Consider the following 143,702-nt stretch of genomic DNA (forward strand, 5'->3'; position numbering starts at 1 on the left):
CTGGGTTGGGCTGCAATCGGTAATCATCGTCACATATATATGCTCCTCGGCCATTCCTCAGAGCCTGAATACAAAGGTCTTCAACCAGTGCACCCTGCCAGTGATGACGTATGGTGCAGAGACGTAGACACTACTGAGAGTGGGACTGGTCCACCGATTTAAAGTCACGCAGCGTGCTACGAAGAGAGCTTCGCTTGGGGTTTCTCTAATGGATCGTATCAGAAAAGAGGTTATCCGTCACAGGACTAAGGTTACCGACATAGCTGTCAAAATGTGCAAGCTTAGGCAGGTAGCCGGTAGTAGCTGGATTAGGAAGGCAGAGGTTCGAGTGTTGTGGCGCTCCTTGGGAGAGACCTATGTCCAGCAGTGGATGATTATAGGCTGATGATGATAAAATACATTCCATATTATTATATCAATTAAAATATACTTTCATTTAGCATAGAGCTCATAAAATACTCCATCATATCACGTAATCTGTGTCAAATTACACAACACCATCAAAACCCCTAGCACCAAAACCTTAAGATAGGTGTGATGACGAGGAAAGCGAGGAGGGGCGGTTAAGTGCACATGCTGCGCCCCACTTCGCTGTTGACGAACATGTGCACCTAACTGCACCTATCTTTAGGTTTTGGTGCTTTTGGTGGTTTGTTCGGTGATTTGTAATTCAGCACAGATCATGTCATATCATAATATATTTTATGAACTTTACATAAAATTAACAGTTCGTATACTGTATAATATTATTATCATCATCATCATCATCTCAGCCATAGGACGTCCACTGCTGAACATAGGCCTACCCCAATGATTTCCACCTTGTCCGATCGGAGGCGGCCCGCATCCAGTGCTTCCCCGCGGACTTGACTATATCGTCCGTCCATCTCGCGGGGCTTGCCGCTACCACCGACCATCAGTCCTTCGAGCAATGCGTCCGGCCCACTGCCATTTCAGCTTACTGACTCGATAGGCCATGTCTTTGGTTCTTCTACGGATCCCTTCATTTCTGATTTGATCACGTAGAGATACGCCGAGCATAGCCCTTCCCATAGCTTGCTGGGTGACTCCGAGCCTATTTTAGAGACCTAAAGACCACATCTCGGCACCGTAGGTCATCACTGGCATCATGTATGTAGGAATTAAATATGATATTAGTATTTAATCCAATTAAAAGAAAAAAGGAAAAAAAGATGAAAAGGAAAAAGACAAGAAAGTAGAAAAGAAAGGAAGTGATATTGGGGGAAAGAAAGATGAAAGTGATGATGAACGAATGATGACGAATGTGTGTGTTTTAAGTTGTTATGCCGTATTTGTTTATTATTATTAGTTAAGGTTTTAATATCGTTTAAGTTGTTTGTAAATGCACATGCTGAGGGCAGCATGTTAGCAGGATGGCCGAGTTGTAGGAATGGAATATTATCATTTATTATTATTTGGATGAACAGAGTGTGTGAAGAAAGAAAGAAAGCATCGATTGTCTATGAAAGGAAGTTTGACTGGATGAATGGAGGATGAGCAAAATGTAGTTGTGCTCAAATATAAATAATTATTGTAATAGATGTTTAACTAAAATAAACGAGATTCAGTGATTAAATCAGTTTGGTTCTCATTTCCACCGCCTGGTCCCACATGTATAATATTATACTTTATGAAAATATAGATGTTATAATAGATAAGGTTAATTATATGTTGTGAACGATATTCATGTGAAATTAAACATTTCGTTTTTATAAGTCGCAATACGAACCCCATAATACTACTTAAAGAATTCCATACTGTCTAAGTTTGCGTTTCCCTCACAGTTTTTTTTATTGCAATGGATTGATTCTTTCATATCCATAGCACAGTTCTTTCATTGCCGTAGGCGTTAGTTTCATTGCCGTGGATGTTTTTTTCATTGCCGTGGACATTTATTTCATTGCCGTGAACGCATGTGTCATCGCCGTGGCACGAAATTTTTGATCATCTGTATCTCGTTAAGTTTTTAACTTATCTGCTAGCCATTAAGTAAGAACACTAACATTAACAAAAACTTTAATAAAAGCGCTTTTTCTATATAAAAAACCAAAAGATAAAAAAGTCCACGGAAATGAAGATTTTTTAGGACTTGTTGAAATCCACCCACATATATTATGTTGACTCTGGATGTGTACCTAATAATATTTTTTTTATTATTGGAATTCCCGAATCGAAATTAATAGAGCACTTTGACACTTTACAATAGGTTATAGTGTAAAATTGACGTTGTGTTATACGAATTTCAACTTTTTCAGTGGCATAAAGAGCCGAAACTCGTGTGTTTCAAAGTCATTTTTAACATTTTTGTAAATTTACAATACGGTCTATGAATTTGAGGGCTAGATTTGAAATTCGCAGTTTTTATGCGTAGACGACACTAATTGAAGAATATCCAGAAGATCCAGCTTTGTATATTATAATATAGATTACCAAAGTATCAAAACTGTGTATAGTGCGACCACAACAAAGACAAAGATCCGGTTTTAAACCACCCCCACTGTTTCTTCGTAGAAAGTTGCCTATGTCCAATTCGAGTTTATCCATGCGAAAATCATAGCTAATTTTACGTAATTGGGTACATTTTAGCTCGACAGTGAATTTAGCACTTAAATTGTGTGCCAATGTACGATCATAAACAATTACATCAGAGTAAGGCAATATTGTTCATGAGCAATTAAATTGACTAATAGTCATACATGTAGGTTAAACTAAAGGATAACTAATTTGAAGGCTAAAATATATGCCTCCGGAAAATACTAAACTCTACAAAGGACAATACTCTTTATGTCCATATTTTAGTTTGTCTCAGCTGACAGGAGGGTGTCCCACTTATAAATCATACTTGTAAATCAGAAGAAGTAGATCAGTACCTCATATAGGATAGGTCATTGACCTCTCTCAAAGGAAAGTAAGAAAAAAAACTTTTCAAACCTAACAACTTTACTTTGTTCCATATTTTGTCCTCATAAGTGGAACAAAACTCATTTTGAAAGTTCAAAAGTCTATTTCTTTTTCTTAAAAAGGATTGCGGTGAGTATCGATTGCCAGCCAGCTGTTTTCGTCGGTCCGGATTTAAAAAGGAGGCCACGTTCTGTGTCATCGACCTACTCTGATACGAATCATGAGAAAAATAAATAATCTGAAATTTAAGCATACAGGGAAAAGCTGCCATGGAAAGGGAAAATTGTCGAAGATAAGCACTTATTTTTTACATCAGGTAAGTATTTGGTTCATTTGTGATTCTTAAAGTTCTTACTTTAAAGATTGCTTAAGACTGAAATCAGTCACTCTATATTCAAGAATGTACACTTATTGCATTTAATACGTTTATACATTTTCAGCATCAGTAACCTGGCCTTCTAAAGACTTCCCGTCTTAACTCAGAAGTCTCTTATTGCCGCGACCTACTTATTCACACCTACAGTTATAGTCTGACATACTTACCCAGGCCCTGGTTCCCACGGGAATACCCGGCAGTCCTTTGTTTTTTGGCAAAAGGAAAAATCCGATTAGGTGCCTAAAGTTCTACGAAATGAATGAATGAAAGACATTTCGAAACGTCAAATCGCAAGGTCTATCCAAGGGAATACCTGATGATCTCCATGAACCAAATTATGAAAGTGCGACCAGGATTCGGCGTGGCGCTAGGTTAGTGTGGAATACGCTTCTTTGTTTTTTATTCGTTGAAGCGAAGCGGACTGTATACGCTTGATTAATACGCTGATTAAATGTTTAACTGCACTTTTAGTAATTATTAGATGATGTGCACACACCGGTAGATGGGTAGAGAGAGAGACGGGGAGAGTTGCCAGACGACAAAATACATATGAAAAACTATAAACCTTGTGTTGGTGTTGCCAACATTCGTTATTCGAGCCTTTTAGGCGATTCACACACTTGACCGCGCACCGCCTTGTAAAATGAGAAAACCGAAGGTAGATAATTACTTGCAAAAGCAGGCAGCGTTCCATAGGTCTAGTAGTCCACTTGTCAGATGGTATCTCTAATTAAAAACACTGTAGGTTAGTAGGTACTGAGTCTGAAATTATGAAAGTTTATATTAGTGCATATTCAAAGATGCTGTAATTTTAACTTCAAAACTTAAATTGTAGGTTTTTTACGCTGCGGTAAAAAGGCGATCATTAACAAATATTTATCCTAATCAATATAATCAACAAGATAAGATAATATATTCTTTATTTGCACACAAAAAGATGGACAACAATATAAAACTTAATCTAACACATATGTACAAATGGTGATCTTATCGCTTAAAGCGATTTCTTCCAGACAACCTTTGGGTGGAAGGATATTTAGATGTAAAGGGTAAAGTGTACCAGGAATAAAGAATATACCATAAATATTTAATATACCAATACATACTACCTACAATATATATTTACATACATAATTTATATACCTATACATCATAATATATAATATATTAAAATATATATTTATATATAATAAAATACACACCACGTTACTTATATATAATAATAAGCATATTAAAGAGGATATAGTGATCTTCATTCAAGAGCCGAGGAAATGGTCTTTTAACATCCTCTTGAATGAGGCCAATGACGACGGTGCTTTCCGTATACTAAGTGGGAGATCGTTCCATAAAGTGATTGCTTGTATGGTGAAGGAGTCACTGAAGAATTTTGTAGTATGGGGTGGAATTATTATTTCATGAAGATGATTTCATTAGTTTCTTGAATTTTTCATGAATATTCGCATGTTTTTCACGGGAAAATAAAACTCAATATATTTTTAAATAAGATTTTGGTACTTATGTCAAAATTTTATGATAGAGAATGAAAAACCTAGCTTCTTTAATACTACAGATTTAACAATTATGTAACCAAAACCTGCTGATATGTACCTACATTGTGTGAACGAAATAAAAAGCCGGTGCCACATTTACCAACCTAAGCGTTCACTTGGGGATACCCCAGAATTGCGCTAACTTCATTCAAACTCTAGGCCTCCAAAACACCAACTACACCTTAACTTCTGTGCTTTAACATTCAATCTCCCTTGACAGACAAAGTTTTGAATCACCGCAGTCGAAACCGCACTTTATATTACGTCTTATAAATACGTAGATAAGGTTGGGTTTGGTTTGATGGCAGTTTTAGGGTTGCGTCTGTACAATACGGACTTGGTAAGTTTATGCAATTCTTATATTGTTATTATATAAGCTTGTTTTGGGTTCGAGTGATCATTCTTCTTGGCATCGCTCGGTGCATTGACGTGAACTACTTTTCTGTGCTATTTTCCGAAAATTACAATTAAACGTAAGTTGGCAAATAATTACATAAGTAATATATGTACTTTGGTGTTAAAAGTGAAAAGTAGGAAAAGTGGATCATTTCTTTCTAACAACGGATTATTAGCCTCAAAGCGCCGATATTGTGATACAAATTGTAGTGCTTTCAGCAAAGGGAAAACAATACGATTGCAAAGTAACAATACGAGAAGTGAAAGTGCTATGTTTAGCATATTTACTCGTGAGCTTGCGACTAAAAGCGTTTGTTTAGGACGTGCTGACTTCCTCGGTACAGTCCACAAAAGAGATACATGTGCAGCCCCACTGTTTACGGTGTCATGCTAAAAGAAACGGGTCATAGATAAATGACTTGTAGAATATTTATTCGATTCATGAATACCTACATATACATGATCTGCAGGGTGTTGCAAAAAAAGGTATGTATACTAAGCCGAAACCTGACTTAATTTTCGGGCATAGATATAACACGTAGGTTTAGTATACCCTTTTTGCAACACCCTGTAAGTTTAATAGTCGTCGATTCGAATCACGAATCTTTAGGGATGGATACATAATATCTTTTATGCTGACTGTACAGGACAAGTGGAAAGTGCTTGAACGACTCTCAGTAATGTTGTTTATAGATTTCTAGATTTTCTAGACTTTAGTAGTACTCGACAAAAAAGGCCGAGGGTCTATCAAATCTAACGGTTTACATTAAATATAAAAGACGTTTTTTAAATAAAATATAACTACATATACTAAACAATTATACACATACTAATTTTGATATCGATTGGTAGTTACAGGCTTTCTGTTAAAGTGATAAGTAAGCCGAAATTCAGAGGATCGTCCTGAACAACTTTTGTTTTACGACTTTTGAAGTTCAGGGGAAAAAATAGTAAAGTAAAAACTCATCCCCATAGTAAAAGAAGAAGCGTAGAATTTTCCAAAGCTGTAAAAGGGGTTTTAAACCCCCTTTCGGCTATCTATACCTTTTATAAATAAACAGCCTGTATAAAACTTTTAGCCGGTACTTTGCTAGTAGCACGGGACGCATTTAAGAAGTGACATAAGTTTTGCATCGCGCTCACTCACATCGCGCAGCCTCAAGAGCGAGCGCGACGGAGAACTTTTGTCACGTCTTAAATACGCCCCGTACTAGCCCTTCTTCAACAATAAACACTTCAAAGTGCGTCTGATTTAACACAGGAACAAGATTACAGGACTAATAAAGCAAAGGTCTAAAACAAAATTAGTGAAAGTAATAAATGTCCGAAGTAGAACAAACTGGGACTTATTTAAAAATTTAGGTCACACAAAGCCTTCGGACAAAACAAAGCTTACGCAATGGATGTGGTACTCGTTCACTGAATACCGATGTACTTTACTAAAAGTATGTCACATATACCTCATACCTACTACCATATTTATTCAATTAATAAAATAAATTAACAGTAAATTAGATGCTAAAATACTCAATGATGTTCTAAAATAAAAAGAGCAAGATATGGGATTGCTTCTACCTAAAACGTTTACCTATCTACAAAAGTAATATTCTGGTTAATAATAACTAATTTATATTAAATAATTTAGTTTTTAAACCAGGCATAGGTTCCACTGTCACAATATTATTTTATGTAGCAGTTCAAAAAATATGCGTAAAAATGACATTCGCTATAAGTACCTTCCTACATTGCTTCCTACCTACTACAGAAAAGGTCGTGATATGACCTTAAGTACCCTCTTCGTTGTTTAGTAAGTTCTTGTAAAAAAAAAAACAACAATTTTAAGTCAAGCACGTGACTAACACCCACCATCTGGACGAAACGAACTTGGCGAAGAAAAACAAAACACTTTTAATGAAAATAGCACTTTATGAGGAAAGTTTCCGCTCTTACAAGAAAACGCATTTTTTATTTAGATGTACATTGTACAGAGCCGCGAGCACGGGATTCGAAACCTCAGTTTACGTTGCGTATCGTCAAATGTCACTGTCAAAATGTAAGGCAAATTTGTTAGTTCCAAAAGTGGCATTTATTTTTTCCACATGTTTGTGTAGATTCGAAAGTAGTGACAGTTGACGATACTGTTATTTTTCCATACTATGTTTGCGTAAATTCGAAAATAGTATCGAATCCTGCGCTCGCGGTACAGGTCCACTTCAAGTGTTTTGAAGTTGAGATGAATCCGGACTTAGGTAATATTAGATTCTACGTGCTTCAATTCGGAATTTATGTCAATGAAAATGAGTTTACGGAGGTACATTAATTTCCAAAAGGTCTTATGTTTTTTTACGGGTTTTTATGGCACACGTAATAAATTAGGTCTTCTGAAAAAATTGTTTAACTATGTCAACTTGCATGAAAGGAGCCACTTTGAGTGACGTCTAGTACAGGTTTTGCAATTTTTAAAAACTATAAAAGTTTACGTTTTCTTCTGTCATCTGCAAACATTATCTGCCAAAAGTTGCATTATAGTTTCCGCTAGAGGCGCCCACTTTGTATGCTAGAAAACGTAAACTTTTACAGTTTCCGTAAATTTAAACTGTACTAGACCCTCTGTATACGTCGTCGGTATACGAGTGATGTTTAAATTTTTAACGAAAAGGTACCGAGGCAGTCAGCTACTGACGCTAATCTTCTTTCACCACGTTCTCCTTTCATGTGTTTTTCACCAACTCGCTATGGAGGAAACGTCACAATATTTTATTTATTTATTTCCCCTTGCACTATTTATTTCGCTAACCAACCGATACCTTTACACCTGACCGTTATGTTACCGCTAGGTTTAAGCAAAAATATATGCGATTGGTAACCAACAGGTAAAAACAAACTTAAATGCTTCGCATGAAAGTATAGAATTGCACGTCGAAATATAAATTTTCTAGCACTCGTACTTTCACTGATGTATTCTGATCAAAATTTCGTTCTTCAGCGAAGTGCCAAACTTTAGTTAAGTATATATTATATTCTATTCTATTTACTATACTCTGTCCATTATATTATTGGTTTTTAGACAGTTCAAACAAATCCCATACATTTTTGACGACTGCAAAGGAAAACTAACTTTACTTACCAGACATAAGGAAACATCATAAATACAATAACATAGTGGAAGCTATATGAGTAAATATTTAAAAATATCATAATCGTGAACGTTTACAGTAAGTATTTAGTGAATTTAAATAATCATTTGTGTTACAAATTTCCATCGAAAAAAACTTAAGTTCATGCTTAGGTAGACTGAAATGAAAAACTGGGCACAAAGCTGTAAATTTCTGTCACTTTAAATTACAGTCAAAACTAATTAGATCGCTACGGTACGGACTAACAAAGAAAATAACCCATGAATATTTTTTTTCGACACTTTCGATAAAACGCACTCCTCGTGTCATCCTCTAGTAAACTCGAGTCTCTAAAGCAATTTGACAGGTGTCAGGCACATAGCTTGTGACAGGTGCCAGAGACAACATAGTTTGGTCAGAGTACAGCAGCGCGTGCGCTACACCCGCCGTGGCCAGTCCAACACTCGGAGTCGCGCCTCTCGCTCGCACACTCCTCGTTCCAATTCCAAAAAGTGAAACAGACTGTTCACCCATTTCGATCGTAGTAAAAGTAGGAAGCCGTGGCTATTTGTCGCTTCCGATATTTTCGATTTAATAAATGATAGTAAGTGATTATGTTGTAAGTGATCGTGATAATTTTTGATGGTTTTTGGGGCAAATTTTGAGGGGAAATATAATATGTATTGCTAAGTGAAAATTCACACTTTGAAAAGTTCATGATGAACTACAAAGCTAAATAATTTATGATTGTCAACTTATTTTCGGATAATTCTAAATCACGCTAAACGTGGAGATTATGGCAAATATCCTCCAGAGTTGCATGAGGCCCTTGTGTTCTATATTTTTGTGGTTATCGGAGTTCCCGCCAAATTTTATGGATACCTTACGATTCGGGTGCATTCATGACCCGAGGGCAAACATCTATTTATACATTAACCCTACAACATCCGAACCGAATCCCTTTCCATAAAAAAACTATCATAATTCTCTTGCCGGTACCAGGTTATCATAAACGTGAAGGATGTCTGTGCGGACTCGATGGCTATCGTGCCTCCTATTGGCTGGGCTGATGACGCGGTCCTCAGGTGACGGAGGGTTCCGTCTGCCCGACCAACCACCGAAGGAAGAGCGAACGCAGACCGAAGGCCGGTCCGTGAACTTCGGCCAATCAGAAGCCGAGAACCAGGGTGGAAGATCGGTGAGTGTTTATGCTACTGATTACTGCGTTTGTTCTGCTATCATCATCATCAGCCCGTAATTGTCTACTACTGGACATAAGGGTATTCCAAGCAGCGCCACAACACTCTGTCCTTGGCCTTCCTCATCCAGCCACTACCAACCACCTGTCTAAGGTCGTCAGTCCAGCAGGCTGGAGGGCGTCACGCATACGTATTTGAAGGCTATTTAAGCCTTCGGATTTGTAAACGTATCAAGGTAAGCATAAACTATAACTGAGCAAGCTCAACACTGCTGACACGGACTTTTGGCGTCCCAAGAGTCTTTGAGTACCAAGGGGCGCTACAAAACTCCGTCCTCGGCCTAAGTATCAGGGAAAGAAAGTTGTAGATGGCGCCACTTGACTCAGCTTTTTCTAGCGCTATTATCTGACACAGCGTAGGATAATAGCATAGTAATTTGGCGGTCATTAGCTCAGTACTTACATGGTTTTTGTGATAAAAGAAACGGAGAATAAAATCTTACGTTTATATACCTACTTACATAGGTACTTACTAATGTATATAATGACTGGCATGACATTCCGATCCAAGTGCCGTTTTCTCTTCGAACCGGTGAACTGGCCATCTGCCTGTGCATATTAATAACTTACGAATGACTCTCAAGAGGTTAAAAAACGCCATTTCACTGTAGCATTCATCAAGTTTTTTTACAGGGGAAAATTTCAAAGAGAATCATTTCTATAATGGTGCAAGTAACTGCCCATTTGTCTGGCTGTTGCTCATTCACACCAAAAACCGATTCTAAAAATTGGTATAGAGCTCATAGATTAACTTACAATCGTAAATTGTTTATACGAACGTATATTGTTAATGTAAGGCAGAGCTAGACTAGAGTTAAAGAATAAATCGGTGGACAATGGACATACATAAAAAACATACGAACAGACGAATTGAAAACCTGTCTCCCAAGCAGGGCCACCACACCCTGTTTTTGAGTTTTCGGCCTATGCAAATGTCATTGGACCATTTGCCAACAGCTCTCCGACAGCCATTTCTAATCCTGATTGCTATGCCGAAGGTCCCGGATTTGTGTGTGTATTCCTGCCCAAATATTATTATTATTTATCTGAAAATCTAAAACTCCTAAACCCTCTACCATCTCCTTTCCAGCCTCAAGCGCAAGGCCGCGGCCTGTTCTCCGACTTCCTCGGGCTCGGTGAGGACCAGGACCCCTACATCGTGCAGTCCACTCAGCAGTGCCTGAATGGAGACCTGGCTGACTGCTTCAAGGCGCAGGCGCTGCGGTCCTTCGACGACTTCTTCGATAAGCAGGCTTACCAGTATGTTGTTTTTTTTTTACTCTGGGCGAAAAAGAGCTGTTGAATGTTGAACGTGTCTGTGTTTATGTGTGTATCTGTCAATGGTAGCGAGGGTCAGTAACGGCTGAACCGATATAAGATTTGTTTATTTGATCATAGCTAATGTTACCTCTCGAGTGTTCGTAGCCATGGTTTATGGAAATCGGCTTAGCCGTTCAAAAGTGGTTAACTTCTGAACGGCTAAGCTGCATATTGGGGGTTTTTAACGTTGCTTAGGTTAGTTTACGTTATTTTGGAATTTTATATACTTTTTTCTCGTTACAACGGACACTTTCGTTGCGTATTTATATAACTGTCGCAAATCAAGAATCAATATCATTTTGAAAATTATGGGCTCTACTTATATCGTCCTAATCGTTATAAATACAATTATTTTCATTACAAAAGTACAGTTTCCAAGTGTTGATTAGCTATGTAAAAGATATATAACAATATGAAGCTGTAACACAAACGATTGAACGGTAAAAGTTTAAATTGCTTTACTTGACTAGACATTCGATCTAGATGAATTCTAGCGAATGTTAGGATACCTACGTAATTGAATCATTCCATCAGTTTCTATAATTGTGTAACATCAAATTATATTACTTACAAGAAACTTTTCGAACTAAACTTATGTTATAAATAGGATTTCTCAGTATTCTAGCAAACAAGCCAATCTATCTTTACCTTGATAAGTAGTTGTTAGGGGAAAATCTTGTCTAAGGGGAATATATATTACTAGCTGTTCCCGCGCGCTTTGCTTCGCCTTAAAAAGTTTTCCCGTGGGAATTCCGGGATAAAAAGTAGCCTATGTTCTTTCCCAGGGTCTAGACCGTATGTATACCAAATTTCATTCAAATCCGTTCAGTAGTTTTGGCGTGAAAGAGTAACAGACAGACAGACAGACAGACACAGTTACTTTCGCATTTATAATATTAGTTAGGATATACTTTGAAAAACACAATTAAATTGAATCAATCAACAAGTCTAAATGATGCTAGTGGTGACTAATGGCAAAGGTTCGATTCTCAGTCGCGAAGAATATTTGTTAACGTAAAATATTTATTTATTAATAGTAGTTACCTTACAAACGGTAGCAGCGATGAAATATATGCCATTGGAGAGACGTTAAACCATTTTTATTCAATATTAGCTAGCCGATAAAATTAAACATTCCAAACTACGGTGTTGCAAAAGTGATATAAAGATATATATATAAATACAAATTGAGATAAACCCCTTTGCCGGCACTTTATTCTCTCAGCACTATAATGTATGTAGGTATGAACATCTCACACACGGCCATCCTACCCCAAACTAGACAGAGTAATCCTAATCCTAATCCTAACTAATATTATAAATGCGAAAGTAACTGTGTCTGTCTGTCTTTCTGTCTGTCTGTCTGTCTGTCTGTCTGTCTGTCTGTCTGTCTGTCTGTTACTCTTTCACGCCAAAACTACTGAACAGATTTGAATGAAATTTGGTATACATACGGTCTAGACCCTGGGAAAGAACATAGGCTACTTTTTATCCCGGAATTCCCACGGGAAAACTTTTTAAGGCGAAGCGAAGCGCGCGGGAACAGCTAGTAATATATATAATAACTAATATTATAAATGCGAAAGTAACTGTGTCTGTCTGTCTGTTACTCTTTCACGCCAAAACTACTGAACGGATTTGAATGAAATTTGGTATTCATATGGTCTAGACCCTGAGAAAGAACATAGGCTACTTTTTATCCCTGAATTCCCACGGGAAAACTTTTTAAGGCGAAGCGAAGCTCGCGGGAACAGCTATTATTTATAAATGTTCACCCAAGACCCGAGTACAAATATCAGTTTAAATATATATATATATATATATATATATATATATATATATATATATATATATATATATTGTGGCAGATATATATATATATATCTGCCACAATATTAATCTGTGCCTCCTCCCCCCAGGTTGTCAGAACGCGCGGTGCTGGTGAAGGTGGAGTCCCAGGCGCGGGCGCTGGCGCGGGAGCCCCCCGAGTTCGGCTCGCAGCCGCGCAGCGAGGACTCCGACTGGGACGCCCTCGTCAAGTTCGGGATGAGGAAGATTGAGAGGTAATTGTGGATACGTATTTTTTTTTATAGTTGACTTGATTTGTAATGATTGGGCGGAAGTTGCACAGGATAGAAGGGTGTGGAAAGAGAAAGGGGAGACTTTTGCTCAGCAGTGAGATACGTTATTGAGTGAAGTTATTATTCTGTACTGTAAGCCAATGAACTGAGGACTGCCACCAGTAAAGTTGGCTAACAGAGTATAAAAGAAGACCTATAATCAACAGCGGGCGACTGAAATGTTGTAACCTACTGGCAATAAATTTGTTTTTGATGTATTTCTAATCTGCCAAGATTATGCCCCTATTCTATTCTATTCTGGTAGGGGTGAAGTTCCTGTACGTGGCTCTCTCGAATGGAACCTTTGTACATATCCCCTTGATTTCAGCTCAGCCAGCCTAGTAAACTGGAGTAGCAAGCCTGGGTGTTGCAATAGCTGAGATAGGCGCTCTGTTGGTCCAAGAATAGATAATTTTTTTTTGTTGTAGGTGGACAAGCCAACAGAATACGTTCAACCGTCTCATCTACTTCCTTACATGTCCTACATAGTTGAGGTATGCAACAATAAACCTTCAAAGATGTATCTGATTAGTATTTTTTTCATCCCAGGTTCTTGAGATCAACAGCACTGGAGATGGAATTAGATGACGAAGTCACAGCTGATGGCGTCATCGCACCGAAATTCATCGACGAGATCGCTGACGAAGTCGATATCATAGAAGACAAACACGCTCATCCTCTGCGTAAGTCACAACTTAACAAACCTTGTGGTCATACAATTCCCCAGAATATTTTGGAACTCCCACGCTATATCCATTAGTAGAAGATTACTTGCTGATGATGACAATAACTTGCTACAAAAAACACAAAACATGGAGAAAGGCAGACTACATATTATTTAGTCCATATAGTATTTTTTCATATAAAAACTATCGAAAAGAATTTCTATTCTATTCGATAGTTTTTATAGAAAGAATAGAATACTACTTTATTGACTAAACAGAAGACAAATCACATTTGTACAGTGGATATAACGCAATAGGCGGCCTTATTGGTTTAAAAAGTCTAAAAGCGATCTCTTCTAGGCAAACTATCAGCCTGCTGAGCGAAATTCTAAAACTTATGTTTTCTATCACCAGGCCGCCATAAGCTGAAGAAGCTCATCATCCCGATGCTGCTGATCCTGAAGCTGTTCAAGCTGAAGCTGCTGCTGTTCCTGCCGCTGGTGCTGGGGCTCGCCAGCTTCAAGAAGTTCCTCGGGTTTATGGCCCTCATCATTCCAGGTAACTTCACTATGAATACAAGGAGTTGCTAAATTCTGTGACGCTTCCGTGCTTCGGACGGCACGTTAAGCCGTGGATCCCGGTTGCTGCTTCGAAAGCAGTCGTTAAGCCTAGTCAGAGGCCTTCGGGCAGCTTGAAAACATCTGACAGTCGGGTTGCCCACTTACCCGACAACTCTCTCAGCATAAGCTTCCTTTTTTTGGGGTCCACCATCCCGCACTAGGTCAGCGTGTTGGATTAAAGCCCTTCCTTCATTAGAAGGAGACCCGTGCCCCAGCAGTGGGGACGTGATGGGACATGATGATGATGGGTCGCTCTTCCTATTAATTTAACACTAACACAACTGGCGAAGCATTGTAAAGGATATTAAGTAGCTCTGGATTATTAATTTACTTTACCCATGCAATAGTTAATTGACAATGACATTATGATAAATTATAACAGAAATCGTGAATAACGTCTTTTGAAACAGTGGACTGTTCTGTTATGCCAATTTAAAACTGCCGTTAGAAGTGGATCACGATTGCTATGAGATACTTTAATTGTGCTTTCTCAAACAGATCTAAACTATGAAGACAAACATTGCTCTTTCCATCTGAATAATTATTATTCATTGTCAGTTGTTTTTAGGACACACAGTTTTATATTCTTATCATACTTTGATTTGAATAATATCGTCCTCTATACCGTTGAGGTCCTTTGATTAAGCTGTGCATGGTAACTTTTAAACTATCGCATTCACCTAGATATTTGTATGGGGCTAACTGTGTATCACATGACATCTTTTGAAGAACGTTTAGGTTTTAAATCGCTTCATTAGCCTTAATATGGTTAATTTATACTGACATTATTTATATTGAGTGCCTTTAATTTAGAAAACATACTATCTTACACGGACTTCTTTTTACAGTACTCACGAGCAATTAAAAAGTTCCACCTTTAGTTAGTAACTTTATGAAGATAATAGATAAAATACTCTTTATTGCACACAAACAGAAACAGTATTACAAACATGAAAAGTAAATAAATAGCACAATCGGCGGCCTTATTACTAAAAGTAATCTCTTACTTTATGTTCCATATGCCACTGCAACTTTTTCTTTGCTCGTGAATATAATGATATAAAAGATCGCGTTTACGTTTCACAGCTCGAACGACGAACCAAACTTCCACTATCCCCCTAAAAATACTGTAAATTTCCTTAACAACCCACGTTTTTTCTCAGGTGTGATCGGCTACTTCAAGTTCTGCAAGCCGAACCAGTCGCCGTTCTCGCCGAGCCACTACTCCGGCCCGCAGTACAGCCCCGCCGGCGTCGGCCTGGGGCCCTACCGCGACAACTCGGGGCCTTACCACCACTACGAGAATTATGCTCCGGTAAGCATATAACATGATCAAATATTGGCGAAAAATAGAGAGGAGTATGCAGAGTTGACCGACAACCTCCAGTAGTAGAGAGGCACTAGAAGAAGAAGATGCATATAACAACTGTTAGGCTAGTCACAGGATGACGTCATGCGCAATAAGCGTCACTCGCTAATTTGGCTTGCGATGTTTTTCGCCCCGGTGGCAATCCATAGTGTAGCTTCAGTGGTTATCCCCGATACGCTAAGAAACTAAATGCCCGTTGCAGTAATTATACAAGTTACCTACCATAAGCAGGTAAATGCCCCAGAGGGGATAGATATTATAGACTATTGCCTGATACCGATGGTGCTGGAAAGCAAACGGGTAAGACGTATAAACGTCCATACAAGTAATGATATAAAGTCCAACTTAAAAACAAGGCAATTTTTTGTCATCATGGACTTAGTACCCCCTTCCCTATAGCCATTAACAAGTTTATAACGCGTAAATAATATCCTGTTCTCCATTTTTTCAGGGTCCTCAGAAATACGGCGCTTCTGGAGTAGCATTCAGAGACGACTCAGGTGCTCAGGACCTGGCTTATCAGGGTTGGGAGTACAGGAACAAGAAGGGAGCTGAAGACATCAAGGCTGGAGATGCGTGAATCAAAGACTGAACACCTTATTTAAGTTCTTATACACTATTTATTGATCTTAGTTATTCTGTTAATAAAATGATTTTTATACCTTAGAAGGGTTCGTTTTTATTTCGGTTTCCATGTAGTACTTAGTATGTGGAATTAGTGTAACAACTATTTCATTTTTATCAGCTCGGCTTGTGAAAACGTTGTTTTCATATTATTTATCATAATGTAAGTACTTTTATTTTTTAAACCTAACCACTACTCTAATCTGAATATTAAAACTAAACACTTTATTCTACATTCTACCAATAATGTTTAACAGGTACATTGAAAGCATCAGCATCAATGCCCTCCTTGTCCTGACTTAGAAATTCAATTTCATCAAAATCTTCCAGTATGTACGCATTATCCTTTTCCAGTTTTCTTTTGAATCTTCTTTGTCCTAAGTTGTGGAAAGGCAGTGGGTTACGAGACCATCTGTTGTATTTGTATTTGTTGTTTTTCCTTCTATGAGCTGCCGGAGTGGTTACTTCTTTGTTTTTCCGATTGAGGCTCTGTTCATTATTTGCGACTTTGGTTGATGTTGTAATAGTAGTAGTGCTACTTATCATTTTGGCATACAGTCTCTTTTTGTAGTTCTTATTTTTCTTTATGATCTTCTGTATCGTCCTTTTTGGTGATTTCTTCATGTGCCTAGCCAATTTGGCTTCGAGCTCGTTGTATTGAAACGGCATGTGCACTGAGTTGTCTGAGACGTCCACGAAAGTTGTGTTTTTCTTTACTTTGGTATTCCGCTACAAAAAATATTAAATTGTTATTGTTTTACAAATACATTATATTTGAGCAAACACCTACGTATTTATCTGCATTGGATATTTTTTTTATTTATTTAAATCAGATTTTACAAACCTACTAGAAGATAAAATCAAATCATGTTTAGTGCCTTGCAAACATACCTCATTATTTATATATGCTGCGTCTGTGGGGTAAGTAGTGTATTCAGGTTTTCTTTTAGAGAGCTTACTGCTAGGCAGATGTTTGGCCTGAAACTAAAATAAAATCCGTTAAAAAGATACTGCGCCATTCAGTCGTCCGTGCAAAACTAAATGCATAGAACAACGTGGACTCGGGTAAGGGTAAGGGTGAGGCCATAGGAGTGTAATTTTGCTCGTCCCCGCGCACATTTTTCTGCCGCGCACAACTCACAAAATTACGCTCGAGTGGCCTCACTCTAAAAGCCATGAGCTAAAACGGTAAAAAATAACACTTGATACCGACTATAACTTAATGTTTCATAAAAAAGCTGATATTTTTAATTAAAAATTATAGTGTCAAATGCAAAAAAACAGATAGGTAATTCTTCTTAAATTAAAACTATTTATATCATTTTATATGTATGTTTGTTTACTTTACCTTATACACTGCATTGGAATAATTTATAAAAAATATGCTAAATATTACATTGATCAGCAACCACCGAAAAATCATGTTTCTTTTCCTACACTATAGGTGGAAATCAATGGTAGGAAAACACTTCGTTAGCAAAAAATCATTGTTTTGTAAACTGACCCTGATATTAGTTACAAACACCATTGTATTAAGACGACGATAAAAATGTTTTGTAAAACGTATTGATTTTGTGATTTTATTAAACATTTCTTAAGGTAAGCGTCCACTTATCGGTATCGTACGTATCGGACGAAATGGATGTTAATAAATGTATGGAGAAACGGCGTCAGCCGATGAAGTGGACACATTTGTGTAAATTTCTATAAATAATGCTAAATGCAATGCGATCGTTGCGTACGAAGCCGAAAGGTAGACCTTAACAATAAATGTTATGGAAATGGATAATTTGACTCATCATCATCAGTCATCAACCAAAGAGACAGTGATGTAGATTCATCCTACATCCGTTCTTCCTAATTATATGTGATTCTTAGAGCAATATCAGAAACAGCTTAAAAATACAAACTTGACCAATTCAAAAATAACAAACCGAACAATGTTAGCAGCACTAGAGTTTTTATTTCCTTTCAACTCACCAAAAAACAAACTTTTTGTCCTCTGACTAAAGAACTATGAAGCATTTTCAATTTAGTTTCCCTCATCAAGCGTAGTTATAGCAATTAACTCGGAAACTATGAAAAGCACTTTAAATTATTTCAGTTAGAACTATGTATAAATATGAGAGGAGTTTTTTTTGCGCTTTATTCTTCTTAAAGGTAAGAATATTATTTTTAACTCATTCAGCAGCTTGAAAACATCTGACAAACGGGATGCCCACACCCGACAACTCTATCAGCGCAAGCTTGTTTGTGTTTTGGTCCACACAGCCCATATCTATATTATTTCATTTCAGATTCTAGTTTTAACGACCATTTTAATACACACATCAGAAAGTTTAGATGTTTTAGATAAAAATAATTTACTCAAAAATAAGAAGCATGAAGAAGTTGTTATAGCAGATTACTGTCCAAAGATGCCGCATTGTAAAGATGGTGAACATGTACTGTGTATGTCTAACCCTGTAAGTAAATATAACTACTGAAGTATATAAAATAAGAAACCGTTATATTTCCAAGAATTGCTTTAACTCAGTAAACTACTTTATCATCTACTTACGTTCTAGCTTTTACGCGCAAGGTTAAATTTAAGTAAAATAGAAAAAAAGGGAGTCAACTCAAACTTTCAATTTAATTTTTAGAACATCGTCGGTGACCATTCTCCATTCTGCCATCTTTTAACGAATATCTCGATGGACGTGAACATGGCTAGAACTATTGTTAGGACTATAAACAGGTACGTAAATAAATAAGTAATAATTAATTAATACATCATTCGCCTTTTCTAACATCTACTAAATATTCCACCTTCGAAGTGTCGAGATTTCACAAAAAAAATTATCTTGGGGGATGCCTATTATTTCCTGTAGTTCAATAATTATAGGCTGTTCTGTTGTCTGTGTACAAAATTACGTATTTTTTGACGGTCGAATGGCGTAGTGGTTAGTGGCCCTGACTGCTATGCCGAAGGTCCCGGGTTCGATTCCCGGCTGGAGCAGATATTTGTTTAAAGGCTCGGGTTTTGTACTCGGGTCTTTGGTGTTGATATTTATATATAGAATCTATCTATATTTATTTATTTAATTTCGTTACAGATCACAGATTATATAGACTCTATAAATGTACTATACGGGGTTCAGTCAGATACCTCAAGAGATCATTTACTTCTAACCATTAAACTTTCTATGTTAAGTAGTAGGTACATTTTTATGTACAGATAAGTTTTTATATTATAAAAACTTCTGGCCTGCGGGCCTAGTATCCAATCGGTACAGGGAGGCACACAGGTCCCCGATATTAAATAATGTGTATTCGTTTATAGTTAACTAGCTGTTCCCGCGAGCTTCGCTTCGCCTTAAAAAGTTTTCCCGTGGGAATTCCGGGATAAAAAGTAGCCTATCTTCTTTCTCAAGGTCTAGAACATATGTATACCAAATTTCATTCAAATCCGTTCAGTAGTTTTGGCGTGAAAGAGTAACAGACAGACAGCGCTTCGCTTCACCTTAAAAAGTTTTCCCGTGGGAATTCCGGGATAAAAAGTAGCCTATGTTCTTTCCCAGGGTCTAGACCGTATGTATACCAAATTTCATTCAAATCCGTTCAGTAGTTTTGGCGTGAAAGAGTAACAGACAGACAGACAGACAGACAGACAGACAGACAGACAGACAGACAGACAGACACAGTTACTTTCGCATTTATAATATTAGTAAGGATTATTATATTCATGTATTTATCTATGGGCCTCAGTGGCCTGAAATAAATTATTATTATTATAAGTACCACCATATTTCAGAGTGAGGCAGAGGGCAGCACTGGGAATAGAAACAGGAAAAGATGGAGTAAAGTTGCCGCGAGCTTACGGGCTACCGAAAATAGTAAGTATTTTGCGAACAGACCCCATAGCATGAATTTTCATCGTGAACGTGAAGTAGAATTCATCGAGTAATTTTGTATGAAAATATAGTCGGTAGCAGAACTAAAATTTCCCTACAAAATTCATCGAGTAATTTCACGTCACGTTCACGATGACAATTCATGCTAAGGGGTCAGTTACCTTTATTAGTAACTGTAACCTTTTGTACCTTGTCGAACTCAACATGGACATTGCCTTGTTTCAAAATTACCTAACGATTAGAGTGTCACAAAAGATTATACAGGTTGTTGCAAAATGGTATACTAAGCCGAAACTTACGTACGTATGCAGCATGTTATAGTTATCTAATAACATGCCGCACTTGGCCAGCGTGGTGGACTAGGCCTACACCCTTCCTTCATTGGAAGGAGACCCGTGCCCCAGCAGTGGGGACGTAATGGGTCGTGATGATACGTAGGTATACCCTTTTTGCAACAACCTCTAGATACTAATAAAGCTGATAGTACCTACCTACTATCGGGAAATTGGCCAGTGGCTTACCTACAAGCTTAGAGCCGTTGCCCAGCAGATTAAATGAGAGACCATATCAGTATTATTAGTTATTCAACCTTTAACATATTTCACAGCAATGGGATTCAGAACTGGCCACATTTGCCCAGGTGCACGCCAACCAGTGCCGGCCCAGGGTGGATTTATGCCGTGCTTCGTGTAAGATACTCCAGTGGGCGAATAACGAATATTGTCGACTTTGTACCCCTACTACTTGAAAGGCTATTGCGTTTGTCTTGCGTTCGCAAAATTAAAAAAATCATAACTTCTCTTCAGAGGCGTTTTCAAAAAGTAAAAATACTAAAATGATCAGCTAGGTAATGCCTATTTTGAGAACCTAGAAACAATAATATAATGCCTACCGTTTAGAAGTTACTTTGAAAAAAAGCCCAAAAAAGTTCTTTTCGCCCAAAATCTAAAATAATTTCTACATTCTGGGTTCTTAGTGCTAGGTTCTACGAAAAGGCTTTATCTTGATGAACATTTATGTATTTTTACTTTTTATAAAATCGATTTTGAAGAGAAGTCATATTTTTTTAATGTTGAGAACGCAAGATAGGCGCAAATTGCGTCACGCAATACATTGCCTTCCAAGAGCAGGGGGGCTGGTCGATAGTCATTCTATAGGTGGTTCACTAGAGTTTGGCTTATTACATCTTGCCCCCGTATTTTGTAACTTTTTGAGAGTTAGCAACCGGTGATAATTGGTATCAACTTAGAGACTTATTAACCGAAAACACCAAAAATCTTAGTGAAAGAAATATGCAAGAAGCCTACCAATATATCCTTACATTCAACATAAACGTTTGTGAAATCAGATAAGTCAGTAAAAAGTTATTAATTAATAATGCTCTAAGTTGTCAGCCATTTTATACCAACCAACCCGACTCGGAGTTACACAATACGGGGGCTGATCAGCGCGTCATCTATAGAATAGGGAATGTGCATGTTTTTTTTATATTCTTATTCGATAGTTTTACATCGCTTTATTATAGTAGAAAAAAATTCAACGGCAAAAAAAGAAATTTAATGTATTTTAAAGAAAGTAAAACTTAACTTTGTGTGAAGAGATGTGACGTCATTACTTTCGTTTCATGGCTCAGAATAATGAGTCTCGCCAGTCGCGCTGACGCTCAGTTCTATGGGCATAGCTTCTTCTGAGATTGACATAATATATCGTCACATCCGCTCTAAGAAAATCCGTCACGTTTCAAAGATTAAAGTTACCTTTTCAACAATTATTTACCCGCTTATAAAATGAATTATTATAAAAAAATATTCATCACGACCCATTACGTCCCCACTGCTAGGGCACGGGTCTCCTTCCAATGAAGGAAGGGTTTAGGCCTAGTCCACCACGCTGGCCAAGTGGAACTGCGGGTTGGTGGACAAAAAAAATAATATTGGTGGAGACATAATTCTGAAATTACAAAGTATGTTAAAAATAATATTTAACCTTCATTTGAATCACATGCATATTCCCTATTATCCTAGCGACTTGAGTCGAAAATATTCGTGATTCGCACTCAATTTTATTACATTCACATACCCTAGTAATTACCTTAGAAGCATACCTTATTTTACTGTAATAAAAAATTGTCGAATCGAAATAATAAAAGCAGAACCCCCTGTCTCACAATTTCTGCTTTAAACTTATAGAATAAAATATAAAACTATGTTTGATTAAACAAAACATAAAAAAGCAATTTAATAATTAACATGATAAAAAGTATGCTGCGACTGTCTAAAACATAATTAAGTAAATGTTTCTGTTACAGACAGATTCCCAAATGTATATCAGAGTATAACTTACAGCAAAGCGAGCTACCCATGGTTTGGTTTCGAAAATCATGAGAAACTTTATCCAAAAGTTGACTTTGAGTTTTTAAACAAGGCATTGAATAAGTGGTACCAAAAAAAAAATTTGGTTGATGAGGAGATGATATATACGTCGTCGTAAGTATCCCCCTAAACCCCCCCTATTTAGTAACCTCCTAAACTGCATACCAAAGGAAAAAAACGGCATCAAAATCGGTTGAGCTAAGAGTTAGTAAATTGCGGACAAACATACCATACTCGTCGAACTTAACTAATTAGATAAACATACCATACTCGTCGAACTTAACTAATTAGATAAACATACCATACTCGTCGAACTTAACTAATTAGATAAAGATTGTCGACAAATTCTACGCACAAGTTATGCAGGAAGCTGCATAGGCAATCATCTTTACTTACTGGAAATCGTTTTACTTCTTGAGCTTGCCACCTGCCTACCACCACGGAACTTTAGCAATCGCTTATCTGTCAAATCAGACGTTACTTGTTTGGATCTTCCTTTAGGATCTTATAGATGAGCAAAAAAATTGTTGATTACTAATGTATCGGTCGTGGTACGGTAGCTGGACCACTTAACAATGTTCAATTAAAACTTTCACAGGGACCCTCTGATAAGTTATCTGAATATAGTGAATGGGAGAGTGACACATGTAGGATGTGGGTTGAGTACATTCGTCGACGTAGTCTTCAGTACGAGCACATTGTGGCCATTCACCAACGTAAGTACTTCAAGCAATATCTCCTGTTGTACGAAATGTAGCTATTTTTGACGGTCATATCTGCAAAAGAACCAATAATTAGTGACGTATCATAAGTTGGCGATTGGCGTAGTGGTTAGTGACCCTGACTACTGAGCCGATGGTCCCGGGTTCGATTCCCGGCTGGGGCAGATATTTGTTTAAACACAAATATTTGTTCTCGGGTCTTGGATGTTCCGGTAAAATGGCAATAGGCTCGCCCCCTATTACATTAGGACTAACATAACACTGGCGAAAAGTGGGTGCAGCAATGCACCTCTGTTTACCCCGCAAGGGAGTACATTAGTACAAGGTGTGAGTTTGTTTGTATTTTGTTGTATGATACGTTTCTTCTATACAACCCGGGCAGTCAGCCACAATCTTTTCACCACGGTGACAAACCCTAGACTAGCCCTAGTATTAGTAATCGATAAAAAAAGAAAGAAAGAAAGAAAAGAAGAAGAAAGAAAGAAAACATTTATTTGACACAATGAACAACAAAAACAGAAAAAAGAAAGAAAAAGAATACAACAAAAAATAACAATACAGGAATAATACAACATAGTACAAACAAATAAACTAGGTTGCTGTCCAGAGCGTCAAATCGGCACCAGCTCAGCATATGCTGTGGCCAAAGAGGCCACAGCGCTGGTTTTCAGCTGGCCCTTAATATTTGTGACCTCAGTCACGAACGCCTGGTAGATATATGTGTGTATGTATAATAATAATGATGGGTTGTGTTGTGTGTAAGTGTGGTATGTGTGGTATGATGAGGCAGTTAGATAAATGCAAGTACGTTATGTAAAAATATATATTTAACTAAATAATAAGACACAATTTTACGTTTATGTTTATTAATAAATAATAAATAATACAACAACAATGCAAAACATCGAATGGCGTAGTGGTTAGTGACCCTGACTACTGAGCCGATGGTCCCGGGTTCGATTCCCGGCTGGGGCAGATATTTGTTTAAACACAGATATTTGTTCTCGGGTCTTGGATGTGCCCGTAAAATGGCAATAGGCCCGCCCCCTATTACATTGGGACTAACATAACACTCTGGCGAAAAGTGGGTGCAGCAATGCACCTCTGCCTACCCCGCAAGGGAGTACATTAGTACAAGGCGTGAGTGCGTGCAATGCAAAACATAGACTAGAAAAGAGGAGTTAAATAAAAGTACGTTTAATAGGTATAAGTAGAAACTAGCCGATACACCATGCCAGCCAAATAAGACCTTACGTCAAATCTATTTCGTGCCAAACTCTAATGTAAGCATGTATCTGACATTGTTTTCGATAGGAGACCACGAAACAATGCTACAATAATCTATACTCTTCAGAAGGTTCTACACCAGGCTTACTCGGATGAAACCCACACTGGTCCACTTAGGCTCCCTAAGGGCCGATATTCATCAAAAATCGCAACCATTGTTTAAGTTAAAAACTAACAAAATTAATATGTAGCTGTCAAGTGACTTGATTAATGATTAATTAAAGTTGACCATGGGTCAAAAAACCGGCCTAAATGATGGGGCTTTGTTGCTGCAGCTACATAGCACCTCATAAGTATTGTAACTTACTGCTTTTCATTTCAAACAGGCAAATCTACTCGTGTGTAACTTCTCCAATGTTCTGGTAAAGGGTATACCAACGTATTTGACGGACAATCACGCAGATAACAACCTGACCCAGACATGTGGATGCCCAGCCGGCTTCGAGGAAGAAGAAGACACGTGCCTGTGCAAGGAAAAACCGGAGATAATTGATGTTACTGATGCACCAAAAATCGATGGTAAGTTACAAAGTGATGATGGTGGATTAATACTCAAACCTGGAGTTCGTCAATTGGTACTGATGTAAGTCGTACACGCAGTTAGGAACACCGTGTGGCATATACATATACAGTTAGAGCCACTTGCACAAATATATTAAATCTAAATTTAGAGTTAAACCCGATTTAAGGCATAAATTTATATGTATAGATGAACGTTTCTTAAATTGAGATTTGACACTAAATCTAGATTTAATGTCTTTGTGCAAGTGGCCCTTAGAATAAGATCCTGGACATGTACGTACGTCAGATTTGGAGTTCGTCAGTTTCCGACGAGGTCAGTAGGCCGTGCACGGAACGCAAGACGCTCAAGTAAAGAATCAAAAGCTTTCCATCGCACTCGCTCTAGAAGCCATGTGAGTGTGGCGTGCGCGTCCTAATAATTGTATATCATCTGTCAATGGGAGATTTTAATTGACAGTTTGTTTGTTTTGTTTGTTTTAAAAGGTCTTTATTTTCATAAACTTACACAATTATTTAACAACCCAGTGTACATTACAACCTTGACAGTTTAAAAGTTCTAAAATCGTCCGATAGATGGCATCCGGCCTGTCGTTTTTTATGAGCTGCATTTTTCTGCGGGAGCGGAAGATGTCATAAATGGTACAAAGCTGTCTTAAACTAGTTAACACTTCATATTATGCACAATATAACAACTAGTTATCGCATATGGTTGAATTCAAATTCATTGGGTTTTTGTATTGGCTGAAAGGACTGTAATCCATGCCGACAAAAAAAAATATGCAGTCCTGTTGAGTATGAAGTTTTACTAGTGCCATCTATACCTAATCGTTTTTTGTCTATGTTTGAAAATGTCCCATTGTTAAAACTGTGTGTTCCTTGCAGATTGCCGCCAAAACCATGGGCCTCGTCTTGTACTTCTCCCTCTAATCAGAGCAAGAGACGCGACGCCAGAAGAAGTACAACGGTATGTATTGTACTCTGTACAAGAGTACAGTAGAACCTCTGTAATATAAATTTCAAGCGTGACGCCGAAAACTAAGGGCCCCTTGCACCAACAAATTAAATCTAGATTTAGTGTTAAATTTCTATATAGTGTCAAATTTTATATGGATTGGCGTTTCTTAAATCGAGATTTGACACTAAATCTAGATTTAAATGTTTGTGCAAGTGGCCCTAAGAGTAATGAAATTTTCGAAATAAAATCAATTTACTTAGTTAATGTAGGTGAAGAGGTTTTTTTAAAGGTTATCAACTTATTCGGCTATGTTCTGCCATCTTCTTAGGTGGCAGGTTAGTTAATGTAGGTGAAGAGGTGTTTTTAAAGGTTATCAACTTATTCGGCTATGTTCTGCCATCTTCTTAGGTGGCAAACACTAGAGCTAGTCTAGGGTCTGTCATCGTGGCGAAAATATAAGAGCTGGACTCAGGTATATGAGGTCCAGACAGTTTGTAAGTCACTCAAACTCAATCCTCTTCAGTGCCATTGCCTAAAATTAATTTTATGATAGAACAAGAGAGAAAGATACATTTATATTCGAAAAGCCATAGAAAGCATCTTTTTATTATACTCACCTAGGGTGACATGCACCAGTGTTAAATCTAGGTTTAGTGTCTAATCTCGATTTAAGAAATGTCAATCCATATAAATATCCTAACTAATATTATAAATGCGAAAGTAACTGTGTCTGTCTGTCTGTCTGTCTGTCTGTCTGTTACTCTTTCACGCCAAAACTACTGAACGGATTTGGATGAAATTTGGTATACATACGGTCTAGACCCTGGGAAAGAATATAGGCTACTTTTTATCCCGGAATTCCCACGGGAAAACTTTTTAAGGCGAAGCGAAGCGCGCGGGGAACAGCTAGTATGGAATAAATCGAAATTTCACCCTAAATCTAGATTTGATATGTTGGTGCAAGTGGCCCCTAGTAAATAAGCTATAACATTTTGTTTACAGAGCACTATTATCCGGGATTGGAAAACGGCAATTTATGAGAAAACAACTCAAACATTTGCGTCAAATCTTTTCCGATCCAAATTCTGTAATTCCTAATGTAAGCATGTATCTGATATTATTTACCTGCCTATATTCAATATATTTTTTCCACCAGTGGACGATTATAGGCTGATGAGGCATTGATCATCGTAGTTTTAAATGTGTCAAGATCTTTTAATTTAAAATATTATTTTTTTCAGAAAAATGACTATACTAACCACGAGCTTCAAGCGAGGAAACATTTAACTATGGCAAAAGATATACCACATAGGAAAGACTATAAAGAAGTTAATGATAATTACATGACAGATGAAAGGAGAATGTACTACACAAATCAAATAGCACACATTTTAAAAAGCTATAATGCATCTTCTAATAATCAAGAAAGCATTAACCAGGATGGTTTTTCAAAGGGTCATAGGAAATCTTTATTTGTAGACCATCCATCGATACGGAAAGAACACAGTGCTTCTCATGAATCAACCAATCCAAGTAAACTTTTAAACCTTATTAAAACATTGGAAACTGAAATTGAAGAGAATTATTTAGATAAAAGTCAAATACACGTGTTACATGAACGTTTAAAAAATATGTATAGTAAAGTGTCGGAAATGTTAAATAACCAATATAATTTGTCACCAAGACAACTGTCAAGCAATTCCAATTTAAATAAAAGTGATTTGGAGCAAGTTTTTGCAGATATCGAAGGAAATAACGTCGATAGTGCCTTCAGAGAAATGCCTAACAATGTCGACCATACACAAAATGATTATGATTACAAGCAGTTAAAAAATTTAGTAGATCATTACCAGGGTGATTTTTTACTAAGCAATAATAAAATAAAAGAAATTAATCATGAAAGCAATAAAGCCCACGACAAAAATATAAAATACTATAATGATAGAAAACTATCACCAAATACAATGGATAGAGATTCAGACTTTAGTTTAGATATGGAAGATAAACATGATGTGGCTTCAAACATAGAAATACCCTTTCACAGAAAATTGGAAGGTAATTATAATAACACTGTGGATGAATTTATGAAAACAGACAAACCAACTATAGAGAAACAAAATTATAACGGGTTGTACAGACTGACAGTGTTAATTACGCGCTTAAGTAAAGAAATAAGCAATCTTAATATATCGGAAGATGAAAAGTTAAAAATACTGACTCGATTGCAAAATATGTACGATATGATGAATATACAAGAAGCAATAGGCAGTCAATATGAATTAAATGGAGAAAAACTAAAACATTCCGATTCCATTTTGCAAAGTGAGACGCAACAAAGGTGGAATAGAAGAAATGAACAATATGACAGTGAAAATAACGACAAACGTGAACGACATTCTTCTGAGGAAAAACTCATTCTTTCATTGAATAACTTGCAGATCAATCAAGCAGATTTTCATCCAACCAAACATAAGAGAATCAGTAATCACATTCATGAAATATTTCCTAACTTAAACATAGAGCGGCCCCATACACGAAATAAAAATATACACAGCCAATATAATTTTGTGACTGCGCCCCCAGATAATAAATACGAAATTAAACGTAAACAATACAGAAAAATAAAGTCACTTGGCAAACTAGATAACTACCCAAAAGATTTTCCATTTGAGGTACTTTTATTGTTATATTTTTATTCTCTTTGTTATACCTACATGTATCCCATTATTTAACGTGTTATGGGATGCCTACCGGCCTTCTTGACGACGACAGGAAGGCAGGTAGTGGCTGGATGAGGAAAGCTAAGGCCCTCCTTTGAAGAGGCCTATGTCCAGTGATGGACGAATACGACCTGAAGATGATATAAGACATTATAATTGTACGATCGCTGTATAGCATTATTAATTGTAATTATTTAATTTAATTGTAGCATGAACGCAGCCGTTCTATAAGGCCGATCGATTCAGAGGAATTTCAGTGGGTACCAGAAACAATGGACGACTACAAGCAAGATGACAGCCCGGTCTATGTACCGGAGAGAGCTAGAGCTATGCTTAACTTTTAACTAGCTGTTAACCCTTCTTTTGTCATACACTGCCGGGCAATGAAAAAGTTCCATTCACAAAATGCCGACAACAAAGGACACCAATTTTTTCAAGGATTTAAGATTGGAACAAAATAATACCGATTTTAGTTGATAGTATCCTGATGCTCTGTTGAATGTACTGCAATGTTGCAGAAGACGGCATTAAGCTAGTGTTTTCCGTTTAGAAGTAATTTGGTGCTTTTCTCAATGGAACCTTTTCATTGCCCGTGAGTGTATAAAAAATAAAGTAGTCATGTAGGTAACCCTAGTTACTTTTGACTTTCTTATAATAAAACTATAATAGGTAAACAGTTGCCTTGTTTGTTTTCTTTATCGCTATTATTCTTATTACTAGATGCTGGTTAATGTTAGTTTTGAGTTTAGTACCGGGTTAGACATAGACACTGATTATGAAACAATACCACTATAACTATATAAAATATGTAATATAAATAAAATATGTCCGACAACATCTTTGCAAAAGATGAGAGATTCATTTGAATTTACCTACGGTTGCCTTAATATTATTTTTGAATGTGAAAAAGCGTAAGGGTTCTTTTCCACTAGAGATGTGATATACTACGTTACGCAGCCATAAACGTTTGATATATCCACCACACATATTCATCGGTCCACATAGTATAAGTTCACTACTTATAGGTACGGTTAGCTGCATAAGTAGCTTTTGTTTCTTGTCAAACTAGTTACATAACAAACTGTTAATGTTTTAATAGGCATTTTGTGACTTTTGTGAGTTTGACAAGGTACAAAAGTGTACAGCTACTTATGCAGCTGACTGTACTTTGTAAAATATTTATCATGAGCCCCATTAAAACTGCCAAATCCAAACAGTTTATTTTTTCAATTTACCCTGAGTCCGCATTGATCTATGCTTACATTGTTCATTTTAAAGAGAAAACCAACTTTAATTAGCATGCATAAGGATCTGTTTATAGAGAGAGAGATGGCGGGACGACTTGGACAATTTTAACACGGAATGGTGTGAGCAGGCCCAAGAAAGGGATAAGTGGTATGTTCAGGGAGAGACCTTTGCCCAGCAGTGGGACACTAGAGGTTAAGGAAAAAAAAAAAAGTATCTGGTTATTAAACGTCATACGCTTTGATATATTTTACAAATTATAATCATAATATGAGTATTTCCAATCACTTCAGCCAGGTTTATTTATTTATTTACACACACACATAACAGGAACACAAAACCCAAATCGTTACAATATTAATTTCACATATAGCACTCACTTTCATACTTCTCTCTAACATTCCCTTACATACATTCATCAGCGAACTCATTCTATCCACAAATATACATCACGTTTGAATACATACCTAAGTAAGTATACATAAATATTTAGGCAGGTACTTATACCTAATTATGAATACTTACAACATGTATTAAAATTGAGTATTTTATACATACCAAATAGAAATACAAGCACGGTGAGAACATTCAAAGTCTGATCTAAAAATGCCAATAGGAACCACAGGCCCTGGAGTTATCTAACGGTACAAAGTTAAGTAACGGTAACTACACAATATAATTTTCTTTTATTTTGGTCCTGCGAGCCTTGCGGTCATTGACTGTCGAATCACGCCCAACACGACACATCTATCCGTCCCATTCTATCGCGTACGTTCACCCCAAACGTTCTAAGAATAAAGAGAGATAGCAACAGTGAACGGTACTTCTTGATTTTCTTCTTGAGTTCACAGTCAAGGCCGAATGCACCTGGATTTCCATAGCCGAGGAAGACGGCTGTATAGAAAAGAAAGAGGCAGAACAGAATCTGCGGTTTTGTTTTAGACGAAAAGTGTGATTGGAGAGAGCTGACGTTGCGCTCAATTCGAAATTTAAAATTCAAAAAGTTTGCCGATTTATGAGTTTACATTCGGCCAGCAGCGAAATTGGGTGAAGTTTTTTTGATCTGTGGTAACACTTAAGTTTTTTTTTACTGGTGTTTGTGATGGTTGTCAGAACAGTTATTTAGCTACGTGGTTATATTATACCGGTATTCGAATTGAGTCATTGGACGTTTTTGCGGGCAGTTATTGTTGAAGTGAAGAAATGAGCTGACTCTAATACCTAGGTTTTATTTAAAAACAAAGACTGTGGGTGTTACGAATATTGAATTAGTTCCAAAGGAGTGGTTAATACCTACTTTGCTATACAGGTGAGTTTTACAATATTTTTATTGCTAACATTATGAAATATTAAAGTTTCACCGATCTTATAAAATTATTATTTTATTATAACTATTTCTCAAGGCAGGTAGGTTTTTTTATTAATTTAAATTGTATGTAGGTATATTGTATTCACCGTTTTTATTATAATAATACAAAACCTATATTTAAAGTTGTAAGTGGTTTTAAGGATGGTCCAAAGTAGACTAAACTATAGTAACTTATTATAGAAAGGGCATATCTTACCTCTTAAGTCTAATGTGTATGAAAGCGTAATTTAAACATATTATAGAATAGATATTCTTTATTTTTACACAAAAACATGGTCAAAATTACAAAAAACTTAATCTTACCCATATGTAAAATGGCGGCCTTATAGTTTAAAGGGATTTCTTTCAGGCAACCTTTGGGTGGAAGGATATTTCGATGCAAAGCGGTATTATTATTAATAATAAATGAACGATCATGTTAAATTTTGGACATAATTCTTGACGTTTTTACATCGCAGTAGTAACAATTAAGTAACTAAATAAAGTTAATAATTAGATCAACTATTAACCATATTTAAAATCACAGCACACAATAATAATCTTAAAAACTAGCAATTCAGTAAATAATTTGACCCAAATTCCTATGACAAGAAGTTGAGTCATAAGCGATATATTTTGCTTTACTGTTAGAATTCCTTTTAGCTGTCTCAGCGTTATCTGAATGATAATTATCTACTAATCACTTTTTATCTTTAGTCTACATCCAAAAACTTAGGTGTTATATCTGTCTGTAACTTCAGAACGGATGGACTGAGTTTAATATTTTACCGTGATTTGACCGAAGGTTTCTTTTAGCTATGTTCCATTTAAATCGGCGCAACCTATGCAAGATCATGCGTTTTTTGTTTATTTTAATGCTGTAAAATTAAGAGTACGTACTCTATCTATTCTATCGATCTATATTATGATACCTAATGATATAGGTATATCGCTTTATCATTTTGCGATTAGGGTCACACACAATCTCGTTTTTTTATAAACCAAATAAATAAAATTTACTGAGCAAAGCAACAGAGCGTAAACTGTAGGTATCGCTTTTGGTCGCACTAATCCGAATATTTCCCATCTTCTGTACTGGAACCATAGAATAACGAGTACTTGTACTTGTTATTCTATGCTGGAACTTACAAACCGATGCAACGCGTTGATCTCTTTTGTATGGCGCTTCTTCTGTTGGGGCATTGGGTGTAGTCGTAATGTCATTATTGTCCTTTAGGATTTTTGATGAAATAGTTTTATTCTTCCAATTATAGTTTTAATACAGTGTAATAAAAAAATATATTTTGATAGGTAAGCGAGTGTAAACATTTAAATAACTATAATAGTGTAAATTGTGTTACTACGTAAACAAGAAGATATCCGATTGTATTTCTTTATTGTTTTCCATGAAAAAACTGTGTTTTTTTCTGAAAGAGATTTCTATCAGCAATAAGGTTGGCATTTTATGTTTTCTTTTTTTTTGTTTTCGTTCAAATTCCGTGTATCTACATACAAGTTTACCTACTAAACAGAAGGCCTATAGCATAGTATAACAAGTACAGTAGCAATCGTTATTCTATGCATATAGGAAGGTTGTTTTACAATCCGAGTAATAAAAATAAAACTCAAATTTATGATGGTGCCTTGCAGCAGTAGCGTACGTGCCGCTAGGTGACATATCTCATTTGCCATAACAAATTTGCGCTTAGAACTATGCTAAATGCCAATTTCACCATAGTCGGTTAGAGCATAACCAGGAAATAGTGGTTAACTTTTGACACATCAGAATCTGTCATGAATTTTATATGGAGATGACGTATCCTAACTAATATTATAAATGCAAAAGTAACTGTGTCTGTCTGTCTGTCTGTTACTCTTTCACGCCAAAACTACTGAACGGATTTGAATGAAATTTGGTATACATATGGTCTAGACCCTGAGAAAGAACATAGGCTACTTTTTATCCCGGAATTCCCACGGGAAAACTTTTTAAGGCGAAGCGAAGCTCGCGGGAACAGCTAGTAATTTATAAATCAATCCCTGTTGGTTAGATAACCGACTATGGAGAAATTGGCACTAAAACTGCCTGCTTTAGACTTTTGATCGCACAGTTCGAACCATTAGGGATTCATCTTATATTTGGTATCGGTATACAGCTACTACAGTAAGATAATAATTATGATTTAAAAATCTTTCAACTTTGCTCTAAATTTAGCTGCCTCACTATACTAACTGACTCCTAAATAAAGGTAGGTAATTTAAAAATCCACTTTATTAGTACACTTTACTCTCAGAGTTCCAATATCCTTTATTTGACTACCTCCAATTAAAATCACGTCTTGAACAAAAGGCTACACCTGTTATGCAGACTAAAGCTAAGTAGCAGCAACATAATTACCTCATCTACATAAAGTTGCAGTGAGTTTGTTGTGCTCAAAGGCTTGAGCTGTGCGCGGGGTCAATGTACCAGGGGGTCACTCTATCAAACGATGATTCGAAGCGCTGCTGCGAGAGCCAGTACTCTATCTCGTTGTACACTCACGGGTAATGAAAAAGTTCCACTCACAAAAGGTCGACACCAAATGAATCTTTTTTTTTATATTTACGCTAATAGTGGGTAATATTCTGTTCTGATGCGCTGTTAAATGTACTTCATTATTGGAGGCGATGTCATTAAGCTAGTCTTTTCCGTTTAAAAGGAATACTTATGGTGCTATTTTCACTGGAACTTTTTCATTGCTCGTGATTGTATTGCACGTAATAATTTCACGATAGTATGTCTATCACGGGCTAACGTGGCAATACGCTTGTAAGATACTACACAAACATTATGGAAAAATAACAGTGCTATCGAATTACGCTAGCGATTTCAGTTGATAGCACTCGTGATCGAGGCCCAGCTCTCGTTCGTTTGTGTAGTATATGTAGAGTGACCCGCAGGTACAGGTTTGCTATGACGTCACGCGACCACTGACGTATTTTACCGGCACTTGACAGCCGGCCCGGCCGGGGTTATTAGAAAAAAAAACAGGTTGCAGGATGTTTCTGAGATCGTGATTGAGGTTTAATCTATGATTAATGATGGGATGAGATTTTTGATTGTGACTTGTGACACACAAGTAATTATGATCAAAGATACTGTTACCTACAGACAAGTAAAATGAGAAAATTACTAGGTATATTCAAATTCAAAATCAAAATTCAAAATCGTTTATTGTTCAATTATATCAATCGTACAAGTTGCAAGGGCCCCTGTACTAGGTGACAAACCTGTGTTACTGGGTACCCCGCCCATCCCTACATGACAACCATTTTATAATTGAACATTTTTACATAGGTACTTATTTCTAATTAAATGGTGTAAAGTACAGTACAGTATTACAAAGTTAGTAGGTATACTTAAACAAACAAAGGCTGCAAGCAAATAATGACACATTTACAGGTAGGTATTATTATGTTCTTAATAAGTAAGTTAGAAAATTAGTAGGGTCACAACTATATTTTTAAAATAGAGTTAACATGTATTTTATTTTATTATAAATAGGTAATTAATTTAAACATTACAAAAGTTTAAATGTAGAATGTGAATTCGTGTGTGTGTTTGTGTGTGTGTGTGTGTGTGTGTGTGTGTGTGTGTGGTGTGTGTGTGTAAGTTACTTAATAAAGAAATTAGATGTAAGCAGTAATCATTTACTAAAGTATTTAATTGACAAGTATAGACTCAGTATCATCATAATTCATCTTTAAGAGGATTCATGTAAGTTTACGCTTAACCTCAGGCATAGTTAAAGGATAAATCGGGCTTATTCGGTTAACCTTATTATAAAGGAAAGATGATAATGTAGGAAATTGTTTTTTTGCGAATTCGGTATTACATTTAGCTACTTGGCAAACAATGTCGTTCCTTCGTTTTAGCATATGACTGGGGTTAAATAGTAAAGTAGAGTGTTTTTTCAGCAAAGCTCTTAATATATACGTCTGTCGGGTTGTTAGGATATCAAGAGACGTGTGCAGTTCAAAAGTAGAAAATCTAATGGGCTTAAAAAACATAACCTTCAGTATACATCTTTGGGCTCTCTCTAATGTTATCAAATGAGTTTTTGCAGCACCGCCCCAGGCTGGAATACAATAGCTTAGTACAATATTTCTTCGGCGATAGAGGAGTTTTGGGTATTAGACATAGGTCCCAAAGCAGAAAATACTTCCCATAATCCCCTATCACCGAACATTTTTAGTCGGTTCATGTAGTGAACACCCTGTATAAGATACAGGTGATACGGCACTCGAGGCTTATTTCGAGCACACCAACGCATGATTATTTACCTATTTCGAATCTCTGATCATCTTTTTTCCCAACATTCCCCAGTGGGCTTCGATTCCTAGAAAAAATGTCATCGTGTTATTTGTGAAATGAGCGATTTCGCTTTTAATATTGATCAGTGAAACCTCCGAGCGGGACCGGTGGAGCGTGGGACGACATCTTTATTCATATATTTACTTTTAACTAGACGTCTCTTGCTACGCGTTTTTGTTAACTGAACTAAGTATATCAGATATCGTGAAGCGATAATAGATATTAATAGAATGTATTTATCCAACATAACTATAATTTACGTAAATCGCAAAACGAATATAGCATAATTATAATTATGTACAGTCGAACTATAAAGACCTGACATTAAGGACTGATTTTTCAATGGTTGGATAAACGTTATCTAAGGAATAAAATTGTTGCTGTCTCTGTTGTGATAGCATCAGAATTATTCCTCAGACAACGTTTATCTGACTATTGAAAAATCAGCCCTAAAGAGTGCGATTTTGCTAAGACTTTTTATCATTGTCAGTTATTTAACTACTTGGTAGGGATGGTGAACTTATTTGAAATTAAAAATTATAATTTACCACTTAAGAAAGTTCCTTGCATGAGTGACTCATTTAAAAGCTTTTATATAAATATTAATATTGTTGAAAAGGGTGAACAAAAGCAAATACATAATGTATAAGAAGTAAATAACTTGTGAATGTAAGTACGTATATGCTAACTCAAAGGTAAATGAACTGCAGAAAAACACAAATTATCACAGAGTTTGGTTCCGTTAGGTGTAAATCACAAGTAAACCATGAAGTGAACATGTTCAGTTTAACATTGAAAATAAATAGTTAGAACCGCATGGACACTTTTGTACCTTTTTAAAACCAAACTTCGCAGACAACTTCACATACAGGATGTTGCAAAAAGGGTATACTAATCCGAAACCAGCATATGCAGCATGTTATATCTAAGCCCGAAACTGAAATCAGAATTTTAAAATTCGCGATAAAAAATATTCACTCTCCATAGTAAAAAGTCACGTGACTAATTAAGTTTCTATGGAAAATGAAATCAGTTTTCAAGCCGCCCGCCCGAAGGCCTCTTACTAGGCTTAATGACTGGTGCCGAAGCAGCAACCGGGACCCACGGCTTAACGTGCCATCCGAAGCGTCCTGAAAAGAACCACTTGAAATCGGCACCCATCCAATGGCTGACCGTGCCAGTTGTTGCTTAACCTCAGTGATCAGTTACGATCACTGAAGCCAGCTCAACTACGGACGCTTCAAAAATGACATAAAGGTTATCTAATTAATTAAAAATATTTATTATTTATCATTTGAAGTACGGTAGGTATTACTAGGTATACTTCTTGTCTAGCCACTGCACCAAAATAACATAGGTAGGTCAGTATACACCTAGTTACACACCTAATATCTTGAATTTAATCTCGCTGTGTCGACAAACACTTAAAAACAACATCACATCAAATTTCCACTTTAGTTTCAGTCACGTCGTAAAAATGCATTATTTGCCAGAGTATTTTACAGCATATCCAAAGCGCATAAAGTTTAAATTGGTCTGCGAGGTTCCACGACGATCTGTATCCCCAAAGACCGATATTGGTAAATCAGTCTGAATTTCCATCTAACTTTTCCGATTTAAACTGTTTTGTGAATTCCACTTGGCGCGAAATTACCTGTAGTTTGTAAAGTACGATGTGTGGAATAGTTGTGTACTTTTATTTTAAAATGTAGGTAACTAACATATTTTTTGGGCGTAGATAGTATTTGTGTCAAGAAATATAGTTATTATTCATCGGGTCTTGTTACTGAATAAATAAATGTGCTTGAAGATTGTTTTCATTCCGAAAAATACAATGTTTTTTCTTAATTTTGTCCGGTAAATATCCCCATTGCTGGGGCACAGGTCTCCAATGTAGCAGTTTTAGGTCTTAGTCCATCACGCAGGCCCACTCCGTTAAATCTAAAATAATAAACAAAACCACTGACAAAAACTCTTCCCATCTATTCCAGACTGACCCAAAATGGCGAAGCTCAGTCTCATCCTAGTAGCAGTCTGCCAACTGCTCTCCCTACCTATCCTGGGCAGCAGAAGTGATGACGTCAGCCCTCTTCTGGACCTCGCGTCTTCGTTTCTACAGAACATGGGAGATGGAGGGAATAGTAATGGGCTAGGGGCGATAGGGGACATCGTCGGGACTCTCATGCAGGGCGATGGGGCCAAGAACTTAGGCGCGTTGCTGGGGCAGACGGGCAATGCTGGTAATGGAGCGGATTTGCTTTCTGGTGAGTCAGGGTTACTTACATATATTATCTATAAAGATTTTTGGATATTTTGGATATATTGATTTTAGTATCAATTTACAAGAGTTTCAGTTTACAAGAAATAAGCAGGTAAGTACATAGTTTAACTAAACGAAAGTTCTTACTTTCTTCATTTGGAGATAACTGTTTGTTTTTTCATCTTATTTATAAATAAACTATAATCTTATCCAGATCCATCTGTTTATTATGCACATGCGCATTACGTTTCTACGTACGACATAATTCATTCATACACAAATAAATGCAACCCAAAACAACCGAGACTCCAAGACACATACGTTTTAATTACCCACCCAGCCACCTACTTACCAACCATTTCTAATTAGCGTTCCACCGCAACTGAACCTACAATTACACCTTCCAGGCATTGGCAGTCTGCTCGGTAGCCAGAACGGCCAGCTCGACCCCTCATTAGTGGGCTCCATGATCTCAATGTTCGCGCAACAAATGACAAACAACGAGGAACAGAAACCGGCGAGACAGAAGAGAGAGCAACAAACCCCAGATATGAACCTTGATGGAATTCTCGGTCTTGCATCCAGCTTTTTGGGCAACAAGAACTCTGCAGACATGCTGCCTCTGATTATGAATACTATCAGCTCATTCTCAGCTCCTGAAGCGAAGAAGCGCGCCCATGACCACGCTGATCACGCGACTTTCCTTCCTCCGTTCCTAGAAAAGATCCACCTGTATTGGGACCTGTTTATTAACTCTGAACTCGGGAAGACAGTCTGGCAGAAGTCTGGACTGCAAAAGGCGTTGAAGGCGTTTACTGGGCCGGATGGGAAATTGAGTTTTGAGCTGATGATGAAGAACTTTGAGAACCACTCGTTCAGACGACACTGGATCAAGGCTGCAGCCAAGTATCTGACAGATACGGTAGTGCATATTGCCAAGCCAGAGGTTTATCAAAGGTTAGTTTAAAAACGCTGACCAGCAATTTTTTTATTAGCTTTGTGTCGCATTATATTATTAAATCGCAATTTATTCCGTATTTATTTTATGTAGTACTCGTATGTGTGTATTCTCTTATCCGGGTCACTTGATTGAAGGCTGATGGAAGCAATTAATTTTCCAGTCGTAAATTCTGCTAATTTTATGGTTATTCAGCCGCTTATAATTCCTTAACTATAACTTGTAAAACGCATGGAAGTACGTAAGTACTACAAGTACAGTATTACTTCCATGGTAAAACGTAAAACGATATCCAATCAAATAGCTTACCAGGCTAATGTTATGTAAAACGAAATACAACAAATATGTAGCTTACCAGGCATTCAGTCATATACTTTACTTAATGATCCAATATTTTCATTCCAGATATATAACATCAGCAGAATACCTGATCAACGGTTTCCTGGACTCCCAGGGGTTGCCTAAGAGTACACACTTCAACGTGAAGAGACCAGAGAAGTCTATCACAGTGCTGCTGAACCACACCCTCAAGCAATACCTGGATATGGACACCGATGTGTCGGGATATGTCTCGTCTGCTATGGCTTATTTGAAGGTAAGTCTAAACCTCGAAAAACGCTAATAATGCACCTGGCCGATCTATTTTTGAAAAGCTGGCTCGTCATATTAGGTGTATGAACCGATTGTCGGTACTTTTCAGTTTAAGATGCACGCAATTTTTATGTCACGTCAATATTACCTAATTTAATTCGATGAAGTTCCTGAACAATACTAATTTATTGGCTGAACTACCATGATTGCGCAGTATGTGGTCAGTAACTTACCACTTTATCATTAGGAAACAGTCATCCCCCGGTGGAAACAGACTTTTCCTAAGGAGCGTCATTTCACTCATTAGTTTACCCTCATCACCTCACTTACTACTAGCTACCTTTCCAAGGTCATCCCCGACCCGAGAGGCGTACTTTAATACGTTGTGAACGCATTAGCTGTTTAAATACACAGACTTTTCGGCCTGTTAGCTGCCTAGGCGCTAATTACCCTCAAAAACAATACAATTTCAATAACTACCGATTTCCCGTCAAACAATAATTAAATAACCCTCCAAACCCCCTTACAGCAAATCCTCAAAATGGCGCAATCCGTGACCCAGTCCATCAGCAGCCGCGGCGACTACAACGCCCTAGCCGACCGTCTCACAGACACCCTCAACCTGGAGGTCATTGAACCCGTGCTGCGCGTGCACCGCGCGTATCGCCACGCGGTAGAAGCGCCTCAGTGCAGGGAGCATCTGATGTGCCTGGTGAATCAACATCCTGACAGCGAGAAGCAGAGTGAGTTTACCGTCTTCCTTTTGGGTGATAAAAAGGTGATAGAATGAAATAATCCTAATCAAATTGAAAGAATATGGATAAAGTGTTCACCACGCTGTCATCTCATGTATGTCATGAACAAAGTCCTTGCATGAACTAGCATCCTGACAGCGAGAACAGCGTGAGTCTCTGGGTTTGGATACAGGTGGGCTGTTAACCAAAAAAAAGCTGAGAAAATCACAGAATCCTCATCAAATTAAAAGACTCCAGCTTTTCCTTACCGTATTCGTGACAAATACTCACAACGTAATACGAACAACGTAAGCACTTACCTATTACTTCCATGCAAATACTATAGCCGAGCTACCGTTTCTCACCAAGGCGAAAGGATTAGCCAATCTTATTTTATTATCAGCCTTTGTTAAAGGAGATCATCTTGAACTTTATGGCCCGTATATTATTACAGAACTTATTATAAAGTCGTAACTAGATATTACTTTAAACAAGACATTAACCACACCTGCCCGGGGCGAGAACTATAAAGTTTTCTAACAATTTCCTTGACAATACAAATACTTTGTGAAAATATAAATGTTATTGTAGCTAGGGGTTGGGCCTACTACGGGTTTTCGATAGGTGCGTTCCCGTAACGTAACCGGTCCCAATGTAATTCAAGTAGGCGTAAACTATCCTATTATAATCTTTAGGCTACACTCTAGTACTTAGAGCAGACACCTGTGTGTAATTGCCTGACTCAGTCGGGAATCAAACCCGAGGCATTCTGCGTACCTATCAATCCTACTTTTTAATACCTACATATAATAAACTTGAAAGATTCTAAGTGGACTACTTTGTCACGGGAAACCTTTTTAAGATTGAGGGACAAGTCAGTTAGTATATTAAAGGTACCTAAAGAACCGCTGGACCGGAAGGTACCTAATACGTTATGGATAACTAAGGTACGGGTAGTTAATTCGGAGTAGCCCCCTCAACCCGAGGCGTGGGCATTCATTCTTCTGGACTTTGTTTAATGGAACAATTTGAAATATCCGCCGTTGTATCTACGAACATAAATAATAAACAAAGATATAACGGGAATCCTAGTAATGGCTGTTGTTAATGTTTACAGCTTGTCGTTGTCTCAATTTTTATGTCCATTAAGATTCTAAGAAATTAATTATAGGAGTGGAGAAAATTGTGATGTTCTGAACTAATTAGCCACCTACAGGGGGGTCACTCTATATGACGAAAAACTTACCCACAAATTCATAGACAGTATTGTAAATTTACAATATGGTTAAAATTGACTTTGAAACACAGGAGTTTCGACTCTTTACGTCAATTTAAAAGTTGAAATTCGTTTATCACAACGTCAATTTGAAACCTATTGTGAACTGTCAAAAAGCTCTATGAATTTAGGGGTAAGTTTGGGAGCGTTGCTGCGCGGGCCACGACTCTGTCTGGTTGTTTTAAAAGAGCCGACACAACAGCTCTCTCTAATTTCGTTCTAATTTCCTCAGTATAGAGTAACCCTCCAGTGCTTTGTAAGCCTGTGTAGGTGGTATGTAGGCGGTTACTGGATGGCAACTAACCAGCTCTATCCTCGGGAACGGTGGGTGTTAACTCATTATTATGGTCTTGTCGTATGCACAAGAATTATAATTTAGGTACGAAAATTTCATACTTACGTGACTTGGTAATAGGTACTTTTAGGTAGTTAGAGCCACAGATATAATATCATGAACATGACTACTTTTGGTAGATAGGTACTAGCCTGACTGACTGGATGAAGAGAAGGAATTGTAATTAAATTTAAATTGTGTTGTGGACCTACAACATTACGATGAAAATATCACCGGGGTAAAAAAGACCTTTTTTAGATAGATAGAGTACTCTTTATTTGTACACCAAGAAATAATTATCAATTTTACATAGACACGATTAACTAGGGTATAAAAGGCGGTCTTATCGCTTATAGCGATCTCTTCAGAAAACATTTGGATGGATGGACTAGAGATACAAAAGTGGTACAGTGTACTGTTTTTACAACTCCTAACGACAAATAAATCTATGTTCTTGTAACGAAACTCAAGGCACTATCCTCAATGACGTCATTTCCTCTGCAGGCATGCCCGGCTTTAAGGCTGGTCTCACCAAGCTGAGCAGTATCGTGGCGTCAGCCGCTTTGAGCTTCCAAAATGGAGGAGGTTTCTGGGACCTCTACAATGCCATTCAGAATGATGTCAACTGTGAGGTAAGAATAGAAGATATATGACATATTTCATTTAAAAAAACTAAAATAAGTGAAATACATCACACATCATGATCCATCACGTTCCCACTGCTGGGGCACGGGTCTCCTACTTCCAATGAAGTAAGGGTTTAGGCTTAGTCCACAAGTGAAATACAGCTTCTACTGATTAGCATGCTTCTTCTTATAGTGTCGGTGAAATGGTTAGCTGGTCAGATTAGGAGCATTTGCTGAGTTTCCAGGGTACACTGGACGTATACATACCTACATAATTATAACAAAGAACTGTTGATAGCATGTATTGTAATTGTAAACGACACTACTAAACCACACCACTGTGGTGTCGTCATTGAACTAATAATATTACTAACTTATTTAGTCTTTCACATTTTTTTATGTAACCACACTGCTACCGACCAGGAGCTCAATTCCGGAGGTTCAGGGATAAATGTCAGAACCGAGATATATCTCAGTTTGAAATCTACCCTAACATGTCAGCTTCAAATCTCGGAACTAGGCTCAAACCGTATTCTCGCGGTACAAGGAGATACATTCACGACCTAGATAGAACTTCATACCCGAAAAGACGTTCGGTTTCCATCGATTCAATTTTATATAATCGATAAATATATTATTTATTCTTTTCGTTAAAATAACGGCAGTTTTCAATAAAAAAATATCCAAAACCAATAACGCTAATGAAAAGCAGTCAAAACAAACAAGGATTTTAATGTAATCGATAGTTTTATGCTTTTATAATTTACATTTACATCATGATAGTTTAGAAAAAAGAAACGCAATTGACACGACTTACTTAGTATTTTTTACTCTGTGGTCAAGACTGGTAGAGAGTATAGTATTCTGTGAACAAGTCTGTCAAAGCAAATAAACGTTGAAAGTTGAATTTCGTTTTCGTTTCGGTTCGGGAAATTTTATTCATTTCATCATTTTCATCCGAATAATTTAACTTATTCCTATAGCGCGTAGTTACGTAGTTGAAAGTAGTCAAATTAGTAAGTACTTATGTACATACCTTAGTTTTGATGTCGATGGAATGTGTGGCTACAAGCGGATCCAAAGCGTTTATGAGGTCAGTCGCTAATGCCTTCGAAAGTCGATATGACTTTTTAAGAGGAGAGTATAGCACTTGCTCGTCCGTACAAAAAGAGAAAACGTTTTACTACCTCTAAATATTATCCAATTTCCATGATTTTTTAGTATGTAATTAACACAAGAAATAACTAGGTTTATAGCTTTTTCTTTTTTCGATTTTTTTTATAGGATCAAAGTTATAGGCACCTCAAATAAGGTAATTTTAGTGTGCCAAGCCGTTGGTTGAACAATAAAAATGAATTTTTTAAAAAAAAGCGAAACCTATAAACCTAGAATATATTATGCTGAAGCGATTGACACCAAAATCTAAAAGATTGGTTGATATTTAGTTAGTGTAAAACGTTTTCTCCCGAAACTAGAATTTCATTATGAAAAGTACCTATTGTCAGTCGCGTGCTGCAGTGCATCTCTATCGCACCCGTTCCCGGGGCATGAGAGCGCAAGTGATAACAAATCTTTTCCTAAATACCTATTTCGCTAGAATCGCGAAGGTATACTCTCCTCTTAAAGTCCGCATCTCCCACGTCCATAGGATCTACTCGCCATGCAGCTCGCCGGCGAGGGGCCGCCACAGCAGCTTCAGCTGCCTCGACAAGCTCCGGGATAAAATTCGCCAAGAATTCATCCATCGTGTGAGAAATATCGAGTCCGTAGTCCGTTTATGCCAAAGATCGTCACAGTTGGAATCAAATCTTAAGTCCGTTATACGTAGCCAAGTCAAATTATTCAATAAAATCATAAAATATCACTGCAGACACCCCAAACAATTACAACAAAACAACCGCAAAGTGACGTAAAAAACATCAATAGGTTGTCAATTTGTCAGTCTCACAAGGGAGAATGACATCTCGGCTGCTCATGACCACCTGAGACATTTGTGGAAATTTCGGTGCTTTTGCGGGTGAGATTTTGATGTTTCGAGATCACTAGAATAGCATTTTTCAATTTTCTACCGAGATAAACGTCATCTAGGCATCCGAGATGAATCTCGGAACCTCCGGAATTGAGCTCCTGGAGCTCAATTCCGGAGGTTCCGAGATTATTGAAAAATGCTATTCTAGTGATCTCGAAACATCAAAATCTCACCCGCAAAAGCACCGAAATTTCCACAAATGTCTCAGGTGGTCATGAGCAGCCGAGATGTCATTCTCCCTTGTGAGACTGACAAATTGACAACCTATTGATGTTTTTTACGTCACTTTGCGGTTGTTTTGTTGTAATTGTTTGGGGTGTCTGCAGTGATATTTTATGATTTTATTGAATAATTTGACTTGGCTACGTATAACGGACTTAAGATTTGATTCCAACTGTGACGATCTTTGGCATAAACGGACTACGGACTCGATATTTCTCACACGATGGATGAATTCTTGGCGAATTTTATCCCGGAGCTTGTCGAGGCAGCTGAAGCTGCTGTGGCGGCCCCTCGCCGGCGAGCTGCATGGCGAGTAGATCCTATGGACGTGGGAGATGCGGACTTTAAGAGGAGAGTATACCTTCGCGATTCTAGCGAAATAGGTATTTAGGAAAAGATTTGTTATCACTTGCGCTCTCATGCCCCGGGAACGGGTGCGATAGAGATGCACTGCAGCACGCGACTGACAATAGGTACTTTTCATAATGAAATTCTAGTTTCGGGAGAAAACGTTTTACACTAACTAAATATCAACCAATCTTTTAGATTTTGGTGTCAATCGCTTCAGCATAATATATTCTAGGTTTATAGGTTTCGCTTTTTTTTAAAAAATTCATTTTTATTGTTCAACCAACGGCTTGGCACACTAAAATTACCTTATTTGAGGTGCCTATAACTTTGATCCTATAAAAAAAATCGAAAAAAGAAAAAGCTATAAACCTAGTTATTTCTTGTGTTAATTACATACTAAAAAATCATGGAAATTGGATAATATTTAGAGGTAGTAAAACGTTTTCTCTTTTTGTACGGACGAGCAAGTGCTATACTCTCCTCTTAAAAAGTCATATCGACTTTCGAAGGCATTAGCGACTGACCTCATAAACGCTTTGGATCCGCTTGTAGCCACACATTCCATCGACATCAAAACTAAGGTATGTACATAAGTACTTACTAATTTGACTACTTTCAACTACGTAACTACGCGCTATAGGAATAAGTTAAATTATTCGGATGAAAATGATGAAATGAATAAAATTTCCCGAACCGAAACGAAAACGAAATTCAACTTTCAACGTTTATTTGCTTTGACAGACTTGTTCACAGAATACTATACTCTCTACCAGTCTTGACCACAGAGTAAAAAATACTAAGTAAGTCGTGTCAATTGCGTTTCTTTTTTCTAAACTATCATGATGTAAATGTAAATTATAAAAGCATAAAACTATCGATTACATTAAAATCCTTGTTTGTTTTGACTGCTTTTCATTAGCGTTATTGGTTTTGGATATTTTTTTATTGAAAACTGCCGTTATTTTAACGAAAAGAATAAATAATATATTTATCGATTATATAAAATTGAATCGATGGAAACCGAACGTCTTTTCGGGTATGAAGTTCTATCTAGGTCGTGAATGTATCTCCTTGTACCGCGAGAATACGGTTTGAGCCTAGTTCCGAGATTTGAAGCTGACATGTTAGGGTAGATTTCAAACTGAGATATATCTCGGTTCTGACATTTATCCCTGAACCTCCGGAATTGAGCTCCAGAGATGCAATGTGTTACTTATATGAAAAAAACAATTCAATATGTGTCAATTTGAGATTTGTATTTAGAACAACATTACGGTGGTGAGGTTACCAAAAAAAATGTGAACGACATCACAGTGGTGTTGATACGTCACTCGGGGAGGCAGTTCTTTCGTAAGTTACGCTCACAGAGTACATTAATTATTCTGAGAATAGAGCTATCAGTCACACGATGATATCAGCGCCAGCTGTAGATGTGCCCAGGAACTAAATTTCATATATGTATATATAGCACTAATGGTAATACATAGGTATTTTGATTTATTTCTAGCTATTTGTATTTATTAAATACCTACGTGAATAAAATAACGGGGATAAATTAATACATCAGGATAAGGTTTTCGACATTTATTTCTTTTTTTATTATTCTCCACACATAACATTCCACCAATAGCATTGGTCCATTTTCTGAATCTTCCAGCATCCTTATCAGGATTGGGGAACCTATGTAAGGTACTGGTGGTTTCACCTGCAATAAAAACATTTATATTTAACCAGCATGACGGAGAGCCGTGGTGGCGTAATGGATACGGCCTCGTCCTCTCAATCGAGAGGCTGTGGGTTCAAATCCTGGCCTGTACCAATGATATGGAGTTCATAGTTTAATGCCGCGCGGGATACTGGTTTCTACTCTTGGTTTCGCTTGAGCGTCGATGAACTACGAACGCGATCCATTACGGTATCGCCGAGTTGCTATGAAACTTTAATTTTATAATTTTATTATTGATGTAATGTTCTGATATGGGCTTTATACACCCGAAATAAATGACTATTTATTTATTTATTTATTTAATACGGTATCAGGTCCATTCTTTTGGCAACCGAGTTGTACATAGCTTGATAAGCCGCCACTAAGCACCAATCCTTCAGCTAGATTACATCAAACTTAATTTTACGACGGTAGACACAACACTCGTCCAAAGTCGGAACATTAATTAGTGAATATAGGTACTTACGTTTTTCATTCTGGTCACAACGAATAAAACACTTATGTTTCGACGCCATTGTACAAAATCCAAATCAAAAGGCAAATCAAGGTCAATTATAGTACTCGCAAAGGTCAGAAGGTGAGGAGGCAAATCAGAGTCCACGAAAAAGCTAGAGTTGTCGATAAAATCACAAAAATCCGAAAAAGTTATTTGTATTATGGCGGCCGTAATAACAAATAACGTTCCGTATTATGCACACATAGCGTGAATGACATATACACACTGAAATATTTTGTAGTATGCAAATTCTATATTTTTTAAACATATTGATGTCAGTATTAGTAATATAAATATATATGTAATGTTTTATTTTATTAAATTTTCGTGAATGACTAGATACTAAAATATTTAATAACTATTATTGCAGTTGAATTTGACGTAATATTTTGACTGTAAAGAAACGTACCATTGCCGGAGTTTTAATAATTACCAGTATTAAAAATAAATAATAGTAAAATAATGTTGCCAGATATTATTTGAACTCAATTATCATTATTATAATTCTCATTACAGCGCCATCTATAGATGTGCCAACAAACAAAAAATTAGAGCTTGAAAAATAAGATTGACATTTTGTATTAGCTGAAAAGCCCATGGTTACGCTCCTAATAGGTATGTGCCGAGGACTGTCCATTTACTTTGGGTAGGTACTACCTATTGCAGAATTCCTAACCCCTGAAATATCTATATCCGTTCTGTTTTCAGGCGAAATACCCGGCCGACTGTGCAGCCTTCCACGAACACGAGCTAAAGGTCACCACCGAAGTATACCACAGTGAGCTGTAGACACATAATCTCTTGATTTAAAACTATAACATAATCTCTTCAAATAAAATTATAGATAAAAATGTAAAGGTCGACACTGACGATGCGTCAATGAAATGCATTTGGGATCCTTAGGGATTGTTTCACAATGTCTGGATAATGGGTACCTATGGGATAAAAGACATGTAATTTACACGTGTAATCTACACGTTTTAGACAGGGACAGGTATTTTAATCCCATAGGTAGCCATTAGCCAGACATTATGAAACAGTGCCCTTTAGTCCAGTCAATAAATGACGAAAAATGAGGTGTAGAGTGCGTGAGCAGGTAACTAAGCGATTCCTTCAGGAAATTGTTCAGGGGGTTTAGTTTGTTAACATACCAAAAGTCCTGACTCCTAGGTGATGAGCGGGGGGGAGGAGAGGGGGGTAAAGGTACGAATTTTTGGTTTTTCGCTTATATCTCGAAAATGGTGCATCGCAGAGAAATATTTTCAAGGCATAAAATGGAGTTCGTTAAATTACCTAAAACTTTTATACCATATGTATTTTTCTAATTCCTAACCGTTCTCGAGTTATTACCCTCGGAAAAAGTTAAAATTTACAAGAAAAATCTATTCAAGTCAAAACATTCATAAACATTGCATCATATTTTCTAAACCGATTCATAAACGAAAAAAATGAATAGGAAAGAAGTTGTAGATTTTCAAATTCCCTTTTAGAATATACATATATAGATATGCTAGTTAATGTCCAACCCGTCTAAAGTTACAGCTATTTTACTTACACTTAAGCTCACTAACTCGGTGAGTTATGTCAGTAACTTTAGCAAAATGCAAGTTTAAAATAGCTGTAACTTTAGGCGGGTTGGACATTAACCAGCATATCTATATATATTCTAAAAGGAAATTTAAAAATCTACAACTTCTTTTCTATTCATTTTTTTCATTTATGAATCGGTTTAGAAAATATGATGCAATGTTTATGAATGTTTTGACTTGAATAGATTTTTCTTGTAAATTTTAACTTTTTCCGAGGGAAATAACTCGAAAACGGTTAGGAATTAGAAAAATACATATGATATAAAAGATTTAGATAATTTAAAGAACTCCATTTTATGCTTTGAAAATATTTCTCTGCGTTGCACCTTTTTCGAGATATAAGCGAAAAACCAAAAATTTGTACCTTTACCCCCCTCTCCTCCCCCCCGCTCAACATCTAGGAGTCAGGACTTTTGGTATGTTAACAACCTAAGCCCCCTGAACAAGTTTCTGAAGGAATCGCTTAGTTACCTGCTCACGCACTCTACACCTCATTCCTTGACTGGACTACTTAGAAGGTTGACATCCTTTATAAGACAGATAGATCGTTAGAACCAAACTCTATTTTTTATGCTTTCTCAAATAAAGTTAAATCATATTTTTTTTTAAAGCAGCCTATGCAAGTATTGTTGATGTTTTGATTTAAAAAATATTAAGGTATTTTGGCATCATATCAGATGACTGACATAATGCAAATGTAATACGATCTACTTTTAAGTAGGTACTTATGCTTCATAATAATACTAGGTACATGCTAGCATTTAAAAGACGTGATTTTTATAGTATATTTTATTGACTATAGTTTTAGTAATACATAGATCTTAGTTAGCTCTTATACAGTCTTAACACAAAATTGATATGATTTCTTCACTTTTAGTTTCTTTTTGAGCTTCTCTAATAATAATTTCATTTCAAATTTTAACAAATTTTCTTTAATTTTGTGTTTGATTGTACTTAAAGTGGTCTTATAATTTATTATTAAGAATGTATCATTATTATGCTGGAATTTGGTGCTAAAATTCTTATAATTGCACAGAAATGCAATTCTTATGTTAGGTATTCGTGACTTAATGTAAATATCGACGAAATATTTCATTGAATGTGGTAATTTACTATCGAATTTAAGTAATATATTTTATAATAACATAAATCATTTAAATAAAATCTGTTTTTCTTTGTCTACCTTTGAATAGGAACAGTTAATAATCTAGATACAGTCATAATATTTATCTTGGTGGACTAGAACATTACTAGAATAGTGACTAAATTTCTAATAATAAGGTATTATCTACATATAAAGTTATGCAAGCCCCAAAGGGTACCAATACACAAGTTTCGGACGGATTTCACATATAATTATGCTACCTAGGTATAAGTTACCTCATCACGACCCACCAAGTCCCCACTGCTGGGGCACGGGTCTCCTTCCAATGAAGGAAGGGTTATATTATAAGTTACCTAAAACTAATTAATTTGACTAGATTTCGTACTTACTGTATATTTTTTAAATTCAAACCTTATAACAGAAATTGGGATAGCATTATTTGGTTTCAAAGTTATGGATGCAGTAGTTACGAATGCAGCGATGTAGAATACCTTGTTTTATCAACCAAAGGGCGGGAAAGACATTTTTACGTAAAATAATCAGACACTATTAATAAAATCATAAACTTCCTACCTACAAACGTTCATAATCTTCCATTTTATGTATCCCTTCACAGCTCTAGTCACAACTCTATCTCTTTTTAGTTTATAAACTATTTCTTAGCGGGAATATTCTTGCACACCCACTCCATGCCTTCCTGAAAAATTAAGAAAGCATGTAATTAAAACGCCGCCATTTTCATATTGTTATTTTATTCTCTACATTTCAAAAAATGCAATGTTAGCCTATTTTTTTCGTAAACTGTCCTTTCGGCACGGCTTCGTTAGCGACGCCGATAAACTCTTTGAATCAAGTCGCACTAATTATATCGCTGTATTTAATGCAAATTGCGATATAGCTACGGTTATCTACGTCGGTAACGATGCCATGCATGTTGGGGCAAAGAAACCTGAACTCTCTCATAGGCACAATGCTACCAATCATCATAATCATCATCATGCATCTATCTGCCACCCATGAGTCTTAGGATGAAACTGTTAGCGCTGGGGTGGCATACATATCTGTCTATGGTAGCGTAGCTCCCAAACGGCTGAACCGATTTTTATTTTGTTATCTAAGGGTGATATACCTATGTAATGTTACTCCTAGTTTTCTTAGCCATTATTTATCAAAATCGGTTCATCCATTCAAAAGTTATGCTACTTTTATGCCTAGATAGTCTTTAGATCACCCCTATAAGATTGTAATGCCATCAATTATACGTGTTCATATTAAATTCTTTACTAAATGTGTCAAAAGTCATTAACTAATCCTTTGTTATATAGGTAACAAAGTATGGTGAAACTGGGGCTTGGTGTTTGATTTCGGGGGTTCTCAACGTTGGCTAGGTTAATGTACCTTGAGTCCGGTGCCGTCGGTGGCGACGCACGCCTGGATCTGCCAGGTGCGGTCGCGGATCACGTGCAGCCCCATCTGCATCGCCACCTCGCTCGCCGGCAACGCTGGAACAAGATTAACATGTTTAAATTTCATCAATGATTTTGGGGAGACTTTTAGTGTGTAGAATACTCAAAAGTTTGGCATGATTAATGTACATATTCTAAATTAGTGAAATGGCATCATGTCGGAATTACATGGTGTTATACTTAATATACCCCTTTAAATTAATCGGGCTAGTATGTTTATGCAGCATCGGTTTCCATCCAGACCTCTGGACTTTAGACTGGTAGCCAAGGGCTGCATGACTAATGCAAAGAACAGCCTGTTCTGCCGCTCCTAGAGAAAGGCCTATTACCAGCTCATGATGATAAATCAAGCATCATCAGCACATTTTTTATCAAAACCAGCATAGTAGAGTAGATAAGTACCGGTAGCCAAGTCCTGTTTGTTAGCGTACACGAGCAGTGGCACAGCCTTTAGTTTCTCATCCTGAAGTAACTCCATCAGCTCCGCGCTCGTCTCCTGCAGACGCACCGTGTCTGAACAGTCCACCACATAGATCTGTAGGTTAACAAGGTTATAGGTTTACTGTGCTACCTTAGAAATGTGCCAATAGCACTGAGGAATGATGTGACTTTATTTATAATGGTAAATATATTTTTTTATTACCTAGTCCAATAGTTATGGAGCCTATTTATTACCAACATAGAATTAGGCACTGAGTTAGTAACCAGACTATTTTAAATCTGCCTATAAAAATTCACACACATAGTAACTACTGATTCTATACCTACTGTAAAGTGGTAATAATTTTTTTAGGCAGATTGAAAACCGCCTGATTTTCCAGGAGTGAAATAAGGTAAGTAGTTGGCTTTGCACCCTTATCCCAGGTGTCCCAGGGAAAACAATATCAGAGTTAAATACAATATCAGAGATATAAAAAACTTACCAAAATATCAGTATTCTCGAAATAATTTCTCCAATATGGCCTAATCTTCCTCTGGCCTCCAATATCCCATACGTTTAGCTTGAAACCATTGGAAAGCACTGACTTTATGTTGAATCCAGCCGTGGGGGTGACCTGAGTAACGTCTTCTGAAGCTAGTTGCTTCAGCAGAGTCGTTTTACCAGCATTGTCCAAACCGAGTAGTAAAAGTCGCAACTCCTTGTCAGGGTTAGACCTCAACTTCTTCAAAAGGCTAAGAAGACCCTTGGGAAAAATAAAAAGATGAAAAATCCAATTAAGGAATATTGTAATGCTCAAAAAATGATGTTTAGTTTTGTAAGTAAAGAGTTACCATTTTAACTCGTTTGCTATCTTATTGAGTCCTTCACAAAAGCAACCACATTACAGTTAGATCAATACGGTATTCTTATATTCGTTTTTAAATAGTTTTATTAGTTTTATTTTAATTAAATTAAAAACGTTTGTGTTTACGGGAAGCGTTACCATAGCAACGGAACGGATTGAATGTCAATGTCAAGTACACAGAATAATGTTATGAAGTCAAGTCACAGATCGTAACCCTAATCCTATGCAACAGGGCTGGGAGCCTCTCAGAATAATAACAGTCTTGCGGTTTCGGTTGATTTTTCCATATCCAACAAACGAATGCCACATGCCAACTATGCTAATATTAAAGTCATTGATTGCCGTCTCCGCAAGCGAGGAAATCACGACGATATCGTCGTGTCACGCATTTCTATAGAAACAACTTCTATGAGTATTGAGCATAGATGCTCATAGAAGTTGTCTCCACACGTAAAACGTCAACTATATAGTCGCGATTCTATCGCCGCCGCCGGCTCCTTTTGTAGTTTTTGGAAACCTCAAAAATACACCTCAGAATAAGTATTCATCACTGTAGCATTTATTCTGTGAATACCATTACCATATTATTTTGTCATAATTTGACATTGACAAATGACAGTTAACCTCATTCACTGACAGTTTTGACACTTTGCTTTGACCACACGCTTGCCGACGCATTCGACGCACGTGTTTTTATTTCTAAACTTTGTTTAAATAAGTCTAAAAGCTCAAAAATGGGAAAAGTGAAACTGGAACCTGTTGAACAAACCGATGGAGACGTTTCTCTGAAAACAGAACCTCAAAGTCACGAAGAAAAAGTGGACCACTGCAGTGTCATCGCAAAACCCATGGCATCCAAGAAACTCACCAAGAAAATCTACAAACTTATCAAGAAATCCACCAGCCACAAAAACTACATCAGGAATGGCTTGAAAATTGTGCAGAAACAGCTTCGATTGGGCGAGAAAGGGTAACTTTTGTTTTGTTTTGAGGTTATGTTTTTTGTTGTGGTTGCGGTCTTATACACCACTAATTTTATCATTTTAATTACAGAATCGTTGTGTTCGCTGGTGATATTTCTCCAATCGAGATCATGTGCCACCTGCCAGCTGTATGTGAAGAGAAAGACATTCCTTACTGCTACACTCCTAGTAGAAAAGACATTGGTTCAGCGATGGGCACCATGCGAGGGTGTATCATGGTTCTGGTGAAAGAACATGAGGAATACAAAGATTTATATGACGAAATCAAGGGTGAGATCAAGCTCTTAGGACACCCTCTGTGATGATTGCCATGTATGGATAGAGTTGTTGATAAATGTGGACTGTATTACTTTTTGACTGTTATGAAACCGGATTAACTTGCAGGCATTTCATGAATAGTGAATATGGGTGAGGAATTTTACAGCAGTGTACCAGTGTGAAGGTTGCTGCTATTTGGGTGCTTTTCCACCAGATATGTGATATGTTAGATAGCTATGGAATTGACACCAAAAAACAACTCAGGTGGAAAGACACCCTTATGGTCACTTCAGACAGAGCAGAAAGTATAATTTTAATGAGTTGTTTTGTGAGCATACAGGAAATCTATACAATGTCACTAGATATTCATACAATTTCACACTAAGTAACTGTAAATTCTGTGAAAAAAATCAGCTTCATCTGAATTGACCCTTACAGTTATTTTGCTTATTAAGGAACCCAAAGTACTTTGTATTCAGTTCACTGGAAATATTTTAATTATAAGTACCTAATGTTAAATAAAGTTTAAGATTTATCTATTGGTTTTATTGAATTTCAAGCTATCATATAGCAGATAGGTAGGTTCACTATAAATAAGACAAAGTAATTATTTTGTTCACATACATTTATTACACTTATTAAAATCTAGGGGTACGTAAAAAATGGCAGATTGTCTTTGTTGACTTGGGAGGATTGGCAAATACATAAAAATGTTTCTAGTAAACTTTAAACTATTGTTTCTAAGCTAATCTATTGATTTTGAGAATTAAGTTCAATACAAACATGGTGAGACAATACTAACTTTGCAACTTTATCAAATGTGGTTACTGCTTACCACAATCATAAAAAGTTAATGACAACCATTTCTGACCATTACATACCTGTATGTCTTGTTCAATAATAAAATGTATGAATTAAATACCAGTTCACGATAAAAATATCTATTAACTTCTGTATCTGTTGCAAAGAGTAGTCTGACTCTACCTTTATTTCATTTTGAACTTCCTTCGCATCTATAACTAATAATTGTAGCAATTGTAATGGTAAAACCCTGCTTTTTAGTGAAAGTGCATTAAATATTACATAAAATGAGATCATAAGGGTGGCAACTGACAATGTACCTATATTATCTTGATGTGAGCATGTTACAAGTGAAATTATTATAACTTACTAAAAAAAGTCTAAAGTACAGTTTGATCCAAACAACTTGATAGTTCCTGAAGTTGGTTGCGGTTATTACACTTTTGTGCTTTGTCAAACTAAGCAACTGTCCTTCTTTGAAAGAATGAATAGCTGGTTTGTTAGTTTGACAGGGTGCAAAGTGCATTCGTTGCCAACTTTAACCTTGAATATTGTCCTTGCTTGTAACATACTGACATCAAGTAAAATATATACACTGTCGGTCAGTACCTATCTTAAGGTACCAGAAACTTTAAATTACATACAGTAAGTAAGAAAATACACATCTTTACTTGGATTTAATACTTTAAGATTACTTTTATCAACCCTTTCAATGGAAGCAAAATACTATAAATATATTGCATTTCTATTATATTTTATTACACATACATATCAATGGCAGATGCGAAACGCCATTAATACTTTTGTACTTGTTCTTAAAAGTGTAGATTCTTATTCTATATGTGATGTTATAATAGGTAGGTACATAGTGAATCACAAGTTGATAAAATGATGTTACCATAGACTAGTAAAGTCTGTGATCTTACTAATTAAATAAAGGGAACACAAAATAGCAACATCACAGTTATACAAAATTAAGCTTTACTTTTTAATAGTAGGGAGGTACTAACTTATACTTAGTTACTTAGGTATAACGCAAGAGTACAAGATTAAAATAATAAAGTTTTTTGAATATTAAAAAAAAAACACACGCACTCACGCCTTGTACTAATGTACTCCCTTGCGGGGTAGGCAGAGGTGCATTGCTGCACCCACTTTTCGCCAGAGTGTTATGTTAGTCCCAATGTAATAGGGGGCGGGCCTATTGCCATTTTACGGGCACATCCAAGACCTGAGAACAAATATCTGCCCCAGCCGGGAATCGAACCCGGGACCATCGGCTCAGTAGTCAGGGTCACTAACCACTACGCCATTCGGTCGTCTTTTTGAATATGTACAGTACAAATAAGACAACATACAGGATGCTGCAAACCTATAGTAGTCTAGGTGGACTCTGTTGAGCTCTTTAGTCACAGTTTTTCGGCTTACTACACCTATACCACTTGGACAACAGGATGTATACCAGAAGGCCTAGCACGGGACGCAAGACGCGTACATCTAGACGTGACAAAAGTTTTGCGTCACGCTCACTCACATCGCGCGGCTTCGAAAACGCGTGGGACGGAAAACTTATGTCACTTCTAATCTAACTGCCAACTTACAGACCTAACAAGCCATTTAACTTACCTACTAATATGACTTATTTAAGGCCGTCCATAATTGAAGGTTAACACTATTATTACTAAGTAATTAATAATGTACCTAACATTAATTAGGATCAGTGATCAGTATGCTTTATTTCCATGTGTCTGTAAGCGCAAATTTTACGCCAAAGATTTTACAAATGCTTTTCCAGTTATCAATACAATTTCCTTTCCCTATTCCCATTACATATTGCCTCCTGACTTATACCCTTTTTATACCGCCGTACGTAATTCTTCACAAGCCACAACCCCTTTCTTTCCACAGCGTAAAGTTTTTAACTTCTTTGGTATCGATAAGTCTGGTTTAACCAAACGCGCATCACAGTTCCATTTCAACAGTCTAACTTAGCTACCGACTACTTATCTAAAGCTACACTCTGTTTTTTAATATCAGATACTAAATTGTCAGATTCTGAACGGTTCATCAACAGTCGATTGTCTCTCCAATAGAACGATACGTCTCATAATCGCGGGACAATCGACTGTTGATGAACCGTTCAGAATCTCTAAATTTTGTTTCTGAAATAAAAAACAGACTTTACGTAGGTACACATACGTTTGTAAACAATACTTTGACAGACCTACAAAACGAGTGAGATAGTATGAGTCTGTCCGCCATTTTCATAGTTATAGTTTTCCTTCTTCATCGCAATTTTGAAATAATACTTACGTAGAATGCAAAATTACTTACCTATCTTCTTTATACCAAGTGCATCGACGTAAAACGTACTAAACCAACGCTTAAATTCGAACTCTAACACGACCATATAAAGTGCAAATTCAACAAGCATCTATAACTTCCAAAATCACTATTCTATTCTTACATTTGGCAGTATAATATTCTGTCTTTTTATTAAAATTATTTTGATGAGTGACTTTGTATTACCAATCTTAAACAATACTTAGGTTCATGTGAATCATTAAAATAATATATACTCAGCAGTTAATACTAATTATACTTAAAGATAGTGTCATATTATCATAACTAATTAATAATTATAAATAACAAATAACGGAATGTGAATAATTTACGAGTAAATAAATAATTATAAAATTTAATAACGTCCAGATTTTCAAATATAACAAAAGTTACTGAGAAAATACAGATTCTAATACTGAGGACTAAGAGTTATGGCTTTCCTAGACAGAGGCCTAAGTCTAGCTGTTGAAGATTGTGACCAGTTAATTACATTATCGTGGTGCAAAAATTAAATATAAAATAAAAAGTTTCAATTTGTGTGACTCCACTGCGGATTACCCTTTTTGGGACACCCTGTATAAATAGATTAAGTAAATAAAAAAGCAACATATATATCATTCATAATTTTAAAAAATATGTAATTATCTCTGTGTGAATAAAATACAAAGTTATTATATAAAAATATTACCTACAGAGAACTGCAAACGTGATGTTCGTTTCATCTCATAAAAAAATAGTTTACTTATACTTACTACTTATTTGACAAACAATAAATAGTAACACCTACTATCTTAATAAAATGTGAGAATTAACTTTATTACAAGTCTCAAATGAAAGTTTGTGAGTATTTATTTTATTTGGAAATTAAAATAATGACATAGATGATATTAAAATGTCTTTAGCATACAAAATCACAAGTCACAAAAGCATTAAATCCTCAATTTTTTACTTGAGAGTCGGTTACAATATTGACTTTCCAAATTACACTCTTATCCAAGTTACAGCTCGGTAGAGTTAAATTAGCAATTTTAATTTCTTTGACAGTCCATACATTTGATAATTTTTGTATGATTGTAGTTGTGAATTTCAAGTTAATTCATTGGGATGCAACATGAAAAGTCGCATAATACAACCGTATACGTGCCCAAAAATACGCTACTCAGAAACCGCTCTTAAGCCTCAACTATTGCGTAGTAGATTGATACATTTCGGTCCAAGCAAGTAGGTAGTCCTGAAGTTGGAGCTAACACTTTGTACAAGTCGAACTAACATAAACCATCTATCCACTCTTGTAAAGACAGATGATTGGTTAGTTTGATAATTTACAAAAGTATTATAGGTTATTTATCAAAGATTATCACTAAAGTCTGTTTTTTAATCTCAGATAGGTACTAATTTGACAGATTCTGAACGGTTCATTGACAGTCGATTGATCCGCCAATAGAACGATACGTCACTTAATCGCGGGACAATCGACTGTTGATGAACCGTTCAGAATCTGTCAATTCAGTATTCCGAGATTAAAAATCTGACTTTCTTACAGCTCCAACCCACTATCTACATGTTTAGATCGCACCGCACGCGGCTATAGCTAATGCGGTTCACGATGCCACGCCTACGTGTAGATGTGGAACAGCGTGAGGATGGTGAGGATGGTGCTCATGAAGCACACGCTCACCGGGAGGAGCACTGCTAGACGCAGCGACCTTGAAGGAGATTAGTGGATATAAACTTTAGAATGGAATAGAAGAATAGAATGATGTCGATTCTGAAAGCACATATTTTAATTTTAGTGCTGTCAAAACAATAGGGACTTACCACAAAAACTTAGACAGTATTTAACAGATGTTTACCGCTGTCAAACGCCTACAAAATCTGTCAAATTTGGTTTTAAACACTTGTTAAACATTGTTTAAAGTTATTTGTGGTAGCACAGTTATTGTTTAAAATTCGACTCTATAAGCCACACAAACTTAGACAGTATTTAACAGGTGTTTAGCGCTGTCAAACGCCTACAAAATCTGTCAATTTTCCTTATAAACTCTTGTTAAACAGTATTTAAAGTTATTGTGGTTGTACATTATGAGTCTTTCCGTAAATCTCCTTGGCAAAATTCATAGTTTGCCATTGCATGCCTGCCCAAGGATCTGAACCTTTAACAGCCCACTGTACTTGCAGCCACGACCTCAGAGTGGGAGCCAGTATCTTATCCGTTACGCCACAACGACTCTTAGTGGTTGTGAAGTATTTGCGGGTTAGCAATGATTATAAATAATACAAATACGTGTTTTCTTGTTAGCGGAATTTTTATTAGTTAGCGTGACAGGTAAACTGGCACTTCACAAAGAGGTCACCATAGAGGATGGCCATAGACACATCAGGGCTAGTAGAACGGGGCGCATTTAAAACGTGACAAAAGTTTTGCAACGCGCTCACTCACATCGCGCAGCCTCAAGAGCGAGCGCGACGGAGAACTTTTGTCACGTCTTAATAGCGCCTAGTGCTACAGGGTGAGGTTGTCTTTAGCTCTTACCTCCACGTATTGGCGTGGAGCGTGGAGCGACGAGGTTTTATGTTGTTTCTTTATGTACTCGAGTTATACAAGCCCTCATTGGTGAATAGTCGACCATTTTATATTGTTTCTTAATCTGTGCAAGTCACACTACCCCTAATCCCTAAATTATCGGTCATTTTATATTGTTTCTTTATCTGCGCGTGTTATATCCCGTTTTTGGCCACTAATCGACCATTTTGAATTGTTTCTTTATCTGCGCGAGTTACACCCCGTTGTTGACTGACCAGTGGTTTATATTGGAAGCTATTCTAAAGGCAAAATTCTAATTTTAACACTGTCAAACTATAAATGTTGCTATCAAAAAATGAAGTTTACGGGAACCTTCATAGAGTCGAATTTTGAACAAAGAAATTAAGGTTGTGACAGCTCTAACATCTAACTTTCCTTTACATAATTGTTATACAGTTACCTCCACGTGGGCAGTTGTCAGAGCGGCGGCGGCTGCGCGGGCGCGGGCTCCAGCGCCGCCGCCGCCTCGCCGCCACTGGAGCGACGAGATTTACCTACAAACAAAAATACATTGTTATAAAAAGGTAATAACAGTCAATCACTAAATCTTAGGGCCAAGTGCATGTCGGCCTAATGGAATCCTCCTTGAAATACGCCTTATTAAACACTCACTAGAGAAGCAGAGACATACGGTTGTTCATTAATCTGGTTTAGTGGGTCGACAAGAAAGGCTACTAGGCACGGGGCGCATTTAAGAGGTGACAAAAGTTTTGCATCATGCTCACGCACATCGCGCAGCCTCAAGAGCGAGCGCGACGTGCCGATCACAGCAGTGTTGTGACGCTCCTAAATTACCAGTCCACGTCCAGTAGTGGAAGACTATAAGCTGCTGATGATGATGATGATGATGACAGCTACTCACTAGAGAAGCACAGACAGCCGGTATGTTGTCCCGGCGGCGGCGCGGGGCGAATCTCTTTCAGCTCCTTAGACTGCTCGTTACAACACTTCTGGTAGTAGTCCTTCTCTTTTAGATACCTAGAATTGAGAGAACTGAGTGTTACAAAGGGAGAGAGAAACAATGGGGGAACTCAGGCAATTCAAGGGGTCACTCTACAGCCCTGGTACTCAACCTTTTTTTTAAGGGCCGTAAAAACGTTTAAGTAATGGTGTCGCTGGCCAAAAGCAAAAAAAAATGTTTTTTTTATTTATTTATTTATTTATTTAAACACTTTATTGTATACAATATACATAGGTATAACAGTAAAAAAAAAACTTACTTTACTTACTTTAACTACATATTATAAAGCGATGTAAACTATCGAATAAAATATAAAAAGAGAGTATAGCTGCTCTACTACAGGGTGTTGCAAAAAGGGTAGGTATACTAAGCCGAAACCTACATGAGCAGCATGTTATATCTAAGCGAAAACACGTAGGTTTCGGCTTAGTATACCCTTTTTGAAACACCCTGTATATTATTCACCACACGGGCGGGTGTCGGTTCTCGGACAGGTAGTCTCGCTGTAGAGGCGACAGGTCGCGCAGGGCTATATACAGACTATATATGTTATATATCTTTCGCATCAGATCACACACACACACACACACACACACACTCATGTGTCAGATTCACATAACTTGTTATATTGTTATCTTTGTTATCTTTAACTATCCTTAACTTAAAATCTTACACAGTTAAGCTTATGTTGCTTTCAATATTTTTAACCGTATGTTATTAAAAGAGCGGGGCCGTCTGTCACAGGTATTGTTTACTTACTAGGCGGTCCCAACCTTGTATGTAATCTAGGCTAAGCTTTAAACGAAATAAAAGTTATTATTTATTATTATTTTATTTATTTAATATACAATATTCACCACACGGGCGGGTGGCGGTTCTCGGACAGGTAGTCTCGCTGTAGAGGCGACAGGTCGCGCAGGGCTATATACAGACTATATATGTTATATATAATATACAATATTCACCACACGGGCGGGTGTCGGTTCTCGGACAGGTAGTCTCGCTGTAGAGGCGACAGGTCGCGCAGGGCTATATACAGACTATATATGTTATATATTATTATAATATACAATATTCACCACACGGGCGGGTGTCGGTTCTCGGACAGGTAGTCTCGCTGTAGAGGCGACAGGTCGCGCAGGGCTATATACAGACTATATATGTTATATATAATATACAATATTCACCACACGGGCGGGTGTCGGTTCTCGGACAGGTAGTCTCGCTGTAGAGGCGACAGGTCGCGCAGGGCTCGTGCTCGACACACGCGAGAGTAGGCGCCGCAGAGGTGCCAGGTGAGCCAGGAGGCTAGGTTATGTGCGTTGTGGAGCTGGGGGAAACAAAAATAATTGATATTACGCTATGGCGCATGTATCTTTTCGACCAAGATGGTCGCAGTGACACTTCATAATTTTCCAAATTACGCACAAATACTTTTGTTTATTGCATATGACTATACATTATGTCGATAGATAAAATCGTTGAATTTCAATATGGGATGTCGTTCAAGTATATTAACTAGTTTTAAGTCTTTTTTTGAAAAGATGGCTCAGGAGTTTCTTGCCTCCGTTAAATTTTACAATTATACGATGAATAAAAACATTTGACTTTGACTTTGAAACCGTAAACTCAAAACGTCACAGGAATCATTTTAGCTGAGTGAATAAACTACAACAGATTAGTTGTGCATTGTGGACCTAATGGAAAGAAGGAGAAAATATATAAATGATGTAGATAGGATAGAGGTATGTTGCATTCATGAAAGAACTATCTTTTCCTGGTGTGTACCTAAGAGGTTACACCTATAGTATAAATCGATGAACTGAAAAAAATTCAGAGCGCTACGCTAACCGCGATTCTATGTTTCCGTAAGTACCCATTGCATGACAGCTCGTTCGTTCGTGCGTTTTTTAAAGGTCACTCCTAAGAGTTAAATAAATAAATAAATATTATTATATAACATGCGTAGGCAAACTTACGAAGGTAGGTATTAAACTGTAAATATCAGTAGTATGTAATTAGTAATTCAATAAGTATTATTTACCTTCACTGGCTCCAATAGAGATAGACATAGCTCCACGACGTAATCAGGTTCCCTGTTAACAAAGATTACGTTAATATATTTGTTTTGGTACGCCTCTTTTAACATTATACCGTTGTATGAATAAATAGCAAGAAGAGAGACCGAGACCTAGCGAATTATGTTTTGCAACACTAGAGCTAAGCTACAACAGACTCTATTTTACGTCGATATTTGAGTTGGGATTTTTTATGCAAAAGAAAAGGTAGGTATATAGCGTAAAGTAGGTTGTAGGTATTCTAACATACAAACCAGCGCTTCTAGCGGTCACTATATTGAAACAACTGATAGAAGATGTAGGAATGTTTACCTAACCTTTATGTACCTAACCCACAAAAAGTATTTTACTGTTCATTTAACACCTAGGGGTGCAAGACGCGGCAAAAGCCGCGCGATATGAGTGAGCGAGACGCAAAACTTTTGTCACGTCTTGGCGTGCGCGTCCTGCACCCCGTGCGAGAAGACCTACTTCTAGAGGTTACTTATATACCTAGTTACTTACCTGTCCCTCAGCTTGAGATCCTCGATGACCCTGGCCTCAACCAGCGTGACCAGTCGCTCCATGCACAGTCTGTTCGCCAACTCCAGTAGCTCCACGCACTTGAAAGATAAATTGATTTAAATAATATATTGAAATTGAATAATATACAGGGTGCTGCAAAAGTGGTATACTAACCCGGAAGAGGGTGAATCAAGGGGTCATTCAGAACATACAGGGTGTTGCAAAAGTGGTATACTAACCTGGAAGGGTGACTCAGGGGATCTTTCTAAACAACTTTTGTTCTACGACTTTTGGATATTTGCTAAAAATTCTTGAAATGAATGACCCCCTGAGTGACCCTTTTTCGGCTTAGTATACCACTTTTGCAACACCCTGTATTTATGTCCCAAATAATCTTAGACTCATTCAAGTGAACTTAGGTGGCAGCACTGTGCCAATGTTTACATCGGCTCCGTATTTAAATTAAATTAAAACAGAAAAAGCGGCTAATTACAGTCAAAATTTGCATCAAGTCAATGTATATAGTGCGTAACATAAGGACAAGTGTTATTAAAGTGATCGCAAACAGTATAACAAAGATAATAAACTTCTTAAATAACAAGAATATATTACGAGTGAACAGTGAGTAACTGGACAAATAAACAATAATAATACACTTATAATACAAACAAGCCAGTGTGTGATGCGTACCAGTGCCAAGAGTGAAATATTAGAACATTTAAAGTGCATTCCTGTGTGACTATAATATGTTGATAACGATAACGGTCAAAGTCCACTAACGTACGCTCTGACTCATCTCACCGAATCTTCATTATGAATGAGAATTTCGCATCACTCGTTACGAACTGAACTAGTGCAGTCGTTAAGTCAATCACCCGTGAACCGATGGGCGCGAGATCGATTCCAGGAACCGCATATTTTTTTTTCTTTTTATTTTTACCATTTTGAAACTAAGAAATGCTAAATAATAATATGGAAAACATAACAATAAGAAAACCAATATCAAGGCGTAACTGTGAAAATGAGATTTTTAATTCCACCATGCAAGATGATACATCATGGGGTTCAACTACATTGAACACAACATCACGTAGCCTGCCTGTATTATCATCACGTGATACTTCACAATGGAACGAACTTCATGAACAGCTGAAAAATCTTAGAATTGACCTGCAGAGTGCCCATAGCGAGATAGAACAACTAGTAAGTGAAAATTTTATACTGAAACAAACTTTAGGAGAAAAATGCAAGGAGATTGATTTGTTAAAAAAAGTTTCTTCAGAAATACTATCACCAATACGTAAAAAAACAATGACTCCAGTATCCAACAGAAATAAAGGAAAGGGATCAACGAAACCGACTCCAAAAATGTTATCACGTCTACTGGATACAACAGTAGATGGCGTCACAATCGACAGCCCAGCTAACCCGACTCCAAGCGCAAGCACAACTCAACCGAGCTTCAAAAAAAATCCAACAGATGTCACTACCAGTCAGACAAATATGAGACATACGGAACTAAAAGGAAAACACAAGAGTAAAATAATAATTATAGGAGACGAACAAACAAAAGGATTATCGTCGAAAATGATACAGTCGCGAAGAAATAAATGGAACGACACATACAATGTAATGACTATAAGTAAACCTCAAGCTAACAGCGCACAAATATTATGTGATATTGATAGCTTATTGCCTACTGTTAGTGCGAATGATATTATCGTTATTTCGCTTGGATGTAATGACCAAAGTCAATCAATGATTATATCTGAAATAGAAAAAGCACTGCAGAAAATTAAAATCTGTTCTGTTTTTGTTTCATCTGTAACTAGTAACATGTATCTAGATGTGAATAACCTGAACAAAAATATCAGCTTATTGGTGAAACCCTATGCTAACTGTACATTTATAGATCTAGCAAATAGCACTGCTTATTTTAAAACCGTTCAGGAATACTTATGTTTTAAACTTAATGTTGAAATAGACTACATTAGATACAAAAAAGATTTCATTGATAGTAGTGTAAGGAAGACAAATAAAAACTATTTAAAAAAAGGCACTATACCATACCTTTTTCACTTACAAAACATAAAAAAGAGAGACATCTTTCACAGAAAATAAATGCAGCAAAACCTTGTCGTATAGGCACTATACCTTACTACTTTGCGAGACTGACTAAGTCACAACATCTCAACATGGCAAATAAAAGGAGCCATGAGGATATTGTTTGTAGAAATAATGTAGAGATTGTAGAGTCAATAAAGGAAACTTCATCAAGAACTGAGTTTTTTCGGACATCTTAATGTATTTCATCAAAATATAAATGGATTAATTAATAAATCTGACATACTAACACTACATATTAATGAATTAAAAAATGAAGGAATAGATGTCGATGTGATCTGTATCACTGAGCACAATATGATAGAAACTGATGTACCTACCTTATATTTACAAAACTATAAATTAGCTGTTTCATCATCTAGGAACAACAGGCATGGAGGAACATGTATTCTAGTATGTAGTTCTGTATAGTCATGTAGTTCTTCAGTATTCTTTTGCACGGTAGATACCGATACAAAGAAATAAATTTGAAAACTTTTAACACTCCCAATATATTAGAATGTTGTGGAATACAATTAGAAGATCATAACATTAATATTATTTGTATTTATAGGTCTCCTAACACAGCAGCTTGGGCGTATGACACATTTTTAGGAAAATTGGATGAATTATTAGCAAAAATATGCGATAAAAATAAAAAGACTATATTATGTGGCGATTTCAATATTGATCGTCTCTCTCGAAACGCTAGATGTAATGAATTTGAAAGCCTTTTACTCACATATAATCTAAAATTGACTATTAATGAACCAACAAGGCTAAGCAGTGGCACATGCCTCGATAACTTTAGTCATAATATACGCGGCTGTAAAAGTAAAGTATTAGAGCTGGCTTTATCTGATCATACAGCGCAAATATTAAAATGTCCGGTAAAAGAACGATGCAACCTTCGTTATTGGTTTATCGAACGTAGAGACTACAGCGATGAAAATTTAAAAAAATTCGCTGAATACGTCTCTGAATTGAGTTTTAACGAAGTGTATGAAAGCCAGGATCCAAATGACGCATTTGACAAATTTCACACACTTTTTAAATTATTTTACGACCTTTCATTCCCAATTATTAAAGTCAGGGTAACGGCATCAAAAAAACCAAAATGGATATCCAAAGGAATAAAACGTTGCTCTAAACGAAAAAGAGAATTACTATGGAAATATCGACTATCAAACTGTCAAGAGGATAAAAATAAATTCAAGAATTATTCGAAACGCTTTAAGAAAATTGTAAAATTGACTCAAAAATCTCAAAACGACTACTACATAAAAACCTCCGATAACAAATGTAAAGCAACATGGAACATTATCAATAAAAATAAACTGAATTTCCCCGCTGAAGATATAAGGAAAATCAAAGTTGGTCATAATACTATTACGGATCCTCAAAAAATTGCACAAGCTTTCAATGACTTTTATATCGACCAAATTAAGCCAATCACTGGGGACAAACCCTCAATAGCAAACATTTGTTCTAATGTCAATTCAATATTTATGAGCCCTACCACATCAAAGGATATAAATAAAATTATAAAAAACCTTAAGAACAAATCTAGTACCGGTAACGATGATATCTGTACAAAGGTTATTAAATACGTTGCTGAAACTATATCACCTATCTTAAGCCATATCATGAACCTATGTATAGAGCAAGGTATCTTTCCAGCAAAATTGAAGACAGCTATTATTAAACCAATGTTTAAAAAACTTGATAAAGAGAACATGACTTACTACAGACCAATAGCCCTTATACCAATCATTGCAAAGATTTTTGAAAAAGTAATTTATAACTGCCTTTACGCTTACTTTGAGAAAAACAACATTTTCGCTGCAGAACAAAAAGGATTCAGGAAAAATAAAAGCATAAATTCAGCAATATACGACTTTTTATATGAAGTAGTCACATCAATAGACAAAAGAATACCTACTGTAGCCTTGTTTATGGACATGACGAAAGCTTTCGATTACGTGGATCATTCTGTGTTAATCATGAAGTTGCAAACCTATGGGGTAAGAGGTAATGTGTTAAACCTAATAAAATCTTATTTGAGTGGAAGAAAACAAATGACGATAGTTTCAAAACTATGTCCAGTCCAAAAAACACTACAGAATTACGTTTCCGACACAAGAATGGTTGAATACGGTGTACCTCAGGGTAGTGTCCTTGGGCCCCTTCTGTTTCTAATCTACATAAACGATCTACCTAGAGAAACTAAAAATATAATGGTATTGTTTGCAGACGATAGTACTATACTATTTAAGAACAAAAATATCATTAACTTAGAAACTGACATCAACAACACACTAACGGACGTGATTAAATGGTTAACTGCAAATAATCTCTTAATTAATCTTGACAAAACAAATATAATGACATTTAAAAATAACTACAGACTTACATCAGAATTGAATAATATTAACATAAAATATAATAATAAAATCATAAATGAAATTAAATCAACAAAATTTTTAGGTTTAAATATTGACTCACATCTTACATGGAAAGAACACATAGTTAAAGTTTGCATGAAATTAAATACATTTTCCTATGCTTTACACATGCTGTCTAAAGTTGTAAATCAAAAGGCAGTTCTAGCTGCTTATTACGCATATGTTGTCTCCACTCTGAGATATGGACTTATCTTCTGGGGCAACTCTACAAAGAAATTGCCTTCAAGGCTCAAAAAAGGTGTATTAGGTCAATCAGAAAATTGAAGCCAACGGATACGTGCAAACCCCACTTTATTGAACTGAAAACATTAACATTGCCTTCCTTATACATTTTAGAGGTAGCCACTTTCGTAAAAACTAATTACGATTTGTTTGACAATTTCAATAGCGAGAGGTACAAAAACAAAATCAGTGCTCCACGACGCTCAACTGCATTATTTAAAAAAAGTATATTCGGTATGGCACCGTTAGTTTATAATCATCTGCCAACCTCTATTAGGGAAATACAAGTGCTGCATTTATTTAAAAAACGACTGTCACAATTCTTAATTGGAAAAGCCTACTATAGTGTCAATGAGTTTCTCCAAGATAAAATATAATTTATGTCCCATTTATGATTTTAGAATGAATGTTTATGAAATCATTTTAGTTAAGTAGGTATATTTATTAAATGTGAATGTTATAATTTTATTTTGTAATTTTTGCATGGTTAAAATTTTATTGACATAATAATTAGCTAATAATGTATTTTTCGTATTATAAATAATTTTAAATTCAATTCATATTGATATATAAAAAATTTGTACACCCTTTAGGGTAGAATATAGTTTTAAGCAACATGTACCTACCTATTATAACACCATACCTACACCTATATTCAACAAATAAATAATTTTGATTTGATTTTGATTTGATTTGACTCATTACATATCATCATCATCAGCCAATAGTCATCCGCTGCTGGACATAGGCCTCTCCCAAGGAGCGCCACAACACTCGGTCCTCGGCCTTCCTCATCCAACCACTACCCGCCACCCGCCTAAGGTCGTCAGTCCAGCGGGCAGGAGGGCGTCCCACGCTGCGTTTGCCTGTTCGTGGTCTCCACTCGAGAACTCGTCTACCCCAACGGTTATCGGTTCTTCGGCAGATATGACCAGCCCACTGCCACTTCAGCTTGCATATTTTGACAGCTATGTCGGTAACCTTAGTCCTCTGACGGATAACCTCATTTCTGATACGATCCATCAGAGAAACCCCAAGCATAGCTCTCTCCATAGCACGCTGAGCGACTTTAAATCGGTGGACCAGTCCTACCGTCAGTGTCCACGTCTCTGCACCATACGTCATCACTGGCAGGACGCACTGGTTGAAGACTTTTGTCTTGAGGAATGGAATCATTACATATAACAAAAGCTATACCTTATGTGCGTCGATCGCAGGCACCGAGTCGGTATACATGTAGCAGAGTAACTTGTGGAATGTGTACATGTTCACTCCCGGGAACGATATCTGGAATGAGAGAAATTTGGGTTTAATTTGGCACAGATATAAATAAAATAAGTAAATTAAAGCAAAACTATGTCATCTCCGAAGTGGATAAATAGATTTTAACGTCGAGGGGTGGTGGAGTAACGCATAAAGTCTCGGCTCTCATTCAAGAGGCCGTAGACAAATCCTGGCTTATAGAAACTTTATTTGAATTCTATAGAAGCCCAGGGGCTCTAAAATGAATCCAGCAAAGTCACTCTATATGATGAAAAAAAAAAGGTTTTCGGCGTGCACGAGCCACGACACTATCTTGTTGCATTCAACGTGCCGATTGCACGACAGCTCTCGTTCGTCAATATAGAGTAACCCCCCTTTAAGCTCACCACTCTAGCGGTGCTCTCGCGGAAGTGTCCCTGGAACATGGCCCGCATGGGGTCGCAGCGGGCCATCAGCACCGCCTTGTGGCCCAGTTGGATGCCGTCGTCGAGGTCGAAGGTCACGTCGGCGAAGAGGCTCCGCTCGATGTACATGTCGCGGAGACGGTCGGGGATCGGCTGAGGGGGTGAACAAATGTATTAGAGGTATAAAGAAAAGCAGATAGCAATTTTAGAGGTAAGAAGGAAAGCTGACAGTGATTTAAGGTAAGTGTACGCCCAAACTAGCGCAGCAAATGTGGGATTGCGGATAATTATTGAGTGGAGTGCGGACGAATGGTAGCATCTAAGAATTTCAAACCCGGACTGATCTTGATCAGATAGCCGGTAATAGCTGAGTAAGGAAGGTCGAGGATAGAGTAAAATTTTAGCACTCCTTCGGGAAGACCCATATCCAGCAGTGATTATTATTAACCATAACCTTGGGCTGCAATATTACCTACGTGTAGGACGTTTTTTATCCCAGAACACAACCCCCTGATAAAGCAATATTAAAATGAAATTAATATAAAGACAATATACCTTATGAAAAGCCTGCATACTCTCCTTGTCGATGAGATGGTGTTTCCCGAGTATCGTGTGGACCACTTTCGTCACCTCATGGAACCCTAGTAACTCGGACGCTTGGCGTATTTCCTGCAAATATTCAAAATATTTATAAATCTCACTTATTTGTAAAAACACAGAACATACAACATCAATAATAGAATATCAAATTCCCCCTCTATTCTAGGAGTGGGTTAGATATTAAACACAACAAAAAACATCCAAGAGGATGTGTATTTCCTCAAAAACTGCCCCTGGCTCTAAAGACTTATTTGCGGTCATTTATAGTACCACTATGTTGTGATGTAATATGTGTGTGAAATGTGCATTAAAAATATGCGCCAGTTGTCTGTCCAAAATTCTTGATTGCACATTTTACACATATGTAAGTACTTACAATGACATGTTTCTACGAATATCAGAACATCCACTGGCCTAAACCATGATTATTTTCTAGTGAAAATTAGAATTTGAGAGAATTTTGATGATAGAAAAGTGTCTCATGAATTATTATGAACATGAAAATAAAATGAGCCAATAGTATACTGTATGCAATCATGGAAATTGATGAATATCATTTTTAATTACAATTTTAATCCAAAAGTTATATGAAAATATATCATATGTTCCTTAAACTCTCATAAAATATAAGTAGTATACAGGCAGACGAAACGAATCTAAAGAAATAAGTAAGTTACATGTAGCTACCCTCGAAGGGAAAAACTGAAGGCATAAGTAATAATAGTAAAAAATATCTTTTAGCAGAATACTATGAAATACACTACAGTTAATGATGAAAACATGATTACTTAGTAATTATCTTATGAATATAAATTTTTAAAAATATATAAAATAAAGATTGAAGGAGTGTGGAAGAAAAAGTGTTATGAGAGATGACATAAATTCTAATGGTTTACGTGATTTTGTATATAAAAAAATTACCAGCAGTAATCCAATAGGGGCAGACTGCAGAACACAAAATAATCAGTAGTAATAGCTTAAATATAATTAAAATTAAATAACTTATGCTGTAGGTTCTTATTTCAGTATTTTGTCATTTAACTTAAATTATTACATAAAATATATATACTGAGCACAAAGAAGCAGCGATAGAGTTTAAGCTATACATAAGTAATAAATATAATAATTCTTAAAGAGTATTTGAAATACTTAAAATTAAGGAGGCACTTGTGAATCTTAACTATATTTACATTTCTGATACCTATGTATTAAGAAATCTACAATATCAGTTTACAGATAATTTTAAAAATATTGCAGGAATGTATGCTTTTTGAAAAGCAAAACCAAATTCAAAACTAAAAGAGTCTCTAAATTTACAAGAACCTTGTTTTCGTCCGAGGTTCGTAACCGAAAATATAGTTATGAAACACAATAATATATTAAGTATTATAATCGTGCATCGGCAAAAATATATGCCGTTCGGTAAGTAAGTATTGAGAAGGCATAATATAAAGTTCATATAATATACCTACTGCCTTAAAAAAATATAATAAAATCTTAAATTGCAAGCAGATGGAATTAAATCGCCATTTTTATAGATCATTGACAAATTTATCTTTTTTACTTTTCACAAAAATTTCCCAGTAAACGACAGTTTTATTATTTGATTATAACCATGGAAGTAATAATACAACAGGAATGCGCACTCACCAAAATGATGCAAACAAAAATAGACCTAACGAATTCAACTTAAGATTTATATTTGAAGTGAAAGAGGCCGCGAGCCGATAGAGAGGGTTACCACAGAGCCCTTCCTCTCTTTCTAACAATTGCCAGGATTTAGTTGTGTAAACTTTAGTAGATTTTGTACGAAGAGAGCTATGCAAAAAAATAATTAAATTAACTTATAGACTACTGTATATCATATCATTTTCAAAAACAATTTTATAATAAATCATTATAAACATGTAATTTTAATGAAACATTTGGTATTTGTATGAATAATAATTTCATAAAATATATTGGTAGTTTTTCTAAATACTTTACGACAAGACCGAAGTTGTCAAGATGACGGATGACGTTTATACTGTTGTGAGAGACGTTATGGTTAGGGTGACCATTCATTCGTACTTTTGAATCACTTTCCATTAATTAGAACCTGTTTCATTCAACTTTTTGTTTTATTTTACCTAAGTATAATTAGGTATTATATTGTGGCTTTTTATCTTAAGTATAAGGCTGGTAAAGAGTTATGAGCTGTTGATTTTTTTGGTGATAGATATGAGTATTATAAGATAATTTATCAAGCTTAAAACCGGCGGAAGCACTTAGGTTGAGATATTTTTTTTTAAATCTTATGATTTTCATCAACTAGACTATGTAAACGGAACATCCACAGAGTAAACACGTTTTAGGTACATAGTTGCGTTTAATGTTAACCTGTTTTGACACTTTCTTGTCAACACTACACCCAACTTAATTTTATTTACTTAAAATTATATTTTCCCAAATTTCAGCTTTCCTTCCAATGAAGAAACATAGCAAAGGTGGTTCCAAGTGATTCCCACAAATTTTCACAATGTCAACACAATGTTTACTCAATTGTCATATCACCAAAATACATTCGTACCTACATTGCAATCGAATTATTCGAATAATAGGTGACTTTGAGACCATCGACACCTATTCGCGACATGATAGATTAGAAGTGATGTCTCATGAATTACCTAAAATTATGGTCACCAAAAATAGAAAGAGATGGAGGGCTCCGTGCTGACTATCTCTGTCGGCTCGTTTTTTAGGTGCAGTGCGCATTCCTGTTGTATTATTACTTCCATGATTATAACTTATATTTCATCTATGGTTTCTAGGCCCTATATGACAATTTCATAATTACCTCCATAACAATAGCGTTTGAATTCCATCACACCAGCAAAATCGAAAGCTTCAAGAGCATTGCAACATCAAAATAGAACCTTATTGCACTGACCTGTTTGAAGGCGGTATTGTCTATGTAGCCCGAGTAGATAAAGTTGATAATCTCTTGCATGACTTCCTTGGATATTAACTTGCTCATGGTGACTATGGTTTGTGACGGTGACATGCCGTGTTGGACGTTTTCACACTGAAATTAATTACTTATTTAAAAAACTCCATAAAATATATAATTATGTGCATATTGATAAGAAAGTAGGTAATTTACAGTTTAATTTTACTGCAGATTTCTCCTCTTTTCAATCAGTGTACATAAGACTCCTAATTTTTAATAGCACCTACCTACTTTCATCGGGGTGTTAGTTCCAAATTGGAACTAATCCAATCGCATCAGTTAAAATATATGTTGGGCCTTTCGCTATATACCAGGCTCATCCGAGACCCAAGAACCAACTTATAGCCAGATATAAATGGGGATAGTGAGACTAAAATTCATAAAAACAGCATTCCCATGGGGAATGGGGATGGGGATAATGGGAGCGACCCGATAAATGTTACACAAATATAACCCGGTTGGGAATCGAACCCGGATTCTCCCCAAAAGTCAGCGCTTAACCACTACACCATCCTTACCTTAACAATCCTAATCGAGTGGAAGGCGAGGTGATTGACCTCTCGGTACAGATCTGGCGGTTTCTTGCAGCCATCAGAGACGGGCAGGATCTGGCAGGACGACCGCCGCTTGATTTGATCCCAAACCCTACGGAGTAAGGTGCCAATTTGAATGAACAATTGAACTTTAAAGCAGGGGTATGTGAAATAACTTTCAGAACTTGATTTTATCCCTAAAACTATAGGTACAGTATAAAGTTAAAACAGACATATTTCTGTGTCAATAGCAGTCTCTTACATACCTACATAAGACCATTGTAGGTACCTAACAATTTATAATAATAATTTGAATTTGAATCTCTTTTAGGAGGTCAGACCTAATCATATTGGAATGACGAGGTGCCGAACTGTAGCTTTCTTGTTACGAAATAGTGCCTTAAACTAAACACAAACTTTACAGTTAATAATTACGGAAGGGTAGGTATTCTAACCTCATCTGTTTGGCCTGGTCTTGGTTTATGAGATATTCTGTGTCCTCATTGAATTCACCAGTTGTTGCTTCACCCATACTGCTCACCTGTAAATATAAAACAAACGAAAAAGCGTTTGAGCACATCTTAAAGGGCGACCGTGCGAAAGAGAGTTCTTAATTTGACGTGAATACAAAGAGTAATTAAATTTATACAACACTAACTATTCCCGCGCTCTTCGCTTCGCCTTAAAAAGTTTTCCTGTGGGAATTCCGGGATATAAAGTAGCCTATGTTCTTTCCCAGGGTCTAGACCGTATGTATACAAAATTTCATTCAAATCCGTTCAGTAGTTTTGGCGTGAACAGACAGACAGACAGACACAGTTACTTTCACATTTATAATATTAGTTAGGATCATAAATAGTGTAAAACAAAATCACGTCGCGTTGTATGCCCGTATATAAAAATAATGTTTTGTTAATAAAATCTACGCAACGGATTATGTGGCTTTTCCAATTTCGATATAGGTATGTAAAGTTAACGTTGTATACAGGATGTTGTAAAATGGGTGTGAACGGGCAGAATCACCCACTTTCGGCTTAGTATACCTTTTTTGCAACAATCAACACCTTTGAATGACTGGTCCATTCTACATACAGTCGTCGGTCAAGTGTCTTTTAAGATTTTTGTCTTTTTAGATTTTTGACCACGAATTTGGAAACAGCCTTTATGTATAGTGAAAATCCGTTCCTTTATTGGAAGGAGACCCGTGCCCCAGCAGTGGGGACGTGATGGGTCGTGACGATGATGATATGTATAGTGTGCACTCACCATGCTATTCTCGCTGGAGCTCCTGGTCAGGTCTCTACACTGGCTGGCTGTCAGCAGACGGTGGAACGCCTCCGATGTTGCCGCCATCATAAACCGGTGTACTGGGAAGCCTTTAGAACCGCAGATTATTACCATGTCTGCGTAGTACTGGAAAAGAGAAATATACGGAGTTGGTATTATCCATAGAATGGGCGGGTTAAATATAACAATAGAATATTGTAAAGCTGACTCCTGTTAAAATTGCAGTATCATCATCATCAGGTAATAGAGCAACCTCAAGTCATAGACTGACACTAATCCGTTCACCATGATCACAAACCTTAGACTAGCTCTAGTTTTGGTCATGATAGATAGGTAAGTATCTCCATTTGGCTATCAATTTAATTGGCTTATAGTCGGTAGTTGCTAGATAATTAACAGAATAATTTGATGCTCCCTACTCAATGCCTATTTCCAGAAGTAAACTATAATGATGAATATATTATTATTATTATATTCACCTGTTGATGGAGCAGTGTAGTTAAATTCTCTAGATACACGCTCGGGGTGATGGTCACTTCAGGCTCCAGCGGGCGCGGAGGGCGGAATGGCGCCTGAAATACATTAACAAAATATACTTTATATTTATTGTAAGTTGGGGTAATAGTATGGCCCTGGATAATAAGCTGTGTGTCAGGAACCACATCATAATATTATAGGTCAGTATAACACTTAACTATTTATACAAAGAGTTTATGTATGTGATTGTCACAAATGTGATTTCAAAGATAGATAGATGGGATTTCACAGAAAAACCTTTCGCTATGATTGGTATGATTGGCCAAAAGGGGATGACTGTTTTTCTTTTTCGTCAATTTTCAAAAGTCGTAGTACAAAAATTGTTCAGGATGTCCCTCTGAGTCACTCCCTTTTGACTTAGTATACCACTTTTGCAACACCCTGTATACTAACCTGCAACAAAGGCCGTTGAACCCGCTTCAAGTTAGTCATCCAGAAGCGTTGCTGCCTCCTCGCTATCAGGGCGGCCCTGATGGCGTTCTCAAAGACCTCATTCACTCCGTAGTAAGAGAACACTGAGGTCTCATAGTAATAGATACCGAGTTCATGGGCCAACGCTCGACCTTGGTCTGGCATCACTAGGTCGGCTTTCTTTGTTGCCCTGTGTAGACGGAAATTGTGGTTAACATTATGGATGCAATGTTTGCTGTTTAAAATTTTAAAACCTACTTGGCTTATGTTATGAGGTTTTTTAAATGCGGAATGTATTGAGTATGAACACTATTTAGAACTAGAACATAGAATAAGTAACATTTGAATATGGTGACCCCAACTTGATATAACTTATAAAAATATAATAATTCTTATATGTATAACCATTTTTTGTTGGGGAAATGGAAAACTGAAGTATATTACTAATTACCATATCACAGCTTACCTGATAAAAGGGCTGCGATCCTTACAATAGTTGAGGTAGGTCTCATCTCGGTACATGTAGCGGAGGTCGTTCTTACATCCAACCAGCAGGATAGGTGTGTTTGGGCAAAACCTCCTGAAATGTACAATGTAGATCCATATTTTAGCGCCAGCTAGTTATTGCTACCGTTTCTCTAGATCACTTAATTAAAAACAAGTGAAGTGAACAGCCTTACACAAATACACTTTACAGTTATAAGGTTTCTCATAGGAGTGGTTTATAATGTATAGGATATGAGGTCGAAATTCAATGATATTAATATAAATAGTGAGGCTGAAATTTTGTTAGTGAACAACAATTTTACTTACTTTCCTTTACAAAATAAGTAATATTAGGATTAATGTCCTTTTGGGTATGACGGCTACTTGTTCGGGAAGTTCACTGATAAAATTCCACACAGAATTATACATACTGTTTTTTTCTATTTAAGTTATGAAGCCTTACCTTATTTCAGGGTACCACATTGCCCCACAGTTCCTCAGTGATATTGGGTTTGTTATTGAGAAACATAGCAGAACCACATCTGATCTGAAATCATAAAAATAAAATGTTTTTTATCCTTCTATTGTCTTTTGTTATACATATAAATAACCATAATATCCCTGAATAAAGAAAGAACATGAAATGGGCCTGCTATCTTGCTGTAATCCTTGGCCTATCAATACACAATCCAATTTCTACTTATTTAACCAGAATTTTCATATTGTTTCTTTATTTACAGGAGTGAAAGGTATCCAAATACATAAAAAACCTAAGCAATGCTATAATCCAAACCTCTTACCTGCCGTAAGCGAACCTCCTGTCTTTCTCATGGTCACCGAATGTGTCCCACAGCCGCAGCGACACATTCACACCGTCCACCACCTCCCATGATCTCTCCAGCACCTGGAAAATTAAGAAAACTGTGTTATAAATACTGATTTTATAATATACTTTATAGAAATTATATTTACACTCTTCATTTACTATCTAATATAAGGCCATCCATCACCAAAGTTTAGGGATTTTATGCCACTTTTGGCATTGAAATGATACAGCAGTCAGTTGGTGGCATTATAATGGCAAATTCCTATCGGGCATCTGTAACTCCTCAAAAGATATAGTAAACTAGGAACTACTGACACCTCAACTATCCCTGCTGCACAGCATCTTTTATCTACATAGATAAACTCGTAGGTATAATACTACCCACCAATTAAAACGCCGCTTATAGAAAATCATGATAAAGCAACCATTCTACATAGATAAAGATGTCGTGTCGCTGGGGGAGTCCTGAACAGAAGCATAGTAGGTACCTAAAGTACAAACTCACATCCTTATAAATCCTGTACTGATCTATGGCCCACACGGTCGGTACATGCGTCGTGAGCAGTTGCGACAGCGATACATGTTTATTGCATGCGCGGGCGCAGATCAGCCGCGTCTTGCCGACCGCAGTGTCGCCAACCACCACGCACTTCACCAGCTCTTGATGGGGCTGCTCGTTGTCCATGTTCTGAGGAATGAAACGCAAGGAGGTTGGTTATGGAAGGTGGTGGAAACCTCCTTGTGACTGTAGGTAAAGTTTTTCTTAACCATTCCGACCGGTTCATTTAGAGTTTCAGACATGATTAATTGTTTATTTAGCAGCTTAATCTGGTGCTTAATGAAATAATAAAGCCTAAGCCTGTGTATTATCATTTTAAAGTAAACAAACACAAAACAATACAAAAGTGACAGTGACAGTTGATAAGAATTGTTGCAAACGTTGACACGCCAAAACAATACTTTGAAGCTAAATAAAGAACCCTTTTACAACGTTGAATAACCATAGACCTTATGGTGGGTTTTGTACCATCGTTACCCCCGAGGTTCGACCCTTCTTTCTCTTGATAGGTACTACCATAGTGTTTTTTTTCCTCAATGGGTACCACTAGTAGTATACGTTGTAAAATATAGCATGAGCCATATGACTGCTGCATTATTTGAAAATCGTTTTCAAAAATCAACTTAATTAGGTATCCCGTATCAGGCAGCATGTGTCAATCAAACGTCATACGACTCACGCTTTATTTTACAAAGTACCTATTATAGTTAACTATCATCATCAGCAGCATAGTCAAACTTTGTTGAGATAAGGTACATTGCCCTCTCACAAAGAAAGCTTTCGGCCTACCTCCATGTTATGATGCTTGAATGTTTATTTTTCATAACATAAGCACTTACCAACCTACCTAACTAACCAAATTTTTATTGCTTGTAGATATTTAAGTACCTACCTAATAAAAAAACCCCATTAAAATACCTCATTACTAGTTTACTACATATTGTACCGACCGAGTACCTATCAAATTAAATCCATGCCGGAAAATCTATTTAAGGAAGTTTTAAAATTACGGTCACGAAACGATCGGAAAGGACGGGAGGTATTTTATCTGTTACTGAACTTGGTCCCGACAGGTTTCAGATTCAACGCTGTTACGCTAATCATGGTTCGATCTGGATGCATTAATTGGACGTACCGGTCCCGTGGCAACTCTCGGTGAATAAGCATACATCAAGAAAAAGTACCGCTAGTTCAGCCTATACTGCACAGGATACAGGAATAATAAATTGTAAAGCTATTTTAATGATGTTACTAAATAATTTAAGCTACTACTGTTTAAAATAATTTTCAGACGTGGGTGGTAATGTCGTATTTGACAGGCAAGGCTTAAGCGTGTGTGCCCACTTATACGATTTGTAATAAAGCGGTATAAGTATAAGTTCATTAATGATCGGTTCAAAGGCATAGTTAACAATATATTCAGTAATCCACATTTATATAGTACCTATAATAGATTTATCAATTCAACTGTTTTTAGATACCTACACTATACCTACACCAGTAAAATATAAAATGATATATCTTCCTACATATTGTATTCAATTCACTCCCGTACGGCGTCAACACTCCCACTTGCATTTCCTCCCCGAGGCAGCTAACATGACAACAATGAAGTAAATGACGACCTACGCATTCAGCGTCTATATTTAGACTTCTTACAATGGTACGAAGACGACCGGCGCTGCATGTCTCCCAGATCGTTAAGTTTAAACAACTGACGTAAAATATGAGATTCGAATGATAAATAAGTACCTACCGAGGTACCTTCATTATAATTTACAAGCTTCTTACAACTTTTTGATGTTGTTAAGTTTGGTGCTTGATGAAGGTCTATGAATATTGTACAGTAACCGTTAAGTATGTAGGTAGGCACTTAGTAATAAGTTTGCAAGCAGTGGATGAATTGTTTGATGATGATACGTGTATATAACTTATACCTAGGTAGCTTGGCTTATTGAAACAAATCAGTAAGTACCTACATAAGTAATAAAAATCACCTACGTACCTATTACCTAAGTATAGCATTTAAATAATCTCATTATTATTTATCTTCTACCATGACATTAGTGGTTTTTGTACTGAAATTAATTGTCTCGATCAAACTATGTAGTTAGGCATTTACCTATGATGCCATGAAAATATTGAACGGAATAGTTATTTGAAAATTGAAGGAAAAGTATATGGTGCGGTCCTAAAGTAAAAGACACACCAATATCGAGCCGCCTTGAATTCCTTTATAAAACATGTGGTTGATTTCTCTGAGAACAGTATGCAGCTGGATTCATTTCCATTTTTATTTTGGCTAGTTACATATATGGGATTAATAATTAATGAACAGCCTAGCTGTAGTGAATTAATAACAAAACATAAAATATAGGGGACAGTTGCCATTGTTTAAATACAAAAATTAAGTAGTTATCGATAACCTCCATCCTAGATAGGTATAGAAACTTGCCAATCTCAAAAAACACCTGACTAGAATTTAAAATGATGAACCAATTTTCCACAATTCTCTAGGTTTCAAATTCAGCTCACTCACGTTGGATACAAGTGTTTCCCTTTTACTTCCTCACATTCGTATTGTAAGCACCAAAGGATCACCGGCACATGTTCGACTGGACACCACAGCAATCACTTTACACCACGCACGAGTTTTCCCGACGGGGAAAGGGGACTAATTGAAAATGAATATCACTTTATTCGACGTCCGTGGACACAAACTTTTGTAGCAATGCAGGATCTTCTGCGCAACTGATTCCTGCGCAGTACTGCAGCCACTAACCAAGTTCATTTTCATTTTGTTATTGACAATTTTAGCATGTGAATGAACCCGCCTGCTGGTCTACATATAGGTAGGCGTATCAACAGTCTCTGTATATACTATGCTACGTGTTTGTTTGATTGATGATTGACCTCAAAGGGACTTAATGCTCTTTAACCGAGAGTTGACCTCTGTCAAATGGATGGCTGGGAGTTATGTTATGGTACCTAGAGAGTCTACATGAACTTGACTTTGACGTTACGTTACTAATTAAATTAACTACCTAGGTAGCTAGGTATTATGCATTGCGTGCTATTCATTCATGTTAGACTTGGGTAGACCAAGGTGTAAATTATGTGAAATAGTTACCATTTCAGTACTTAAGTACTTATAAGTACACTTCCTTTCACCCATGGTAGTTAGATAAATTTTTCTTAGTAGCCAAGTTCGGTAAGCTTCATAAGTAGCTGTAGGTACTTACACTTATACATACTACATAACAAACTGATAATGTTTTAATAGGCAGTTTGTGAGTTTGATAAGGTACAAAATTGTAAGTATAGCTACTTATGCAGCTGACCGTACCTACCACCTAACCTCTAGGTTAATAATTCGGAAAATTTTGATTAATATTTTTCCTCGCCCAATGTTGTGAATTGAAAATCATATTCAACAAAATCATAATTATGTTCTTTAAACTTTAAATAATAGGCACTCCAAAATAAAAATAATGGGTAATATGACCACGATGGTAATAATCCGATCTAAATAATTGTTTTTTTTTTCTTTTGACGTACTGCCAAACTTGCCAAATCTGTCAAAAACAAAAAGTTTAAAATTTTTGCCATCACTGAACTGAAACTTTCCTTCCTCGACTTTAAATTAAAATGGCTCACTTTGCGATGTTATGGAAGGCTCGCAATCTAGAGAGATATCGTCGCAAATATGAAAAGGAGAAAATGATTTCTATCACTCTCGCCAAAACAGTAGCTCCGAGAAAATCCCTTTTCCAAAGAATCGAAACATGTTTTCAGTACAATGTGAAGAGGCAAATGAAACAAGCGTATAATAAACTGTTTCCTGAAGGATCGAGCTTTTCAGAATTCCTAATCTACCTGAGAACCGATCAGACTTTCCCCAATTTCGTTCTGAAAAGTGTGTTAGGATTTGTTGGAGGGATTGTGTTAACGTATTTGTGTTTCATGTTTTTTGTATTTCAGCTGGCTATTTCACTCATGCATGCTACTATAATGAGCTCTATTATAGGCGTGCTGTTGACTTTGGGGCTTGCGTTCAGTTACAGAGTTCGGTAAGTACCTACGTTTTGATTTCATCGTAAAAGCAGACACGCAATAGCATTGACTTAAGTATAGATGCCTACCTACTTACCTATATACTTATAAGTACTTACTTATTACTTCATTGCGCAATAGGTATCATAAGTGCGTTCACATGTAGAAAGTTATCAGTGAGCGCACCAAAGCTTACCTAGTATATCCGTGGAACTTTTCCCGCGCTAATCGGTTCTGGTTGGTACCTACATAGTAACTATGAGCCTGATGGATCGATACCTACCTTTCTACGTTTAGGTAAGTACCTAAGTAGTTACTTATAAGCATCACTGATGGTAGTAATAAAATACAGGATAGGTACAATCTGCTGCCGGGTATATAGGTATTTACCAGAGATATGTGGTTTACTTGTCTAAGGTATTTAGGTACTTACCTAATAGTATTTCAAGAGCTAAGATGCCTAACAGGTTACGTGCCGTTACCGCAAATATAGCGTAAATGTACTGAAAAGGCAGTTATACATCCTATCGATCGATTGATCAGATGTGGTCAACCTACTCACATCTCTATAGCAACGGCAAATTGGTTGTTGACGTCAGCACCAGAAATTGATCCCCAATCAAAAATTACTGGCTTCATCCTTCTAGGTCACAAGATAATCATGAGGAAAACAGTTAGGTTCCTTTAGGCGACTGACGGGGTCGGTGTAGCCTGAACTGGATGAAACTAGGTCAGGACTAAAATGGGTCATTCGGACGAACTGAGGAAATTGGGAATGGAACACCAGTGACCCAAATCCCTGCCTAAACCAGACCGTGAACTTGCATTTACATAAGTACTTACCGTAATAGGGAGAGTACTTATATTTTTTTGTGTAAAGATTGTTTCTATTAAATAGGCCCTGAAACTACTGGACCAAGATACCTGGAATACCTATAATTATTCCGCCATTATAAACCCACTGGGTTATTAGTTAGGCAGGTTGGCTTTTATCCCACGGGAATCCCCACGAGTAAACCTTAAAAAGCGATAAAAAGTAGCGCGGAACATCCCCCTATTAATTTATTTTTATACACCACCACAGCCACCGCCCCTCCCCAGATAGATTGATAGATAATTCTTTAATGCACACAAACATAAATTACACAAGGAAATGCACAACATAGACGGTACAATTGGCGACCTTATTACAAAGAGTAATATCTTCCAGATGCCTGGTCTTCCTCCTCATCCCGCAACTGTTCTCTCGCGTGGGTCGCTACACGCTGACTTGCTACGCACTCGTCCTCATCCTGACTGGACCGGCCACTAATACGCTCAAGAACTCTGAGGTGCTGTCAGAGAGCATGGCTTGTACTCAGGTGAGGCTTGATTGATGAAGTAGTTAGTTGTACTCAGGTGAGGGATAGGGAGCTCTTGACTGACGGGGTTGGTAGTTTCGAATATGTACTCAGGTAATACCCTTGTTACGTCTACCGAGTAGAGTGGCGAGACAGTATCCTCGACCAATGAACAGCCAGCAATTGACCGAGTGATCGGCCGTGGATATACTGTATCGGCTATTCTACTCGGTAGGTGTAATCAGGGTGTAAGGGATAGGGGCTCTTGCTAGATGAAGTCGGAAGGTTGAGGGCAGCTTCTTCGTCTTAGCATGTCGGTGATTAATATTAGAGCAGGATTTGATACCCTGGTGAAAGTATTAGTCAGTATGCTTTAAACTGAAGTCTTCGGAATTCAGTAGTCTTTAGTGCTACGCTTCGTTTTAGTGAATTGGAGTGTTAACTAAGTGGATTACCTAAATAAAGGTATCTAACTTAGTTTAAAACATACCTATACCTACCTAAAACTAAATCTTGGAGTCTTAAACACAAACTACCTATTTATGACAAAGCATAATCATAAACATGCTTCGTTAAGAACTTTGTGCCTCAGATGTTTCCTCCCGCCCACAATATCTACGGATCAATACTCTCAGACATCTAAATTTAGATATCCCTCATAGGAACAACTGAAAACCAGTGTAAATCAAATATCAGAATCTATGAAGAAGCCTTTCAACTCTATGAAAGACACAATAAAGGTGATAATTGAAAGAGTGAAGCATGTGACTTTTAATATGAAGGAGACTCTTCTTAAAGTTCACAGACTGGCTATGTGTACTGGTAAGTAATGAGTTTTTAAAACGAGATTGATAGGTTGTTGTTTTTTCCCCCCCAATCTTCATGCTAAATGTTTCCTGACCAACAACTACCTACCTAGGTTGCTTCCGTGCTTTTTCATACTCAATTCGACCTATAGTTTAACTGCCTAATGGCCGAGTTTATTTCCAGTTCGGTCCCTACAATCCTCATTCTTCTGGCTAGATACAGTCGTCCAAGAATGCAACAAGAAGCTCGGAACACCATACGACAGATGCATGAATGCTTTGGAAATGGGCGTCTTGAATTGCAAGAAGAAATTCGGGTCATCAGCTGACTCCCGTCTATGCAGCATAACATACGTGGTAAAGCCAGTATGCGGGACTTTTAAGCCTTTGAAGGCGATTTGTGTTTTTGTCGACTTTTTCAAAGGAACTATAGTGGCTACGGTACAGAAAAGTAAGTTAAAAATTTCTCTTTTTAAGTAACTAATGTACCTAGTTAAATTTCCGATGTAAACATAGGTTCTGCGTCAATACCCATACGCGTAAGGGAGGTGAGAGATGTAGGTACACATATTTGCATTTATTTGCTTTAGTTACATATGCAAATACACCTCCCACGCTTGTCAAAGTGACTGGCGTGAGCTTTAATTCAAACAAAATCAATACAGGGTAGCTAGGAGGTACCTAAATATCTAACTAGTGTAGACGCTCTAAGGAACATAAATTGGCGTCCAACCTAATCAATAATTGAAAGAAAATGGCTTGCACTTGGGAAATACTCCAAAGTGGTTCTTGCACCAGGCAAGGATAGGTTGCATTTTACTGGCCTGAATTATTCAGCTATAAACTGTACACGGTTTATAGCCACTCTTTCCTGCAGAACTTAATATCATACCTATCGTAAACCTACTTTAGCCAGGGACATATCATCAGCGCCAACTCCTGTCGAATCTAGAGCTTGTGAGCTTGGAAATTATGCCATAAAATGTTGAGTGATTGAGTTTTACACGTGTTTCAGAAACAATTTACTAAACACAAGGTTATTGCTGTGTCTCTATTGAAGTTCACCTTTCTCATACAAAGTTGAGGTTATCCGTCAGAGGACTAAGGTTACCGACATAGCTGTCAAAATATGCAAGCTGAAGTGGCAGTGGGCTGGTCATATCTGCCGAAGAACCGATAACCGTTGGGGTAGACGAGTTCTCGAGTGGAGACCACGAACAGGCAAACGCAGCGTGGGACGCCCTCCTGCCCGCTGGACTGACGACCTTAGGCGGGTGGCGGGTAGTGGTTGGATGAGGAAGGCCGAGGACCGAGTGTTGTGGCGCTCCTTGGGAGAGGCCTATGTCCAGCAGTGGATGAATATTGGCTGATGATGATGATGATGATGATACAAAGTAGTTAGCTATATTATTTTTAGCTTTTTGGTGACAAAAACTACATCTTGACTAGGGTTTGTCACCGTGTCAAGATTAGTCAGGTAGATTAGCTATTTCAACTGCCCAGGGTGCGTCGCGTCGGACGTAAATCAGGAACATGTTTTTTCGTGTATCCCTTCCCTACCTATTCTTATCGCCTAAAAATTTCAAGTGATCATCATCACGTCACGCCCCCACTGCTGGGGCACAGGTCTCCTTCCAATGTAGGAAAGGGTTTAGGGCTAGTCCACCGCGCTGGGCTAGTGCGGGTTGGTGGACTTTCAAGTGATACCTACTTACTGATAAAAAATATCAAATTCCAGAACTCCAATCGTTTGCCAACCACGTGAAGACGATGCTGTTCGTGTCGGTCTCCATGCACCACTCCTACTCCTACAGCTGTAACTTCAGCCGCTCAGCCAGCCAGGTACCGTATTCATGCTTAATCGATCATAAAATAATGTCATGGATGGAGAATCAATATTATATGTTACGCTGCGATCAGAAATTACGTAATTCGTAAGATAACTAAAGTAACCGCTATAGGTCTTAAAATCTGCAAAGTAATCATAATAATTACCTGTAAGTATATGCTGAAGAACCGATGCCGGTGGGTTAAACGAGCGTAAATCCAGCCTGCTATGTAGACCGTCGACCTTAGACAGGTAGTGTCTGGATGAGGCAAGCTGAGGAAAGTGTGGCGTTCCTTTGGAAAGGCTTATGTCAAGCAGTGAGTCATTGTGATTACGGTCTAATAATGACGCTGATTGCATGGATACGGCTCCAGGTGGCAGCCGGCATTGTGACGGAGATCAGGGGCCGCGCGGACCCTCTGCTGACCTGGCTGTCGTGGAGCTCGTGCGTCACTAGCCTGTTTCTGCTGCTCATTATATTCAGGTTTGTTTGGGTTTTATCCTACAAGTGTTGGTAAGGTTTAGGTAAGCTCAAAAGTTAGTATACCTAAGCTTGAGTGCCATACCAATGTAGTTACTCTCACGAGAAGACCACCGATACTCACTATTGTCATTAGTTTAGTTTTCAGTAGGTCCTTAAGTACTATCAGTTAGTTAGTAGTTAGATACCTACTTAATCTAAGTTAAAAGTAAATATTCAGACAGGCTTTATGAAGATATTGACTTAGTTACTTAGGGGCAGATATTTAAAAGCAGCAATGTCCGTTTTCAGAGCAAAATATTACCAACACATGTATGAAGTCCGTTCCCGGTTCGACAACCGCTACATAACAAAAGACCTCCGAGAATTGGATTTGAAAAGAGCGAAGCAGGATCGAGAAACGGTCCTTCCATTGAACAGAAGAGAGAAAGCTAAATATGTCACTGTATGCCATTTCCTTCTTATTGATCCTTTGTGCCTCATTCAATTTTACAATTCAGGACTTCGTCGATTTAATCAGAGAACTTCAATGTGTCGCTAAAGCCAACCTTTAGAATCAAGCAAGCATGACAGAGCTACCATAACATCACATCCTAAATCGTCCACAAATACGGAGACAAAAGCTAGTTTAGTAGGGTTTGTGATGTGTAAGTTAAGAAGAAATAGACCTACGTACGTAATTTATCCCCCAAGTGAAATCTTTATATAACTTTTTATAACTTGGTGAAATATTTCAGACGACATCATTTCGGCTAGTGGCTTCGGAGAAACTGTATTTAACACGGTCAGTCGTTTTCATGACGATCACGACGTTTAAGCTGCTTATCCACATCGTGGCTGACTATAGTTTGTACTGGGTGTTGACTACCATTCGCTACCATGGACGCTTCCAGACTCCCATCAACCGTTAGTGAATGAGCTCTTTAAATGCTAAAGCATAGGCAAACATGTTCTTGTAGCTTAGAAACATATAAAGAGAGATCATAATGCAATAAGTTAGTAGATTACAGTGCTTTTTCAAAACCTTTTGGACAAAATACTACTTATACTTTCATTCTCATAGTTTTAAAGTGCTTTTGCTTAGATATTTGTATCACTTATACATTGTGTATTTCTTCTAGCTGGCCAAACCGAGGGTGGCATACAGATCATTGGAAAAGGGCCCGTGGCAGGCATCATGCGAGCCATAGTGGACGCCATAAGTATTCCTATAGCTACTCCTGGGCCTTCACCTGTCTCCTGTCTTCCGAACCCTTACCCTCCGGACTTGCAACGTTACGCCCAAATAGGTAAGCGAACTAAGAATCTTTTTGCAGTTAATAATTATGGAAGATAGTTCGTACCTATTCATTGTAAAGTTTTGTCTTTCGTGTTGTCGGCAGGAGTCCTCATATTCTTAATTTGGTTCTTTGCGTTGTTTGAGCCGTATGGACTGCGCCTTCGCCACATCATCATGGGTCTTTATAGGCCAGAGAGGGCGAAGCAGAGGGCTGTCTGGCTTCACAATCATATTCTTGAAGCAAGATGTAAGATCATTTATAGAACTCATAGGCCTTTGCAATGCTTCTGTAAGAGTATAAAAATCCTTTCTTTTTATGTAACAGGTAGCTTCATAAAGTACGCCAGAAGAAAACTTCATCGGGAGTACAAATACTACAGTGAAAGAAGATTTACAATAAGAAGTAGACTTGAATGTATGCTACCGTGAGTTCAAATTAATTTTCTAAACGTATTGCTAGATAGGAAGGTTCGAGAACGGTAGGTAGTGGTATGTAGTTAACTAATTATAATTATTATTATGTAAGTAAGTGGATTTTCTATGGTCCTTGCAGATATCCCTGGCTGCTTCACTTGCTGGGAATAAAACGGAAATACCCTCAATGTTTGCTTTGCGATACAACAGAATATCAAAACGAACCAGACACTTATTTAACTATGTAAGTTACCAATCCCTACTAGGAAGTTTAGCTAACATAATATTTTAGAGGTGAAGAAATCATAGTTGAACCACGTTCGGGTTGGATTATCCTAAAGTAAGTTAATATACAAATCCCATGACACGTTTGCGATACTAGGTACATCCACAAATATGGCGGTTAGGTACTGCTAAATATTGCTATCAACGGTGAAGTTACAAAATACTACCAACCAGCCAACAGCCGGCAGCCGTTGCAACTTGCAACCTATGACTTTCCTTATGGACCTGTGGCTTCACAGATTTTAGTCACTACTTCCATAAGCAATATCAATTATCTTGCAGATGCGATCATGCTGGATGCCCAGGAGTTTACTGCGCTATATGCTACAACGCGATAGGTCGGCTTTGCACCATTTGCTTGACGCCAGCTGACTATGGAGACTTGAGTGATGTCAGCTTCGAAAAGTATACGTTTTAAATTATTCAGTAGACTATTTTACTAACCATTTCACTAAGCACCACTTGGGGCTGCGATGTCAAGGATCATTAGCTAGTAAGCAGATCGTAAAAATATTTCGCATGATTGGCGCTACGCCAAGACGTCCTAGTAAAAACGCTGTGGTTTATCCTGCAGTCCTCTATCGCCTAGAGATCGCGACATGCCACGAAAAACACTGCCTTTTTATTTCCACGGCGCCAGAGGGGGGAATACGAATAATGTTTCGAGACGAAAGTAATACGATACTGAATTCAAAACTAAAACCAAAAGACGGATAGCTAATAGGGATATGTGCCATAAAACGGTTTATAGTTCTATTTTATAATTAAGTACCCCTTCACATCCTATCTAGATACAAAGAAGAGGAGTTTTTTTCGCCATTTATGCTCAATGACTGAGTCTTTGTGAAATGGTGGCACCCATAATCTTGACAATCAACAAATAATTGTAATTTTTATTCAATTCAAACATGGTATCGATTTTCAGAGGATCCTCTGACGAGAACAGCTGCAGCGACCAAGACTCCGATCATGAGTCTGAGTTGCCTCATTGCAGTCGTAAATGTGCGGTAAGGTTTGCTCTTTATAAGGAATTCAAGGCTTTTGCTGCAGAATTCTTCGAATGTAGTACGGCTGGCATTTCCTACTGCGAATGCCTATGCCTTATTTCGGAAACTCAGGTAGTTACAGTTATGACCATTCGATTGCAACTACGTAATAATACAATAACAACGAGGTATGAAATCGGTTTAACGGTAAAATAGATAGATAGGTCTTCCTTAGTAGGTACCTACATGAGTGAACAAATTATAGGATTCTGAAATATCCAATATTTCATTTTTCCTATGATCGCCAAAAATATAATTAGTACAGCATTAGGATTCAAGTATTTTTTGTGGCTCACTCCAATAAACGAAGGGTTACCATGCTATAAATACTATAGGTATGCTCTATAGTGTAGTCAATTACTATGATACTATGAGTATAGTACATTTATTTGAGTTTTTCTCTCAGAAATACTCATTATAGTGTCCTCATTCCAGGCTAGACATTCACCTGTTGAAGCTGATGACAGCTGCAGCTCATCCCCAACACCAAAACATTCCAAAACCAAGAGACGAAAATTTAAATATTGCTCAAAGAAAGGTCATCCAAATAAAGCAATAGATGAAATTGAACTGTTGAGATTCGACAGGGCTGCTTCAAATAGGGCGCTTAGGAAAGATTATTACTTTTATATCTCAGAAACTGCAGGTAAAAAGACTGATAAAGTGAAATTCAATAAATTTTATAAGTAGGCTATTTGATTTAAGTATAATGATTAGTTACTATAATATGAAGAAAGTAGAAGAATGCACATAATATATTATGTTTTTTTAAATGAAAATATTTCAATGATATATTGATACATTTATTTTATATTTAAGTAATGTATAAAGAATTTGTGAACAGTTAATAACATCTAAAAAGTGTTATATGAAATTTAATTTGAATAAAATATGAATTAAGTCTACTCTTTGTATTTCTTATCTAGTATCTATGTAAACATACATTAATATAATATGTTTTAAAATAGAATATACTTTTTGAATACCAATATGGGTAAATAACTTTGCTATACAATATCATATAAGTATTAAGTAAAATATAAGTCAACTTGCCATTGATAAAATCACTTCAAATCACTTGTCTCTTTTAGAGTTTCTTTCCACAATCACAATAACTGGTCTCTATATCACTATTCCATGTTCACTCCATCTTGGTGTTACTCCTTGTGGAGTAAAGCACATGGTAGTTGACAAAGAAATATCAGGAGGGATCATCATCTGAATCCAACTCGCTCGACTCAGAAGTTGAATCAGTGTCGTCATCACTGGATGAGTCACTGTCATCACTGTCGGAAACAAACAGGTTCCCTTTTTTTAAGTCGGGCAAAAGGGACATGGATGCCATTTTGAGAGCCATTTCATTCTCTACAACAGATATTTCGTTTTCTTGTTGAACGCAATCAGCTGCCTCTTCCAGCTCCTCTAGTTCTAAGTCAACATCATTCTTACTGACTTCAATATTTGCTATATTTTTGGATAATTCATCAAGCTCCTCACTCCTGCACTTCTGTAGAAAGACAAGGTAGTCTTGTATGTATAATTGGTTCAGAATGTAGCGGGCATCATTGCTTTTGTTGAACAAATGATGGATATCAATCATACACTTTATTATGTATTTCTTGCCTTTCTGTAGCAGTGTCTTTATGTCGTTCTTGACTACTTGGCATAGTTCAAAGTTGCGGAATATTGGGTAGATGAGTGCCCTTCTGTAGCATGCCACCATTACTTCCTTCATGTCTTTGAATGTGCAGAACCAGCTCAGAGTAGCCGACAGCTTATTGATGGTCCAGTTTGACTCCACCGTGCTGTCATTCAGTGTAGTCCGCTTGTCATAGCAGTACCCATATAGTATATCTACCAAGCCTAGGAGAACTCCCTTATACTCACTTTGAGTAAATAAGAAATGCTTATTCGGAATTTCTTTCAGTAAAGTCACCTCATCATCAGTAAAATCTGCATCCTTGTTGAAGTCAGGTTTATTCCACACTTGTGTATAAGCGAGATACGGTGCAAGAAGCTCCTCATCAAAGAAATCTGCTAAATAGTGATCTGATGAAAATTTGTCTTCTTCGTGATCAGTGCGGAAGAAATTACGCTCATCAATCGAGACAGTTTCAGGTTCTTTCAGTTCAAATATCTGCGGGAACTCCTTACCAATGCGGGAAAACTGATTGGTAATTTTATTCCCGAATCCATATGCGTATTTATTAACGGCAGCATTATCTGGAGTGTCATCTATAGTGATGCCGCCTTCTTCAAGCATTTCCACTAAATCGGGGTTAATATTAGGTATATCGCGGGGCGCCAGCAGGCTGGTGATCATGTCTAAGTTCTCAAAGTGTTCGCCGGGCGTCTCTTTGTCGAAGGTAAGTTCGAAATCGCCGGAATCAGCTTTGTACGAACCTTTGGATTTCTCATTCTCGACGATCTTGCCGGGCAGCTGCAGCCGCAGGAAGTAGGGGCTGGACACGAACAGCAGGCTCTCCCCGTCCACCTCCACCTCTGTATCCCGCACGTTGGTGTACGGAGCGTGGACCGTGATAAACACGTGGTTCTCATCCTGAGACAACTTAAAGCGTGGAGTAAGCATTTTGCACGCTCTGTTGTAACTACTCCATGCGAAGAATCAACCCTGCGTTAGTAAATGCAACACAACACAACTTTTCTTTCACAAATGGTCGCCGAAAGCAGCGGGCGCAGATGCAAACACTAATCAATAAGTTGGAGAAAAGAAAACAAAACAAACAATGGAGAATCATCACAGAACCACCTGAGTTTGACAGTAGATGCTGTGTTGCCAAGTGTTAAAAAGCATTAACATCTTTCGCACTTGCGCTTATATTATCTCAGAATAAGTAATCGAGAAGCCATGCCCGCGGCAACGAAGCTCCGGTCGTAAGTTACGTCGTAAGTAACAAGCACGCGGTTCGTATGGATATTTTGTAATGGAACTAATCGACTGCAGACCATACTGTGCAGACTTTCAGGGTGCAATGCTACTGTACCTATTTTAAGCTGTCCCAGTCTAACAGAAATAAGACGATGTAACGGTGTTTTTAAATAGCTTCTAAGCCATTTTTTCATAACTAACATAAAAATGCTTAATTTATTAATAGACCATTGGACCCCCCTACAACCATAACGATGCAACTCTCGATACTCTACTTGTTGCCTTGCTGCCCAATTTTTTTGGGTTTTTACTGTGGGTGGTTGTGTGTGTGGTAATGGTGGCATGCTACAGAAGGGCACTCAGCTGTGTAGGCGTCCAAAAAATAATTATGTAGACTCTCGATTTAAACTTTCACTTTAATGCCTACGTTACATACAGTTTCTCAATGATACAGTAATAAATATTGTCACAAGCGGTTATTTCACGCGTTTTTTGTTGTTGTGAAACGTTTATCTCATTTGTCAGTTGTCTTCTCTGTGATGAAATTTATATTTTTGACATTTCGGCGATTTCGCATTTCGGTTTTGCAAATGCAGTTTACAAGTTGCAAATTTTGGTAATAATAGTGTTAAAAACGTCTGCTTTCCTAGATTAATGTGTTCATCATAAAGTACTGGTTGAAACAATAATTTATATCAGAAGATATGCTGCCTAACCGTTCATCAGGACGAAAACGTTGGAATCTTCACGGTAAATACTTTTAATACTTCTTCAAAATTATCTATTTGGGCATACTTGCTGTCTTTCTCTGCATGCGGAATACCAATCAAACTTTCAATTTTAAATGTGACTAATTTATGATAGGCTGGAATGAGTATGTAAGCTTAAAGTACAAAAACCTTGGACTAGCAGATAGGTGACCCTGTATAAACCTGCCCCCAAAGATGACCCACTAACCTGTCATTCCAATTTTTGAAGAACTATAAAAGAAGAAATATATCCCACTAACACAGAAGGATGCTCCTGTAAAGTAACAATATTAGCTAGGTATTCTATATCTTTCAATTCAAATAAGAATACAGTCAAAAATTAATCTCCTGACTAATTGCTTGTAAAAAGTTACAAGATATTTTGCATTATTTTGTGGCTTATTTGAATCCACTGTAGACTAATGTATGATATTTTCTGAAATAGTTATACTTAGCTTTATAATAAGTTTGCAATCAACTTTTTATAACTGTATCTCTATGCAACAAATATACATTGATATGATTATTATTATAATTACAGATGGTCCACAAGGGTCCCTGCGTAGGCTCCGCAATCAGCTGGCTGAGGACGGCTGTGCCGACTCACAGGTGGTGCTTGCTAAACAACTGCTGGCTGAAAAATGTGGTATGATAATGAACAAATATAATCTCTGTATCTTCTAATCAAAGGCAGTATTTTTTCTAAATGATATGCATATGTTGCAGTCCTAAGACTAACTTTACCTGACTTTTGTGTATTATACCTATTTTGGAGACCATGGTGTCTGTGCCAGATAGCCTCTAATAGTGAGAAAGGCAGTATATAAAATATTTAGTTTGGCTGCAAATCAGCTGTTGTAATTTTTGCTGGCTGTTTTATGTGTGCTAGTTAAGATATTCAGATCTTTCACTAATCCATTTTGTAATAGGCTTGAATAGACATCAGAAACATCTCAATAGCCTAATCCTCTGCTGGACATAGGCCTCTCCCTAGGACCTTACTAATCATGATAATAATATTTTTCAGAACTTGAGGCTGATAAAATTTCTAACTTCAAACAAGCATTGGATTGGCTGATTTGTGCCACGGAGCAGGGTCATCAGGAAGCCAGAAGGCTGTTAAGGCGGTAAGTAATACATTACTTTATACAAAAGTAAGTAACTCCTTATTCTAAACAACTAACTGTAAATACTCTATGTTTGGTGTAATAAAAGAAGGTTTTATACTTTTTAATATTGTTTAAAAAACCAGATGTCATTATTCATCTTGTAGCCATGCTTTCTTTCCTCATTTGTGATTGTTTTTAATATCTATTTTTCTGTAAATTAATTGAAATGCACTACACAAAGGCTTACTGAACAATGATATGAGGTAAATATGTGATTTATACTCTCATTTGCAAGGTATTTATTTGGTAAACATTATTGTTTTTATAATGCTCGCAATTCTTCATTATTTTATAACATATCTGTGCCAGTTACTATTCAATCATCTAACTTAAATGCTGCTAATGATTTAGCTATTGATACATAATATTCTTTAGCATTTATTTAATTTGATTTTGTTTTACACAATGAGTTCTCGTAAAGAGTATTCAAAATGGCAAGTGAAATGGGCCAAAGTGTGCAGTGAACTTCAACAAAAAAAGTAAGAATTCAAAGTCTATATATATTTTATGAACATGAACTACTCCCCAACTGGTAGAAAAGAGATTGTTAGGAAGAAATTACATAATATTAATTTTTAACTACAAAATCAGCACATTATATTGACTGCTCATTTTACATTATTCATACTAATTTTTCATTGCGCATTTGCATGCACGAATAGAAAGAGTATATTGCCCCAATAGACCAATAGCGGCCGAGCGTCATAGCTTGCACCAATAGCAATATGGGGTTTGGATTCCTTCCTCCCTTGCCTCACCCCACACTTTAAAGACACATTGGTCAAGCAAGCAACTTCTTTTGGTTGTTTTTAGTAGAATTTAAAATCAAACTCATAATCAGTAAGATTACGTTATATGTGTGGTCACTTACTGAAAAAATAGGATGCTAGCTAAGTGAGTAATTAAACCTTTCTAGGAATGAATGATCAGTTTGGCTTTGTCTAATAAAAACGAATACTATATGTACCAGTGTATGTTAAAGCCTTACTTTTAAGACAATATGGGTAGCTATCACAGACTAAATAGAGATACTACGTATATGGTACCTATGCATTACCTGAAATAAATTACTATTTATTATTATTATTAACTCATTCCGTCTCTCTCGCAGCTGCATCCGGAGCGGCGTGTTGGAGGAGGACAGCGCGGCCATCGTGCGCGCCAAGTCGTGCCTCAAGGCGAGCCGGCAGGAGACCGTGGCGAGGAAGGCGGCTAGGGACTTGTTTGCCAGGTATACACACACGAACACACACTCACACACACAAACACACGAATACACATACATATTGTCGTGCGTCAAGGATCGATCAAAGCGAGCCGGCAGGAGACCGTAGCGAGGAAAGCTGCTAGGGATCTGTTTGCTAGGTATGGACACAAATTATGTACGGACTAGGTGTTCCCGCGAGCTTCGCTTCTGTCTAAGAAGTTTTCCCGTGGGTATTCCGTGATAAAAAGTAGCCTATGTGTTAATCCAGGGTGTCAGCTAACTCCATATCTAATTTCATTGTAGCAAACATTCACACATACTCACAAACTTTCGCCTTCATTAAAGGTTTGATAACTTACCAGGGTCCCTAATATACAAGTAATTCCTTTACATAAGGGATACTCTTTATTCCGTGCATTATGACAGCTGACATAAAACAAACAGATAAGTATACCCCCCAGAGTAACACACCCAGATAAACACTTTGACCGTTAATGAGCCGTTTTCCTTGACAGCTGTCAGTTGAGCTTTTGGGTAAGCCGATAGATGGCGTGAAAACGCAGTGTACCAACTGTCAAAAATTACATAGAGAGCAAAGAGTACTAAACTCAGAATAAGAACTCACTAGTTGTGATTAAATGTCGGGTGGTAGCGCGAGCCATCCTTCCGAGGCTCAGACTGCATGTGGCTTGGGATAGTGCTAAGTATTCTGTGAATAGTTCTACCCGCGCCGTCACGTAGTGTTCTTCATAGAGAAAAGAACACTACGTTTTAAGAGATGGGAGTACAAGGGGAAAAAAAAGAAAAAAATACTTGTATTAAACAGAGGGTACCAACAAAACAAAAATTATGACGTACAAAACTGCCAACATAGCCCCGCTGAAATAGTGATGTGCTTCTTATGGATATTTTTTATCGATAACTAGTAAAAAAAAAAAGTGCGAGTGTATGTATTACTTTAATTTCAGTTTTACACAATAGGATTTCAGTGTTACACAATGACACCAACGTTAAGTCTCGGTTCAACGTTATGTTATGTTCCTATTTGAACACAAAAATATAATCCATAAAATAAACTCGAGATTTTCCGTTGACGTAAGTGCTATGATATAATGTTGAAATAAAATAAAAGTGGAAAAATATAATTATATTTATTTATTATAAAAAAAAGTGTCTGCAGTAAGTCCCACACATGGAATTGTTTTTTTTTTCAATTGTGTTCTTAAAATGTTGTGGTAGAAAATGATTGCCACAAATTCGTTTAAGTTGATGTAGCTTTTCAATAGGCACATAAACCAGATCCTCCTTACCGGTCATCTTAACCCACTGTTTACATCTGCAAACAACATTTTATAATTATTATTAAACAATTAAATATTATTTAAGTAGGTATAATAAAAGTCACTGGTACTTTTTGTATGGAGATCCGAATTAGATTTTCGCTAATTTCCAAAACTAGTAGACAAAAGTTGTTCTGATTGATGAGCTGTGCGTACTAATGATAAATAAAAATATCGATATCGATAAAAAAAACATTCATGCACTATTGTTGGTTGTGCTGACCCTCCAGTTATTTTATTAGACTTTAACTTTTTTATACATATAAATAATCTAAATCCTATGCTTTAGCCTTTAATTGTAGCTTACCTTTCCTCATCCAATGGAAATTTGGCCATGAAAATTTTCTTTTGGCGATCTATACGACCGGCTAGCGGCTCTTAAACCACATATTTCACAAGTTTTATAAAACATAATTATTATCAATAATATCAAGCAACACTAATAGTTAGGTACCTCCACACAAACACTGCACTTATCCACAGTAATAATAATATATAAATAACTGTTAAATCTTAATTTATTTATGATTTAAAATTATTTTTCAAACTAAACGATTGACTGACTGACACTGACAGATGACAAAAGCCAAAGATGTCTATGATAGCGTAAAAAGTACTCTGTGAGCGGTGCTCGCCATTATTTTTCGTACGCGTTCCATACTTATTTTTTCCCAGACTGTCTTTCGCCAGACTGGTGTTCTTTTCTCTATGCGCGCCGTTTGAACGGGTGCTGCGTGCGAGCACTGATTTTCTATTTTTATTTATTGTATGATCCTAAATAAGATCCCAAAGAAATACTTACAAGACAAGATGAGAATGTGTGCCGTCGCAACTTGTAAAAATAAAGGATAAGTTAGCCTCACAGAATAACATATTGTGATCTGAGTGTGTTCTGAGGGTTTGAAAGTTGGTACAACCCCAGACAACGCCATCTATTTCTCCAAAAAGGAACTTTTTTTTTTTTTAACAAACGCCTCATTACTGAAAGATACAAGAGTCGAATAATCATGATCATGAGCACGATAGGCAGGCTCCCCCATCCAGAGTCCTGGGCCATTTGACAGATGATTCCTTTACACTTCTGTATATTTTCTGCCGAAAAATCGACTTCACCAGATTTCTGCCCAGCCGGAAATCGAAGTAAAGACTCATTTGGCACAATAGTTAAGGTTACTAACCACTGTGCCATCAATTTGTCTCTTAGAATAGAATACCAACATTAATTGATGCTTATTTGTACAGTAAATAAATACCTACATATTTACACAGTCAATAATGTTAAGTTTAGTGAATATGAGGTTTTAATGAGGCCGAAAATAAGGCTAGACTTCTCCAAATACAACTAAGTAAATATTGCGGTGTTTGCTCAGTGTGTTCAACTGGGTTATGGTATATTTTCGACTCATCGATAAATTCCTTCTGCATTGTTATTGATGCTGAATCATTTGAGATGGAGATTGTAATGTCTATGGGCATTGGGCACGTAATGGAGGATGTAAATTAATATAAAATAACAGGCATACCACACCCTACTCGCAATATTTGCTAAAAATATTTCCTATCTACTCTATATAATCTATACTATATTACATAGAATCATTTGATTGCTTGTATTGGATAGGCTTAGAAACTACAAAACCGATTTCAAAAAATGTACACCACCATTATAGAGCTACATTATTGAGCTCAATGATAAAGTTTACATATTCCGAAATTACCTCAGTAAACTCTTTAAATGCGCGCAGAAAAACTATGAAACATTAATGAAGATTCTCATTTAATTTAATCCTTACTTACAGTCTATCAAACGGCGAGCAATACATAACTACCCTCCAATTAGAAAAACGTATCCGAGAGATCTGCAACGTAACGCTGAAACAAGAAGCCGAGAAGGAGAGTGACAGTGATGAGGATACTCCAGGTACTAACTAGCTCACCCCACTGTACATAACTACCCTCCAACTGGAGAAGCGCATCCGAGAGTTCTGAGTCGTGAGCACAGGATTCGAAACCTCCGTTTACGTTGCGTATTGCTTGCGTATCGTCAAATGTCACTGTCAAAATGTAAGGCAAATTTGTTAGTTCCAAAAGTGGCATTTGTTTTTTCCATGTTAGGTGAATTTCACCAAACGCTAAACGTATTTAGTAGCCTGTCATACGTCTGTCAGTTAGTACAAAATGTATTTAAAATTTGATTTAAATACGTTTAGCGTTTGGTAAAAGTGACCCTTCGTGTAGATTCGAAAATAGTATCGAATCCTATGCTCGCTACACTGGATGTAGCCATGAGGAGACGCTAGGTACTGGCTCACTGATAATAGCTCACCCCATAGTATGTATATGTACTTATAACTAACCAAAAAACAAAGGATACACCAGAAGGGCTAGCACGGGGCGCAAGACGCGTATTTTGCATCGCGCTTACTCACATCGCCTCGAGAGCGAGCGCGACGGATAACTTTTGTCACGTCTTGCGCTCCATGCTAAGCAGTTATACTCTGATTCACGAATGACATAAGTATAACACGTTGCTTGCATATTAACCGGCCTTGGATAAGTTCATTGAGAACATCCCATCAACACATATTATTTATTTATTATTTTGTACTAATAACATCAAAATCATTTTCAGAACAAGAAGTCCCTCAAGAGTTGGAGGCGGAGAACCACCTCGAGGGTGCACAACTACAGGCGGGCGACCAGACGCACGCCAACGGCGCTCTCAGCACCGCGCCGCTGATAGAAGGTACATACCTTAATGTCTCGGGGAATTCATAAATAACCTAGGTCGTCTACTGGCTGTGGCGTGAGCTACCTTTTCTCCGGAAAGTCATAAATAACCTAGGTCGTCTACTGGCTGTCTGGCGTGAGCTTGGGTGACTTAATAGCTAGTAACCCCATATGTATTTCACGCATAATGGCCCACTTTGGAGGCTAAATGCGGATAATCAGGTCACGATAGATAAATACCGTGAAAGTGCACAAGTATGGATGGATGGAGATAGGTTACTCTTTCATGGGAAAACGGGTGTGATATTTAGTATGTAGACAGCTGATACCCTGAATATATAAAAGGGTATACTAAGCCGAAACCTACATGATTTTATATCTAAGCCCGGTAATTAAATCAGAAAGTAAAATTTCGCGAAGGCTGTACGACTATTGAAAAGTAAATGAATGAAAGAATGTCACAAATTTTCAGAGAGATAGACGTAAACAATAAAACAAAATTTTCTCCTTCCACAGATTACCCCGAGCGCTGTTCCACAAGCGGCGATGAAATCAGGAACCTCACAGTCGACAACCTAGTCTCAGCCGCCGTCGACTATTGCCAAGGAGAATTACCCCTAGTCAGCTATGAGCTAACACTAACAGACCCTAGCCTGAAAGCACTAGACCACATCCCACTACTGCATAGGGCTTTCTTACACCCTATAGTGTTTATCAAAGTCCTGTACCTAAAACTGTTGTACTACTTCGGTTCGTTCTCGTTTCGGCTAACAGATATTGAACTGTCGTTAGTGTTGATAGCGTATTTGTCTGTAAATACGAATAATTTGTCGCATTTTGTGCCTCTAGTGTTGTACTATGTGAGTTTTGTCGCAATGGTGATTTGCACGTTCAAAATGTTGCACGCAAAGCGACAGTTTATAGACTTTAGGAAATGGTCCGGTTTGTTCCTTCGATACAGTGACGGTAACTTGCAGCCGGATGAATCGGAAAATCTGTTTGTGAGGAACAATTTAGGGCCATTCGTGCAGTTTTTCCTAGCTCTCTTCATAAATCTGTTTCTGTATCCGTTTATAGCGACCCAATGGGTGCCTTTCTCCGAATTTTGCGTGTTAAGTTTCGCTCTTATGTTTTTGACGATATTTTCGTTTAGCACCCACGGTAGTCCCTACCCTGATTTCCTCGCTTTGATCTCCTTCGGAATAAACGTGCTCGCTAAATACCCTTACGAAAAAGACACAGTAGTCCACCAAGGCTGGCGTTTCTTAGACCTACACATTCAGAATTACCCCTCTTATATCCTGGGTAATAGTGTAGAGTTTTGCTTGAATGCTCGAGTATTTTTCTCCCTTCTAATCCCAGTGATATTATTTATAATGGCCCGTAGAAGCAACTGGAGTGGTTTCACAATGTACACGTTGCCTCATTGTGTTACTTTGAGTTGGTTACAGATGTTTATAATGTGCTCCCACGGTTGTACCACATATGGACTTATAAGAGGCACTTTGGGGTTAGTTGGTTCCTTACTTTTTGTTCCCCTATTGGGGGTAGTCACGTTGACACTACCTATATTCGCCTGCCTTCAGTGTATAACGTTGTCTAAGGTGTTGTATTTGACTACGGTTGCGGTGTTGGTAGTCAGTAGTCTGTGTATCGCTTGCTTTTTGGCTAAATTGGAGACAACGAAGAAATATGTTACTCCGCTTCAGGTGAGTTATGGCACCTTTAATAATAATTTGTAATTATCATGAATTAGATAATTTTTTAAATTATAGTACACACATAATAAACACCGCAAATTTAAATCATAAACATTTGGGCTATTTTAATATCACAAACATATTGGATTCCAAAACCGGACCCAAACATTATTTAAAACAAACGCTCCACAATTAATTAAATGTATATTTCCATTATTTCCAGCTCTCTATCGGCCTAGTAATGGTGGTCTACTTCGGAAACCAATTCTTCATGAGCTACCAAGACGACGGGCTGCCAGCCGGCTTCATAGACCTGTTCGACGACAAACCAACGATTAAGAGCTTACTCAAAAACGAGTACGACTTCGAAGAAAACCAATACCAAATCAGCTGGGAAGATTATTATAGCCAATGTAACTCGCCATCTTGGGCCGAATCCAATATGGCCGCCACGCAAATTAAATGTTCGGTTCTAGAAGGAACGTTTGTCAATTGGGAAGGCTACGTTAAAGAGGTTAAAATTAAGTCGGTGAAGAATAGATGGAATGATTTTGCGTCGTGGCTGCCCGGGTTTGTGCAAGAGATATTCAAGTGTTACTACGGTGAAGAGTATGCGACTTTGTGTTCTATGCATGAAGGTTTGCTTTCGAGTAAGGAGTGCGATTTTGTGAGGAGGGTGGCGAGGCAAAGCGGGAAGAGCTGTCATTTGGATAATTTGAATGAGTAAGTTTTCAGAATACCCTTGTAATATTTTTATGACCATTATTATTATTATTATTAAATTCTTTATTGCACAAAGTAAATTGGTACAAAGGCGAACTTAATGCTAGCAGCATTTTCTACCAGTTAACCTTTGGTGATGTTGAAAAAGTGATTGGCTTAAGGCTTTGACGAAAGAAGATGGTCTATATTGAGTACTTAACATAACAATGATTCAGGTACTTTGACATAAGTATACATGTTTATACGTGACTACTCAATTTGAAGTACATTTGCCATAGTTATGACGACTAGTACATGATATTATATCTCATATTTGTGCAATAAAGTATTAAATAAATAAATAAATAAATATTAGCCAATTTGCAGCACTTTAGACGAAACATTTGTGTCTACTACAGCGAGCAAATATTTCCGCCATTTTGGTCTAGTTACATGGGTTCTAGTGTATTATTCCATAAACAGTCGTCCTAAACATTTCTTACCATACCATTACGTATCCTAACTATTTCTAATAATAATATGTCCTTTCACAGATACACACACGAGATAAAGCTATCTATGTCGGCCGGTGGCGGCCTCATATCGCGTCATGCAGATATCAACGTCATATTCGACAATTACTTCACAAACTACACCAGGCAACTGCGCGCAGACGATAAAATACGATTCAAAGGCGTCCTACTCAATAGTGAAGACAGCTACAACATTGGAGACCAAGAAACTACCATTAACGGCTATGAAATTAACTGTCTGGAATGCAAAACGTCACCAGGGAATATTAGCTCGAAAACTCCGTCAAATACTAAATTTTCTGATCTGTGTAAAACTATTGTGAACGATTGTATTGTGTCCACGAAGTATATTCTCAATTTTATGCTGAATCCTGTGATAGTTTTCAAGTGAGAGTGGTGTGGTGTTGTTTGGAGCCGCCATTTTGCCTCGGTAGCGCCATCTAGTGGTGATATAACACAGTGTACGAAACAAATCAATAATTCCCCAGAATTTTGGATTCACAACTTGTATGTGGTTGGAAATAAAATGATTATGCCTTCGCAAATTGTAGTTGAATTTGAAATATGGTGCTTTTATCTCCATGGTATAATGTATTAGATTTGTTGTTTCGATGTGTGTTAATTAAAATTACAATAGCCAAATGTTGGCTAAAACATGTAACTTGGTTTGTTGTATACAATTTGAACAGACGAAAAACACTTGCAATTATATTCAGCTTAAAGCTTCCATGTTTTTTTATTAAAATTTGTAATGTTTTTATTAAAATTTATTGAGGTCATCGAAGTAGAAAAAAAGGCGGAAGGAAGCTCGCGAACTAAAAAATTAGGCCTAGACTGACAGTTCTAATACTGTTCTGAAATGGGCTGTCTATGAACCTATTCGGGAAAGTCCCTATCATTATAATAAAATCATCTGTGAAATGCACCATTTTACCTCTAGATATTACTTTAGACTGCGTTTTAGTAATCTTATTTTGTGCCAGTGTGTTTGTTTTTGTAATAATTAAGGGAATATTAGTTTTATTAAGTACTTTGCATTTAGGGATTTTGACAAATTTATTTATTATGGACTGAAGACAGTATTGAATTTATGATTCTGATGGAAAATTATGTCTGGTATGTAATCGAGATGTATTTTGTATTTAATTTGTTAATAATGTTTGTTAGAATTAAATAACTATATTTACGTACGTATTCTCTAAAGAAAGATCTTATTCAACAGTTTTTACATTAAATGTCTGTGTGTTAAAAGTGTAAATAAATATTATATTATTTTCTGTGAATTTATTTTTATTTTACTATATGTTATGTAGGTACCTATTTGTTTTTAAATAATCAAAAAAGCATTTTTAGAAAACAGACGATTTATTTGAGACATTTTGCATTTTACAATAATATTACTTATATTAAAGTATTTGATGTATCATTTTGATTCTAACAATAACATAATATTACCTATGTACAATGGAAGACATTATTAACACAGCGTTAAATTGATAAGTAGGTATTGACTTGAAACGTATAAATAATATAAATATACATCATACACAACAGACCTCGGTGCCATTTTCTCAACATAATACTTTCTCAATTATATTAATAGTTAACCGAAGTTGTGGCCCTATCTACTAGCTGTCCAGCAATCCACAATACTTTTGCATTGGTGGGTCTCTAGTAGTAGTAGTTAACGAAACCGAAAAAAGGCTTTCTTCTGTCAAAGTTTAATAATCATTTCCGCCAGACGCTCACCTTGTTTACGATAACGTAAACTTTTATAGTTTTCGAAAAAGTAGTTATAATGCGGCAAGTTACTTGGCGACCCTCCTTGCGGGGTGAAAGAAGTGGCGGGGGCGAGGTAGCACGACATGCTACACACGTAGAAAAGTGTGCCCGGATTAATCTCGCGATAGCTTGTAACTATTTCTGACGTAAGTAAAATTTTATTCTATGAGTGTTCCCGTAAATGTCATATTTAGCTTAAAATTTATAGTTTGACAGCATTAAAATTTTGATGTTTACCTTCAGAATATCTACCAATTTGAATTTATTTATGTAAAAGTGTTTTATTTTATAAATCAATTTCCATGTCACTTTCATGTTCACTCTCTGTTTGAACTTGTTCATCGTCGTCGTCATCCTCATCTTCATCATCGTTTTCATAAACTTCAATTATAAATCTAAGACAAAAACCAATTTATGTTTAATTTACAATAAATTATAAATAAACAATAACATACCTGTCCAATACATCGTCAAATACTCTATCAGATTTATAATATTCGTCTTAATTTTTTATGACATGGTCGTCACAATTTCTCCACTTTTTAGGCGAATAATTAGAGAAAAGCAACTGTAAGTCTTTTATCTCTTTATCTAAGTTAGAGTCAATCGACGTTCTTGCGAGCTCGCCTTTCACGTACCGCCACACAAGTTCAATAGGATTTAATTCCGGGTGGTATGGCGGTAGGCGAAGCACGATATGACCATTTTCTTTCAAAATTTCATCCTTTTTGTAATTTTTCTCCGTGTTTTGCTCATTAATTACTTTCATTAAATCACATAAATTTTGGTTGCTTTCCTAGTTACAAGAACTGACAACTGACGCACTGTCATATGGACTCTTCGTCTTTGTTGTTTACTTTTTCGTATCTGACTGCGCAGTACCAACCTTTAGCCGCGTAGCATGACTGATCCGGTACGCTGTTCTACAAGAAGCCCCTATATTGAGACATTATACGATTTGTTGTTTTTAACGTTATTTTGTTGACGAATTATAGATACCTAATAATAATATAATGATAATATTAAAAAGGCCTCAACACTCATCCTAAGACTAATGGTCTCGGGATCAATGATCTCATGTGGGTCGCACTCAAATTATGACAGACTATATAAGACATGTGGCCGCCTCGGCTGCGCGGCCGAGACTGCCGTAACAATGACATGCAATGCACGCGTTGCCCTTCCCCGCTACCCTCCCGCTACCCGCTGTCGTCTTGGGTACCTCGTCCCCTCCGCGTCTTTCACCCCGCAAGGAGGGTCGCCAAGCAACTTGCCAATCTATAGTAGACGTACTGACGACGAACTACTTCAAAGTGGATGTACTTTGAAGTAACACCTCATTTATTTTCGCAGCAATTTCAGTTAGTCCCAATTTTTATTTCTTCATAGGTAGCCCTATGACCTATGCTACTTGATTAGCCATATTAGTATTAACCAGACTATGCAGAGCCTCTATTTGCCTGTAAACTGTGAGCATGGAAGGTCGTTGTCTCCTGGCCGGTTCTGTGCAGGCGATGCCTATGGCCACCATCGCAGCACAAAGCTGCGGGTTTGAGTCGTTTGTCGCCCGCAGTATCGGGTCTTCTAGGTTTTCTGTGGAAGAAAAGGTTGAGCTTAGTTAGGAGCCGTAGATAAACTGTATTTGTGGAAGGTTAATTGAGGTTCTGTGAGGTGAATGAAAAAGGTTTAGTACGGGCTTATAGCCCACAATTTTACTTTATCACACTGTGTTTGAATTTGCATTTTCAGATAAATAGGCACACTTTGCTAGAGATTTGTAAATTTCGTTTGGTATTTAATGCTTCACTTCGCTTGGCTGTAGTTTTAGAAAAGGCAGGTTTGGTTTGTATTGCCTGTGTTGACTATATGTGTAGGTTTAAAGAAATGCGGGGTTTCTAATTCTTATCTGAAGAAATCTACAGGCTTCTTCCAAAAGATTATTCGACGACTGTCGCGGCGACTTATTAAATAATGCTTTAAGTTTTTTGTGTTAGGTAATACAGCTATTATATATAGACATAGACACATCGTTTATTTATTATTAGTGTTGATAGTTTATTGTGTGTGTGTGTGTGTGTGTGTGTGTGTGTGTGTGTGTGTGTGTGTGTGTGTGTGTGTGTATGTGTTGTGTTGTGTTGTGTTGTGTGTGTGTGTGTGTGATAAAATAATAAAAATAATACCTATTAAAATAAAATAATATTAAAGATAAAATAATAAAAATAATATTAAAATAAAATACACAATAAGGCGACAAGTGCTGCAAGCTTAAATACACGTCAGCTACTGGCGGAGTTTAAGCTTAAATAGGTGCTTGGACTTAAGCTTGCGCAGTGGAGGGGGAATATTGTTCCAGCACTTTGTCGCCTGGTACTTAAAGCTGCCTCGGAAGTATGGATTTAGTATCTAAAGGCTAATTAGCTACTAGCCTGGTGGTTCGGCCCTGGCCTGGTCCACCAGCAGCGCGGGGCTGGCGGTGCGCGAGCAGGCCCCGCGCGCCGACACCGCCTCCAGAGACAGTACTCCAAACGAGTAGGCGTCCACCGCCGGTGAGAGACACCGGGCTGTGAGGTACTCGGCTGGTAAGTAGTAGCGGGTGCCGTGGACCCTGTAGACAAAATATGGTGTAAAAATAAAAAATGTGGAAAAACGCCATCTAGCGGGAATCACCTGAACTCAATGCTTATTATGTTAGCTGTTTTAGCTTATAACGCCATCTAGCGGAAATTACCTGAACTCAATCAATGCTAATGTATTAATTATAGTTCGCTGTTTCAGATTATAACGCCATCTGGCGGCAGTCACCTGAACAGTTCATGATTTAGTTAGATGGCGTTATTTTGCCAAATTTACCGTAAATTTCTGTTTTAACCTCTAGAATGCCGTGTGCCAGATCTGTCCCAACCCCCCTTGTCTGCCTAGTGACAGATCTGTCCCAAGAGCACTTCATCGCGATTTTTGTGATTTTAGTTAGTAATTAGCACGAAATAGAGTATGAAATCACCTGTAATTTATTCTATATGAATGAAACAACCATCGACATCATTCATTGAGTCAAAAACTTCACTTGTTTACTAGTAGCGCGAAATTCAAATTTTGGTATCTTGAACAGTCTTTGTACTCGCGACTGTTGGTAATAAAATAGTGATTTCGTATGGAAAAAACGTCAAAAGGTAAGTAAATACTATGTTTTCTTGTTATTTATTCAATTTTGAAGGTATAGTGATAAATCAATAAAATAAAAAATTACAAAAAATGTAGTTTTTATCGATCTAAAATTGTACCGGATTATTGCCTGAAGGGTGCGTAACTTTCTAAACTGTTTTCTAGTCTTTTATGTAAAAACATCAATAAATTATTTATTTCATTTATAAAGATAATTTTATTGATAATACATATTTATATCGGTTTATTCAATAAATAGCCAAAATATTAGAGAATATCTATATTTATCAAGGTGCATCCAAAATTCACACACACACATACGCAAACAAAATGGCGGCCGCTCGTGTGTGTACACGAAGTGCGTTGGGTTGTTATACAGCGTGTTTTATTTTTTAGGATCTTCGCTCTAGTGAACGTGAAGTTTAGGCTCTTTAGAATTATATCGGTGTGTAGATGAGTCTGAGAGGGTGATCACCTGTCCTATTTATATAAATAAATATATGTATTTATATATGTATATATTTATAGTATCATATTTGTGGAAAGTAGGTTAACAAATAACTAAATATGATTCAGTAAGTAACTTACTTTTAAGTTTTTATAATTTAGTATGCTAAAATACGAAACATTATAAAAATATTATCATTCATGTTTTATTTCATCAAAAGTGAACACCCTTGATTTGGGACAGATCTGTCACACGGCGCACTGGAGCAAGCCCTTGTCACGCACACATGCACATGTACAGAAAATGGAGTCTTTTGAAATAAAGCAAATTATAATCAGTTTTCAAAATGTAAATTATGAATCTTTTTACTCTAGAGTTTATATTTTATTGATATCAGTTGATAGCTATATAATCTCTTCAAGTAATAAATATAAAAAAACCTGGATTGAAACTAAAATTATATTGAAATAGAGGTATATTTCTGTGATGGGTGCAGTTTCAAGTAAAAATCTGTAATCAAAGACCTATAGAAATCAAATAAAACAACTATAACCAATAAAATTCATTGTAACACGTTCATTAGTTATCTAACAATAAATTACAATCGATACATTATTGAGTACCAAACAATAATACCCAAATATTCATATAAATGTGATTCCCGCGCGGGCGCTCTTTACTGTCAAAAAGCGCCGGCAGACGGCAGTTACATGTGTGCGCGGCCGTTCGGCATAGGAAAGGTTAATTTATGATGATAATAAACATGATGATGATAAACAACAATGTCTAGACTAGTGATTCGTATGAAAGCTATGGACTATAACCGGTTTTAACCCAGAACAATATTTAGTCTACATTCATAATAAGGGGGTTAAAGTTTAAAAACATTTCTTACTTACCTAGAAACTTTCAAATGCGATCTCTCTTCCCCATAAGGTCCTTTCCTGGCCAATCCAAAGTCTCCAATCTTGGGCATAGTACACTGGTCCAGTAGAATGTTCGCCGGCTTGATGTCTCCATGGATAAGAGGTGTGCCGGCCATCGTGTGGAGGTATGTGAGACCTCTGCGGAGTTTAAAGGAGATTGCCTTAGTTGTCTTATTTGATGAAAACCTTTGAGGCAGCGAATCTCAAAGCTAGTTATATAATTTTAAAAATGCATGTTTCCATTTCCTTTGATAAAATAAACTCTTTCCAAAATGGTGGTCCAATCATTTGATTTATTAGACAATCGATAAATGTAACAGTTATCAAACAATCAAATGGTAGAGTTATATAAAGTTATATTTCATTGTTATTAAATAACATATTATTATTTATATGATGTAAAACCAATTAATGCTACGGAGTTAGGGTGGTAGACCCAAAAATTCAAAATCCATTCGGAAAAGTTATAAAAATATTCCCTTCCCTAACTGCACCAATACCAAGCCATAGTTATTAGCCATAGTGGGCATAGGTTATTAAATAAATATTATTTTACCTGGCAACCCCCAGCAGTATGTTGTACCGCTGGCTCCAGCTCAGCGGCGGGTGGTGCGTTTTCCGTCGAAGCCTTTGTTCTAGGGACCCGCCCAGCATCAGCTGGTACACTAGACACGCCTCTTGACCTGGAATGTAGGGGGATAAGGTTTAGTATTGTGCCAGAATACTTAAAGAATTTTGGAAAATTTTAAATTTACTGCACTACTTAATAACTCACAAAAGTAGACAAAATTTATTTGTTTTGTTTATCAGTATTGCCAAATTCTAATTCATTGTAACCAGATAATATAATTGTTCCGGCTCCATAAATAATCTATAAGTCCACATTTGTACCTTGCCAAATATAGAAATCGTCCACCAACCTACACTAAGCTCGCTAGGCCTAAAACCCTTCTTTCATTGGAAGGAGACCCGTGGCCCAGCAGTTGGGACGTAATGGGTCGTAATGAAATATAGAAACAGCCCATAGTCAAGTAGACTTAACCGGTGGTTTGTGAAGTTTGACACCATGCAAAAGTGTAAATATACAATACATACATATAATTTACGAAGTCGATTTTATCTGCCTTGTGCCTTCAAGCCATCTAGTCTATCACTGAAAATCCCTGTCAGTAATACCTACTGTCTGAAAAGATAATAATTACCTCCAAGACTATATCCGTAGAGCGGCAAAATATTGTCATGTCGGTACTGGTTGAGGCACATTTCTCTGATCAACTCTCTGTTCTTTCCATCGTTGTCTCGTAAGCGTTTCACTGCTATTGGTAATAACTTCCATTCTCCTGAAATAAGGTATTAAAAAGTTTTAAAAGATGCCATAAAGCGATGTCATTGCAAACTTTTATGAGGAGGTACCTACTTACTTACAATAATTGGAATTACAAACATCCATAGCAACGGAATTGGTATACATATTTCATTCTCCATATCGAAAAGCAAAGACTAGTTCTAAAATTAATAGGACTGGTAAGAAAACATTGTTTGATTACCTAAACCACTAACTACGTCTACGCATCAGATGAATTGGAATGTATTGCCAACAAAACATTATTCGAGAGAAAGTGTAAAATAACTGAATAGCAATTTGGACACAGTATTGTTTATGTAAGTACGTAAGTACTTAAGATGAGCAAGCATACAACGTAAACATATGTATACCTTTCAACAAATTGGGTTTTATTGGTAACATTTTTTTTAATACTTAAGTATTGGATGAAATTAGCAATGTTACAAAATTACATACGAGATACGTATAGAGGTAAATATCTCTTTCTTGCCAAGAATGTTGTTTATACATTTCATTCAACTAGAATAACAATTTATTTTAGGTTAAAACAAAACTCAGGGAAACCTCACCTTTATAGACCTGTCCAAAGCCGCCTCGACCGAGTAGATTCGCTTCGCTCCAGTTGTTGGTAGCTTCCTGCAAATATAATACAGAAATCACTTGATTAAGTATATGTACATGTACAATCGATAAATTATGGCCTTTTTGGCGGACAGCAAAGTTATACGTAAGTTATATATTATGGTGTATAATTAAGTATGATTGCTGTCATTGTCAAATAAAGTTTTATCTTTCTTTCTTTCTTTATTATTGGCTGATGATGTAAAAGCATACATAAGTTGCCTGCAAGAGATCGGAGTTAGCTTTAAGACCGCCTAATGTACATTGTTCCTAGTCTGAAAGTCATATTTTTGCAAGTTAAATTTATGTGGTGTTGATTTTCTAAATATAATATGATACACATACCTGTAGGTCTTCATAACTAAGCATGGGGATTGCTGAAACATTTTTGATAAACTCGTCGTGCATTGCCGTGGCTTTCAGATCTACCGTGGATGATGTGTTCTGTAAAGAAAAATACTTTAGTTTTTTAAATCAACCAAACCTGCATTCCAAATCCAATCCATAGCTATCCATTTCGGAACTATGATATCTTAACACACACAGGCTTATTTGCAATGCCTTGATTGGAATTTGAGACATTTGTATATCTCGCTGATCTCGCATTTTTTGTCTGAATAAAATTTTGGCTATAATTATGTTCCTAAAACACTTACATCTGTGCTTGAATCGTCCGTTCGAGTATTTGCATTTATAACTCTGCTACTAGATGTAGGCATCTGTTCACCCTGTGGACATAAAATAATATAATATAAAACTACAGAACACTTATATCAAGAATGAAAAACAATATGGCGGCCTTCTATGAACATGTTGCATTTATGAACGAATGATTAGAGAGGATTCGGAGCGCCTTGTCGCACCAGACCAATAGCGAGCGAGCGGTTTTGACACATTCCGCCCGCGCCTCATGCCCTCATACCGCACTTTAATAATGAATACTGGATACTCTGCCTAGTATTCTTATTTAGTTACTCTCTGCATTATTATACCATGCTCTCTGCGGATCGCCAATACTGCGGAATTTTAGTTCGAACATGATACTGTAGTTAGGTATGAGCGTTAACTTTACATGAGTCATACATAACATTGTTTACTGTAAATCTTCACTGAATGGATATTTATAAATGAATGAAATTGGTTCTAACTAACGACTAAAATAACATAAAAGAAAATAAGAAATATGTAACTTTAAATATTGAATTAACACTTGGCTTGGACGTCTGCTATATCAAAGTTACTTAACTACTATTTCTGCTCGACATATACCCCTCACAATGCTTCACATACCATTGGTTAGTCAGAAGTTCTTTGCAGAAACCTAATTTACTACAATGTCTGCAACCATATATAATTATGTTGTAGTTATCTAGAATGATAAGTTCTATATCCGGATTAAACTACGTAAGCATTTGTCCATTGAAGCATCTACGCAGATCGCCGGCCGCCGGTCAGATTATTTTATGTTATGCACTAGATATGTAACGAGAAATATAACTCACAGGTATAGTGCCCAGATTATCATTATGGAGGGACATTTTTAAATGCGGAATTAAGAATAATAATAAATTAATACTTCACAACATATAAGTTAAAACAATAGACATACTCACATGAAACAACAACATCATAAATATAAACGCTTATCCAACCTACCTAAATATGCAAATACAAAACAAAACAAGATAAAATATGTAGAAAAAGACATAAGTACCTTTTCAATGAGCATAACAGGCAGAGGAATGGAGCTTTCGCTGCCCAGAGGCCTCTGCATTTTGGCTTTATTCGCATTTTCTGTAACAGCCAGAGAACACATTTGTACCGCAAGCAAGCTTCCACTGTTTGATAAGGGAATGTGTATGAGTAATATTATGCATCACACAGTATAATAAACAAGTGCGCCAAGCAACAATCTGCCTTGTACTGCTAATCTTAGAATTTTAAATAAGATTAAACTCTTATGTCAACCGTTGCAGATTTTCCTCATAGTATTGCCACACACATCAGACTTTCTACTGTTTGGTTTTATTTACTTTGTGTTGGGAAATGTAAGAGATGGATTTCCCAGCTACTTGCTTAAGTTATTGTATCTATTACATAATTAGGTTTTATAAAGTTATTGCTATATTACTGAATCCAAACAAAATTATTAAAAGCATTTCTTAGGGCTGGCACCATACCTAAAAGCTCCTTAAAAAATCTTTTCAAAAGTGGCAGGACAATCTGAAGGGCTAGGCTAGCACGGGTTCCCTACGAGTCTTCGAAACTCATTTTTTCGAATATGCATACATCGACAACCTTAAACCGAAGCTTTCATAGTGCGATGGCTTGTTGCTTCGAAGGATTTTTTGTTCGACGTATCTTAACACCCAACATCTTACTACGGCATATTGTTTCTCCAACGTTTATTTGTTCGATGTAACGATACTTCGAAAATTTTTATACAACCGTCTAACAGTTACAATTTCTTGTAGGTACAACATATATATACAATGAAATTGATGTAAGTACAATAACAAAATCTCAAAGAATCAAATAATAAAAAATCAAAAAGTCACGTTTAAAATTTATAAAAATTATGTATGTATATGTATGAATACATATTTGGATAGGTACGATAACGAAAACTCAAACAAAACATGCTGAACATAATATCAATACTCTCAAATTTATTACAGAAAAATGTATCTACAAAAGTGTCGAAACATATATTGTTTCATTGTATTATATGTTGTATCTACAAGAAATTGTAACTGTTATACGGTTGCATAAAACTTTTCGAAGTATCGTTACATCGGACAAATAAACGTTGGAGAAACAATATGCCGTAGTAAGATGTTCGGTGTTAATATACGTCGAACAAAAAATCCTTCGAAGCGACAAGCCATCGCACTATGAAAGCTTCGATTTAAGGTTGTCGATGTATGCATATTCGAAAAAATGAGTTTCGAAGACTCGTAGGGAACCCGGCTAGCACAGGGCACAATTAAGATGTGTCAAAAGTTTTGCATTGCACTCTCTCTCATGTCGCAGCCTCAAGAGTGAGTGTGATGGAAAACTTTTGTCACATCTTAAATGGGCTTCGTGCTAGCCTTTCTGTTTGTCTTAGTAATTTATCAATTAATTTAAAGAAACAAAACATTACCATCCACAGCAGCGGTATCCTTCTCCCGTGACACGCTAGAGCTGTGCTTCCTCAGCAGCTTGTGGAACCGAGCATCCACCACAGGCACCAACAGCTTCATGGCGGTGACATACTTCATGCGGTGAAGCAGCACAAAGAGCTCCTCCACACTGTGGTTGAGCTGGCCCCAACGAATGAATAGCTGGTTTGTAGGGGATGTGACTTGCCGACGAGCTTCCTGCTCGATGTCCTATGCAGAAAGTTTTTTTTTATTACATACATACTGGTTGGTGAATAGAGTAATGTAATTGTTAATGTTCTAACTCTAACTAATAATGTGAATATAAAAATTTGTGAGCATGTGTGTATGTTCATGGAAAAATTAGGCAATGGGTTTAGATGAAAGTTTACAGTAATATAAAAACTCTTAAACATTAGAATAATGGAAAAATGTTATCCCATCATTGATGCTTTCAATTCATATATGTTCCCTTCTTTAGGTAAGTTAATGTCATAGAACCAATGTTGTAAATATAGTACTATGTTAGGTAAACAAAACAGATATCATTGTTTATTTACAAATAGTTATCATGATAATGAAGATTTTTAAGTATCTAGATCAGCCCTAACTTCAATACTTTTTAACTAATGATAAAGTTAACAGGATGAATAAATACAAACGAAATGAGCCATTATTGTAGAAAGTTAAAGAAAAACATCCAATCACAAAACATCATTACCTAAATAGCAAACCGGTTCCTAAACTTTGAATCAGCTAATAGGCTCATTAAAGACGATAAAATTGTCCACATCGAAGACCTTTCGTGCTTTAATACGAAAACAAACACGTAATTCCCCGGAATATATCGGGGGAAAACCAAACTTAGTTCTCTGAATGAAAATTGGTACTCACGATTATGTCGAATGGATAGTACTGCATGTGGTCCCCGGCCAACTTCTTCCAATCATCGTCGATGTCCAATAACCTACACAATTCCTTGTTAATATCGTACGGTAATTCGTATATTTTCATTTTGAAATGACACAGAATTTTAACAAAAACAACGTCAACATCCCACCGCTGACCAAATTCAACTGACTTTTTTGTTTTTTTATGCAATACCTGTCAAAATGCTAGGCCGCCAAATTAAAAACAACACCTGTTGATACAATAAAAGAGACAAATGAACATAAATAAGGCGCTAAAACGAGACAAAATAAAAATAAACAGTTTGATTCAAATTGGTCGGGTAGCCATTACGTTCCGTTACCCGATGATTATTGGAACTGAGGAGTAAAATAATGGCCAGCCACTGCAGGCAGCATGCAGCAGGCTGATGATAATGATGATGATTGATGGGCTTAAAAAGAGATATAAATTCAATTTTAAGGCACTTACTAATGTTATTTAGTAGTTACATAATTTTCTTTCATTATTTCAAGCAACCCAATAACTATTGAAGAAGTAGACATAGAACAACGTGGACTCGGGTCACTCGGCTGTTGTAGTGTAGCTCGAGTGGAGTCCTCGAACAGGCCAACATAGCGTGGGAAGCCATTCCCATCGAGCCAGCTGGACCTTAGACTAGAGTTAGCTGGTACTTGTACCTAACTACCTAGTATAGAGGAGGTAGATCGAGGACAGACAGGCAGACTCACTTGAAGCACTCCTAGAGACTATAAGTACGTAGTTACCTACCTACTTTTATGTCTAACGATGGACGATTATACACATACACACACACACATATATTTACACACACACACACACTAACCACATTACTTTAAATATAACTAATTTGTATACCTACTTAATTTAAAAATAATTTTTGTACTTACATAACGTCCTAATTAGAAAACAGCCACTATATGCTATGAAAAGAGCGGGATCACCTGTCACAAGTATTTTTATGCTTACTAGGTGGTTCCAACCTTGTATGTAACTAGTTATAAGTTTGTTAAAGAAATAAAGAACATTTGAATTTGAATTTGAATTTGATTATTAGCAGATCCATGATGATTATGTAAAAAAAAATATAATAAAAAAAAAGATCCTCACGTATTGAAAACCTCCTCCTTTTTTTGAAGTCGGTTAATAAAAGGGCGAACCTCTACACTCTACACAATAACTACTAACGTCACAAAACCTACTAGTAGTATAGTTACCTATAACTTGGTTGGATACAATAATACCTACTTATGATTAAGTAGGTTTGCGGGGTCAGACAAATATGTGCATTCTCGTATCCTACATAGGTACCGGCGGGTTAACCGCGTAACGCTAGAAGCCTGTGCCTGTGTTATACAACTAATAATACCCCATATGGGGACTTAGGTAGGTACGCACCTAGTAAGTATACCTAGATGTAGATTGTGTGCTATGAATCTGCATGTCTCTTTGACTACCTCAGTGGAGTTTGGTAAGTTGATAATCTTCATGAAATCAGCCTTTGTTACTTTCTACCCGCTGTTACTTTTGTCCACAGTCTCCCCTAGTCATCCAAAGCTCAGCCTCAACAGCCTAGGCGCCATAACACTATACTTAGCCTTCCTCATCCAGCCACTACAACCTGTACCTATAAGGTAGTCACTGCCGCGGGCTGGAGGTCGTCCCATGCTACATTGTTTGTGGGCTCCAACCTTGGGGAGCCGTGGGCTTCTTCCAGCTTCATAGCTGATCACCAATGGAGTATCGTTCTATTTACTATGCATTTTAAATGATGGCAGTTTCGTTGCATAAGGCTTAGCTTCAATAGGTGTTTGCCTTCTTATTTGAAGATACCTCATCATCACACACATCCCATCACGTCCCCACTGCTGGGGCCCGAGTCTCCTTCTAATAAAGGTTTAGGCGTAGTCCACATGATACCTACCTACCTTAAAGAAACGTTTCTTCATTAATGTTAATGACATCATTGAACTGTTTAATTGTATAAAATGACAAAAGCAGTTAGATTGAGGACACGGCTGGGCCGCGCCGAAATATTAATATTTGTATTTGAACAAATGGATATTTTGAGTTTCTGCATGTGGAAATAATCGATTATATTCCGACGCATTTTTACAAAACTCCTATTAGTAGGTAGGTATGTTTAGTTAGCATGTAAAATGCTATTTTGTACGTACCTTACCTAAAGTGCTAAGTACCGACAGTCGTGACATATTTTGCTATAGAAATTTTGTTGGTCACGTGACTTTTTGCAGTGATGTTGTTTAGAATGACCCCCTGAGTAACCCCTTTACTAAACAGGTTTGCAATAAGTTGGTATAATGTTTTGAATATAATATATACATACATGTATAGCCTAATGGTCTCAGGCAAAACCGAACCATGGGCGTACCAAACTTACCAATTTCAGCCTTTTCTGACGACAATCTTCTTCACGATAATAATCATCAGTGCAACAAGTGCCACTGGCCACTGTGTCAGAATTCAGAACAAAGTAAACTAACTAGTTATCTAAAGTAATCGAATCTATTCTGTACTTAATTTAGCTCAACCAATTAAAGGAAAAAGTCCTTTATGTTCTTATCTCTGTGTTCTACCCATTGCAATGTAAGCATGGCTGGACTCGAATTTATATGCCGGTATTTAGATACCAACTGGATATAATAAGGACCTACCTAAACTCTAATCTACCTACCTAGAAGTAGGTGTTATAAGTATGTACTTTGATACTGTTCGGTAATCTACTAAGGTTTCGGCTGACAATGGACAGAAAAAATGAATGTTTATAAGAGTTACACTTACGTCGGAATTAGAACAAATAAATGAGACACTTGAACACACAGAAAACCACAAGAGGCAGGGCTGCACTAAGAATGTTTCCTTCCACCTATGTATTATTATCTTATGTAAGTATTTTTAATACTTACTAACATAGGTGATGGACGTATGTGTACTGATTCGCATACTTGAGCTTTAAAAAGCTCGCTCAAAGAGAGTTTGTTGTGGTTTCAGCCAAACTACACAAGAGCACTGCTAAGGTAGTATGCTATCTTACGTGCAGATACCCTCAATGAAAAAGTTCCAGTGACATATGGAACGGCATTGGTAGGTGGAACGTTTTCATCATTGCCAAGGAGCTGTCAGGGCCTTCAGCTAATATCGCCGGCTCAGTCACAGGCTAATTATATCCTAGCAGTTACTTTCCTATAGTTTTATGAACCGCCAACTTTTATGCTAAGCTCACAACTCAGAATCTACAGAACCAATTTAAAAAATAATGCCTCGTTTATTGAGTGTGACCTACGCTACCTTTTATCCCAGAATCCCCACGCACAGCCCATAGACTAAGGTGAATTAAAAACTACTTAAGTATTAAGAAATATAATCACAAATCTCCTGACCCTGACTACACCCCTGGCGCCCGAAGGCTGTATACCAGAGCCGTGTGGACCTACATCGGGCAGACCACAGCCCAGGCTGCCTCAGTAACGCCTCACCTTTGTCACGATACAGACGCCATTATCATCACATCATCCATCATCAGTCCTCAGCTTGCATAGTGTGTCAACGGTCAGTGGAGTCAGGTGAGATAGTTTTGTCATTAGAATCATCCCCTTCGGAACAGTTACCGTAGATACCACCAGCAGCGTCGTCTGTCAATCATATTTATGTCAGACCCATACAAGTTAAGTCAAATTTGACAGTGAATTGATATATAGTGCCACAAACTTATCTGTTCCGGTGAGAGCGAACTAAATTGGTCCATACCTCATTACTTACTAATGAATTTCATATTGACATGACATAGATTATATGGACCAATTTAGTTCGCTCTCACCGGAACAGATAAGTTTGTGGCACTATATTCGGTGTTGGTAACGATACAGGATTGAGCAGCCTGTTGCGTTTCACTTCCATAGACCAGTTTAAAAGAGGGGGTTTCGGGTATCATATTGTTCATGATCCATAGAGACCCGTCCCCGCTGCACCGCACCGTTATCGACGTAGATAAACGTCACGTGGCGGAACGTGCGTTAAACGAGTTTATCTACGTTTAACGAAAAGCGAAGATTCATTAGATTAAGATATCATACACTCGTTAGATTTTGTAACGAGATAAGAGTCGTGGTTAGCGCAGCGCCCCGAAATATAGCTTCCATCAAGCCATGGTGACCCTCCATAATCAACTAGAACTAGTACAAGTATGTATAAAAAATGGGTGTAAGCGACTGACATAAGTATGACTGGATAATCCTTTCACCACGCACGGTGACAACTCCTAGTGCTCTTGTGTTTGTCACCGACACTACAAGATGTAGGTAGGTGGATTAATATAAAAGTTTCAGTCTATTGATTGCTAAGATATACTTAACTATTCTATTCTATTCTATTCTATTCTCATAGGGGGTGAAGTTCCTGTACGTGGCTCTCTCGAGTGGAACCTTTGTACATATCCCCTTGATTTCAGCTCAGCCAGCCTAGCTCCCGAGTAAACTGGAGTAGCAGGCCTGAGTGTTGTAATAGCTGAGGTAGGCGCTCTGTTGGTCCAAGAATAGATAATCTTGTTTCTGTAGTAGGTGGACAAGCTAACAAAATATGTTCAACTGTCTCATCTACTTCTTTACATGTCCTACATAAGGGACTAGTTGAGTTACCTATGGTATATAAGTGTTTATTCACGCAACAATGTCCTGTTATTAATCCTACCATTAATGATATATTACTACGGGACAGGTTGAGTAAGTAGCGTGTAAGTTTATGGTTGTATGATACAATAAACGCTTTATTTTGTCTGCAATCTACACGATTTATCCACTCCTGATTGTGTTCAGATAGTGTTTTATCGGTGAGACATTGCCTTATTGCCTTTGATGACAAACTAATAAATGGTTCTGGCCCTATTGGTAGGGTATTTGATCCCATTCTTGCTAGTCGGTCAGCCTCGCAATTTCCTATGTTGTCGTTATGACTTTTAATCCATTGTACTGTTACATTATTTGAAATGCTTAGGTTTTCAAGTGTTCTGTGACATTCTAAAATTAATTTAGATTTTGTTACAGTTCTGCCTAAGGCACCTAAAATTGCCATACTGTCTGTGTAGAAGCAGATATTGCAATTTTTTGTGTCTTTTATTTGTGTAGCTCCGTCAAGTAGGCTGGCAGCTTCTGCCTGAAAAACAGTAGCTTTGTTCCCGAAGCTGACAGAGTATTGTAAATTAAGTTCCGGGCAGAAGACACCTCCACCGCTGCCCTTCTTGTTCTTGGCTCCGTCAATGTAGATATTGATGTCGTAATTGTTTTCGTCTGATGTGCCACACTGATCTCACTGGATAGTGTAGCTTCGGTTGAAGATAAACGTCTTTATAGTAGTGTCGCTGCATTCAGTGGACCCGGGAGCCGACAACTTGGCAATGTCAAGTATGCGACTGTGTCCCTATACTTAACTAAAAGCACGTGTTCTTCTTGGCTTAAACTGAAACGTGAGGTGGTGTCTAAGTTAATGAGTAGGTAAATATATAAGTAACGCACTTTTAAATATAAGTCTCTACGAGTACCTATTTGGGTCCTCCTACAATATGAAATAATCATTTTCGGTAAGTAGGTACATCGGCAGCGGCACTAACCTAACAAACATTAATTTATCGATGACACGAAGTAATAATTTTACGAAAAATGCTTCTAGTATTGTTACCGTCTGGTGGAATACAGGCTGATGTTGATACAAGTGGCCAAATATTGTACTAACAGACTTGTAGAGACAATACGGGATGCATAGTGTGGGTATATGGTGTGTCATGCATGCTAGTGCCACTACTTACATTACTGTTGTTATAAGTAGGTAAGTAGTTATTGTATTTAAAGGAAGCTTTAGTTTACAGTCTAACTAACGCTAAAGCCCGATTTAGGTACTACCTACCTTCAGTGATGCGAGTTTAGTAGTTTGACAAGATAGATAGGTACTTAAGTACTTAGGGTGGCCTTTAGAAAGTGTTTCATGATAAATAAAACATCTGAAACCAACAAAAATATCCCTTATAATAATTATTACTTTGGAATAAGGGCCTTATTCCAATGGAATAAGAGGTTTGATTGATGTATTATTCGGTGAAACGATCTCTAGTCCATGAAATAGTTGATGTAAGTACCATGGAAATAATAAGTAGGTACTTAAAGTACTAACTTATTACTTCCATGGTAAGTACCTACCAATAACCAAAGCTGAAAGGTCACAGTTCAAAAAGGAGCATTCAAAAGTCAAAACTTTGTATGGGATCCCTTCGTACTTATTATCATTGTTCTCAAGTGTCGATATAGGTTTATGCATATCCGTTACACCCTATAACATTGAATCTTTGTTAGTCCATTGTTAGTAGCAAAAGTTCACATACCACCCAATGATAGAACGATTAGGTTAGGTTATCTTAGCCCCTACCCTAAAACCATAACAAAACTTTCTAGCATACTTTAATTTATGTTTTCTAGAATCACGATATCTGTCATAAATGTGTACCGATGTATAAGACATCATGAGTTACTTACTTCTTCTTTTTAATTTCCATGAAACGACCTGCATGAACCGAGAGTCACACAACACAGAAGAATCAAGAACCCTACAGAGAAGTCTGGAAGCTCACAGAACATTCTAGAAGAGCGTAGAGGAGCACAGAACATTTTAGAAGAGAACAGAAGTCGTTTGTTAGACGAAGTTGGTTTGTGACCGTCACTAACGGGCAGTAGTCTATGGTTTGCTCGTTTTGATGATCGCAAAATTAACTCGCTTGACTATTATCTACGGGAGTTCTACATGAAGATGAGAAGAATAGAAGACGAAATGGAGGGATACACTGAAAGCTAAGATTCGACTATCTACTGAAAACATACCTAGTTATTGACTAAGAACATATTAAATCTAGATTTAGTGTTAAATCTCGATTTAGTGTCAAATTTTATATGGACTGACGTTTCTTAAATCGAGATTTGACACTAAATCTAGATTTAATATGTTTCTGCAAGTGGCCCTAAGTAGTAACTGTCCAAACAGATGGTTTTACAGAATGTTGCAAAAGTGGTGTAGTAAGTTAAACAGAAAGGTGAGGGGTAGGTAATACTAAACAACTTTTGTTTTCTACAACTTTTGAGCAAAAATTAATTTTCCTTAGAATCTTTCCTTTTGTTTGTCACGTAACTTTTTAATATATATTAAGTACCTAAAATAATTACTAGTACTTAACTACCTAAAGGGGTAATTTTTTTTTCTTTAGCGAATTTCCATAAGTCGTAGACACTCGTAGGACAAATAAAAGTTTTTCAAGATGACCCCCTGAGTCACCCTATTCCGGCTTACTATAAGTTCTATTGCAACACCCTATAAAAGCAGATATATTAGCTGAAGACTGTGAAGCTTACCTACTTTATAGTACATAGTGTAAAGCTATGTACCTACACATGTATCTTTAATATGTATCGATTAAAAATGTTTCATGTAGGTACCTTGTACTGTGATTTGCGCCTTTTCTCGCTAGCTCGATAGACAGTATAATCTTCATACACTGCTGATTATTTTTATCCAGACATTATGAAACAGGCACTTGTTAGTAATAAATTATACCTATCTAGGGAAGCCTATATCTTTGTTGACTGTTCATGAATACTCAACTATTGCATTATTGTATAACTATAAGTACCTACTAGTTATCTCTTATGAATTATAATAACTAAGGGTGACATGCACCAAAGTGTTAATCTAGATTAACCCCCAAATTCATAAAGCATTTTGACCCCTTATTTAGGTACACACTTTACGGTTTTGGTGATATACGAATTTTATTTTTTTGAGTGACGTATAGAGTCGAAATTCGTGTGTTGCAATGTAAATTTTAACCATGTTGTAAATTTAAAATACGGTCTATGAATTAGAGGTATTGATATGTATTTACTGTTTAATCTAGATTTAAGAAACATCACTCCATAAATGTCTATATTTATAGCAGACATCGAGATTTAACACTAAATCTTGATTTAATTTGTTGGTGCAGGTCGCCTTAAGTATTTTTGAATATTGGTTGATTAACATAAGGGTGTAAATGTACTCCACTAATAGCCAAAAGCCTACCTTAGCCTATTCTAAAATATACCTCTAAAGCCCATAACTACAGGATGTTGCAAGAAGGGTATACATACTAAGCTGAAACCTACATGTGTTTCGGCTTAGTATACCCTATTTGCAACACTCTGTATAAGTATTAAATATAGAGATAATAATATATATCTTGTATAGATTTGTTTAATTTTTCCCTCGTCATATTCTGAGTAGACTTACATAAATATGTGGCAATGGCAATAGGCTTGAGGTGTGGAAGTGCACTGCTGGTCATCATCATCATCATCATCATCAGCCTATAGCAGTCCACTGTTGGGCCTCTCACGCACACGCCACTGGATACGATCAATAGCTTTCCGCATCCAATCATTACCAGCCACGATAGATGCACTATGCAGGTAAGACAGTTAAATAAATCAAAACCTACCCCCAGTATAGGTTAGCTAGATGTATAGGTATTTTATTGATGTCACCTATTATCACTATCACCCATGTGGTTCTTAAGATTAAAGTGTTTTCATATCTCTTTTTAGCTTAGTGTAACTGTAAAGTATTGAACGTTACCTACGTAGCAAGTGCGTATTTTACAAATGCGACAATGGAAGTAAAGCAAATTTAATGTCCGGTTCGATTCCCGCCCAATATTACTACCTATAGACAGAAAATACACAGATCAAAGATTTAACAAAAAACGGAAACAACGAATTCGAAAACGCAGCATGGCCTCCAGCCCGCTATGCCCATTAGATACCTAGTTTGTTTTTGTCAACTGCAAAAATAAAAACAAAAACAGGAAAGCTCAAACAAAAAAGCCTTAATTATCCTGCCTACTTAATTAATAAAATTACTTATATACAAATAAATAAGTAAGGACATTAAGAGGCCGGTAAAAGCAAACAAACAGTAAACATGCTAATTAAGGGATGGATTATAGCATCCCTTTAACTAATGAGTTGTTTTTGAAAGTATAAAGATTAATGATTAGTCCCTATAAGATCAGTCTTCTCCAAACAGTGATCAAGTAAAGTGATAGACCTAATGGTTTTTCAAGCCAGTGTTAGTAAGCTTGCAATGGGTTTGTGTCTGTGGTTTGTATAGAGAAAACTATCTTCAATTCTACTTTTAGTACCTACTAGCTTATGCTAAAGTAGGTACTAGCCTGAAAAGCTAGCCTCATAGATGTCCCCGGGCAAAACTATGTAGTAATTGGTGATAATGAGAACACAATACTGAAGCAAAACATCTGACCGAAATCGTGGTTTGTGTGTGATGAAACAAATTCAAAAAGGCTGATGGACCTATGATGTGAAGGTAGGTAAGGTACCTAACACCTATATTTGCGAGCAATGAAAAAGTTCCACCTGCCATTGCCCTTCCATAATATGTCACTGGAACTTTTTCATAGCTTGCGAGTGTATAAGTAACACTTGTAGCTTATACTTTCGTACAATATACGTTGTCCATAACGTACCGGTAGGTATGCAGTAAAAAGGTCCTAACAACATTTTTATCTGTTTTTATAAATAAAATAAAAAATTAAGGTAAAATTATTTATTTAAGTTAAATGGAAATGATCCGTATGTTCCAGTTTCTGCTTTATGTGTTTGTATAATTTTATTTAAAATAAGCAATTCATGTTTTTTAATCATTTACATCCTAGAACCACTGCAGTTTTCATCCAGACATGATCATCATTTTAAGTAGGCATTGTCAGGCTAGCTTCCACATTCTAGCCGTACTTTGCATACTTAGCCTGATGTCAGTCATCATCATCATCAGCGCATTCATTCTTCATCTCTTCATCATCTGTTTTTAATGTTTATTCATCACATTAAGTAGGTCCTGTCCGACTATTAGTGGATTTCCATTTAGTCGCGCAAATCCTACTTTGTGTGATGGTAAATTGAATCATCATCACGCCATCATCATGATTCATCTGGACTATCTATGCAATCATCGTCGAATTAAGTAGGTCAAACACGGCTAGTTTATAATCATAGCCGATTTTCTCCTGCTTATTTTGAAGATGATCGTCATCACAACTAAATAAGTACGCAGGTTTTTTTATTTAAAATATTACTTTATACTACGTTTTTGTATTTGCTTTGTACCTATTTGTATCATATCAGATACATGTTTTATAATTTGTCATCAAGCTAAGTAGGCTTTGTCCGGCGATTTTGTGTAATTGTCGCCGCGCCTTGCCTATTTTATTTGATGTCAAAATCATAATCATCACCTTTTATTAAATTTTACCATAAAAAAACACACACTCACGCCTTGTACTAATGTACTCCCTTGCGGGGTAGGCAGAGGTGCATTGCTGCACCCATTTTTCGCCAGAGTGTTATGTCCCAATGTAATAGGGGGCGGGCCTATTGCCATTCTACGGGCAAATCCAAGACCCGAGGACAAATATCTGTGTTTAAACAAATATCTGCCCCAGCCGGGAATCGAACCCGGGACCTTCGGCTCAGTAGTCAGGGTCACTAACCACTACGCCATTCAGTCCAACCAGCGTTTTTTATCATCAGTTCATCACACATATTAGAAATACCTAACCGATTGAGAACCGATATATATTAATTATAATAATTATAAGTACCTAGAAGTTTTATATTGAAAACCTGATAAAATAATAAATAACGTTAGTTTATACTTAGATAGATAGATCAGCCATGAAACCGTTACACTTACACATAATTTGATTAAATTTTCTAGTAAGAACGTGTAAGTACACTTCCGCAGGAAGTCAGTTAATAAGGAAGTGTCTTTTTAAAACGATATTTTCTATTTCATTCTCTATGATATTGTCGCTATGATTCAGAGGGGTCAATAATATCTGATTCCGACCTATTAATTGAATTTATGAGCTGATGTACCTCCCTATATTATTCACTGGAGTTTAAATTTTACCATACGAATTTACAACTGTTGGTAGATAGGTTTAGATTCTGTTAGTTTATATTAATACACTGTATATAGAGGCATAAATAAATGTTGTAAGGTGTAACTGTTTGTCGGTTCCCCTCATCTGGCCTAATCTTTATTGCCCTAAACTCGTTTCGCATAACTCGTAAGGTCTAAACTTTTTTGGTAGAATCATCACTTCGTCAAGACTTATGTGGCATAAGTCTCGTTTCGTCTAAAACTCTTTTGGCACAAACTTGAAACACCTAAGTCTCGTTTGCTCAAATTGTTCGTATTGGTATAATCTTGTTTCTCCTTATATTATCTTTATAAAATACTATATTAAGTATATTTTAAATGTACAAATTGTGGTATTTTTCTCCTAAATCCCGAAAATCACGATATTAAATGATCAAAATATCGAAAGTGAATGACCATTATAATTATTACAAACGCCATTAAACCCCATGGGATCGAAACCTAAAGATAGGTGCGACGACGAGCAAAGCGAGGAGGAGCGTGTTAGGTGCACATTATCGTCAAAAGCAAAGCGGAGCGCAGCGAAGCGGAGCGGAGCGTTTCCCACATAGCGGCCACAAATACAAGGCACCAGTTTGCGATATGTAGGGAGACGCTCCATCAAAGTTAAAGCCAAACGAATACGATTACTTTTTATAACCTATGCCATAGCATTATTAGGCTATTCAAGATTTGGCTATACCATTATTAGGCTAAACAAGATTATGCGAAATAACTTTTTACTAAAAGAGATTTATGCCATACGATTTTCGGCGAAACGAGATTTTGACCAAACGTTACTATGCAATACGAGATTAGGCAAATAAATCTTAGGCCAAAAAAGGTAGAACCACTGTTTGTACCTATTAAATAGGTAGCTTTTTAGTCTTCCTACCGAAATGCGGCAGTGAATGTACAAAGGTGGCCATTGCCAAAATGAAATTTCTACCAGCCAACCTTTAATTGGTTGGGTTGGGGAAAGATAAAACTAACCCTTTTAATCAACCTACTAGGTATAGCAAAAAACTTAATAAGGTAAACTTTCTGACAAATAATGTAGATAACAGAACTGAGGTTTTGGTTATACTGTATATTTCTTGCCACTTCTACACTTTATTCGTGTTTATTCCCCACTGTAATAAAAAACTGAGCTTTCACACATTACAATGATCAATTCACAACAAAAGCCCGCGCGAACCTAAAAATATCGAGCTCATTCTTTCCCTGTTACAAACTCACAAAGCTTGCGGTCTGACATCCCCAATATTCAATGGAATAAGTAGATAATATGGGCATGACTATTTAAAGCTAATCAAAGTTAGTTAAGGAGCAGTCGGTATTCATTTGTCGACGCGTACGCCTGTCGGCCATGTTTTTTCACAGAAGTTTGAATTGAAAGCGCGCGCGCGCACTCCAGTTTGAGTTTCGATTCAGTGACAGTTGGATATTGACCACAGTGACAGTTACAAAAGGGATATTATCTAGCTCATTCAACTTGGATTTTGTAAGTATTCGTGATATTTTAAATTTAAGGCTGATTATTGCACCTTCTGCCAAATACCTAATACAGAGTTACATTCAGTTATATTGGCCCATAAAACTTTATTTCGAGCACAGATTTTTTACTTATATGATTTGAGCTTTTAAATAAATAAAAAATATTAACATAATTTCACAGTAAGTAGGTACACTGTGAAATTTTTGAAATAATTATATTAGGTAGGTATTTTGCTGGATGCTAGTAATTTAATGCGTTTTAATATGACGTGATGTGATGAGTATTCCATCCCGACAAGTGTGTGTGAATCACTCATTGATTAATTAACTAACATTGAACTACGTCGTCGAATTCTTGAAGGGGAATGATACCAACACGATAGATGTAACTTACTAGGAAAGTAGGTAGGTACTTACCTACGAAGATTTTTTTTTGCATTGAACATTACCTATTTAGTTACCTTCCTCTAATGTTTTTTTATATAATTTATGTACCTAGGTAGGTTGTAATTAATTAGTACCATTCAGCACAAACCTTAAAGGTAACAACAGTAGGTACTTCTATTATTATAAATATACTTATAGTGTATTCAGCCTTATTATTACTTATTTAATTACCTCTCTACCTAATAGCACTGCTGTGAAAAAATACATTTTAGTATCAATAATTGTTATACCTACTTATGTAACAAACAGTTAAGACCCTTATCACTCGAAAATGCACAGCCAACAAAGCTTCTATTGTTCCAAAGAAGCATTTAACGTGTGCATTATTCAAAGAATTCAGCAAATTTTCTGTAAAAAGCCGTTGAGCCAAGATCATGAACAAAGTATCTTTGGTGTATGGCACAATACACAGCGGTTGATAACACGGGGTGGCAACTCCAGATAAAGAGGTCAAAAAGTCTAGAGATGAGTAGATATGTCTCCTCAGTAGTGTGATGAACTTGTCGGTTGCGACTATTATTGTACACAACAGCGATCCTGTTAATCATTTGTTTGTTGGTTTATTGAATTTTAGCTGTCGTAATTTTCCACTTGTTCTGTTTAAGAACAACTTGCCTCCGTGCGTTAGAAGGATAGGATGGGAAATGTTGAATTCCAGAAAAGTTCAAATAGTGAATTGGTTTAAAGTAGACAAATATACGGACACAAATGTAAAATTATTATTAAGTTAATATAATATAAATAGTAGGGTCATTTAACACATAGGTAGAGTCTATATTTACGTAAGATTAAGTCCCTATGCATAAATCTATTTCATCGTTAACTACTGGTCTACTTCAGCAGTCACGGTAGGTAGGTACTTGCCAGTGTAAAGTATCAATACATACATAAGTCTAAAAAATTAACGTAGGTAAAATTTTACGTTCTCTGTTGTAGGTTTCGCGCTAAAACATCATAAATATATAAAACTAGCAGTTCCCGCGCGCTTCGCTTCGCCTTAAAAAGTTTTCCCGTGGGAATTCCGGGATAATGTAGCCTATGTTCTTTCTCAGGGTCTACACCATATGTATACCAAATTTCATTCAAATCCGTTCAGTAGTTTTGGCGTGAAAGAGTAACAGACAGACAGACAGACAGACACAGTTACTTTCGCATTTATAATATTAGTAAGGATATTAGGATAATTATACGACAGTGAATGGCATGCATAGGTAATTACCTATATTGATTGTGCACTAACATGTTCTATACATGCTTACTTATGATATTAGATCAAATATATTTTTTAATTCTTATTGTGTGGTTAAAAATAATTTGAAATTACTATTTATTAGGTCCAATTCAGATAAGTTATCTTATAAAAGTTTAAAGTTCAGAATTCTAAAATATTACTAAGTATAGTAATCATTATTGAATTATATTAAATAATGGAGCTAATATCAGGTTTTATACCAACAAAATGCCAAGTCACAGATATGTAGGTATGTTGTGCTGATCACTGTCTTGTAGAGCTTTTGCCATAAAAAGTCTATGACCTCATTTCGTCGAAGTACTGGCCAGTTACACTTCAGGCGGGGCAATTAAAATATAAGAACGTTTTTAATTTTTTAAATTACGAACGATCCCGCCGCTTCCCGCCTCTAAAACATGGTCATTCATCCCGCATTTAGTTGGGTTTACACGCAGTCACGATTACAAACTTTTTAAACCTACCACGTGCATAAACTAAGGAGATTATTTAGGTCCAATGGCCGTGACATACAAAATTTTTTTTTCTTCGTATGAATGTTATAGTATGGCAAGCAAAAACGACTATAGCGCCCGACAATGGTTTAAAATTTTTGATTTCAACTACCTAGTTAGTTAGTTGAAATTTTGTTCTCAGTCTAAGAGTAAGGTATTACCTAGTTATTTGAGGAAACAGCTAATTACTTCATACCATAAGGATATACAACAACAAATTTAAAGAGGTCTCAGTGAAAAAATAATGTCAATAATATGTGTTTACGAATTCAAAAGATTAAGTAAAAATTTTTTTTTTAGATTAATTTACATTTAGGTAACTATTTTAATAAAGTGGTTTATCAAAGGTATAATTACCAAACTTACAATGTTTGTCTAAAACAGTTAGTTATGACAAGTAAACTTACATACTTACCTAAGATTAAAACGATGAACTATAACGAGACTTTTTTGATTTAAAACTTACGTTTTTTGACATAGACCGTTTTTCACTGGAGGCACATAAATACCTACATTAGTTATTTGTATTTCGAAAAACTATACAACAACTGCAGGTACTTTTACGGTCTTACTCTTAGGAAAGCATCGTCAGGAAATCTAGATTCTAGATGTCTACCTAGGTAGTCTAGGTTACATTGTACTCATTCCAAAATGCGATACGGCTCGCGACCTATTACGTCAGTAGCTGCTACAAATGTTTCTACAGCAAGAAGTGAGCCTAACTTGCTGTAATGTCCCCTTCAAGAATTACAGTCGTGAGATAGAACATTGGACGTAATGATCAAATGACCTAGATCAAATGAAGGGGCTGAAAGCAGAGCAGCTTTATGTGTGTCCACGATAAACCCAGTGGTTGTAGAAATTCGTCAAAAAAACTTTTCCTATAGTAAAGTCACGTGACCAATAAAGTTTCTATGGAGAAAAAAAATCATGAGTAGGTATATACCTACAACCGACTATAATATTTTATATTTTTATACGATGAATAAAAACATTTGACTTTGGCTTTTCTTATTCTTTGTACCTATAGAAATTCACAAAGTGTGTCCTCTTCATCGGCAGCGGCATTGCCGACGCCATTTCTTCACACATTAATGAAAATCCGTTTGGTCCGATGTGTAGGTATTTAGGTACGATACCCTACCTTAAGCGATACCTACAGATAATCTCGGTGTGAACTAGTGTGAAGTAAGTAAATCTCCGGTGCATGGCTTTCTTTGGTCTCCAGCATGTAGGCCATAGGGAAGGGACTAGGTACACTAACCCTATCCCTATCTGTCGACAGCAGACAGCTTTATTGCCTACATGCGTTTAACTATTTATGCTGCTCTTATCCGAATATCCGATCTCTAAATGTTATGTTGGAATAATACTTAGTTAAGTTTCGTAGTAGGTATATCGGCTCGCCGACCAGATTTTATAATGTTTTGGGCGATTCTTCAGGGAACGTATTTTCGACGGCGTTAAGTATATTTCATAACTAATTAAGATAACGACACGATTTTTTTTTTTCAATACAGTTTAGCTTTAGTTATCTCTACCTGTAACAAATTATATTTTTTTCTACTGAAAAAAATTCAGTACACGTATCACATTTCCCTTTTGATTTATTAATATACCTAAATTATGCCTAAATTATAATTTTATCAAAGGACAAAGAGTTTTCCTTTCACAATTTTTTTTTATAAATAAATTAAGGAGTGTCCGGCATAAAGTACTGATTCATAAATGTAACATGTTGATGACCATACTTCTTGGTCTTGTAGTGGCAATGGAAGTCTGGCTGTCCGCTCGCTGAAAGCCAACCAACGGACCAGCCAGTAGATGAAGGTCCTCCTGGTATGCCTACATCCAGGTGAAACGAAGATATAATCTAATCTTTTTCATACAGTCATGGTTCAGGTACCATTCTGATTAATTGCCACCGGGTTCCGCTCATCTGGCATAATCTTTATTGACCAAAACTCATTTCGCATAACTCGTATGGTCTAAACTTTTTTGCCCGAACCATCACTTTGCCAAGACTTATGTGGCATAAGGCTCGTTTCGTCTAAAACTCTTTAGGCACAATCTTTAAACACCTAAGTTTCGTTTGCTCAAATTTATGTTCGTCTATACCTATGTATAATCTTGTTTCTCCTAATGTTATCTTAATAAATAATATATTAAGTATGTAGTAAATGTACAAATTGTGGTATTTTTCTCCTACATCCCGAAAATCACGATATTGTATGATCAAAAAATCGAAAGTTAACGACCAATATAATTATTACAAACCCCATGTGATCGAAACCTAAAAATAGGTGCGACGACGAGCAAAGCGAGGAGGAGCGTGTTAGGTGCACATGTTCATCAAAACCAAAGCGGAGCGCAGCGAAGCGGAGCGGAGCGTTTTCCAAACAGCGGAAACAATACAAGGCACCAGTTTGCGCTATGTAGGGAGACGCTCCGTCAAAGTTAAAGCCAAACGAATATTATTACTTTGTATAAACCTATGCCATAGCATTATTAGGCTATTCAAGATTTGGCCATACCATTATTAGGCTAAACAATGTTATGCGAAATAACTTTTTACTAAACGAGATTTATGCCATACGATTTTCGGCGTAACGAGACTTTGACCAAACGTTACTATGCAATACGAGATTAGGCAAAAAAATCTTATGCCAAAAAAGGTAGAACCATTGCCACCATTACCATTTTGATATTTCCCCTGTAAAAAAAATCTTAGTACGATTCTCCTTCAATATGACTTTCATGTGGGTTCCGCTCATCTGGCATAATCTTTATTGACCAAAACTCATTTCGCATAACTCGTATGGTCTAAACTTTTTTGGCCGAACCATCACTTTGCCAAGACTTATGTGGCATAAGGCTCGTTTCGTCTAAAACTCTTTAGGCACAATCTTTAAACACCTAAGTTTCGTTTGCTCAAATTTATGTTCGTCTATACCTATGTATAATCTTGTTTCTCCTTATAAATAATATATTAAGTATGTAGTAAATGTACAAATTGTGGTATTTTTCTCCTACATCCCGAAAATCACGATATTGTATGATCAAAAAATCGAAAGTTAACGACCAATATAATTATTACAAACCCCATGAGATCGAAACTTAAAAATAGGTGCGACGACGAGCAAAGCGAGGAGGAGCGTGTTAGGTGCACATGTTCATCAAAACCAAAGCGGAGCGCAGCGAAGCGGAGCGGAGCGTTTTCCAAACAGCGGAAACAATACAAGGCACCAGTTTGCGCTATGTAGGGAGACGCTCCGTCAAAGTTAAAGCCAAACGAATATTATTACTTTGTATAAACCTATGCCATAGCATTATTAGGCTATTCAAGATTTGGCCATACCATTATTAGGCTAAACAATGTTATGCGAAATAACTTTTTACTAAACGAGATTTATGCCATACGATTTTCGGCGTAACGAGACTTTGACCAAACGTTACTATGCAATACGAGATTTAGGCAAAAAAATCTTATGCCAAAAAAGGTAGTTTCATGTACTTAATGCTCTTGGGTTTCAAAATTCAAAATATTCAGATTTGAATTATTAAACAATGATGGATCCAGAGGGCTTTTGAGAAGAAAAAAATAGCATTTAGCATAACCAACAAACAAAAAAAAACTGGCCAAGAGCGTGTCGGACACGCACATGAAAGGGTTCCGTAGCCATAAGATGGGCCGACCGCTTGACACAAAAAAACATACATTACCATTTAGTTAGGGCAACTGCACGTCATACGTTGGTCGAGTTCTATAAAAATAACTATGTACTTAGGTATGATATAGAGTCCGCTATAGTTTAGATTGAAAGTACTTACTTGGAGGTATACAACACATTTTTTTTCAGAATTATTGTAATAGTATTTCAAAAGTTAAGGGGGGGGACGCTTTAAATTTAACTTTACTTTGTATTAATATATCTCGAGACTGGGGGGTTTGATCCACATGGTTTCAGGGCAATTTTTGTTGTATTTAAAGATACATTTTTGACGATACCACACGATGGGGCTTACCCCATCGTGTGGGGTATCTACTTATCGTTTATCTTTTTGAATTTACTTTTCGCCACCTTTTTTGACTTGCCCATCACCTATTTTGAGGTCTGGATCCGCGCCTGCTAGAGGGTATTATGTTAAGGACATGAATAATATAAGTACTTACATGGTTATTTCAAGAACATGAAATACTTAAATATATAATTATTGCTGTGCAAATTTCAGGGGGGGCGGTCACTCTTGCTTATACGAAAAAAGCAACGCTAACCACGATAACTTAGGATCCTTTCAGTCCGTTTAGCTACTGTATTAAAACCGCTAAGTGCAAGTAAAAGTGCCTACATTACAACTGTGACTGTTACATGTGTAATTCAATGTGGTTTGGCCGCAGACGATTTTAATTGGTTTAATTAAACATGGCGTGGTGTCGGGCCCAGAGTTTGGTGTAGTTTGTTGAACTTGTGAGTCATAGTTATCATAAAAAATGCAATGCCTAATCATAACATTCACACTCATGAAAAGGAAAGCTATACTTAGATGGCATTCAGTGGCGTGCTTTGGGAAAGCCCTACGTCCAGCAATGGACTGCTATACGCTCATGATATACGCCGAATAAGATATTTTAGCACTCATGCTTACCAAAGAAGGGTAAAGTTTTATTAATGACATAGGTAGAATAGGTACCCCTTGAAGTTGAAGGTTGCTCTGTACCTATGACTGGTTAATTGATCTGCTGAGCAGTACGGGCACTGATCAAACTCTACCCTGTCTTTTCCAATGAAAATTATTAAATAATGTATCGACATTTCTAACTACATTCAATTTATAATCATCGTCAGCCAAAATATTCGTCAACCTGCTGCTAGACATACCTACGCCTTTCACAAGGAGCTAACGCCATATAACTCTGTCCTCCAACTTTCTAGTCCAAAAAAAACACCTTTGTTCCGACATACCAATAATATGCCCGTGAGTAGCTGAAGTGGCAGTGGGGTGGCCGTTGGGGTAGACGAGTTCTTGAGTGGAGACCACGAACAGGCAAACGCAGCGTGGGACGCCCTCCTGACCGCTGGACTGGCGACCTTAGGCGGGTAGCCGGTAGTGGTTGGATGAGGAAGGCCGAGGACCGAGTTTTGTGGCGCTCCTTGGGAGAGGCCTATGTCCAGCAGTGGATGATTATTGGCTGATGATGACTCATCATCAATCATCATCATGATGACCTGCTGCGCTCTTATGTTTAATCAACAAGCTTTTTTTTTATTTCTTGATACGACACGTCACGAACTCTACCCTGTCTTGCACTTTAGTTGGTCTACATTTCCTCTTCTTTTCTATCTCTTTATTTTGTATAAATACTTACTACTAATAAACAATCCATTTAGCCCACATCAAGACTAGAAGCACATCTTAGCGCCTGAAGAAAACAGAAGACAGTCACAAGTCTAGACGAAGACCTAGAAGTCTAGAATTCTGGAAGAACTAAATCTTGTTCCTAAGTACTAGTGCCGCAGGAGTGTTTTTACTATCTCCTGCTGCTTAAGTGCTTATCAAGAAGTATTTAGTGCTGTCGCGCCATGTTGGGAATGTGTGAACAAGAAAGAGGGAAAATTTTGAAGATTGCTGCGTCAAGAATGAAGATTACCTACGGCCCACAAGAGGTTACTTGATACGAATGACATACTTAGGGACAGTTTTTTGATCCGTGGAACCCTGTAATCCGACAATATTCGTATGCACCATTGATTTATATATGTATACGAGTATGTATTACTAGCGTAAGGACAGGCCCAACCGCTCTAGAAAATGACATCCTCGCGTTGGCCCTAAAATCTCATAAATCTGTCATAATTTCTATAAATTAGGGACAGCGCGCGGGTGTCATTTTCTTTTGACAAAACTTTCTGACGGGCGTGTTCTTCCTTTTGAAATCATTGTATAGTGCCACAAACTTATCTGTTCCGGTGAGAGCGAACTAAATTGGTCCATACCTCATTACTTACTGTACTAATGAATTTCATATTGACATAGATTATATGGACCAATTTAGTTCGCTCTCACCGGAACAGATAAGTTTGTGGCACTATATGCAGTTGTTATGATTGACACGTGACTTGAGTAATGGTTAAAGTTGAGCACGGACCAAAAAAACCAGCCCTTAATTTAAATATGGATGCTTTTTAGGAGAGCCTCAAAATAAACTGGATGCTAACAGCAAGACTTAAGGTGTTGCAAAAAGGGTAAGTACCTATAATAAGCCGAAAGGGGGTGAGGGGTGACAGAACAAAAGTTGTTCAGTCCTTTTTGCAACACCCTGTATATAAGATAAATATCATATTATCGACATAAATTATAAATCATCAGCTCATTTAATTTACAATATCGACAATGTGCCTAACAGATTCTTATAATTTTAAGTTAGTTTAGATTGTAACCACAATGAACTATACAGGCATACTTTTCCCCGAAAACCCCTATAAAGCCACATGCAAGCGTCACCAATTTGTCACCACTAGCGTTATAACAAGCACAACTAACTGCCAATTGTAACAACCATCCAACAATAACATCTGAATAGAAAATTGCATACTGCACCGACACTTACAAATTGCCACTTGTATCTAAATTGGTATCTATACTGATCTATTATATTATAAGTAGTTAAGCGTCCATATCCGTTATTCACAAAAACTAAATTTACAAACTGCGGGTTCTATTATGTCACTTCGACATAGTGTTTCGTGCGTGTGTCTGTCTATAGGGTGAGAATTTATCAGTGGGCTTGAGGGTTGGTCAACGCACCCGACACATATTCATACAGATTTGGGTCAAGATGAAAATAGAGTTAACATAATACTGGCTAATTAAATAATTATACATCATCTAAAATCATATGCTAGTAATGCTACTGATACTACTTTTATAAGCAAAAATATTTTCGAAATTATTTTCACTAGATGATGTTTAAGTATGTCGAGTAGGTACATAAACATACACTATCGTCTCGAGCACTGACAAAAGCGCACCCTACGAAGAATGGATCCCAGGAGCGTCTAGCCACGACCCGTATACGCCACTTAACTCAATAAAAGTCCCCTTTGCGAGCATTAAATTTAAATAAGGGTAGAATATGCTCTTCCTGTGCAAACGGAAGAAGGTGATTGGTCCAATTGCGACGGTTATTGGCCAATCAGCGTCTAGAACCATCTTTTGACACAATTCCAACGTTGTTGTGATGTTGGGCGATTGAGTTCAGTCTATGACTATGATATATCGCGAGTGGCGGGAAAGTATCAACATTTCTGTATAGTTACTACAATCAATTGACTAAGGTCCAGTTTTTTGATCCCTAGTTATCTCAACCATTGGTAAAAAATGGTATGGTAGCCATCATTAGTTAATGTTAAAAACTAACAACATTTGCATGCAGCTGCAATGCTTAGCGAGTGATTTGACTAATAGTTAAAGTTGACCACGGATCAAAAACCTCGGCCCTAGCCCTAGTTACACCATAGTCTGTTGGATCATTAACACCCCTGTTACGTTAAGTAGGGTCATCTAAAATAAAATTTATACATTGAATTCTTGACCGATGTGTCAAAAGTCAACAATCCCTTGTTATAATGTAACGGAGTATGGTGAAACTAGGCACTAAAAAGATAATAAATGAAAAATATGATTAACAATTATTGAAGTTTACTTAAAACTTTTCTAAACATTTTACAAATTCAATATACTTTAAAATATTACAGCAAAAACATTATGATAGTTTGAGTATAATTTATTATGGCTAATATTAACAATAAATGCATTTTTGTAAATAATATTTTTTCCAATCCATCAATATATGCAAGACTAAAATGAAATATTGATAATAATTCATAGATTTAAATAGTTATTAGATCATAGGTAGGGTAGAACTTTAAGTTTTACATTTTACCAAACCTATAAATTCGCATCACTTTTTCACTGCCCCAACTCCCATTATAGTCAATTTTTTTTAACAGATGAGTACCGAATTTTTTTATTGCGTTGTTGTTGGTGCACGTAATCCACAAAATTTATTAGGTACTGCGTTGCTTTTGGTCTTAAAAATGAACCAACTCACTCTTTTAACATCGGAAATGAGCCCGAGACATACTCGTCTATTAAAAACAACTACGACCATAGCAACATCTCTTACAAACTCCCTACTTATTAGCGCCCACCCTATTGGACCAATAATGGCAACGGAGTAAAACAATTTCAGTACCCAATTGTTAAAAAAAAATTACTATCGCTGAGTTGCTGAAAGGAACGTTTAAATTATAAATTATTGCTTTGATTGTATACGGACAAAAAGAGAAAGACATAGATTGAATACCACCATCAGCAAGTTCCTTTCTGCAACTCGGCATATTACACTCTCTTACAACCTCCCTACTTATTAGCGCACACTCTGAACCCCTCGACCCTGGTGGTCAGCACGCCGATCTTCTCCACCTCGCTCTCGACCACGTGCCCCGGGAGCAGGTACTCGGGCGGGTCGCGGTACATGCCCACGCCTCCCGGCGTGCCGGTCAGGATGATGTCGCCGGGTAGGAGGGTCATTACGCTGGAATTTGGAGATGAGGAGGTTTTAGGTTGGATAGTTGAGTGGTGCAATTTATGGTGTTCTGTCATTAGGCAAGGGCTGCAGGTAACAAACATTAGTCCGTGTTTGCCGAAAGGAGCAGAGCTTTCTCTATAAAGTCAGAATAACAGTCGTCGGCCTTCATCATCCAGCCACTACTATCTATGATCTGCCTAAGACACTCGATCTAGTATTTTTGTGTGTGTGTTATTTTGCTTTCTCGCCATCAAACAGTAATGAAAATTCACAGTTAATTAAAGATGTTCATCCTTTTGTCCCGGAAACCCTTTAAACAATCCTGAATATTCTGTTCCTATTCCGATTCCCATGGGCAATACTAAATACTAGTACCTAACATATAATACTTAGGCAATAAAGAATACACGGGGTTGCCACCACCGAACATTAGCAATCGACAATCCTCAGGAATCATGGCTTATCTGACGAATTTGACGTAACGTTGTATAGATCTGAAGAGGTTTGTCACATAAACGATTGATGATTGCTAATGTATCGGCTCTAGGCACGGTAACAGAACAATACTCACGAAGTCAACCTCTCGATAGCGTCAGGTATCTTGTGGACCAGCTGCTCAGTGTTACTGGACTGCTTCACGACGCCGTTGACAGAGCACCTGATGTTCAGCTTCTGAGGGTCACCGACCTCGTCGGCGGTCGCGATGCACGGGCCGATCGGGCAGAATGTGTCCATTGACTGGGGGTAAGAAGAGGGGAGTTGGTGTGGATTGTGTATGATTAACTTATGGAGTAAAATTTAGTAAATAGTAAGCAACAATAGACATAAGTTGGAGGTAGCAACAATAGACATAAGTTGAAGGTCAGGGTCTCTTGAGGAGGAACGCAATAGTCTGTTCTCGGCCTCTCATATTCATCAACCATGTGAAACAAACAATAGTATATTTTAGTTGGTAACTACAGCCATCTTAAAATAAGTAGCAGAGATACGAGATTTTAGATTGGTGACAAGATTCATGTTTGTGATATTAATGATATTATCTTATCGTATTTTCAGGTTGGAGTCAGAGATTGTTGATAAAAGCTGCAAGATGAAGATAAAATCTGCTGCCTTCGATGAGTATAAATAACACAACAAAAACACGAGGGAGAGAATCGCGGCAAGGTTATTTTCATCCGATTCGAGCAATAGAAATATCACTAATAAGTATCTGATTTTGTAACAAAGTCGTCGTAGGCTCATCGATGAAATACCTACTTACGTCATGATGTAAAATGATTACAGCTACCAGGCTCAAGGTTCTCCGACGATGTTACCTTTGCCGCTTCGAAACTTTGTTTTCATACGAGAGGACCAAGCATATCGTAAAAGACCAGACAGACCCCTCACCTTTCCCAACAGTTTGTTGCTCTAGTCTAGAAGCATGGGAGATAGCAGGACAGACTAAAGACTTGAAGATTCCTTACAAAGACACCTAAGATGCTCACCTTCCCCAACAGGAACTGTCCTCCATTCTTGTTCTTCTGCCAGTCGCGCGCGCTGATGTCCTGCGCCACGGTGTATCCAAACACGTAGTCATACGCCTCTCTGGCTTGCACATTGCTGGCCTTCTTGCCGATGACTACCACCAGCTCCACCTCCCAGTCTACGCACTGGAACAAGAGGGTCAGTTATAGGGGTTTATGTGAACTGTTTAAGGTGTTAAGGGAAAGCTATAGATCGCATCCAGTGGCGGGCTTTGGGAGAGGCCTATGATGATGATGTGAACTGTTAAAAGGTCTTCTTGATATGGCGAGAGAGGAGAGATAGACAAAGGTTGGTTGGTTGTGAAAGGATGGGCCAGTCAGATTATAGCGTCAGTGGCCCGGGATTTATATCCTGGAACAGGTGATCACTGATCAGTGAGGCCCCTCAAGTTTAGGAGAGAAAAAATACGAATTAAAGTACGTACCTACCTACGTACAATATTTTTTTATGCTGTTTCTTTATCTACTTAGAGACTTTTTTTGTACTGATACTTTTTGTAGGTACTTATATTTCTTTTCAGGCAGTAAAGATAAATTTGGCAATGGAAACTCCCTTTCAAGTCACGTTTTCGAATCTTCGTGGCCACAAGTACATTCACAGAAACAATTTTAACCAAACTCATAGCCTCCCATTTTTTTTCCCATATGGCTTCAACTGACCCCAAATCAAATAAATCACACCTCTTGAACCCAGAGGGTCCGTAATACAGAGGTCCTTATCTATTTGTATGAATCAGAGAGGGACATCGTGACCGCTGACCTCAACGAAGCAAATTGGAGTCAATTACGTAGTAAATTGAGTTGGAATTTATATGAGCGTAGGTGGGACAGGATGGCTTAATATAATGTTGGAGGCGAGATTTCTGTAATGGTGGCCTGTGGGGTCATTTTCATGTGGTGAAGTTGGACTGACTCTTTCCCTGACAGGATTATACAACATGTATAAGTCTCAAAGTAGATTATATTATTCAGAGTAAGTAGGTATACATGGATGCTTTGGAGCCCTTGGGGTTCTCTAGCTTTGCAAATAAGGAGAGCTGTCATGAAATCGGTACGTTTTATACTCTATCTATCATACTCCGAAGCCTCGTATTTCGCAAGCTAGGGAGACCCTAGGTCTAAACTTTGATACTGGAATCTAAAGGAGATGGTGGAGGCTGTTAGTCGGTGTCTGTTAAAACAGAAGGATTGGTAGGAATGGCCGCTTTACTCAGTGTAAGTACTTATATGTTTGATGTTCGATAGGTACATTGGTATATAGTTACTGTAACACATACATTATACTTAGTTGAATGTCGACTAATTAGTTAATGTAATATTAATGCATTGTAATCTTGACAATGAACAGTAAACACTACATTTGATAGTACGTGCACTCATCAACGATAAGTAAGTACCTTACGTACTTATGCAGAAAAATACTGGGATTACCTATTTCCTATTTTAGTTAGGTTCATTTTATTATAGTAGGTAAAGTAATTCAAAAGTAGGTAAGTATACCAAAATGATTTGGAAAAGATATTGGTATGTGCTTCCGACTCTTAGATGATATTGTACAAGATAGATCTAAGATTACATACGATGAGGTAAGTATTACAGAATATGATTGTAATCTACCAGTTTTACTTACGTAAAAGTAAAACATAGTTTAAGGTTATTGGTAAGTAAGTAGACAAGATATCTGAGTACAGACTAATATCTAAGACTATAGAGGTGAAATCTAGCACAATCAGCGCATAACCCCATAACAACTCACTTCTGCAGCATTCCTAATCCTCACAGCTTCACCGGGCCCAATGATAGTGCTGGAAAATTTGCTGAAGAACATTGGAAATTCGGGAGGTTTCACGTTAATTTCTTGACAATGGTCCTTGTAGTTCATTCCGATGCATATGATCTTGTCCATACCGTGTATGGGAGCTTTGCATGTGACTTCGCTGAATGGTATGATAGGTTCGTTTGCTCCTAAGCTGGGTGGGAGAAAGGAGCGGAATTGGTTGTTAGTGCCAGGAAGTGGAGAAGGGAGATGAAGGAAATATTATGGGCGTGAATTTCGGCTAACTTACGCTGTTCGACGTTTTGTACCCACATACGTTTCTAGTCTAGATTGGTTACCTACTTATGGTCATACCTTCAACAACTACAAGGCTTGTCCTATTATAATGCGAATGGGACTCACCGGGTCACAGACTTCAACAACCCCTCACTCTGAACAAACTGCAGCATGGTAGTAGGGAAGCAACCACCAAAGTTGGTAAAATCAATCACACCCTTGCATTCAGGGTCTAAGCAACCCAACCTCAGTCTACTTGGATCATCATTGTACACAAATTGCACGTATTTTGTGGAAAGAACTTTTGAGCTGCAGAAATGTCTGATTATGTTGTTTAGGGCTCTGAATGTTCTGCACATTTAAAGGAGGGTCGGTTGGTAGGCAGGATATGTTTCAAAGCAAGTTTAGGTAAATAGGTAGGTATATTTGATTGTGGTGCTAGTTGCAAGGTTTGTTATATGCTTGTTATAAATATTTCTCGTTATTTAAAACTTGCAGAAAAGTTGCACAAATGTCATTTTAAAAATATCAGATGTTACCACAGATTTGCCAGATTTGGTATGTATTTGATAGGAAAAAGTTATTCTGAGTTTTCTATGCTGTTATTATTTTAAGTGTTATAAAAATTAAAAAAAATTGAATAGAACTTCTGGGCACTACTGGAACTGGGGCCTATCCTCAAAAATCATAGTGGAAGAAGGGAAGTTACCTTTCACTTACTACTCAGACTGAGTTTATGTGCATGCACTAAGTGAAAGCTAACTGAAAAACCTACTTGAAATCTATTTAATCAGGTGAAGCAATAGCGTACAGGTATAAGTTTAAACAATAGATTACGCTTAATATAGGTATATTATGTGCGTGTTATTTTAATAAAATATGTTGGAAGTGATCCATATATAAATCCCAAATAAATAATATTTCTCTGTATTTAGTAAAATCTCTGTGAAATGCAAGGAGAAGAAAGAATTCTTATTTTCATATCATTTTTCTACCTGTTACACCTACCTTAGTGACATCACTCCTCAATTGAACAGCATCAGAGGGTCCAATAACAGTGCTGGAGAATTTGCTGAAGAACATCGGCACCGGCGGCGGAGTCAAGTTCTGTTCCTCACAGTGATCCTTGTAGTTCAGTCCGATGCACAGCACCTTGTCCATCCCATGGATAGGAGCTTGCAGCTTGACTGAAGATAAGGGGGTTGATGCCGGGTTTGAGGATTTCACTCTGTAAATAGAAATTTTAGTTATTGAATTGAGGTGGATGGACAATTTGGATTAATTGTGTTTTTACTGGATGGTTGACTGTAAGAGATTGGCTGCTATAAAATTGTTCCCAGTATAAATTAATAAGTTGGTGATGTGTAGTAAAGTAGGTATATGGAACTATTAATAATGTGTTTCCGATATGAATAATCCTTTTTACTGAAGAAAAATAATTAAAAAGAGTACAATCTGTAAGATTAAGGATGGGAACGGTTGACTTTTCACTTTCATACTTTTGTTCCTCACTTTACTAAAAAAAAATTAGTAGGTGGGTAAGTAATTATAAAAGTTATTAAAGTTTTAAAACTCTCACTAAGATACTCATTATCTTTTCTTGATAACATGGACAAACTTCACTGATAAGTACTTACACGGTTTCTTTGCTTAGTAATATAGAAAGTAAATAACTATAAACTTACTTTTGAACTTTGTCTAGCTGCCCCTTCCTTAGAATGTCTAGTAGAGTAGAAGAAATAGAACTATCTACTTTATTGAGATCCACAACATTGTCACCTTCCAAGTATCCCACTCGGACATCAGCCGGCTTCTCAGCGTACGTAAACTGAACGAATTTCATGTCTCTACTTTGCGAAACGGAAAAAGATCTAACCGGATTCCAAGCCGTATATCTAGTGGGACT

The 143,702-nt window shown here is 37.0% G+C and overlaps 12 protein-coding genes and 1 long non-coding RNA gene across 17 annotated transcripts in view; 6 read left to right on the top strand and 7 right to left on the bottom strand.

Moving 5' to 3' along the window:
- Positions 1 to 5,175: 5,175 nt before the first annotated feature.
- LOC105390184 lies at positions 5,176 to 16,378 on the top strand. Of its 3 annotated transcripts, none has more exons than XM_038111425.2 (8): positions 5,176 to 5,321; positions 9,363 to 9,558; positions 10,709 to 10,878; positions 12,858 to 13,001; positions 13,608 to 13,741; positions 14,138 to 14,281; positions 15,507 to 15,658; positions 16,164 to 16,378. In XM_038111425.2, exons 2-8 carry the CDS (start codon positions 9,382 to 9,384, stop codon positions 16,290 to 16,292), a joined length of 1,050 nt encoding a protein of 349 aa, XP_037967353.2. In that variant the 5' UTR covers positions 5,176 to 5,321; positions 9,363 to 9,381; the 3' UTR covers positions 16,293 to 16,378. The 3 variants fall into 3 exon arrangements, with proteins under 3 accessions (XP_037967353.2, XP_037967354.2, XP_037967355.2); XM_038111426.2 differs by lacking the exon at positions 5,176 to 5,321 and adding an exon at positions 8,830 to 8,964; XM_038111427.2 differs by lacking the exon at positions 5,176 to 5,321 and adding an exon at positions 8,846 to 8,979.
- Positions 16,379 to 16,553: 175 nt separating this feature from the next.
- Positions 16,554 to 17,864, bottom strand: LOC105390183. The gene is made up of 2 exons (XM_048630471.1): positions 17,841 to 17,864; positions 16,554 to 17,065 (listed from the first exon to the last, which is right to left on the bottom strand). The coding sequence occupies exons 1-2, from the start codon at positions 17,862 to 17,864 to the stop codon at positions 16,574 to 16,576; spliced, it is 516 nt and encodes a 171-aa protein (XP_048486428.1). The 3' UTR covers positions 16,554 to 16,573.
- A 9,470-nt stretch (positions 17,865 to 27,334) lies between these two features.
- On the top strand, positions 27,335 to 29,480 carry LOC105390185 (asparagine-rich protein). The gene is made up of 2 exons (XM_011561442.3): positions 27,335 to 28,759; positions 29,017 to 29,480. The coding sequence occupies exons 1-2, from the start codon at positions 27,377 to 27,379 to the stop codon at positions 29,149 to 29,151; spliced, it is 1,518 nt and encodes a 505-aa protein (XP_011559744.3). The 5' UTR covers positions 27,335 to 27,376; the 3' UTR covers positions 29,152 to 29,480.
- Positions 29,481 to 30,996: 1,516 nt separating this feature from the next.
- LOC105390186 lies at positions 30,997 to 48,254 on the top strand. Its single transcript, XM_038111652.2, has 7 exons — positions 30,997 to 31,361; positions 37,746 to 38,018; positions 38,422 to 38,971; positions 39,378 to 39,567; positions 40,093 to 40,306; positions 42,412 to 42,539; positions 48,066 to 48,254. The coding sequence occupies exons 2-7, from the start codon at positions 37,757 to 37,759 to the stop codon at positions 48,144 to 48,146; spliced, it is 1,425 nt and encodes a 474-aa protein (XP_037967580.2). The 5' UTR covers positions 30,997 to 31,361; positions 37,746 to 37,756; the 3' UTR covers positions 48,147 to 48,254.
- A 2,404-nt stretch (positions 48,255 to 50,658) lies between these two features.
- Positions 50,659 to 52,944, bottom strand: LOC105390187 (ADP-ribosylation factor-like protein 3). Its single transcript, XM_038111651.2, has 5 exons — positions 52,790 to 52,944; positions 52,441 to 52,701; positions 51,920 to 52,052; positions 51,450 to 51,553; positions 50,659 to 50,748 (listed from the first exon to the last, which is right to left on the bottom strand). The coding sequence occupies exons 1-5, from the start codon at positions 52,790 to 52,792 to the stop codon at positions 50,704 to 50,706; spliced, it is 546 nt and encodes a 181-aa protein (XP_037967579.1). The 5' UTR covers positions 52,793 to 52,944; the 3' UTR covers positions 50,659 to 50,703.
- Positions 52,945 to 53,437: 493 nt separating this feature from the next.
- On the top strand, positions 53,438 to 54,579 carry LOC105392840 (H/ACA ribonucleoprotein complex subunit 2-like protein). The gene is made up of 2 exons (XM_011564523.3): positions 53,438 to 53,773; positions 53,857 to 54,579. The coding sequence occupies exons 1-2, from the start codon at positions 53,538 to 53,540 to the stop codon at positions 54,086 to 54,088; spliced, it is 468 nt and encodes a 155-aa protein (XP_011562825.1). The 5' UTR covers positions 53,438 to 53,537; the 3' UTR covers positions 54,089 to 54,579.
- A 4,139-nt stretch (positions 54,580 to 58,718) lies between these two features.
- On the bottom strand, positions 58,719 to 81,220 carry LOC105392852 (rho-related BTB domain-containing protein 1). Its single transcript, XM_048630595.1, has 21 exons — positions 80,540 to 81,220; positions 77,947 to 78,129; positions 77,416 to 77,519; positions 77,079 to 77,162; positions 76,596 to 76,709; positions 76,112 to 76,319; positions 75,661 to 75,753; positions 75,161 to 75,307; positions 74,350 to 74,435; positions 73,880 to 74,006; positions 73,302 to 73,436; positions 71,294 to 71,317; positions 70,328 to 70,441; positions 69,755 to 69,925; positions 69,303 to 69,392; positions 63,316 to 63,413; positions 62,778 to 62,829; positions 61,921 to 62,063; positions 60,635 to 60,750; positions 60,173 to 60,266; positions 58,719 to 58,894 (listed from the first exon to the last, which is right to left on the bottom strand). The coding sequence occupies exons 2-20, from the start codon at positions 78,124 to 78,126 to the stop codon at positions 60,190 to 60,192; spliced, it is 2,163 nt and encodes a 720-aa protein (XP_048486552.1). The 5' UTR covers positions 78,127 to 78,129; positions 80,540 to 81,220; the 3' UTR covers positions 58,719 to 58,894; positions 60,173 to 60,189.
- Positions 81,221 to 81,565: 345 nt separating this feature from the next.
- On the top strand, positions 81,566 to 90,285 carry LOC105392851 (DC-STAMP domain-containing protein 2). 2 transcript variants are annotated; one of them, XM_038111638.2, is made up of 15 exons: positions 81,566 to 82,070; positions 83,264 to 83,414; positions 84,056 to 84,215; positions 84,384 to 84,650; positions 85,938 to 86,041; positions 86,402 to 86,511; positions 86,800 to 86,953; positions 87,246 to 87,414; positions 87,630 to 87,797; positions 87,891 to 88,034; positions 88,113 to 88,212; positions 88,341 to 88,445; positions 88,769 to 88,891; positions 89,412 to 89,493; positions 89,968 to 90,285. In XM_038111638.2, exons 1-15 carry the CDS (start codon positions 81,649 to 81,651, stop codon positions 90,220 to 90,222), a joined length of 2,514 nt encoding a protein of 837 aa, XP_037967566.2. In that variant the 5' UTR covers positions 81,566 to 81,648; the 3' UTR covers positions 90,223 to 90,285. The 2 variants fall into 2 exon arrangements, with proteins under 2 accessions (XP_037967566.2, XP_048486549.1); XM_048630592.1 differs by lacking the exon at positions 87,891 to 88,034.
- A 34-nt stretch (positions 90,286 to 90,319) lies between these two features.
- LOC105390189 (protein SHQ1 homolog) lies at positions 90,320 to 92,310 on the bottom strand. The gene has a single exon (XM_011561446.3). The coding sequence runs from the start codon at positions 92,120 to 92,122 to the stop codon at positions 90,734 to 90,736; it is 1,389 nt and encodes a 462-aa protein (XP_011559748.3). The 5' UTR covers positions 92,123 to 92,310; the 3' UTR covers positions 90,320 to 90,733.
- A 683-nt stretch (positions 92,311 to 92,993) lies between these two features.
- Positions 92,994 to 103,835, top strand: LOC105390190 (wolframin). Its single transcript, XM_048630594.1, has 9 exons — positions 92,994 to 93,172; positions 93,713 to 93,817; positions 94,199 to 94,298; positions 95,452 to 95,571; positions 98,687 to 98,808; positions 99,526 to 99,633; positions 100,134 to 101,326; positions 101,541 to 102,040; positions 102,574 to 103,835. Exons 1-9 carry the CDS (start codon positions 93,127 to 93,129, stop codon positions 102,941 to 102,943), a joined length of 2,664 nt encoding a protein of 887 aa, XP_048486551.1. The 5' UTR covers positions 92,994 to 93,126; the 3' UTR covers positions 102,944 to 103,835.
- LOC125490671 lies at positions 96,487 to 97,683 on the bottom strand. The gene is made up of 2 exons (XR_007267825.1): positions 97,195 to 97,683; positions 96,487 to 96,883 (listed from the first exon to the last, which is right to left on the bottom strand). It is a non-coding gene; the product is annotated as an uncharacterized LOC125490671 (long non-coding RNA).
- A 63-nt stretch (positions 103,836 to 103,898) lies between the features above and the next one.
- LOC105390192 (serine/threonine-protein kinase pelle) lies at positions 103,899 to 115,073 on the bottom strand. The gene is made up of 12 exons (XM_038111649.2): positions 114,874 to 115,073; positions 113,982 to 114,210; positions 112,551 to 112,630; positions 111,493 to 111,564; positions 111,182 to 111,280; positions 110,785 to 110,851; positions 110,073 to 110,210; positions 109,427 to 109,553; positions 108,844 to 109,008; positions 106,761 to 106,939; positions 105,617 to 105,927; positions 103,899 to 104,347 (listed from the first exon to the last, which is right to left on the bottom strand). Exons 1-11 carry the CDS (start codon positions 114,991 to 114,993, stop codon positions 105,737 to 105,739), a joined length of 1,467 nt encoding a protein of 488 aa, XP_037967577.2. The 5' UTR covers positions 114,994 to 115,073; the 3' UTR covers positions 103,899 to 104,347; positions 105,617 to 105,736.
- Positions 115,074 to 136,628: 21,555 nt separating this feature from the next.
- LOC105390193 (fumarylacetoacetate hydrolase domain-containing protein 2) overlaps positions 136,629 to 143,702 on the bottom strand; it is a 7,239-nt gene continuing 165 nt past the window's right edge. Inside the window, exons 1-5 of one of the 2 annotated variants that reach the window (XM_011561452.3) lie at positions 143,482 to 143,702; positions 142,805 to 143,024; positions 139,705 to 139,869; positions 138,789 to 138,955; positions 136,629 to 138,223 (exon numbers count right to left, since the gene is read on the bottom strand). The exon at positions 143,482 to 143,702 is cut by the window's right edge and continues 165 nt beyond it. In XM_011561452.3, the coding sequence (XP_011559754.3) occupies positions 138,049 to 138,223; positions 138,789 to 138,955; positions 139,705 to 139,869; positions 142,805 to 143,024; positions 143,482 to 143,702 (948 nt within the window). In that variant the 3' untranslated portion in view covers positions 136,629 to 138,048. Of the gene's footprint in view, positions 138,224 to 138,788; positions 138,956 to 139,704; positions 139,870 to 141,499; positions 141,714 to 141,922; positions 142,289 to 142,804; positions 143,025 to 143,481 lie in introns of those variants that run through there. The other variant, XM_048630593.1, reaches the window with a different exon arrangement.

The sequence above is a fragment of the Plutella xylostella genome, chromosome 26 (assembly GCF_932276165.1).
Source record: "Plutella xylostella chromosome 26, ilPluXylo3.1, whole genome shotgun sequence".
NCBI lineage: Eukaryota > Metazoa > Arthropoda > Insecta > Lepidoptera > Plutellidae > Plutella > Plutella xylostella.

What these genes read in the sequence shown, in the direction of transcription:
- LOC105392851 (XM_038111638.2), top strand. Translation starts at nt 81,649, where the DNA reads ATGGCTCACTTTGCGATGTTATGGAAGGCTCGCAATCTAGAGAGATAT. An exon ending in AGTGGCTACGGTACAGAAAA is followed by an intron (nt 84,651 to 85,937) that starts GTAAGTTAAAAA and finishes ATCAAATTCCAG; the next exon opens with AACTCCAATCGTTTGCCAAC. An exon ending in AGACTTGAATGTATGCTACC is followed by an intron (nt 88,213 to 88,340) that starts GTGAGTTCAAAT and finishes TGGTCCTTGCAG; the next exon opens with ATATCCCTGGCTGCTTCACT.
- LOC105392840 (XM_011564523.3), top strand. Translation starts at nt 53,538, where the DNA reads ATGGGAAAAGTGAAACTGGAACCTGTTGAACAAACCGATGGAGACGTT. An exon ending in CTTCGATTGGGCGAGAAAGG is followed by an intron (nt 53,774 to 53,856) that starts GTAACTTTTGTT and finishes TTTTAATTACAG; the next exon opens with AATCGTTGTGTTCGCTGGTG.
- LOC105390183 (XM_048630471.1), bottom strand. Translation starts at nt 17,864, where the DNA reads ATGGTGTTTGTAACTAATATCAGG. An exon ending in TGTTTGTAACTAATATCAGG is followed by an intron (nt 17,066 to 17,840) that starts GTCAGTTTACAA and finishes TATTTTTTGTAG; the next exon opens with CGGAATACCAAAGTAAAGAA.
- LOC105390189 (XM_011561446.3), bottom strand. Translation starts at nt 92,122, where the DNA reads ATGCTTACTCCACGCTTTAAGTTGTCTCAGGATGAGAACCACGTGTTT.
- LOC105390192 (XM_038111649.2), bottom strand. Translation starts at nt 114,993, where the DNA reads ATGAAAATATACGAATTACCGTACGATATTAACAAGGAATTGTGTAGG. An exon ending in CTACGGATATAGTCTTGGAG is followed by an intron (nt 109,554 to 110,072) that starts GTAATTATTATC and finishes CCTACATTCCAG; the next exon opens with GTCAAGAGGCGTGTCTAGTG. An exon ending in GGCCAGGGCCGAACCACCAG is followed by an intron (nt 105,928 to 106,760) that starts GCTAGTAGCTAA and finishes TTTCTTCCACAG; the next exon opens with AAAACCTAGAAGACCCGATA.
- LOC105390185 (XM_011561442.3), top strand. Translation starts at nt 27,377, where the DNA reads ATGGCAAAAGATATACCACATAGGAAAGACTATAAAGAAGTTAATGAT. An exon ending in CAAAAGATTTTCCATTTGAG is followed by an intron (nt 28,760 to 29,016) that starts GTACTTTTATTG and finishes ATTTAATTGTAG; the next exon opens with CATGAACGCAGCCGTTCTAT.
- LOC105390190 (XM_048630594.1), top strand. Translation starts at nt 93,127, where the DNA reads ATGCTGCCTAACCGTTCATCAGGACGAAAACGTTGGAATCTTCACG. An exon ending in GCCAGAAGGCTGTTAAGGCG is followed by an intron (nt 94,299 to 95,451) that starts GTAAGTAATACA and finishes TCTCTCTCGCAG; the next exon opens with CTGCATCCGGAGCGGCGTGT. An exon ending in GCTAGGGACTTGTTTGCCAG is followed by an intron (nt 95,572 to 98,686) that starts GTATACACACAC and finishes CCTTACTTACAG; the next exon opens with TCTATCAAACGGCGAGCAAT.
- LOC105390186 (XM_038111652.2), top strand. Translation starts at nt 37,757, where the DNA reads ATGGCGAAGCTCAGTCTCATCCTAGTAGCAGTCTGCCAACTGCTCTCC. An exon ending in TGGAGCGGATTTGCTTTCTG is followed by an intron (nt 38,019 to 38,421) that starts GTGAGTCAGGGT and finishes TACACCTTCCAG; the next exon opens with GCATTGGCAGTCTGCTCGGT. An exon ending in CTGCTATGGCTTATTTGAAG is followed by an intron (nt 39,568 to 40,092) that starts GTAAGTCTAAAC and finishes ACCCCCTTACAG; the next exon opens with CAAATCCTCAAAATGGCGCA.
- LOC105390184 (XM_038111425.2), top strand. Translation starts at nt 9,382, where the DNA reads ATGTCTGTGCGGACTCGATGGCTATCGTGCCTCCTATTGGCTGGGCTG. An exon ending in TTCGATAAGCAGGCTTACCA is followed by an intron (nt 10,879 to 12,857) that starts GTATGTTGTTTT and finishes TCCTCCCCCCAG; the next exon opens with GTTGTCAGAACGCGCGGTGC. An exon ending in TATGGCCCTCATCATTCCAG is followed by an intron (nt 14,282 to 15,506) that starts GTAACTTCACTA and finishes GTTTTTTCTCAG; the next exon opens with GTGTGATCGGCTACTTCAAG.
- LOC105390187 (XM_038111651.2), bottom strand. An exon ending in CAAACAGGACTTGGCTACCG is followed by an intron (nt 51,554 to 51,919) that starts GTACTTATCTAC and finishes ATCTTGTTCCAG; the next exon opens with CGTTGCCGGCGAGCGAGGTG. An exon ending in CCGACGGCACCGGACTCAAG is followed by an intron (nt 50,749 to 51,449) that starts GTACATTAACCT and finishes TTAATTTTTCAG; the next exon opens with GAAGGCATGGAGTGGGTGTG.
- LOC105392852 (XM_048630595.1), bottom strand. Translation starts at nt 78,126, where the DNA reads ATGGACAACGAGCAGCCCCATCAAGAGCTGGTGAAGTGCGTGGTGGTT. An exon ending in TTCAACGGCCTTTGTTGCAG is followed by an intron (nt 75,754 to 76,111) that starts GTTAGTATACAG and finishes AATGTATTTCAG; the next exon opens with GCGCCATTCCGCCCTCCGCG. An exon ending in ACAATACCGCCTTCAAACAG is followed by an intron (nt 71,318 to 73,301) that starts GTCAGTGCAATA and finishes TGTGTTCTGCAG; the next exon opens with TCTGCCCCTATTGGATTACT.